Raw genomic sequence first — 144,179 nt, forward strand, 5'->3', positions numbered from 1 at the left:
AATAGTTCCTACCTCATAGGGTTACTTGTGAGGATAAAATCACATATCCCCTATAAAGCCCTTACAGCAGTGCCTGACACATATTCACCAGTCAATAAATATCAGTCCCTCATCATTGCTAAATGACCATTCTTTCTAATCAAAATTTGCATTCTCCAAGTTCAGTGAGGTCCCAGGATGGAAGCAAATCTAGTAGTGTGACAACTGGGAGGACTCTTCTTCCCTCTCTGGGCCTCAGTTTCCTCATCTCCAAGGCAAGATGACTGGGCCAAGTGACCTCTGCACCCTGACCATCTCTGGGGTCCATGATCCACTCCAGCCTGTTCATCAGGCCTGGAACGCACTGTGCTTTAGCCACCCTCCAAGCCTCGGTCAGGCTGTGTCCTCAGTTTGGAACGGACTCCGATCTTTGAGACCTTCCTCAAATGCTCCATCTCAGGAACCCTTCCCACCCTGTGCCTCTGAATTCAGTTGGGCTAAGCCCGCCTCACATTGTACTCCCCCCTGCCAGGAGCTGGTGGCACCTGCTTCCTGAGGGTGGTAAGGTGACGTACCTCCAGGACTAACGGGGAGCCCAAGTTTGAGGTCTGGGTCTCCCATGACCAGCAGGGGGTGGTGCACAGATTGTGCACAGGGGCTCAGACTGTGTTCCTTCTCCCTTACTAACACCATGAGTGAGCAGGGAAAGTTTATTGAGGTCTTACCTTGAGCCAGGGAGGGTTTAAATCACTTTTCATGGGGTGTCTTATTTCATGCTTGTAACATCTACCCATGAAGTAGTTACTATTATTGTCCTCACTCTACAGATAAAGAGATTAAATGACTGGCCCAAGGTCACACAGCAGGTAAGTGATGGACCTAGGATTGTTCCCCATGTCTGTCAGGCTTCAGAGGCCCTGTTCCCTAAACAAACTTGGTCTCTTGGGAAACAGAACCAAATGCCCATCCCCCAGATATCATTCTTTTCAATTTCTTAAGGTGGGTTATGTGGCCCAGTATGTGGTCTGTCTTGGTGAATGTTCCATGTGAACTTGAGAAGATTGTGTAGTCTGCTGTTGTCGGATGATGTATTCTATAAATTAGATCCGGTTGGTGCTGTTTAGTTCAACTACATCCTTACTGATTTTCTGCCTACTGGATCTGTCCATGATAGAGGGGTGTTGAAGTCTCCAAATATAATAATGGTTTTGTCTGTTTCTCCTTGCAGTTCTATCAGTTTTTGGCCTCATGTACTTTGATGTTCTCTTGTTAGGTGCATATACATTAAGGATTGTTACACTTTCTTGGAGAATTCATCCTTTTATCATTATGTGATGCTCCCTGATCACTTTTCTTATTTTGAAGTCTGCTTTGTCTGAAATTACAGCTTTCTCTGTAATTTCAGTGTAGTGTTAGCTGTAGTGTTAACTAACTCTGTAGTGTTAGCATGGTCCATCTTTCCCTATCCCTTTACTTTTTTTATCCCTTTACTTTTCATCTGTTTATTTTTAAAGTGGGCTTCTTGTAGACAAAAGATAGTTGAGTCCTGTTCTGTTATGTCTCTGATAGTCTCTGTTTTTTAACTGGTATATTTATACCATTCATATTTAAGGTAATTACTAATATAGTTGGATTAATATTTACCATGTTTATAATTGTTTTCTACTTGTTGCATTTGTTTCTTTTTTTTAATCTTCCCTTCTTCTCCTGCCTTATCTTGTTTTATATGATTCCATTTTCTCCCTGCTTTTAGCACATCAATTAAATTTCTTTAAAAATTTTTTTAGTTGTTGCCCTAGAGTTTACAATAAACATTTACAACTAATCTAAGTCCACTTTCAATAACTATATTGCTTCATGGTGCCTTATAGCGGAGTATTCCCAATTTTTCTTCCCATCCCTTATAACATAGCTGGTATTCATTTCACCTATCCATATACTATAATCACCCAATACTTCTGTTGCTGGTTTTTTGCTATTATTTTTGCTATTTTTACTTTGAACAGTTGTCTATTAGATCAATTAAGAATAAGAAAAATAAAAGATTTTATTTTATCTTCATTACTCCTTCTCTGATATTCTTCCTTTGCTTATGTAGATCTCAGTTTCTGACCTACATAATTTTCCTTCTCTTTGAAGAACTTCTTTTAATATACCTTGGAGGGCAGGCCGACTGGTAACAAATTCCCTCAGTTTTTGTTTGAGAAATTTTTACTTCTCTTTCACTTTTGAAGTATAATTTTCCTGGATACAGAATTCTAGGTTGATGGGGTTTTATTTTCTTTCAATACTTTAAAATCTTCACTTCATTCTCCTCTTGTTTGCTTGGCTTCTGAAGAGAAGCCCGGTGTATCCCTCTGTGGATAAAGTGTATTTTTCCTCTGGCTTCTTTCAGGATTTTCTCTTTGTCTTTGGTTTTCTGCAGTTTGAACAGGATATGCTTAGGTGTAGATATTTTTATATTTTTGCCTACTTGGTATTCCCTAAGCTTCCTAGACCTATAGTTTGGTGTCTGTCATTAATTTTGGAAAATTACCAACCATTATTACTTCAAATATTTCTTCTACTTCTTCTTCTCTTTCTTCTCCTTCTGGCATTCCCATTATGCATATGTTACACCTTTTGTAATTGTCCCACAGTTCTTTTTGTTTTTTTCCATTCTTTTTTCTCTTTGCATTTCAGTTTGGGAAGTTTCTAATGACATATCTTCATGTTCAGTGATTCTTGCCTGGCCATGTCCAGTCTACTGATGAGCCCATTAAAGACATTCTTCATTTCGGTACAATGTTTTTGATTTCTCACATTTCCTTTCGATCTTTTCTTAGAGTTTCCATCACTTTATTTACATTCCCCATGTATTCTTGCATGTTATTTACTTTTTCTACTGGAATACTAACCAAAGTTATTTTAAATCCTCTATCTGTTTAATTCCATAAATCTTTGTGATAGCTGAGTCTGGTTCTAACACTTGCTTTGTCTCTTCAGACAGTTTTTTCTTGTCTTTTAGCATGCCATTTAATTTTTTGTTGAAAGCCAGACATGATATATCAGGTTATGGGTCCTGAGGTAATGAGACTTTTAGTGTGAGGTTTTATGTTAATCTGGCTAGGAGTTGATCTGTGTTTAAGGTTTGCTGTAGCTGTAGGTATCAGAGGCTTCAGTTCCCTAGAATTGCCTTGTTTGTTTGTTTTTTCCTCCCCTGTTATCTTTGGGTTTCCCTAAGAACTCTTTCTTAGAAAGACCCTGTGTCCTACAGCTCTTTCAGCTGTAATCCACTGTTATTATACTGAAGACCTGCTGTATTAGCAGTAAGATGTTGGGGAGGGAAAACATTCTATATTCTTATTATTAAATCTCAGATTTTTAGTTGGTCTGAGTCCCTGGCCTGTGACCTTTAGAAGCATATCTTAGTCCTTATTTTTTTCTCCCCTTAAATGAGACAGTATGGCTAAAGAGGGCTGCAGTTGTTTAACTACCCTTCCTCCAGGTCAGACAAGGCTCTGGTAAAGTAGTTTCTCGGAGGGATAAGCCTTTGTTATGGAAAAAGCTCTGGGCATATTTCAAAGGTCTATTTCTCCTGCCCAAAAGAGAGGGGATTTTTCTCTGATGTTTACCATGTGAACCTGGTAGGGTTCCTGGGGGTAAAACTCCTGAATGTATGGTAGGCCTAAGACTGGGCCTCTATTTGTTTTTTTGTTTGTTTGTTTTAGTTTTGTCTTTAATATTTATTTATTTTTATTTTTGGCTGCGTTGGGTCTTAGTTGTGGTACACAGGCCCTTCATTGCGGTGCACGGGCTTCTCTCTAGTTGTGGTGCACAGGCTAAGTAGTTGCAGCATATGGGCTCCAGAGCAAGTGGGCTCCGTAGTTGTGGCTCGCATGCTCAGTAGTTGTCGTGTGCAGGCTTAGTTGCCCCGCAGCATATGGGATCTTAGTTCACCAACCAGGGATCACACCCACGTCCCCTGCATTGGAAGACGGATTCTTAACCACTGGACCACCAGGGAGGTCCCCCCTATTAGGGTTTTTTTTTTTTTTTTTTTTTGGCGGTACGTGGGCCTCTCACTGTTGTGGCCTCTCCTATTGTGGAGCACAGGCTCCGGACGTGCAGGCCCAGCGGCCATGGCTCACGGGCCTAGCCGCTCCGCGGCACGTGGGATCCTCCCGGACCGGGGCACGAACCCGCGTCCCCTGCATCGGCAGGCAGACTCTCAACCACTGCGCCACCAGGGAAGCCCCCCTCCCTATTAGTTTTTAACTTTGAAGCTAGTCCACACTCAGCTTCCAGCAGTTCATCAAAATTACTGTTTAATAATAATTAAAAAATAAAGAAAAATAAAAAATAAAGATAATAATAATAAAATTAAAAAATAATAAAAAAATAAAGAGGGAGGGAGGAAACATTGGGAGGTGATGGATATGTTTACGGCATAGATTGTGGTGATGTTTTCATGGATGTATATGTATATACAAACTCATCAAGTTGTATACATTAAATATGGACAGCTTTTTGTATGTCAATCATACCTCAAAAGAGCAGTTTTAAAAATTACCATTTAATGTAACCGACAAGGACTTAATCTCCAAAATATACAAACAGCTGATACAACTCAACAACAAAAAACCAAACAACTCAATCAAAAAATGGTCAGAAGATCTAAATAGACATTTCTCCAGAGAAGACATACAGATGGCCAACAAACACATGAAAAGATGCTTGACATCACTAATTATTAGAGAAATGCAAATCAAAACTACAAAGAGGTATCACCTCACACCGGTCAGAATGGCCATCATCAAAAAATCTACAAACAATAAATGCTGGAGAGGGTATGGAGAAAAGGGAACCCTCCTACACTGTTGGTGGGAATGTAAGTTGGTACAGCCACTGTGGAGAACAGTATGGATGTTCCTTAAAAAACTAAAAATAGAACCACCATATGACTCAGCAATTCCACTCCTAGGGATATATCTGGAGAAAACCATAATTTGAATGGGGGCATGCATGTTGATGTTCACTGCAGCACTATTTACAATAGCCAGGACATGGAAGTAACCTAAATGTCCATCGGCAAAGGAATAGATAAAGAAGATGTGGTACATATATACAGTGGAATATTACTCAGCCATAAAAAGAATGAAATAGTGCCATTTGCAGGGACACGGATGGACCTAGAGATTGTCAAGCAGAGTGAAGTAAGTCAGAAAGAGAAAAACAAATATCGTCTAATATCGCTTATATGTGGAATCTATAAGAATGGTACAGATGAACTTATTGGCAAAGCAGAAACAGAGTCACAGATGTAGAGAACAAACTTATGGTTACCAAAAGGGGAAGGGGGGTGGGATGAACTGGGAGATTGGAATTGACATATATACACTACTATGTATAAAATAGATAACTAATGAGAACCTACTGTTTAGCACAGGGAACCCTACTTAATGATCTGTGGTGACCTAAATGGGAAGGAAATCTAAAAAAGAGTGGATATATGTATACCTATAACTGATTCACTTTGCTGTAGAGCAGAAACTAATACAACATTGTAAAGCAACTATACTCCAATAAAAATTAATTTTAAAAAAAGAAAGAAAAATGGGCAGATGATCTAAATAGACATTTTCCAAAGAAGACATAGAGATGGCCAAAAAATCATGAAAAGATGCTCAATATCGCTGATTATTAGAGAAATGCAAATCAAAACTACAGTGAGATACTACCTCACACCAGTCAGAAAGAGCATTATTAAAAAGTCTACAAACAATAAATGCTGGAGAGGGTGTGGAGAAAAGGGAACCCTCCTACACTGTTGGTGGGAATGTAAATTGGTACAGCCACTATGGAGAACAGTATGGAGGTTCCTTAAAAAACTAAAAATAGAACTACCATATGATCCAGCAATCGTGCTCATGGGCATATATCTGGAGAAAACCATAATTCGAAAATATACATGCACCCCAGTGTTCACTGCAGCACTATTTACAATAACCAGGACATGGAAGCAACCTAAATGTCTGTTGACAAAGGAAGGGATAAAGAAGATGTGGTACATATGTATAATGGAATATTACTCAGCCATAAAAAAGAATGAAATAGGGACTTCCCTGGTGGTGCAGTGGTTAAGAATCTGCCTGACAATGCAGGGGACACGGGTTTGAGCCCTGGTCCGGGAAGATCCCACATGCCACGGAGCAACTAAGCCCGTGCGCCACAACTACTGAGCCTGCGCTCCAGAGCCTGCGAGCCACAACTACTGAGCCCACGTGCCACAACTACTGAAGCCTGCGCGCCTAGGGCCCGTGCTCCACAACAAGAGAAGCCACTGCAATGAGAAGCCCACGCACCGCAACAAAGAGTAGCCCCCACTCGCCACAACTAGAGAAAAGCCCGTGCGCAGCAACGAAGACCCAAGGCAGCCATAAATAAATAAATAAATAAATAATTTTTTAAAAAAAAGAATGAAATAATGCCATCTGCAGCAACATGGATGGACCTAGAGATTACCACACTAAGTAAGTCAAAGAAAAACAAATACCAGATAATATCACTTAATGCGAAATCTAAAATATAACACAAATGAACTTATCTACAAAACAGAAACAGACTCACAGACATAGGGAACAGATTTGTGGTTGCCAAGGGGGAGGGGTTTGGGAGAGGGGTGGAGCAGAATGTTGGGGCTAGCAGATGCACACTATCCATATAGAATGGATAAATAACAAGGTCCTACTGTGTAGTACAGGAAACTACAATATATTCAATATCCTGTGATAAACCATTAAAGAAAAGAATATTTTAAAAAGCATATGTATAACTGAATCACTTTGCTGTACAGCAGAACTTAACATTGTAAATCAACTGTATTTCAATAAAATTTTAAAAATTAAAAAAACTAAAAAAAAGAATATGAAAAAGAATATATATACATATATATGTATGGATATAACTGAATCACTTTGCTATATACCAGCAACTAACACAACACTGTAAATCAACTATACTTCAATTAAAAATTTTTTTTAATTAAAAAACTTACAATTTAAGTGTTCCTAACAGTTACTAGCTTTGGTAGCTTTTGCTTTCGGAAGGCTGATCTTAGCTGTGATTCTCTGTATTCACCTGCTTCTCCAGATTGCAGAGTGGCAGTCTGCCCTGGGACCTCAATTCTCTGATGGATCTAAAAGTTGTTGACTTCCAGTTTGTTCAGCTTTTTCTTGTTGTGAGGATGGGAGGGACAACTTCCAAGCGCTTTATACGTGGGCGCTGAAACCAGAAATCTCCCCTCCTGGGGTCTGAACAGATTTGCCAAAAGCCTGCCTTCCAGTCATGGAACAGAAGGAAGGGCAAACTGTTTTGGGGGCAGTGTGGGGGGCAAAGCCTGGAGCAGCTAACCTCACTACAGGTCCACTCAGAAGACCCTCCCTGCTCCTTGCAAGAGTGAGGTAACACCAGGGGAAACTGAGGTTCTGGGGAAAGAGTCATGAACCACATCCCCAGGACCCATCTGCCTCCTCATCCCTCTGCCAGCTCTGACCTGCTGGATCCCCCTATCTCCTTGAGGGACCAGCTTGAACTGTAGTGGAGGTGGAAGCATGGGGTCATGTGAAGTGGGTATGGGACTGAGGTCAGGCTGGCCAGGCAAACCCATCGGGCACTAGCTCTATCCTTCACTAACTGTGACCTTGGGTTGGTCACTGCACTTCTGGGGCCTCAATCCTTTCTGTAAGCTAATAACCGTACTTCCCTGGTACAACTGTGGAGAGGAGGGAAATGCCTGGCACTGAGCCTGGCATATCACAGGTATCATACAAACACATTTCCTTCTTCCCCCCCACAGGAGCCTCTGTCACCTTCAGAAGCCGATCCAGTAGCCCTGCCTTGGCACTGACACCTCACAGGTCAGCCCCACCTTTCCTCCATCCCACTCCAGCCCAAGGGCCAGCCAGAGGAGGGAAAGAAGGCAGGCTGAAAGCAAGTAGCTACTGTTCATGGAGTTATGTACCAGGCACTGTTCCTAGTACTTTATGTGTATTCACAGATTTAATCTGCACATACAAAATTGTATGATCTAGGAAATATTGTTACCCTATTTTACAGAAAAGGAAAATCAAGGCACTGAGAAGTTTACAACAATAATCCCAGTAAGTGGCGGAGCCTGGGTTTGAACCCAGAGTGCACATTCTAGGAAGAGAGGGGAAAGGAGTGAAGATCCTGGAACTTGAGAAGAGGGCTCATCAGAGGGAGAGTCCCTTCCACTGTATTATTGATACTTTGGCTGTGGGTTTTAAGGGCTGGAGGCTCCCTCCAGGGTCCTCAGGGGATGCTTGTGCTAACACGGGAACCGGAGCCCCACAGGAGCTGGGCTGAGGCTGGTGCAGATCCCAGATCCTGTTATCCTGTCCCTCTATGTGGCAGGAAGAGGCTGGGGCACATGCCTGTGTGCCCCACCCCGTGCTTCTTCAACCTGAATGTGCACACAAAGCCAGAGGGATCTTGTTAAAAATGCAGATTTGGATTCAGCAGGTCTGGGGCAGGATCCTAGATTCTGAATTTCTAACAGTCTCCTGGGGAAGTTTGATACTGCTGTTCCAGGGACCACAACTGAAAAAACGAGATTCTACAGGACCCTGCATCTCAGGCCCATCTTCTTTCTTTCTTTTTTTTTTTTTTTTTTTGCGGTATTCTTTCATCATTCTTATTTCTCACACTCCACCTGCCTGATTCCCCCTGTACTCCCAGTTCTGGAGTGAGAGTTCTCCCCACCGCCACCTCTTACGAGGCAGGGCAGCCTCTGAAGGGCATTTGTGAAAAAGCTACCCAGGGAAAGGTCAGCCTCGTCAACTAGTTAATCAACATGGGTCAAATGTGAGTTGGGCCCAGCATCTCCCATCACCTCTGAGGTCCCAGAACACTGGCTTCTGGCTGAAAAGCAGCACTTATGTCACCTGCAAGATGGAGAAATGATGACAACCTGACCTCACAGGGTTGATGTGGGGATTAAATGAGTTAGCACGTGGAAAGCGGTTAGCCTGGAATCTGGCACACAAGAGGCACTCCTTAAGCATTACCTCTGAATGTTGTCAATAAATAACCAGCAAATGTGGGTCTGAAGTTGACTTACCGATAATGAAGTGCAGCGGTCCTCAAACTTGAGTGTGCATCAGAATCACCTGGAGGGCTTGTTAAACCACAGATCTCTGGACTCCACCCCCCAGAGTTTCTGATTTAGTAGGGCTGGGGGGCCTGAGAACCTGCATTTCTGACCAGTCCCCAGGTGATGCTGATCCAGGCGCCAATTTTGAGACCCTCTGATCTAGGGGAACTCCTGCCCCTGCCCCATGACGGGAAGCCTAAAGGCCAGGCCAGAGCTGGCAGTGCCAGGGCAGGTCACGCCGAGAGGTAGGAGCCCTCCCGGCAGCCTGGGCTCCAAGGACACCAGAGAGGGGCTCATCTGAGGCCCAAGGCCCCTCCGCAGGCCTCTCCTCCAGACCCATTCCCTCCTGCCTGGCCCAGCGCCCCAGCCCTCAGAAGGCCCCTCCACCCGGCTTTGTTTGCATTCCTGGAGCCTGCGTCAGACAGGGCAGCGGGCATGTCTATGCGGGCAGGCCTGGCACAGGCCTGATGGCTGGCCCTGAGCTCCAGGCCTCCTGGGCAGGCGCTGCAGTGGCCACGCAGGGCTCACTTAGCAGTCCCAGTGACTCACACTTCCTCCCAGATTCCGGGAAATGCTTTCCTCCTGTTGCTGCTGCTGCTTTTTTCTTGCTTAATGAGAAGTTCTCTGCAGACTTCCATGGCAACCTCAGGATGGGGAGGCAGGGGGAGAAGGTGGATAAATCCATTCCCAAGAGAGGCCCCAAGAATTCCCATCTCTCTCTCACACTCACACTCACACACACACACACACACACACACACTTGCCAGCCCTGGCCTGAGCCCCCAACCCACCATGGAGCTTTGGTCCAGGAGGGCCAGCCCCAGAAATGCTTGCTTTTATTAAAAAGGAATGGCCTCACAAAGGCACGACTGTAGGAAAGGTTGTAATTTGCCCAAATAAAACTTAATTTGATCCATGAAATAGCTGTGGTTTATTGTGTAATAGATGTGCTATGTGTTTCAATTTAATAGAAGCCAATATAATAAGGGGCCAGCTGGGGCCTCCAGAGGCCAGCCTCTTTCCCACCACGCACAGTAGGGCCACACAGCCCGCCCTGATGGCGGGACCTTCCGCCGGGAGAGGATGAAGAAGGGCTGGCCACAGACTCCTGGCCCAGACCACAGAGGCCTGTGGGAGAGACAGCCTAGGGACAGACGAGTAAGAGTGCTTGAAGACAAAAAAAAAAAAAAAGGGAAAGAAATAAAAACCACCCTTTTCCCAAAGCAAGGCTGCGAGTGTGTGAGTCTGAGGAGGGGTTGTGAAGGCTGAGTTACTTTCCTGTCCCCTGCTGCAGTGGCAGGGCCCCACCAGGAGCTGTGGGAGAAAGAAGGATGGGTCTGTCACCTGGCACGTGTAGGTGACATGTCTGTCACCTGGCACGTGCATCACTCTCTGGAGATGCCTTCAGGGATGGTCCCTGGGGAGTGGGTAGCTGGCTCGGCCCTCAGAGCCTTCGTGTGCAGGGTCGGGTGAAGGGGAGGGAGAGCCGGGGGGTAACGGGCTTACCTGGGTACGATGGGGGCCCCAGAGATGATCCAGTCGGCACCCCCTGCCCCCAGCCCACCCTTGCAGCCCAGAGAGGATAACTGAGCTGCATAAGCTCAAATAGCCAGGGAGTAGCTCAGCTGGCTCTCGTTCCATAAACCCTTATGACACACTGGTGCTGGGTCCGGGATGGGGACGGGTAGGGTGGGATGCCGGGCCGGTCTTACAGATGCCAGGAATGTTGACCAACTGACAGAAACCAGTAGAGAAGGGAAAGTGGGTAGAAGTAGTGGGATCTCATATTTGTCAGCTTGGCATTGCTCTGAGCATGTCATGTGCATTATCTCATTTAATCCTCTTGACAACCCTGTACAGTAAGGTATTGGTGTCCCCATTTTTCAAATAAGGAAATTGAGGTTGGGGTGGCTTGTCCAAAATCAGTTACCCCTGGACCCTCTGCTGCCTTCTGCAGGTGGAGACAGCATCCAGTTAGCTGCACCCCCACCACCCCAATTCCCTACTCCTTTCTGGCTCCTGGGCTCTGATCCTGGGTCCAGGTTGCTCCTGATTCATTCTCCCCGGGACTGCTTCCCTATAAAGACCTTTATCTGGCTCAGTGTGACCTTGGACAAACATCTGAACCTCAGTTTTCTCATTTGTAAAATGGGAATAATTACACATACCCCACAAACGCCGTTCTGGAGATTAAAGGAGATACCATATAAAAAGCACCTAAGCCAGGGCTTGGCGTTCAGCAGATACTCCTTAAATCCTTCTATTTCAAACAATTCTCACTGAGAATACCATATGCCAGGTAAGTTTTGGAAATTAGTTTAGGAGGGAGAACCACCTAGCTTTGAATTCCAGCTCTGCCATTTACTTGCTGAGTATCTGGACAGGTTATTTCACCTCCCCGAGTCTCAGTTTCACCATCTGTAAATTGGACACAACATTACCTGTTTCACAGGATGATGGGATAATTAAATGAGATAATAGATGGTACATAATAGATGGTGCTCAATAAATGATAGTTATTTCATCATCATCATCATTATTCTCTTCCTAAACTCTCTTCTATGGCATGGCCTCCAGCGTGTAGGAACAACAAGTATAGTGCAATGCTGTTCCATAATCTTGCTTGAGCTGTGTCCCCTTTCCCCCAAAGACTTCTTAGTCTATCTGTGAACTATTTCTGCACTGAGGCTCTGAGAACCCTCTGTATCCTGAGCACACCAGAAACAAATCACACATGAATCCAATGACTGAAAGAACGGAAAGCAGTTACCCTGGAAGCATCTGCAGGACATGGTCTTCTGTCCTTCCAAGGAAATATCCTCTCTTTGCCAAACCCACTGTTGGGCTGAGAAGGGTGGGTCTGTGGGGCATCCGGAGGGATAGGAGCCTTGTTCGTCAGGGTGGGGTCTCCCAGGAACAGTAGCCAGGAGGTCTTCTCTGAAAGTCAAGTGAAAGGGGAGATGCACCCCATCACCCCTCTGGGAACTGTGGGCATGCTCCTCTCCTCCCCTCCTGCCCTGCCAGCTCCCACCTGTGCCTGCCAGATGGCAGCGAGTCCAGGAAGCCCAGTTAGAAAGCCATGCTGTGGCCTGGTCATCTAAAGCCACAGTGTGAGGCTTATATGAGATTGGAGCCCTTGAGACTGTGACTCACCCAAGGTCACAGAAGATTGTGTGCATGTGTGTGTATGTGTGTCCACATTTCCCATTATGTCTTGTCGAGTTCCCTTAATCTCAGGACCTTCCAGAGGTGCTACAGGGGTCAAGGGAGCCAGTTGAAACAGTGGAAGTACACTATACAAATGTAAGGGTCATTTATTGTCATTTAATACAGTCAAACTTCAACTAAGCAGAACACTGGCAGATAGAAATGTTTAATTAAGACTTAACACCAGGGCTTCCCTGATGGTGCAGTGGTTGAGAGTCCGCCTGCCAATGCAGGGGACATGGGTTTGTGCCCCAGTCTGGGAAGATCCCACATGCCGCGGAGCGGCTGGGCCTGTGAGCCATGGCCGCTGAGCCTGCGCGTCCGGAGCCTGTGCTCCGCAACGGGAGAGGCCACAGCAGTGAGAGGCCCGCGTACTGCAAAAAAAAAAAAAAAAAAAGACAACACCAAATCCCTTTGGTTCAACATTTATAGTGGAGAGTCTTTTTTATAATTATAATTTATAATAAAGTTTAATATAATAAAGATAATGCATGCTTATTGTAGAAAATTTTAAAAATGTGAGAAAGTATTAAAAAAAAAAAAGAATGCAGAAATCACCCCTAAGTCCACAACCCAGAAATATTCACTGGTTACATTTTATATACATGTATATGCATTAATATCACAATATTGATATGTATGTATATAGTCAGCACTTTATATGTGCCAGGGACCGAATTCAGTGCTTACTGTACTACTTATGTGTATATATATGTAAATGAAGTATTTTACATATATGTAGATGTGTCACCTGCTTTTTTCCATTTGGCATTATATCATAACTTTTCCAAATAATTGAAAATATTCTAAAACATGATAATTTTTCTTTATAAAAATAACATATGGGGCTTCCCTGGTGGCGCAGTGGTTGAGAGTCCGCCTGCCGATGCAGGGGATGCGGGTTCGTGCCCCGGTCCGGGAGGATCCCACATGCCGCGGAGCGGCTGGGCCCGTGAGCCATGGCTGCTGAGCCTGCACGTCTGGAGCCTGTGCTCCGCAACAGGAGAGGCCACAACAGTGAGAGGCCCGCGTACCGCAAAAAAAAAACAAACAAAAAAAAACATATGCTTATGGTAGGGTAAATAATTCAGAAAAATAGAAAGTGGAAAGAAAAAACTCTCCAAATGCACTTTGACCTCCCCTCCCATTTTCTCAGGCACAAGTGTCATCAACAATTAAACATGATTTTTAAAGGCTGCATAGCATTTTGTCACACAGATGTGCCATCATTTCTGTCATTCCTTATTTTTGGACAGTTAGACTGTTTTAGAAATTTTGCTGCCATAAAAAATGAGTATTTCTCAGGAAAGATCCCCAGAGGCAGAACTGCTGGAACAGAGGGCATAAACATCTTTAAGCCTTTTGATCCATATTGAGAAACTGATTTCCTGAAAACTGCCCCTGTTTGCAGGCCCTTCAGCATAGAAAGAGAACATTCATCTTATTCATCTCACTTCATCTCAGCCCCATTGAGCACTATTTGTTTTTTATAGTCCTGCCAAGGTGATAAGTGAAAAAGAACATCTCACAGTTTTAATTGAGGTTTTGTTTTCTAACGAGTTTGAACATATTCTTAGTCACTTACTTTTAAACATAAACATAAACTTAGTCACTGTTTTTCCTTTTGTTAATTTTCTTTTTGTGTCTGCTGCCCTTTTTTTTCTATTGAGGTTCTTAAATTTTTTTTCTTTTTGATTTGCAAGTGCTCTTTACATATGTGTTGTTATTTTAATTATATTTATGGGATGTTTTGATGTACAGAAGTTTCCAATTTTAAGCACACAAATATATACATCTTTTTCTTTATTATTTCTTCCATTACTGCTGTGCTTAAAGAGACCCTTCCCATCCAGAGATCAAAATCATAAACATTTTATTCTAGCTATTTCATGGTTTCATTGTTTTCACATTTTGCAGTCTCATCCACCTGGAATTTATTCTGCTCTATAGGGTGAGGTGAAAATGGAGCTATTCACTCTCTTCCCCTCCCCCCTCCTCTATCTCCTTGTTTTCCCCAGCACTACTCGGGAAGCAAACCTTCCTTTCTAGGGGACTCTATGAAGTGTAGCAGCCCTAGGCACTGGGCCGTCACCACCTGAAGACACCCCCAGTCCTCTAGCAATACCTTTAACGTATATACACCAGGCACCAGGGCTCTCTGTCCCCCACTGGGGACGCAGAAACCACCATAGCACCGTTACCACCCTCAAGCAGCTCACAAGTAGAGAGAAAACAGGCCAATCAACAGACAAGGACGGACATCTGGGTGCTGTGTGAGTCTCAGCAGGCAGGGTTTACCTGGGCCAGGTGAAGGGATGGCTGTTAAGGGATGGGTCCCAGAGGAACCGACAGTGAGCTGGAGCATTGAGAAGTGAACATATTAAAGGACATAAAATCACCCAACAAACAGGTGACCCAAGGGGGCCTGGGTGGGAGAAGATGATTCCCACCATCCATTTGTAACACATGTGTGTATCTCCTAATACATACATTAAACACTCATAAGGTTACTACTCTAAATGATAGGAAAGGAGTTTGACAATTAAGCACTGGAGCCGGGTGAAGGGTATCTAGGAAGAGGGAACAGCATAAGCAAAGGCTTGGAGTCACAAATCAGTTTGGCCTATTTAGGGACAATTGTTGGTTCAGCCTTGGGAGCGTGAGGGGACCAAAAAGGGCCTGATACATCCCATAAGGGGCTTGGACTTTGATGGGCAGCCAATGGATGGCTTTAGGCAGAGGAATGACTTGCCAAGCTGCATTTTAGGAAGATCCATCTGGCCGCAGTGTAGAGAGGGGAACAAAAGGAGCTCCTGGAGGCCTGTGGAGGGGCCCATTTTGAGGTGGCTGTGGCAATGTCACAGAAAGACGACAATGTGCCAGAGCCATGGTGGTCTGGGGCTGCCCCTTCCAGCCTGGAAGTCTGTCCTTGAACAAGTTCAGCCTGTGCACACCAGGCCTTCAGTCACTATGAGATCCCACCCATGAGGGAGGATTCTGGGCCCCCTTGGCCCAGGCCCCAGACTCAGCGTGCTTGGCTTCTCTGGGGGTGAAGGTCCAGGATATAAAACCACGGAGCCCAAAGGCAACCAGAGTCTGAAGCAAGAGCAATCTCAGTCGAACCCTAGCTCTACCCCTTACCTCCCGTGAGACCCTAGGCAAAGTACTGAGCTCTTCCTAGCCTCATTCTTCCATATATGTAAAACGAGACAGCCATACCTATAAAAAGTGGTAGTGTGAGAGTCCAGTGTGAGTATTCCATTAGACTGTGTATGTAAGGTCCTTGCCTGTGGGAGAGGCTCAGTTTATGTCAGTACAACACCACTGCCCTAAAGAAGACAAGTGTTTTAAAACGAGAGCTTAGAAAAGGCCCTGCTTAACCCAAAGGAATGTCCAGGATTTCAGGCACAGGAAGGCAGGTGGCATCGCAGCCGACAAACTACAGCTTATAAAAGAACACTGGCCCAGTTTCTGTGTCTGACTAGCCCTTTCCACTCTGCTTTCTTTCCATCCCAGCCCTCTATCAAGCCCTTATTCTCTCCTAAGTCACATCTCAGACCACATCAATGCTCCCATCAGTACCTCTAGTTTTCCAAAGCACTTTCCTGCTCGTGAGTTCATTGGTTCCTTGCAACCACACTGTCAAAGCGGGCCTTAGACCCATTTCACAGATGAAGAAACTGAGACCATCCCCATATGGGGAGGAAGTGTTAGTGAGCCCCTTGACTACCCCATGCTCCCCTAGTCTTCTTAGCCTCCCAAGCATGGTGTCCAGAGCCAGGGCACAGGCTGAGAGGCATGAAATGCTATGATCCAGGGTCTGTGAGGCACATGAAAGAATCCCAGTGCCTTGGATGAGGGAAAGCTAGTGAGCACTGGAACAAGAATCAGATAGACCCAGTAACAACCCAGCACCACCAGTTGGCTGTGTGACCTTTAGGTGATCGCTTGACCTCTCAGAGCTTTTGGTTCTCATCTATAAAGCAGGCATCATCCCACAGATGCTGAAGCACTGTCGTGGGCATGAAATGAGAGAACTGGTGGTGTATTAGTTATTTACTGCTGTGTAACAAATTGCCTTGTTTTTAGAGAGACTATCTCCCCGAACTAGTCAGTCCAACCTGTCCCGTTTGTCAAGACCACCAGTTAGATGGCATTTATCAGCCTGACCAGATGCCTGACTGATGGGAGCAGACATTCAGAGGTGCTGACAGGTGTTCTGCATGGGAGGTGCAGGAGTTGGGGCTATCTCATGCTGTTTCTTATAACTTCTTGGTTTGGGAAGGTTAAGGGAAATGGCGATCAAATTATGGTCAGAGCTATCTGGCGGCAGATGGCTAACCAAGCAGTAAATTTAAGGCATGCACATCTGTGTGGGAGGGTTGTACGGGGTGCTGTCCATCGTGAAGAAGATCCTGATGTCCAAGGTGTTCCCTTCCCAGGTGCTGGGTTGCTGCTCTTCCTCCACTGCCAGGAAAGCTGCGTGTTCTCTCCCAGTGTCTATACTTTCATCTTTTCCCCACTCTTCTCCTACTTGTACCCAGACCTTTCTCCCATAAGGGCCAGGTACGCGAGTGACAGGGCATTTTAATAAAATTTTACCGGAATTCCATTTGAATCCCCTTTGGTCAGACTACCAAGCATAGCTTGCATTAACTAGGCTGGCCTTTCAGGGAAAGTAAGAAGTAGCCGGCCCAGGAATGGTTAGGGCAGAATCTCGATATAACCTCCCACCCTTTTCATCCTGGTTATCACCCAGGAGGCGGCCCAGAGTGGATGATCCCTTTCTGGGGGCAGCCACAATCAAAGACCAAACTGCCTTACTCAGGTGTATGGACCAAGTGAAGGGGAGGGACATAAAGTTGGGAATGTTGACTCGACAAGACCATCCCTATGGATGGCAGGGAGCAGGGACAGTCATGAACCCCTTGACCATCAGCCCACTGTCAAGTGCCTTCTGCAATATAGTTGCACCATTATTAAACTGTAAATGGTCCCGAAAGCTGAAAACATGACCCAGATCAGTTTCAGGTGTCACGACGTTGTGACCGGAATTGGCTGATCAGACTGGAACAGCAACACCATAACCTGAAAATGTGTCAGCAGCAGGGAGGCACCCACCCACAGCCCCAAGACAGGGTCAAAGGTCCAGGGCAGTCAATCTCCCAAAGGCAGTCAGGACCCGTGCCCACTGTGAGACAGCCAGGTCAACTTTGGGCAGCAGTCACAGGTCGGTGTGCAGTGTAGGAACATGGCATCCTTTACTTGCTCAGGCCTCTGTGGGTAGTCGTGTCTACTAGGATGATAGGTCCAGGCAGCAGTGGGGGCAGGCTGGGTAGGGCAGGCATGCCAGTTGGTCTCATCAGAGAACAGACCTTTCCCATAGGCATCTGCAGGAGTGACCCACAAAGTTCAATCAATAGCCTCAATTTGTCGTGACAGTTTGTGACCCTATAGAGAAGTGTCTTTAATCTGCCAGCTTGTAGTATTCCAAGCAGTCGATGAAACAGCTAGGTCATTGGCTAACTCTAAGAGACAGTAAAACTACAGCAAGCTCCATCAAGAGCAGTGCTGGCTGCAGCTGTGAGAACAGTCTTGAGATCTGCCCACTGAGGCAGAGGAGCTGCAGCCACCCAGTAGACACCATTGGGACAAACCCAACCTGCAGCGGTAAGAGCCCGGATACCAGTCCATCCTCCACCTATGGTTTCCTCTGGGAGTTTGTCTGTCTCAGGGGAATTTCCCCAAGAAGGTCAAAACTTCCTTAGAGCAGCTAGGACTCACAGACCTTTGACTGTGATCTCTGCCTGGATCTAAAGTTGGTATGACAGACTGCATGAGGGGCTGAGTCATCATTCTTCCCTAGCGAGTGTGACCTGTCCCACCCTCTTGTCTCCAAGTGAACGAGCCAAAGTTCTAAGAATCCCACTGGTTTCTCCCCATAGCAGTGGTGAATTTCCCTCCTTTCTTGGCATAAGTGCCCATCTTCCTAACTGCTATCTGAAAGGCAAGAGTGACCTCAGCCCACACAGGAGAAATCCTAGTGGTGGTTGTTTTCAGTGGGGAGGAATGGAGGCTGAGCACTAGATTGACAAGGAAGTCCCACCACCCAGAGAGTTAGCCACGACCAGGGCAGTGTTTTGGTAGCTGTCTTTGAACCTCCTTCCTAGTACTCAGCCTGCAACCACCTCCGCAATTCCTCCTCATTAAAAGGCCATAAAATAGAGGGCCATCTATTGCCCACTTGGCCATACAACTTGGTCAACCTATTTGCTAGTGATTTCCATGGACTTCCCTCAAAATCCCATTAATTGGCTTGCAAGCCCCTCCTTTTTCCTCTTTCAGAGAGCCATGTCTCTCTCAGCATCCTATTCTCATCACTGTCAAGATCTATGAAGGATCTGAGATTTTAGCCTATTTGTAAGACAATAAGTTAGCTTGCCCTGTTTCCTGGATGCTGGTGGAAGACACGAGACTCCTGGGTCAGAGACAACAGACTTTTATTACTCACAGCACCACTGGCAATGTGAGCAGTACTGGTTTTCTTGTGGTGCAAAGAGAGACAAGTGACACCTTCACACTCAGTGGGGTGCTTTATAGGAGAGGAATCCTGAGCTTAGGGAACCCAAATCTTTTATAATGGGCAGTAAAATGGTTGTGCTTTGCACAAGAGGGAGACACGATCTCTATCTTCTAAGTCTGTTGGCTATCATATATCCTTGAAGAGAGTCTAGAAGGCAGTCAGTGCCTTTGCTTGCACGATTCTCAGAGAGACCCATGGAGAGTTGTCGCCCAACACTACAAACTTTCTCATCTGGTCCCTATGTGGTAGAGGATATCACCTGCATTTTACGTATGACAAAATCACAGCCCAGAGGAAACACATGAAAAGACCAGGTTCACAGAGACTGGAAAATGGTGGAGCCAAGATTCAAACATCCACATGCTTTCACTTTTCTCCAAAGCTGGCCCTGCATCCTCAGCAGCAGCAGCTCAGGCATAAGGCTTGATGGAGAAGGTGGCAAAATCTCTTGTTCAAAGATGATTTTCAGTGGCTCTGTGTCCCCTCTCTCCCCAGCCATGGCACATTCCAGAAGAGACTCACCTCAAAGGCCTTTGGCTTCTCCCGGTCACTTGGGAGCCCACCCCTGAAGCCTAGAAACTGTCACAGAAGGTGTTAGATGACATTGCCTGCTCCCTAGCAGGGCACCCCTGGAATCTCCAGGCTCAGAATCAGACAGAATGGGATCCCAAGTGTACAAACTGACAATTCCTCAGTTTAAAACCTTGTGTGGCTCAAGCTGGTTCTTCTTCCCTATGAGTCGTGGCAGGGACACCCCTCAGCAAAGCCAGGGCCTGGCAGAGATTCTGGCTGTGGGCCCGGATGGGGCCAAGTGGCACCAAGGGTCAGACCTCAACCCCCTGGAGCCCCAGAGTGAAGAGAGCCTAGGAGCCAGCCAAGGCCTGTCACCAAGGCGCCACTCGGCTTTCTGGGGATCTGATGTGGTTTTTGACATGTATTGACATTATATGTTGAGCAACACAAAGCATGGGATTCTTAAAGAGTCAAAATAGTTTTTGTCAGGTCCAGGAAGAGCAACCATCCTCCCTCCACGGGTGGACGAGGAAAGGGAAGAGGGAGCAGGGGTGGGAGTGGGGTCACCATTGCCAAAGGGTCTGCTTCCAATACACACACTTAGAAAGCACCGATATGCTGCCCATTTTAGACATTTAAGGAACTTGGCCAACATTCTATGGCCTATGGAGAAGATTTTTTCCCCCTTCTCTACAAAAACTTATGAATAGATGTGTTTCTGTTGAAATGTTAAGGAAAGCACATCTTAGACTGCATGCATGTACACAGTGTTGTTTATGTGTGTGTTTTTCTAGGCATTCCTAAAGCTCTATTTTGTTCACTGCTCAAAGATGAGAAATAGAAAGTGAAACTATTACAAATAAACATTTCCAATTAATTTGCTGGTTCAAACAAAACGGACCTCAAAAAGCTGGCAATAAACACAGTATTTTAAAAATTCAACAAATGCTAAATGTGACTACAAGCAGGCCCTATTCTAACTGCTTTACAAATATAAACCCATTTAATTTCATCTTCTAAACTATCCTAGGAGGTGTTCATTCTAACAAATAAGGAAACTGAGGCTCAGAGACCTTAGGTAACTTACCCAAGGTCACTTAGCTGGAGGCAGAGCTGGGCCTGGAGCCCTGGGCGTTGCCTCCAAAGCTTGTGTGCTCAGCAGCCATGGAAAGTCAAGTTCAGAACTGCTGCCATTCATTAGCAGGATTGGGGGTGAGGGTGGGTAGGAACACCAGCTCTGGAACCAGAGAGATCTGGGTGGGAATCCTCCATCTGATACTTCCTAGCTGTGTGACCTTGGGCAACTTACTTAACTCCACTGAGCCCCACCTTTAAAACAGAAATAAGGATTAAATGAGATGATACAAAGTGCCTAGTACATAACAAGTCCCTCAGTAAATGATAACTGTTATGATTATTGCTAAACAAAGTAAGGGTTCTGTTACTAGCAATTGTCTCAGCTCCTCTCAGCAGATCTAATAGGAAAGCCCACTCTAAATTTTGGAGTGAGCATCAGGGGCTCTCTAGAGCCCCTAGGCTCCCCCAAAAGCACTATCAAGCCATCTGGTTTAGACCTTTCATTTTTGAAGGGAAGTTAAAGCCCAGTAAGAGGGGTCTCTCCCAGCATCACTCAGCCAGGTCTCCCACGGTGCCCCTAGGGAGTCCAAGGAGGTCACATCAAAAACCACCTGTGTTCTCTACTCATCACATGAGCTCCCAGTCTCACCCGCAGAAATTCTAGGCATTTCATTTATACTGCACTAGCCTCGCTGTGACCTGCGTTGAAAACAGCAAGCCTGAGAGGCTGTTCTAGCCTTTATCCCGGGTGACAGTCAGCCTAGACTGGACACCCCCTTCCCCAGCATTCTCCACCAAACCCCCGACCAGGCCAAGGTGACACACAACTTCCCCTGGGTTATCCAGGTTGCCAGAAGTCAGCAAAGGCCTCACGATCCCGGGGTGAAGAATTGTAAAACTTTGCCTCCATATGCTTTTTATTAAAAAGCATACACAACAATGAGAATTCACTTAATGCCACAGACCTGCACACTGAAAAATGGTTAAAATGACAAATTTTATGTTATGTGTATTTTACCACAATAGCACCACCAACAACAAAAGCATAGGGAAGATGAAAAAGGTCTAGGGGGCCTCCCTGGTGGCGCAAGTGGTTGAGAGTCCGCCTGCCGATGCAGGGGATACGGGTTCGTGCCCCGGTCTGGGAGGATCCCATGTGCCGCGGAGCGGCTGGGCCCGTGAGCCATGGCCGCTGGGCCTGCGCGTCCGGAGCCTGTGCTCCGCAACGGGGGAGGCCACAACAGTGAGAGGCCCGCATACCGCAAAAAAAAAAAAAAAGGTCTAGGGATGGATGGTGGTGACAGCTGTACAACAATGCAAATGTACTTAATGCCACTGAGTTGTACCCTTAAAAATGATTAAACTGGTCAATTTTATGCCATATATATATATATATATATATATATATAATTTTTTTTTACCACAATTAAAAACAAACAAAACCAAAAAATGATCTGTGCCCCTACACTTCTTGCCTCTTGACTGCTTTGCTCAGGCTGATCCTGTCTTCACAGAAGCCTTTGCAGCATCTCTGAGAAATCAGCTCTGGAAGGAGCCCCAAGTCAAGGGTTTGACCCCCATTGGCCACTGCCTTGGTGTGTGACCCTGGTCACCACCCTGACCTCTCTGAGCCTCAGTTCTATGACAGTGATGGAACTAGATGTCCTCTAAGGGCCCTCCCAGCTTAGTGGTTCTCTGAGTCTGTGTTCTAAATCATCAAAGGAACACGCCCCCTCCCAAATCAGGAATTCTTGCTACCACATCCCCAGGAGGGTAGAATAAGACTATAGGACCTGGGGCCTGAGGCTAGGGGAGGAGATGAGGGTTCTTAGGGTCCTGTAAGGAGAAGCCAGCTGGGGTTGTCATGGAGACACATGATACTAATAAACACCACCCCCCCCCCCGGATGACTGCTCGTTCCTTTAGAGTTTATAAAACACACCCACATCTATTACCTCCATGACCCTTTCATTCCACAAACATCCAGGGAGCCTATCCTCTGTGCCCGGCACTGGGCTGGACCAGGGCCAGGGGGGCCAAAGGGACATAAGACATCTCTGGCTCCCAGGAGACTCCCAGGGAGGAGAGAGGGGACAGCGGCGTGGGCAGATCTTGGATTGGGCAGGAGGGAGCATGGGCAGGCTCTCTGTATCCTGAGAGCACAGGCAGTCACCAGAGAGGTCACTGTCACTCGGAGGACTGACAGATTTGACAGTGACACCCACACTGTTAGATCTGGGTGCAGACCATGACTCTGGGTGAACAGTGGATTGGAGGGGGCGGGAGAGGGATGGAAGCCCAGTAAGAGGCCACAGCAGCTGTCAGGGGGAGGCCCTGGCATCCCCAATGAGGGATGTCCCAGTGGGTCACTGACTCTATTCCTGCTGGGGAAACTGAGGTTCACACAGGTCAGCTGATGGCCCAAGGCAACAGTGACTTAGGAGATCTGGATTTGAGTCCTCATACCTGCTGAGACCCCAACCCAAGCTTTCTTCACCAACCTGAGCTACCTTCCAGACCCCAAGATAATACTACGGGGCACTTGCTGACAGCTTAATACTTGCCAGTTGTGAGTGCTTAACGCATTAATTCAGTTAATCCTCCTGACAATCTTAGGATGTAAACACTCTTACTGTGTTTTGTTTTTTTTAAGATTTTTTTTTGATGTGGACCATTTTTAAAGTCTTTATCGACGTCGTTACAATATTGCTTCTGTTTTTTATGTTTTGGTTTTTTGGCCACAAGGCTTGTGGGTTCTTAGCTCCCTGACCAGGGATCGAACCGTACTCCCTGCTTTGCAAGGCGAAGTCTTAACCACTGGATTGCCAGCGAAGTCCCAAATACTCTTCACTGTTATTCCAATGAGGCAACTCAGGCCCAGAGAGGTTAAGTATATAACTTGCCTCAGATCACCTATCTGGTAAGTAGCAGAGTCTAGATTAGAACAGGCAGCTGCAGCCAGAGTCAGCCGGAACAATGAAGTCCCCTGAAATGAGTGTGTGGGACGGGAGCTTCCAGGACAGGTGGCGGGGGATGGGGGGAGTTCACAGAGGTGAACAGGGGTGTGTGCATGCCCTCCAGAGCACTGGGGGAATCTATGCCCAGACACAGAGGAAGCAGCCAGACCAGGAGTCTCGAGACATGGGTGTCAGGCTCAGCTCTGCCCTGTACTTGCTGTGTGACCTTGGGCTCCTCATGGTCCTCTCTGAGCCTTGGGTTTTCTCACCTGAAGCATGAACACAAGATCTCCAGGCACTCCCTCTCCCAGCTGTGCTTCCCTCACTCGTAGATCCATCCCTCCACAGCCCCTACCCCCAGACATTCCCAGAGACTAAGCAGGGAAGGGACTGGACATGGGGGTGGGCTGTGAAGCTGAGAGGAAGGAGCAATGGAGGCACTAAGGCCTCTCAAAGAACCTAGTCAATAGAAGGAAATCCATTCCCTCTCCGCCCTCACCCCAGGCCTGGGCTTGGGTTTGGGAGCAGTAAGCCCCACCCACCTCGCTTCCCAGGGCCTGCAGGGACCAGGCTCCCACGACGCTCTCCAGAGACGGGGCCTTGTTTAGAAAGTATCTTCTTTGGAGCCTGAGTCACTGGATCCCTGGGTGGTCTGGGGGAACCACAGAGTTTCTGCCAGCACCACAACCGGGAAAGGGAGAGGACAGCAGGTCCTAGCGCCACTTGTGCCCTCAGTAACTCAGCCTGTTCTGTCTGCGACTTGGTTTCCCTGTATGAACTGAGGGGCTAGAAGTGGAGTCTCAGACCCCCACAAAGAAAGGCAGCCACCAGGCCTTCTCCCTAACACTCGAGGCCACCCAAGGACCTTAGGGAGGTCCTCAGCCTCAGGACAGGGCAGGCCTTGGAGCAAGATTGCTGCAAGGTTGAGGCCCCTGGGCCCCCAGAGTTTAGCCCTTCAGGCTCACAGACCATTCCCAAGGGGTAGGCCCACTCCAGCAAAGCCAATCATAACCAGCACATAAGAGGACACCCAGCCAACATCTGAGACAGAGGTTTGTTCCTTTCCCCCCCAGGGAGCTTGGGCAAATGACAGTATTTGTGTAAGCATCCATTCCTCCATCTGGAAAAGGAGAATGGTAGAGAACACCCCCACAGAGGTTCTTGTGAAGACAGGATGCATCAAAGTCACTTCGCGAGTAGGACGGACTCACAGTGAGTTAGTGTCAATTGTCACTGACTTGATAACAAGACAGATACAGTGACTCCTAGCCCATCCTCACACAGCACAGCCTAGCTCTGCTCACTGCGCCCCAGGAGGACCAAGGCCTGGATAGTGGGGACAGCAGAAAGAGTAGGGCCTCCCGGGAAGCTCGGGTCTGAGGGTGGCAGAGTGGAGTGAAAGGGTCTGGGCTGGCTGGCCTGGGTATGGGGACAGAATTAGCAGGGGTGGGGAAAGAGTCCACTGGCATATAACTTTGGGAAACCAAGTGAAAGAGTGTAGTCCTTGGAGAATGTGGTGGCCATGATTCCCACCTCCTGGCAGTCACACTCTTGTGTGATCCCCCCACCCCTGCCCCCCACACACTGTAGCAAGAATGGTTTGTGTGATCAACAGAATATGGCAGAAGTGATGGCAGGACGCTTTTGAGATAAGGTTGGGAAAGACAGCAGCTTCACACTTGGTCTCTCTCTTTTGGATCGGTTGCCACGTCATGAGTGGTCCAATGGAGAGGCCTACGTGGCAAGGAACTGAGGCCTCCAGCCAACAGCCACGTGAGCGAGCTTGGAAGTGGGTCCTCCAGCCCCAGTTAAGCCTCAGATGACTACAGCCCTGGCAGACAGCTTGATTACAGCCTCACGAGACCCTGAACCAGATCCACCCAGCTAAGCTGCTCCTGCATTCCTGAACACAGAAACTGTGTGATAATAAATGTGAGTTGTTTCAAGCTGCCAAGTTTTAGGATCATTTATTATGCAGCAATAGATAACACACAGGACTTCTCAGAGCATTTAATAGGCTAATGTAAATCTCCAAGAAAGAAGATATACAATGTAACATTCCCCTTAGTTATTTGGCCAAGGCCTTCTTTTTTGAGTTTTCTCAAGAGAGGAAACTGATTTAATTGATACGGCTCTGGTTAACTTCTAACCTTGATCTGTCTCATGAGCTTGTCATTTACCCTTCCAGAACCTTAACTTTTCCCTTTTGTAGAGTAGAAAGAAACCACCTGCCTTTGTGTCAATCATGACTACAGTTCCAGATGGGCAGGTTCTGAGCTACTTGGTGGGGGGATGGGAGGGTAGCTTATCTAGGTCCTAAAAGGAGTTCCACCCTGGGGCTCAGGTGGCTTCTGTGAGGTGGTAGGTGGGTTCAAGACCCACCATCTCAGTCTTTCTTCCACAGGCCATTTCCCCAAAGTGGTGAGAATTAATGTATTCTAGCTTGCAGACAGCTCAGATATGAGAGGCATGGACCCAAGTCTTCCCCATCCGGCTGAGAGTTCCTCTAGGCCAGAGCATGAGCCTCCCCCATCAGACTGGAAGAGCTTACCTAGGATGGATGGCCCATGTACTCTCCCTCCTCCCCCTGAATCCTGTGGACACACTACAGTCATGGGTGGGAAGGAACAACAGAACCTTCTCTGGCCTTAAGAGCAAACATATGTCCTTCCTCCCTTTTCAATGTAATTCCCTCTTTTTTTTTTTTTTTTTTTTTTTTGCGGTACGCGGGCCTCTCACTGCCGTGGCCTCTCCCGTTGCGGAGCACAGGCTCCGGATGCACAGGCTCAGTGGCCATGGCTCACAGGCCCAGCTGCTCCACGGCATGTGGGATCTCCCCGGACCGGGGCACGAACCCGCGTCCCCTGCATCGGCAGGTGGACTCCCAACCACTGCGCCACCAGGGAAGCCCCCCTCTGCTCTTTAACCGGTAAAAGACTGAAATCAAGTTTCGGGATGCCTGATGGGTCAGAAACCCACAGAAGCCCTGCATGTTCCTCTTTGTTAAAAAGAAGACAGTTAAAAAAAAAAAAAAAAAAAAACTATAATGCGAATACTTTATTATCAATGAGTGACTGGTATTAGCTTTTTGTCTGGGCATTAATATTTCAAAAACCATACACCAAACCCAGGCTCTTCCACCTAGCTCTGCTGTATCATTTTCTTTAAAAAAACAAACAAACAACAACAACAAAAAACCATAAAGAAGAGGAAGGAGGAGAAGAAAGAAAATATATCTGTATTATAAGCCAAAGTGCGTCTTTCTTGTTTTGTCCATATACACACATTGCACCATACATAAATAATTACATTGTAAAAATGACTCCATAATTACAAGTATAATATATATTTCCATATAATATATAAAACTTTATATTAAATCTAGGTAGATGATATCTGGGGGGGGTCGTCCGTGGGGGCTGTGTCTCTGGGCACGGGGCCCCCGTTGGTGGGGCGGGTGGCGGGCCGCTATCTGTGGTTGTTGAGGAGGATCTCAAGCCAGCAGGGGCAGGAGGTGATGAACTGCCGGGAGTAGCAGGGACCCCAGCCCTTGGCGAAGCTGATGCGGACGCTGTTGGGGTCGTAGGGGCCGTCGGCGGCATCGGGCTCTGGCCCGTGCTGGAGCAGGCCGGAGCGCTCGAAGTCAAACACCTTGATGGAGTAGCCAGGGGGCACCTTGCGGACCACCAGGGCGCGGCCACCGGGCGCGTCCAGCGTGGGGGAGTTGACGAAGATGGGGTGCTCGCCGCGGTTGTAGGCCCACACGCCGTCCGGCTCCTTGCTGAGCAGGATGCCGAAGCCGATCTTGCTGCGCGTGCGCCGCACCGACTCGCTGCGCTGCTCCAGGTTGAGCTGGCCCAGGCAGAAGCCGCTGCCCTGAGGTAGGTCGTAGAAGATGCTGACGGCCTGGTCATACACCGCGTAGAGGCGGCCCACCCGTGTCCGGTGCTCCCAGTAGGCCACGCTGCACCAGTGGCTCGGCTTGGTGGCATCCGGAGACATGCTGGCGTCTGAGGGGCAAGCACAGGGCACGAGGGTGTTATTCCAGGGCAGCGGAAGTGGCACTGCCGCCTGGCCGGTGGGGTTTGAGGGGGGCCTCTGGCGCCCAACAGACATGGGGAGCACTACTGCGGGCCAGGCCGTCCTCAGATTTAACCCACAGCAGGACCTCACCTCCCACCCCACCCCCAGACACACACGAAGGCAAGGCACCTACTGTGCCAAGTGCCCGTGGGTACCCAAACACGAACCACACCCGGCTCCTGCCTGTAGAACTTTACAAGCCAGCAGGAGAGGGACACACACCCACACACCCAAGGGAGGGACTGACTGGCGAGCACCTACATTGTTCCGGGTGCTGTGCTCTGCACTCCTCACTCCGTACGTGACTCCCTGGGTCCTCCCATAACTGTGCGGAGGCCACCTTCTCACTTTACAGATGAGCGTCCAAGACTTGGCAGCCACCAGCAGCCTGCCCAAGGCCACTCAGCCGGCGAGTGGCACCACCGGGATTTGAACCCGGTCAGTCCAAGCCTCAACCTGAACAGAGCGGGGTGAAGCTATCAGAGGGCATAAACCGCCCCCCAGAGGGGACGGGACTCAGGCATAGGAAGGCGCGGTGCGGTGGGGAATGTGGCCCCCAGGATCTCTTCTGGCCCAGAATGGGAATCGCAGCTGCCCGACAGCGCCCAGCCTCAGCCTGGAGCATTACGCAGGGTCTCCCAGTAACCCCCACCCCCGGCCCCTCAAGTTGACTCTCTGGGCAGGAAGTGCAGCTTTTCACCAGAACTGTAGCCACCTCTGTGAGACAGAGAAGCACAGGGTCTCTAAGTGCAAAAGGAAATTGCTCCTCAAGGGCTCCAGTTTGCCAGCGGCTCCTCTCCGGGCCTCAGTTTCTCCATAGACGGCAAAGGGGTGGCCTGGATGATGACTGGGATCCCTCCGCACTCCAGCTTGGGGCATCGCTACATGTCTGCATGAATTTAACAATTTTCTGAGACCAGGCGTAATACCAGGTATAGGCAAGGGACCCATCTTGCAGGGCAGCCCCCTCCTCACTGCTCTCAGGTGTGGCCGGCTTCTCAGATTCTGGAGCGTTTTGACATCTGGTCTCTCCTTTGAGCTCAGGGCTCTGACAAGCAGGTGGGCACCCATGACTGCCCGGTGGGGTTATGTGTTCCCATACAGGCCCCTGGCTGGGGCTTTTGCAGAGGGAGAAGGTCTGCTGGAGGCCCGATGAGGACACACTGAGGCCCTTTATGGCTCGGCTTCTCCAAAAGAAACAGATCAAAGTCCAGTCAAACCTGAGGGAGAAAGCACTGCCAACAACTTCAGTCAGGAGCCTGGGTGAGGTCAGCTCTGTCTGCCTTCAGCCCAGAGCAGCCAGGTGACAGGGCTCCTGACATTCTCTTACGTGCTGGGAGGCCCACCTAGCAGGAAAACGTCCACCTGAGGGGCCTCCTGTGGGCTGCCTGCTCTGCTGTGGCCTGGGGCTGGGCACAGTCCCAAAGGGCATGCCCCTTACCCTCTGCCTGGCATTAAGATCCCAGCCACAGGTCCCCAGGCCAGCCCCTGAGGACATATCATTTGGTCTCACAGTCCCCATCCAGGCCCCTCGTGGTTCTAGCTGATGGTCAGGATGGAGGAAAGAGGCCCTGCTCCCTGCCCTCAGCTGACTTGCCCCTTAGCCAGTGGGCAGACAGGCAGCTCTAGCCCGTGGTAGGTGACACAACTGCGGGCACTAGGCCAGCCCCAGCAGGTGGACAGCTAGGAACACCCCAAGCCATTGCCCCTTTCTCCATCAATCGATCCATCCAGCCAGCCAGCACTGGTCTGAGAGTTTCCAAGAGCCAGGAGAGCAGCACCATCCCAGCCTGGCCATGGAACTCCAACACCAACCTTCTCACCAAGCAACAAGAACTCCATTAGTGCACTAGGCACAGAGAGGCGGGGAAGCAAAGAAGCTATGCCTGGAGAACGTCGGGTGACAAGACAGACAACAGGCATCCCTGAGTGCCTAGCACGAGCCAGGCGCCTTCTGCACAACGGCCTTGGTTGCACCTGTTATCACCCCAGTTCACAGGTGTGGTAACTGAGGCCCAGGGAGGTGCCCTAACCAGTCAAGGGCACACACTAGTGAGTGGTGGAGCCAGCATCAGTGCCAGGCCACACTCCCGAGGGGAGCTCTTCTCCATACTCCGGGCAGACACCCCCCAAAACCCATGCACCAAGCAAATGCCCCCCTTCTCGAAACCTCACCCCGTTTGTAACCATGACTGCTCTTGTGGTCTGTGAGTCCTAGAGGTGCTCACCCACAAGCCGGTGAGTCACTGCCCGCCCCAGAAACGAAAGGTCTTCATTCCCTGAAGACTCACCCAGTCCCACTGAGTGAGGGGGTACTGCCATCCCCTCTACAGATAAGCTCAGAGAGGGCCACCCTAGTCATAAAGTGGCAGCTCTATCCCAGGAGGGAGCCACTCTGCTGTAAAAGGCAAAGAAGCAGTTTAACAGTCAGGGAGTGGGGGTAATGGGATTGAGGGGGTGGGGTAACTCCTCCCTCCCAGCTCCTAAAAGGCTTTCAATTCAAGGCCAAGTGGGCCTTCCTGTCCCCCTCCTCTCAGTACCTCCCACCCCAGCCGAGCCAAATGCACCCTCAACCCTCTACCCCCATCTCATCAACACCTGTGTCCCTGGCCTTGCCCCAGTCAGCGCTCCTCGCAGGGGGATGGGACCCTGTGAGTGGGGATGAACCCCAGCCCCTCACCCCCCTGCCCCGGAGCTGCACTAGGGCCCAGCCTGCCCCATCCGTGGCGCTCAGGGACACTGTCCGGGCCAGGTCTCACTTTCCGCGGCCTCTTTTGTTGAGCAGACTGGGTAACAACTCATCAGGCCTGGGCTCCAGGCCAGGTCTTCCAAATTCCAGGGGATGGACTGCCGCCTCTGAGAAGCCCTCTCTGACCTCTCCCTCCTGTGCGCCTAGAGCCTTAAATGTGGTCCCTCCCTTGGCCTGAGCAGGTGTCTGTGCCCCTGGCTGGCCTCAACTCTCAAGGAGGAAGGCGTAGGTCTTAGTCCTTTCTGCATCTGTCCCAAGTCTGCATGTATCCCCAGGGTGCTCTTGGAACACCTGCAAGGGAAGAAGGAAGGAAATAAAATAGATCCCAAGTGTTGGCACACTGCCCTCACCCCTACCTACCCCCCATAGGAATCCTGCCCAGCAGGTGGGGCCGATGCCCTCAGGCCCAAGGGGGTGCTGGGCAAGGACTAGGGTCTCAGGTCTGATCCTGAGAGAGCAGCCCGGCAGGTGAGCCCATCACCATGCTTGGGGCCTCCCCGTCCCCACCTAGCTCTTAGGGTCTCTGGGCTCCAGAGCTGGGGGGTCCCCCCAGCATCATCTCATCCAGGGAGCCCCGATGCTTTGGGCTTTCACAAACCAATACACTGTTTAATGGAGGGGTTGGGAATGTCATAAGGTTACCACGGTTTTATTTTGTCACATACAGACTTATTAAAAACCCCAAGACCATCTACTACCACTAGCACAAAAGAAAGTAATTTGATACTCACAAAACAGGTAGGACCTAAATCAGAAAATTTTAAATTAATACATTTAGATTATAAGAAATTTTCTTATTTCTTTCACCATGGGCCAATGAAAACTTAGTCCTGAGGCTGGCCTGTGGGAACCATCAATTGAGTCCAATGTCCTTGTGCCTCCAAGATGGCACCCCCGGGGGTACCGGGTGACTTGCCCAAGGACACACAGCAGTGGGTGGCAGAAGTGGGACCAGAACTAGAGACCCCAGATTCTAACCTAATGCTTGTCACATGATCCAAAAAGTTTCCTAGTGAGACAGACCTAAGCTCTCACCACTGACTGGATATGTGGCCATGAACAAGCCACTGAATGTCCCCAACCCTCAGTCTCCCCATTTGTAAAACGGACTTATTCATAACTGAGTACCTCATTTGCACAGTCCATCTTTGGATTTTCTGGCAACTCTGGCAGCAGACCAATTGGGAGCAGAAAGAAGCAGCTGTCTGTTTATCTGTCCCAGCGCTGGCCTAACCCTTCCAAGGCCAGGGCTCCTTAGGGGTGTCGCGGGTCACGACCCAGGGTCACCAGCACGGGAAGTTACAACAGGACAATGGACGGCAATGCCCTTTGCAAACAAACGGTAAAGCACTTTACAAATGTTAAGGTTTAGCTCCCAGCCCGGTACCTGAGATGCAAAGAGATGCTCAGTAAGCGAAGGAATGAAGGGTGAAGCAATGAATAACTGAACGTGGGGGACACAGGTGAGTGCTCCTGGGGTTCTATTTACATACACACACGCGCACACACGTGCGCGCGCACACACACACATGTATTCAGATCTCATGCCGTGTGTTCAGAACAAGCTGACCCGCCCTCTGTGAGAAGGCAGGCACCCCCAAACCCAGGGTCACCTCTCCACTCCTCACAAACGCAGAGCCCCACCCGACCCACCACACCTCCGTCTGCGGCCTGGGCTGCCACTCAGGCCGCGAGGGGACAGTCTCTTGCAGAAGATCTTTTGCTTCTCCTGGCTCCAGGGCTGTGGTCCTGCCATCAGCCTAATTAGGAACCAGCTCCTTAATTGCAAATAAATACCGCGGAGTCAGACCCGAGTGAACAACATCAAAGATGACCGCGCTCTGACCGAAACTCCTGCTCGCTACCCCCTGCTCAAGGCCTGGCCTAGTTCCCAGCCAGACTCTGGGTCCCAGCTGGAAGGGTTCCAGGGGGAGGGGGAGAGGAGAGGCGCGGTCTGGCGCGATGTCTGGGGCAGATCTGGTGGAGCGGCACCAGGCTGGGGGTCAGGAGGCCTGCAGCCCGGTGTCCAGCCTCCTGGCCCTCATCAGGCAGGCCATCTCCCTTATCCTAGCCTCAGTCTTCCTTTCTGAATAATAAGCTCTACATTTCTGTGATTTCATGCATGTTCACAGCAGCTCTACTCGTAATCACCCAAACTTGGAAAGCAGCTCAGATGTCCATCAACAGGAGGATGGATGTTATGGACTAAATGTTTGTGTGTGTCCCCCCGCCCCAAATTCATGTTGGAAATCTTAACCCCCAATGTGACAGCATTAGAAGGTAGGGTCTTTGGGAAGTGATTAGGTCATGAATGGGACTAGTGCCCTTTAAAAGAGACCCCAGGGCTTCCCTGGTGGCGCAGTGGTTGAGAGTCCGCCTGCCGATGCAGGGGACGCGGGTTCGTGCCCCGGTCCAGGAAGATCCCACATGCCGTGGAGCAGCTGGGCCCGTGAGCCGTGGCCGCTGAGCCTGCGTGTCCGGAGCCTGTGCTCCGCAACCGGAGAGGCCACAACAGTGAGAGGCCCGCGTACCGCAAAAAAAAAAAAGACCCCAGAGAGCTCCCTCATTCCACCGTGTGAGGACATAGCAAGAATACAGCCATTTATGAACCAGGAAATGGCTCTCACTAGACACCAGATCTACCGGCCCCTTAATCTTGGACTTCCCAGACTCCAAAACTGTGAGAAATAAATATGCATTATTTAAGCCACCAATTTATGGTATCGTTATTATAGCAGCCCAAACAGACTACGATAATGGATAGACAAAAATAAGGCTCATCCATACAGTGGAATACGACTCACCAATAAAAACGAACAAACTACTGAAACACACCACAATGTGCGTGAATCTCAGATGCATCCGGCTGAGTGAAAGAAGCCAGACACAGAAGACGTGCTGTTTGTTTCCATTGATACAAAATTCTTGAGTAGATAAAACTAACCTACAATGATAGAAATCAGAACAGGGATTACTTCTGGGGAGAGGGGATGAGGGAACTTTCTTGGGTGCTGGAAATGTTTGATATCTTGATTGGTACAGTGGGAACTCAGGTGCAGACATTGTCAAAAATCATAACCTATGCACTAGAGAGCTGTGCATTTCATTGTACGTATGGTGCCTTGAAAGAATTACAACGAAGATAGTGGAAATGTGCTGCTAGGCCAGCCCTCTGTGGCCAGCCTGGAGTGGTCCCAGCAGGGCTCCCAGGTGGTCCAAGGGACAAGCCCTGTGTTTCCCGGCCGGTGGCACCCACATTCCTGCCACCAGAGGGTGGTGATGCCTGCAGCGGGCAGGAGGAGACTGGCCTGACAGTAGGTCCCCTGCACTGAAGCCGGCCCGGGCCCTCCGACGGCTGGCGTTCCTTCCTCTTGGCCTCTCTGCCCAGCAAGGGTGCTTTGAGCCCAACGTGTAATTCTGTTGGGGTGCTGGGGCACCAAGGGGGCCAACTGCGTCTGGGGGAGGCGGGGAGAGCTGAAATCCCAAGCAAGCCTTTAGCTTCTTCGAATCAGCAGTTTTCTGTCAAAACAAAGGGCAGGAACGTTCCTGTGTGCTCCCCCGTGGGCCGCACGCTCCAAAAGCCTGAGCATACGCAATGCAGCTTGTTTTCCTTGTGATTCCCCCCTTTCCACTGGGCCAGACCGCCTTGGACTCACCCATCCTGGGAGGCAAACCAGAGACATGCCCAGATTAAAGTCTCCGATCCCTTAGACTCTAAGGAAGCTGGATGTGGAGGCTCAGAGCATTCGCAGGAAGCTGGACCCTGAGTCCCCCGGTCTCCAGGGCCTGGCTGGGCCGCTCATGCTCCTCCACGTTCAAAGCTTTTGCTGCTGCTTCACACCCCCTTGGGCCTTAGCAGCCTCCCTGCCTCTCCTGGGGCTGGCCCAGCCACACCTCAATGAGCGATGAAACATGGGCAGACCCCATCGAGAGCTGGGAAGGGAGACTCAGAGACTCAGAGAAGTTAAGTGACTTGCCCAGGGTCACTGAGCAAGTTGGTGGCAGAGCCGGAGAGGAGCCTAGGGCTGGCTTTTCCAATCCCCTTTGCACAGGGCCCCACTGGGGCCTCCTACCCTCCTGGAAAACTCCTTTCTTCTGTCCCATGTCATGCCTGTGGCTTTAAGTTCCCATCCAACCAGCAGCTTTTTCATCTGAGGCTCCCAGGCCTGGGAGTAATTACGTGGCCCTGCATCTGGTTAACCTAACACCCCTTTAAAAGCCTTGTTTGCCCATTAGATAAGTAGTTTTTGTTATCAAACTAAAGAGGGAAAAAGAAGTTTCCACTTAACCTTCCTTTGTCATTTTAAGCTACAGAAATGGCTTCAGGTTTTGAAACAAGTCCAGAGATACAGCATTAATTAGAAGCTCTTTTTTTTTTTTCTTTGTTAAGGGAGGGGGAGACCAGTCCTTTATCCACTGGGATCCGGCAGTAAAAGCAGAGAAGGAATGTGCACAGGGCCATGTTAATGGTCAACAGCTTAGAACAAGCCTCTCCGCTGAACGCTTTCCAAAAGCAGGGCCCAGCTGACAGGAGTTTCCTCTTATTCGCTCCCACCCGCCCCTCCCCACCCCCACCTCAGCTCCAGCACCTTTGGCCCCCAGAGGAAGCCAGGCTTCCAAGAGGAAGTTCCTAATCGGTCATTACATCACGGGCGGTCTAGCCACCGCCACTGCCTGCACGGGGTCCACCTTGGGGGCTCTTTCAGCCACTGGTCTCTGGGGCCAAGGACTGTGCTTTGCCACCACTTTCCAGACAGTTGACCAGCCTCTCTGCTCTGTGTGTGTGTGCACGCGTGTTGTGTGTGGTGCAAAAGGAGAATGACAGCAAGGGGAGGAGGGAGGCCAGGAAATGCGTGATCCATGTGGCCAAAATTCATGATTCTGCAGATGCAAAAACTGAGGCCCGAAGAGGGAAGGGAACTTGCCAAGGTTACAGGGAAAATTCGCAATACAGGGGCTTCCCTGGTGGCGCAGTGGTTGAGAATCTGCCTGCTAATGCAGGGGACACGGGTTTGAGCCCTGGTCTGGGAAGATCCCACATGCCACGGAGCAACTAGACCCGTGAGCCACAACTACTGAGCCTGCGTATCTGGAGCCTGTGCTCCACAACAAGAGAGGCCGTGATAGTGAGAGGCCCGCGCACTGCGATGAAGAGTGGCCCCCGCTTGCCACAACTAGAGAAAGCCCTCGCACAGAAACGAAGATCCAACACGGCCAAAAATAAATAAATAAATAAATAAATAAATTAAAGTACCCTTAATTTAAAAAAAAAAAAGAAAAGAAAATTCGCAATACAGTGGCTAGGACCAGTTGTGTGTCTCCTGCACAGGGCCCGGAAGCAAAGCTGCCTGCATGTGAATCTCAGCTCTGCCACTCACTAGTGGTGAAATCTTGGGTAAGTGACTTCACCCCCTGGGCCTCAGTTTCCTAATCTGTAAAATGGGGATGCAATCAGAGTTTACTGCCTCAGGCTGCTGGGATTAATTTCAAGTGCATTGAATAATCCCTGGTTCAAAATAAGCACTCCATAAGTAACAGCTATTATTTTTTACTAGTATTATTACCACTATCTTATCTCTATATGTTATTTGCATAAATTATTTAATAGGTTGACTCAGCCTGTACAGTTCATAAGGGTATTCATATTAGGTAATAATAATACCTGCAATGTGCCAATGGAATTGAGAACCAAGGGGAAATAAGAGGAGGAGTACTAGTAGTAGTAGTAATAAAAACAATAAAATAAGCCAGCCAGTAGTAGTAGTAGTAGTAGTAATAGTAATGATGATGATTTACCAGCCAACATTTAATGAACCTTTACCAAGTGCCAAGCAGAGCATGAAGCACTTTAAATGCAGTATCTCAACATACTGTCAGTCCTCTCAGTAATTCCCATTTTAAGATGCAGCTGAGGCCTGAATGTCAGGTAGTGTATCCACAGTCCTCAGCTAGGAAGTTGCAAAGCTGGGATTCAAGCTCACATCTACCTAGAGACAGGGGGCTTTGCATTACTCTCTCATGGTTGCAACCTATGGGCTCCAAACCTCCAGAGGCCTGCTGGGTAATGGCACAGGGACTGTGCCATAATAACCCACCCGTGTCCACTCCAAGCTGGCACGTGGAGACTCTATAAAGACTGGATGTTAAAAGTGGCCCTTGGATGTGGCAATGTGGGGACCCCACCACACAGTGCCCACCTTCTAGGAAGACTGGGGGTTTTCAGAAACCATGCCATATAACAGCTATCTATGGTCCCCTATGCAGCCCTGCAAACACATACACTTTTTTGGTTTTTAAGTACAGTTTCTCCCATGCACTCCCACCACCCCTCCTCAACACAACGAGCATTTTCTAAATGCACTGCAATAACGGAGGATGACCTTGGGAAAGGGCTGCTGACCCTGGCTGAGTAACTGGAGTGTGGGAGCTGCCGGGTGCTCTGTGCTCTGCACCAAGTCCAAGAAGCAGAATCACCTCCATTCTCAGAGGACAGACCCCAGGGACAGAGGCCACACAGCAATGCAGCTCGGGAACCCTGACCGACGGCCTCGGAGCCCAGCTCCCCTCTGCTGTGCCCTTTGTGCTGCCTCAGCTGCTCCCTCTGCTCTTTTGGGGAGTCCATGGAACCCCCGCCCTGAGGGGTTTAGAGGGATGTGAGTATGAGGATAGTCAGTGGCCGCCCAGCTGAGTCGTAACTGGCCTTCTCTAGAGAGAGGCCTGTGGGGCCCGGCAGGAAGGCCTTTCTTCTGGCCTTGGCGCCCTGACCCCAGCCTGCTCGGCCCCAGGTCTCTGGTTGAACAAAGTGGCGGCCTGGGCTGAGGTGGGGAAGGTTTCCATTCATCTATCTTGTGCAGTAGTCAAAACAGATCCTGAAAAGACCAACTCCTCTTGCAACCCTGACATAAAACAAGCTTTCACCTGGGCCCTAATACATACAGGCCTGCTCAGTCTCCTCCACAGGTAGTTTCCCTGGCACCTACCAGGACCTATGACTTCTATCAGCATCCTTCTCGCCCTGTCTCCCTGGCAAGATTGTTCCAGATTCCCTGGGCCCAGGGGGCAGTGGCTTTTCTCCCCAGACCTCGGTGCTCTGTGGTCCAAGCTCCCTTCTTAAAAACACTCTGCAGGCAGCTCCAGCTTCTGAGAGCCACACTGAGGCCGCCATCAGATCACTCTCAATCAGAGCTGAGCATTCAGACTCTACCCCAGAAACACTGGTGTGCCTGCCTGGCCTGGCCCGATACTCCTAAAGGAAAGCCCAACACCCTAAGCCAGAAAAGACAAGACCCCAAGGAGGCAGGGCAGGGGAACCACTCAGACTTCTAACAGGGAACCAAGTCCGGGTGGGAGAATTTTGGTTTCCTGTGCCCTGGAGGAAAGGATGGTGAAAAGCATCTGTCTTCTAGGGGAGGGGAGAGCCAGCGATAAGCGGCTTATAAAATCAGCCCCACATTTTCCAGAAGGAACCAGTTTCTGCAGCAAAAGTCTCTGAACTTTGCTCCCATTCCACGTCTTCTTTTGTTTTATCACAAAGTCAGACTCTGAGTGTGTTTGTTTGTTTTCTTAGCCAGAGACCCCCTGGGATGGGAAAGCCTGGCTTTTCATATTGCCCCTGGAAAGATTCTAAAAACACACTATGCACGATAATGAAGCTGGGTACCTCAGTCCCCAGGAAAGAGAAGGCGGTTGTGAGAAGGGAAGGGGCCCCCCAATCCTCCCTGGCTGCGGGTCTGCCCTGCCGATGGCCAAACTCCTGAATTTACACAAGAACCAGGCCCCTGGCTGCTCTTCTGGGTTCCTGTCTTGGCGGAGTATGGGTTTTCACACCTTAGGCTTCAAGTGCCAAAGTTCACTGACTCAGCCCAACCCTGACTTCCCTTTTGAAGAAAATCGGCCCTTTGGGGGTTCAGATGGGGACAGCCTGGGCATGTGTCAGAGGTGCGTTGGAGGGCGCGATCTGTGGCAGTTGGCGGTGGTGTGCTTCAAGGAAGACCATTTGGGGGTACTTTCCTGCCCTGCAGACTACCAGAGCTGGGGGAATTCAGGACACCTCCATCTCTCTTTTATTTCCCAAATACAATTTGACTTTTATTGGCAAAACTCCTGCCTTAAACTTCTACTTGGACCCAATGTAAAGCCATAAATGTAAAGTACCTTAAAACTGCCCTCAATCGGCCTGTCTCAGCAGCTCTATGGGGCAGGAACCTGCCCTGGTGCAGAAACATCCCAGGGGGTAATCAGGGGAGGCACCCCTGCTACAGGGATCCCTTAGTTTCCTGTGCTTTGAACACCCCATTCTGTGTGTACTTTGTCCATCCCACTCTCTCTTGATCTGGAAGATTCCCTGAGACCACAGGCAGCAGAGAGGTGAACTAGTGCAGATCTTAACAGCTGGGTTACTGTGGGCAGGCGACTATGTCTCTGAGGGCCGGGACCAGCTACAGAATTTGGGGGGCCCAGTGCAAAGTGAAAATGCAGGGATCCTTGTTCAAAAAGTATTCAGAATTTCAGTGGTGAAAGCATAGCCTTAAATTGAGCTGAGGCCCCTTCTGAGCACGGGCCCTGAGTAGGGCACACACTGGACACCCATGAAGCCAGCGTAATAACTCACTCAAAGGGGTCAAGGGCGGGGGGCAGGTTCATGACGGGCCTAACAACGGTAACTGGCACTTGATGAACATGAGTTTCCTCCTCCCTTCCCCAAAGTTTGTCAGACTCTTATTCAACCATCAAGACCCCGATGTCACCTCCTTTGAAAAGCCTTCCTCAGTCCCTGCGTCTGAACTGCACGGCCCCTCCTCCGTGACACTCTTTGATGCCATCATCAGGAGGGCATGTGTCTCCACCGCACCCACCTGCAAGCTGGCTGGCCTGGCATGAGGCGTCACTCATCTCTGCCCCTCCTCCCCCTGAGACGTGGCACCCTGCCACTGGACCAGGGCACTGTCAACAATGGGCGCTGAATGGAATTTCACATCCAAGAGCTGGGAGGGCACTTGGGAAATCATCGGGTTTTCCCCAGGCCTGAAAAAGATGCAGCAGCTGTACCATTCCCATTGAACAGATGACACCACTGAGGCTCAGAAGCCAGGACACTGAGCGGGGGAGGGAGAAGCAGCATCCCTACTTGCTGATCCTCATGATGCAGCCCCACCAATGGAATGCCAGATGAGCTCGCTATGTGCCACACTTGTTTCAGTGGCTCAAAAAAAAAAAAAAAAAAAAAAATTGCCTAAAGCCTACAGTTGTCTGGCAATGGGGGTGGATTTAATTTCTCAGACTTGCTAAGTCTATGACGGTGAATGGAACAGGGGGCATGGCTGTCAATGGAAGAGCCAAAGAATAGGATGGGGAGCTGGTTTTCTTATTTGCAAAGTTCTCAAAAATAAGCCTCATCTAACACCAGCCTGGTGTTGTTTACCAACGAGCCAGTACCATGTGACCTTTGCAGGTTAAATACACCTGCCTTATTTACATTAAAGATGCACTTTGGGATAAACACCCCCAAATTAAAGTCCCGGGGTGGGGGCATTCAAATTAAATCCTTGCATTAAATCCTTCCCTTAAAAACATCCTTTTGTAACACAAAGGTACATGATCCACACCTCTTTCGTGAACACAGGGTCCTACATACTGGATTTCCTTAAAGTGAGGGTTGCCTGGATCACATACATTTCTGGAACAAACGAGAGTGCTTTATAATAAGCAAAAAGCTAATACTGACTGGAGAGACCATTAAGCCCTAATTAAATACTAATATCTGCTGTAAAGAGCACAGTAACATGAGCTTTAAAGGTTCCCTGTAAAAATGTTGCAAGATGACCTAGGGCTTGGCAGAAGCTCACCCCTGCAAGCTGACCTCCTGTCTGTGGTCGTGCTACTGCGTAAAACTGAAGCAGCTGAAGCTGCTCGGCAGCAGCCATACCCAAGCTCCAAGCTGCCTGGAAAGGGATGGCTTGTTTGATATGGGGCTAGAGGTGCAGAGAAGGGAGCGCGCCAGGCGGTCCGTCCATCACATCAGGCCAGCGGGTGGACACAGCCCCACAGACTTGCACCCCATGCCTCAGCCCCAAGTCCAGGACCCGTTTCCAAAGCAGAAGGAGGCCAAGCTTGGTTCTCACAGCCCCTGTAGCCCAAGCCAAGAAGGTGGATCTACCCCCATTGATAGTGATGGTGGAATACTGTTTCTAACTGTGGAGGGTCTTCCAATTCTCCAAGCCCATTTTAGGTTATGGAATATAAAGCTCAGACAGGTTGGGTGACTGCCCACAGGGGGTTAAGGAGGAAGGAGGACCAGAGCTCATCCAGGTCTTCGGAGGCCAAAGGTGCTCCTTCCACTGTCTGCGCGGTGCCCCACCCCGGCTCATCCCCCGCCAAGCATCTTGGGAAAATGAGTCATCAGTTCGGTCACAGTTTCTCAGAGTAATTCTTTAGTCTGTGTCCAGGTACACACGGGCACACGCTGCACGACTCAAGTCAATGCAGCAATAATGTGAGCGCAATTGTCCCAACTGTCAACTGGGCTTCTGTTTGGTCTCCTAGTCCCAAGGCTAACTTTTCAGCCAAGAGGGGCACAAGGCTTGTTTGCCATGATCCAATTCATAATCCTTAATTGTCTTCAAGGAAAGACAAGGGGACCAGGGAGACCTCTGGGCAGAACCCAACCGATGGCAATGCCCAAGTGCCTTCTACAACTGCCTCCCCCTCCTGAGGGCTGTTTGCAGCCACAGGGACCTGTGTGATTAGGAAGGAGTGCCTTTCCTGAATCATGGGGAAGCCTGAAGGGGCTCTTGGGGAAGGGAACTGAATAATCGTGTCTACCTTAGCAAGCAGTACACACCTGGCATGCATGGGCTCAGCAAACATTAGCAGAGCTTTGCTAAGTAATGATCCTGCCATCGCTGGGTCGCTACTGAGGCCTCGTCTCCCGTCAGCCTATGGGAATCCAGCTGCTATTGGCCACTGTCCATCCACATACCCCGTCTCATTTAACCCTGAGAACAATCCTAGGAGGTGGGTAGACTCTTACAGAGGAGGAAATGGAGGTTAAGTCCCCTGCCCAAGGTCACAAAGCCAATTAGCCAGAATTTGAACCCAGGGGAGCCAGACTCCACACCCACTCTTCCTTCCATCCCTCCTTGCAGAGTGTGACCCAAGGGGCACGCAATTTCTAGCCTATACTGGTTCCACCAGATAGTGCAGTCTCTCTCCCGGCCATCTCCTCCACTTGAGACCTGTACCTCCTCCACCACCGCGCCCCGCCCCCAGCCCCCCTGCACCTCTACTGCCTCCCTTCCCCGTGGGCACAAATGGCCCTGCAGGCCACCAGCGTCTGCTTTCCTGGAGCACATGCCCAAGTTGGGCCCACTAAGGAGGACCTGAAGTAATTCAGCTCATAAATCATGGCCATTGTGAATTTCCCTTTTAGCCACAGGCCAAGTCAAACTCTTCCTTCCCCCACTGTAGTTAACCACTCTTGGTTCACTGTATCTCTCGCGGCTGGCTCTGCCTGGCGGGGGGCCAGCGCTCAATTATTAATTAATCTGGGAGGCGCAGGTTGCATTCTTGGCCACCTAACCACTTCCTCCTCGGTCAGGAACTCACAGGCCAGGCCCTTTTAGTTACATCAAGCACCTCACAACATCCCAGCCCTATCTTGTGGCCATAGCTGCCTAAGAAAGGACGCTTAAAACCAGAGTTAAAAATAACAGGAGAAAACCCAAACACCCAGAAGTCCCCTTTCCCAACTCCATCCCACAGTGCCAGCCCTACCTGTGTGCAAAAGCAAAGCGTGCCTCAGTTGCTCAGGTGTGAAATGGGACCACATCTCCTCCCATAACACGCAAGCCGCTGCGTGCATGTGCGCGCATGTCTGTGTGTGTAGGAAGGGGGTAGCTGGGGAGCCCTTCCCTCTGAGAATTCTCACTAGCCAGAAAGAGAGACACCAAGACTTAAAACAAGCTAAGAGGCAATCCAGAGGCTGGGCAGGGGAAGGTGCTGCTGCTGACTTCACCTGCTCGCTTTATCCTCACTGGATGAAGAAAACTGATAGGCAGCTGGGTGAGCAGAGGGCAGGAGAGGCTACAGCCGAGTTCAGGTTTATTCAAGTGGTTCAGGCGACTTTGGGCGTGAGGAAGAGGATGGAAGTGTGAGCCTCTCTTTGTCTGGGTCAAGTCTTTGGGAGGTCTCTGCATGGACAAACACCCCAAGAAATGTGGGGATCAAACAGAGCAAGGTGACCAACCGTGGTGTGAAAGGTAGCCCCCTGTGACAGTGAGGTCCAATTATGAAATCAGATCACTTGAGATCAGTGCCGAAGCCTTGAGCCAAGTGGGACCATTAATTCCTGATTAGAAGTAATGCTGAAGGGTTGACGCCAATGCTACTGGGATGAATGTCAAAGGTAAGCTGTAAGACCGGTGAAAGACAAAAATGATAGAGGGAACATATCAGGTCATAAAAAGGGATAAACATCTGTTGTTGCTGGAAACTGCTGTCAAGTATCCTTTGGTCACCTCCTCTCCTCCATCCCCGACTCGCCCCATACACACCCCACAGTATGTCAACCTCACCCGCAGTGTCCCAGTGTGTCCCGGTCAAGCTCCGGGGACTTAATCCCTTAGGGTGTAGTCTAGGAAAGCTCTTTGAGATCTCATGCTTTCTACTCCATGACATGTCTGCTTCCGATCAGATAAAACAAATGATTTGTCCCCCAAGCCTTCCTATAACATTGACATTCTGGGGAGGAAGGGACACTTTTGGCTTCCCTTACCCTGAGCACTGAGGCTCTTGGTTAAAGCATGCAAGATAAATGATCATGCACATACATAAAGTACCATTCATTAGGACCCATAAATCCAGAGTTTGTAATAATTCCGAAAGCAGCTGGGTTGAAGTTAAAAAAAAAAAGTTTTGATAAACAAATGCAAAATATAAATAAGGTTCAGGAGAACTGTTTATCCTACTAGCACTGTATAAACAACTGGCATACCAATTACAAATCGCTCTTATCTGTGCACTAAAGCAGATCTCTGAATGACCTCTAACGGGAAACATTATCCGGTTCGCATCACCGTCTATGGTATTCGAACAACACACAATTTGGTTTCTAGACAGTAACCTTTCCAATCAGCCACCATCCAATCTCCTGAATTGGTGAGTCCCTGAGTTGTCAGTGTTCCCTTTCTGTGCAACTGGAAAGGAGGCCACTTGGGCGACTGTACCTCCAGCACCCCCAGGTCCCTCAGCGGCCGTCCAGGAAGGAGAGGTAGCCCTTGGCTCCCGCAGGCCAACATGCCAGTTATTTCCGTGCCCATCTGAAAGAAGCAGCGTTTCCTAGGGCGTATGGCCAGGGGACCCAGCCAACTGGGGCGTTTCCACGTGAGAGAGGGTGGGGAGGGGCCCCACCCCATGTGGAAACCCCTCAGGCGTCAACTGCAGTAGGGGAACTCGGGATGTTTACGGCCTCCTTGGTGATGTCTAATGAGCCAGGCCCCATGTTTTCTCCCTGGGAGGAAGCGCATTTCACCTCCGGGGGCCGGCTGTGGTGGTCACTGATGTTTTCTGAGAAGCAGGCAAGGTGAGGGGACCGCAGATTCAGTGCAGGGAGTCTGGGGTGGCAGGAAGAGGCCCGGGCAAGGCCGGGAAGCCATCAAGCTGAGAGGGTGTGTTGGTCCTGGCCCGGGAGGACAGACTGTGAGGCCCCAGAGAGGCGGGCAGAGGGCCAAGCTGGAAACACCGGGGGCTGCTCCAGCTCGAGGAGATGGCCCTGCCAAGTTGGGGAGGCGGCACTGACAGGCGAAAGGCAGATTCCGGCCAGGCGGGTCCGCGAGGCCACCGAGTCAGGAGCAGCCGCCTGTGTCTCTGGGCACGTGGGGGCTGGAGCTGTGCCAAGGAGACCCGGAGCCGCCAGCCTCCCCGGGTGCCCCTGTCCCGGCGCTACCCCGGAGACCGCCTGCCTGTGGAGCCCAGAGGAAGGCAGAGCCCCTCCGAGTGGCACTGACCTCAGGTCCAGCTTCGAGGTCGGAAGATGGTCCTTCTCCCTGCACCCTCCATCTCCTAGTTCCAGAGCTGCCCAGCAGAGCCCCACTCCCACCCCGAGACCACCGCTCTGCGGCTCCTGCCCTCTGCGCATTCCAGACATCTTCTGGATCACCAAGACCCTGTGGGACCCACTGGGTGATGGAGCCCGCCTCAGAGGTGCTCCCTAGGCTAGCAGGGGCCTCTCTGCTATGCCTCTCTGCTATGCTATGACACAAGATGAGTGGGGAAGACTCATCTTGTGTCTTGTGGGGCAGGGAAGCCAGGTGTGCTGGCGGACGCTTTTTCTCCTCTCCCTACCAATTCCTTTGCACCCGCCTCCTTGGGCTTCACATACTGCTATCAGGTAAGACCAACAAAAATATGAAGGCTGGGACCTGCCATACGCATGCATCTGCCCCCAGATGGACGGCCTGCCACAGACACCATGGGTTCTGTAGTTGACCCGCAGGTTGACCAGAAGGATCTTCACCCATATGTTTGGAATCTGGGCATCCACTTGGTTTAACCCTCTCCCTCCTCATGGCCTTTACCATAAAACAGGCAGACCGACTCACTTACTTATAAAGACCCACTAAAGAACCACATCCTAGTAGGTCACTCACGCCCGTCTGACCATCTCTACCTTCCCAAGGTGCCCCTCCTGACTGCTCCCACCCAGCCACGAGAGCTGCCCTGCCCAGGCCTGGAACATGGAGGGCCCCACCCTGAAACCCTGAAAGCAAATTCCCTGAGGGGAAAGAGTGGGAAGGATGTTTTCAAGAACCACTCATTGTGGGTTTGGGGTCCAGCCAAGAGAAGTGCCACGGAGAGGCATGAGCAGCATTTGCTTACGAGGTAGGGCTCCTCTCTCACGCTCACTAAATGCCTACTGTGTGTGAGGGTGCACCAACCCGGACTCCCTGGAAGAAGGAATAATCAATTCTGCAGCAAGGGGCGTGCTGGAGGCTGGAGAGAGGAGAGAATAATGGCGATGTCAAAGGAAATCAGAGAGGCTCTTGTTTCTGTAAACATCGCTCGCTCTGGTCAGTTCCAAGCTATTTAGCGGGCTACACACACGTTTTTTCCCTCAAACCAAAAGAGCCCTCCCTAAGACTCCAGTCTGAGGGGAATAAAAGAAACAGCATAAACATTCTTTGCAGCTGGCCCACAGGAGGCGTGCACTAGCCCGGGCGTGTAACTAACTGCAAGCCTGCAGAAAAAGTCCCACTCCCTGTGAGTTCTGAGGGGCATTTCCCTGCTCCCAATTAAAAATGGAACCTGTCACTTGGGAAATCCACCCACCGCCCTGGTGGGTCATGTGAATGTCTGAGAGTTGAGGGTGGGGGAGGCCATACCAGTCTTGGATTGGTGGAAACTCGGAAAATTATAGGGTGCTCTGGAACATACTGTCTAACAGCAAAAGCATGCTTATTTCAAAGAGAAACTTGGAGGAAGCAGGGGTATCTAAAGGATTCTTGGGGAGCTGCTCATTGTCAGCGTTAGAACTTATTCAGCCCAACCTCCTGCCTTTACAGAAGAGGAAACTGAGGCTCAGAGAGCAGCAATCACTTGCTGGAGGTTAGGCAGCAGCAGAGCCGGGTCTCACAGCTAGCGCTCTTGTCTCTAAGGAATAACTTGGTTCTATCAATACCACTGGGCACAAGGAACAAATACTCCTGATGAGTCTGGCCAACATGAATTATTTTTGCAAAAGGGTCTGTTTGTTTGTTCTTGTGAGTTGCAGGGAGAGAGTCCTTCCTCGAATGGCTGTCAGAACAACTCCCCGCCTCTGCCTGAGAAGTGACCCGCCCCGGCTGGCCGGCACCACCACAGACTCTCAGGCAAAGGATGTGCGTTGCAAAAATGGGGCAAAGTTTCCTATTCTGAAGATAACATTGTAAGACACAGGAAGTCTCCGAGCAGAGCCTGAGTTTCCAGAAGGTCTTTGCACACCCATTCGCAACCACTTCCATTGTACAGGGTTCCTAGAGATTCGAGGCTGGGCGATGGGGCGGGGGGACAGTGCTGGGAAGGGGCAGCAGCTGTGACTCAGGTTAGAGTCCAGAGAGGGCTTTTCAGGCTCCCTGGGCCTCCCTGCAACGGAGACCCCTCTCCGAAGGCCGGCTTCTTCAACCGAAAAACAAAAGGGTTAAAAGAGCCAGTGTTTCCCCTGCTTTGTTGGGCCCTTATGTCCAGATTCCCAGGCCCCGCCCCTGGACATGCTGATTCATGGGTCCTGGGTGGAGCCCAGGAATCTGTTTTTCACAAGATTTAAGAGGCCTCTTTTCTGGCTGATATGTCACTATCCCGCGAGCAGAGAGTTCAGAAGCCTGGCACAGTAGTGAGAGCACTGGCTTCCCCGAGGGAGGGATGACAGGGGCAGGAAGGAGACCAAACCAAATGGACTTCCTAGCATTACACGGACGTGGCGGTCCCAGCGCCAGGCCGGGACACCAGCAGGGAAGGCGACACTCTGGAGCCACCGCGGATGGCCCTGACTCAGTGCACCTGGGCGTGTCTGAGGACAGGCCCTTGGGACAGCGTGCACCTCCTCATGGGATCCAGCATCAAGGGCCTCGGCTCCAATGCCAGCTCTGCCACTTCCTAGCTGTGTATTAGGGACGAATGGCCTTAGTCTCTCTGGGCCTTGGGTTCCCCATATGTGAAATGGGATCAAGAGCAGCCAAGACAAAGACTCGGCGGACAGGGAACGACTGTGCTAGGAGCTGACATGTCCTGCCAGCTCACCATGTGCCAGGCACCTATTTCCCACAATAACCCTGGGGTATAAATATTATTAATTGCCCATTTGATGGACGAGGAGGAAACTGAGGCCTCCTGACCCATCCAAGGTCACCCACGGGTAAGGGGTGGTGCTGGGATTCACAAAGAGGCAGTCCAACCTCTGCTCCCAGGGGGCGTGCAGCAGGCAGGGAGGCGCTCTCTCCACAGAGGCCCCCTTCCACGCACAAGCACTGCCCAGAGCCCCCACAGGGCACAACGCTGGTCTCCTATGGGGCCAGGGGACCAGGCACACCTCTGCCCTCGGAGCTCCAAGCCAGGGGAAGAGAGGACAGGACCACCAAGAACATCGTAAATGAGGGGCAGCGAGGCAAAGAAGGTCAGGCCACCAAATCCTCCTAGGGAAGGAGGATGCTGACTGGTACCCCGGAGGGGTGGAAGGGGTGGGGAGGATGGCCAGGCACTCCAGGGCTGAGGGATGGCCTGGGCGAAGGCACACGGGCAGAAGTCAAGGTGAGAGCAGTCTCCTAAGGCCAGATGACAGAACACAGAAGGGCTCGTGGAGAAAAGAGAGTCTATAGGGGTTGGCTAGGGCTGAGCACCTGGGGTGTGCTGTGGGCATGGGTAGCCACGGGAAGGTGGTGGGCAAGGAGGGTCACGGCCTGACTGGTTCTCCAGTGTTTCATGGGCGTATACATCCCTACACCCCACAGACAACTAGCTCATTCGGGGTGGGGACCCCGCCTACAACTGGGTGTGATTCATATGGAGAGACAGGTGGACATTGTAAGTGGGAATTCTAGGACTACAGGAAGCACCCAATGCTGAAGATGCAGAGCTTTTTTTTGACCTCATCTTGATTTGTCCAGCCTGTTTACAGACAAGACAGACCACTCTAGTTTAAAAAATCCAAGGGGTGAACAGGGACCTGGCATGGTACCATGGGACAAGCACCTGTAAATACACAAATACACATATTGCAACATATTTGCAGTGTAGTTCATAAAATTCTCTGTCTACTGGATCTGTCAGTTTCTGAAAGCACTGTGTTTTAAAGTCCCATTCTCCTGGGGGTTTGTCAAATTCCCTTTTTATTTCTATCTGTCTTTTCATTTAGAGATTTCAAAGCTATGTTGTAAGGTGTATAAAGATCCTTGATTATTATATCTCCGTGAGATATAATAATTTAGCTTTGATCTAGGTCAGGCGTCAGCAAACGCCAAATGTGGCCCGCCCCTTGTTCTGGGCACTACAGTTTTACTGGAACACAATCACAGGCATTGTGTTATATGTTGTCTGTGTATGCCACAACGGCAGAGTTAAGCAGTGGGACAGAGACCGAACAGCCTGCAAAGCCGAAAATATTTATCTGGCCCTTTACAGAAAAGTCTGCCAACCCTTGATCTTTGTAAAATTTGCCGCTTTGTTCCTTCTAATGCCCTTTTGTCTGGAATTATGTTACCTCATATTAATACTGCTGCACTTACTTTCTCTCTGTTTAGCACTGACTTAGTGTATCTTTCCCCACCAGTTCTCTTCAGTTTCAACCTGCCTATACGATTTTGTTTAGATGTGTCTCTCCTGAAAATCCAGCATGTAGCTGGGTTTATAAAAACAGTCTGAGAGCTTTTGTGAAGTTTACTGTCACCAGCGTTCGGACTTGCCGTGATTAAAAAGTAATCTACTCTGTTCCGTTGCTGTTTTCATCCTGCTCAGCTTAAGAGTAGTTAACTGGACTTCCCTGGTGGTCCAGTGGTTAAGAATCCGCCTGCCAATGCAGGGGGCACGGGTTTGATCCCTGGTCCGGGAAGATCCCACATGCTGCGGAGCAACTAAGCCCATGCGCCACAACTACCGAGCCTGTGCTCTAGAGCCCACGGGCCACAACTACTGAGCCTACGCACAGCAACTACTGAAGCTCGCGCACTCTGGGGCCTGCATGCCACAACTACTGAGCCTGCGTGCTGTAACTACTGAAGCCCACATGCCTAGAGCCGGTGCTCCGCAACAAGAGAAGCCACCACAGTGAGAAGCCCACGCACTGCAACGAAGAGTGGGCCCCGCTCGCCGGGACTAGAGAAAGCCTGTGCGCAGCAACGAGGACCCAGTGTGGCAAAAAAAAAAAAAAGAGTAGTTAACTCTCAGGAGGAAAGTGGGATGGGGAAGAAAGGGAGACTTCTGCTTTACCAGTGTATTTCGAATGTTATATAAAGAGACTATAACTGCATTGACTGTGTGATGACATGCTACTTTATATTTAGTAATAAAAAGGAGAGTGTTAAGGAACCAAGGGTCATGACTATAGAAGGATCCGTGTGATGAATTCTTCAGGCAACAAAAGTTCCAGATACACTTCCCTCCCACCACCTCCACCCTCAGACATACACAAAGACAACAACTTTATATAAACGGGGTCTGTATAATGTGGAGTAGGCTTCAAGGAGGGTCCCTGGCCCTCTCCGTCAGCTTAACCAGAAACCAGCCCCTCAGAGCCATGGGAAACTGCTCCTTGAGGTCACCCGGCCTGCCAAGGTGGCCGTCCCTCCCTCCCCGGCCCCAGCCCTGTCATCTCCACGTCTGCAGAGGGCCCGATCCCCAGTGCCCGGGCCCATCGCGTTCCGCCCGCCCTCGGCTCTGTTGTCCTGCCAGCACTTCCTTCGCAGCTCAGTGGCCATTCCAGCATCCAGGGCGTGTGCGCGGAATGCAGTGATGGGGAAGGCCCAGCCCAGCGCCCTCCAGCACTGAACTGCTCCCCCCGACCCCATGCTCCCAGCTGGCCCCACCTCCAGAATTTCCTTTAGGCCCCTCCAGCATGCTCCAGAACACTAGAGCCAGGCGAACCCTCCAAGAGACTGGGGGCGAGGCCCTGAAAGGGGCTGGGATCAAGATGCACCAGCCCCCAACCTGGGGACTCAGGCAAAGACCCATCCTCAGGGGGCTGGACCGTACATCGGGAGCCACCAGGAGTGATGGCCCGGATTCAGACTCTGCCCCTGGCAAGTCCCATGCCAGTCTGGGCCTCTGCCTGCTCTCTCCTGACTCCATGGGAGTCCCTGTCATTAAAGAAAGGGTGGCTGGAGGAGGTCCCCCATCGAAGGGAAGGGGTGTGTCCTGCTATGTCTGACCCGGATCCTGGTACCCAAAGACACCAGGTTCACTCGCATGTCACACCTCTCCTCCCGTGTCCTCCCATGGGGACCAGAGTTGGCAGTGCGTGAGGATGTTATAAAAGCATTCCCTGAACACCTGCTGGGCTTCAGGCCAGACCTTCTCACACCGACCTCCTCCATTAGATCCTGACAACAGGAGAGGAGACGAGGACTCTCACCTACACCGTACAGATGGGGAAACTGAGGCTCGGGCAGAGGAAGCAATTTACCCAGGTCATGGAAGACAGTCAAGCAGCAGAAGCCCTTCCCCACAACTCCAAGTCTCAGAACTCTTGGTGGGGTTTTTCTCCACTAGTCACAGTGCCTCAGGGAGACATGAAGCAGAACTTGCCTCCCAGCACGTGAAGGTCAAGCCCAAGGCTCCTGGGGCCGGGGTGGTGGTGGTGGGTCTCTTCCTAGGGAGAAGCATCAGCCAAAATAGCCACAAGGCAAGAACCCCCTGCTCCCCACTCTCACCTCTGTCCAGAGAACCCAGCTGATGCCTCAAGTCACTATGCTCCTAAGTTGCTGTGTGACTTTAGGCAAGTCACTTCCCCACTCTGAGCCTCCATTCCCTCAAAACAAGGGGGTTGGACCATAAGAAACTCTGATGTCCCTTCAGTCCAATTCCATCCATTACTAAACCTGCTTGAGCCTCCTCTGGAAGAATCTGCTGTGTATGGGACCCCTCCCCTTCGTGGGTATGTGGGATGGAGGGGAGGGCAAACAGAGCAATGGAAAACAAATATTTTCGAGGATGGGAGTAAACACCACTGCTGGCATGGCAGCGCCGGTGGAGTTGCTGAACTAGAATCCTGAAACCGTTAAAAATAGGAAAAGAAACGGTACAGTTCACATATTTTGCAAAGCTAAGTTAAATCAACATCTGCAAAAAATATCCCCGTTAAACGGAATAGCAGGATTTCATTAAGTAAATTGCAAGTTGGCAAAAATTCTGAAAGAAAGGGGAAAAGCCACGGGCTGGCCTGTAATTTAAACCTTATTTTAACTGTGACAGCATGACTGCAAAGGGCTCCATTTCCAAACGAAAGGAAAAAAATAAAATAAAGCCTAAGAAAAAAAAATTTTTTTTTTTTTTTGGAAAAAAGGGCCTCCTGCACGCCCAGGCATGCCCCTCCCCCTAGCTTCCAAGGACCCACAATATTTTCAGTAATTATAACATTACCTAGTTTTCCCATGGATATAACAAATGAGGGACAGAGAGAAGGGGGAGGTGTGGGGAAGAGGGAGGAAAAAGTGAGCACACAGACAAAGTTACCATTGTCACCTCTAATTAGGTTTTTTTTTTTTACCAAAATGGCTTGAAGCACAGAACTCTGGGAATCTTTTCCTTCCTCCAGGAGGCCTTTCTGTTTAACCCCACTGTGGGTTCCCCTGGCTGGAAGCCCCATGCAGAGGTGGAGGCCAAGCCCAGCCCTGCCCAGGGAGGGGGAGATTACCACCCGGACCCCACTGCGATGGCCCTGCCACTCGCCCAGCCCCTCACCTTGGGCAGACTCCTCCTGCCCCGAGCCTCAGTTCCTCATCCCTAAAATGGGGTGGTAACAGCAGCTGCCCTGCCCAGGCTAGTGCTGGGAGATCAGTGGTGAGCACCTTGTAAGCCACAGAGAACCCACAAAGCCCAGGGACATGCTATGGGCTCTTCCACCTGGAGCCCAGGTAGGGCCATTTCTACAGGTACGCAGAAGGCTACAGTGGCAATTTCATGGCCCTGGGGCATCATCCAAGGGTGACCTTAGCATAATAATATTCTCATCACAAGAGACTTGAACCAGAAGAAATCATCTACTTGGTTCTTAACATTTGTTTTCTTATTTAGCAATGGAATACCCACTGCCCTTTTCCCCCCATATAGAATCTTACTGTTAATCCCAGGATCTAAAATAGTAAACGTACAGCTACTCCATTCCTCATGCTTTGGAGCAGTACCTGAAAAAGTTTGAAAAGCACAGATCCAAGCTGTCTCCTCTCCTCTCCTGGTACAAAAAGGGGAACTGAGGCTCAGCAACAGTCAGTGACCATGGTTTGTTATTTCACGGAGGGTGGGGCCTCTGGGAAGTGTGGCCCTGCAGGCATGCTGACGAGGCCTATGAATCCATGAGGGCATGCTTGGGACCTTCCTGTGAGCAAACAAATTTCTGACAGCTTCCCAGTCTGGTTGTGACTCCTCAACATGAAGGTCACCCTCAGAGCTGGGCCATGACCGCCACAGTCCTAAGGAGTTTTTGAAGAGTAAGGACAGCACTGGAACCAACAGAGACAGCCCCTTTCTGAATACGTTTGATTGGCTGCCAGAGCTTCCAGAAAATCCAAAGACAGACTGAATGAATGTGCAGTCCTTATAGGCCCAGAGAGGGAAAGGGACTTGCCTAAGGTCACACAGCAGGCAAACAGCAGAGGGGGGACTCGGGACAAGAACAAAGCAGCCTATCCCTAGCTCCAAGTGAAGTCTTACCTCTTTGATGAGGTGAGACACACTGCACCCCCAAACCACAGAGCTCCCCCTTCCCTCCCCCAGCTCTTCACTGCTGCTCTGAAGGCAGCCATAAGGCTCATCTTGTCCTTTGCGCCCTCTTGTCTTAAATGGACTTTTTTTTTTTTAAAGAGATCATTTTTTTTTAACATGAGTTTTTTTAAATTGAAGTATAGTTGATTTACAGTGTTTCAGGTGTACAGCAAAGTGACTCATATATACACACATACTCTTTTTCAGATTCTTTTCCATTATAGGTTATTACAAGATATTGAATACACTTCCCTAATGCTATACATTAGGTCGTCGTTGTTTATCTGTTTTACATATAGTAGTGTGTATCTGTTAATCCCAAATTCCCAATTTATCCCTCTCCACCCCTTCACCTTTGGTAACCATAAATTGAGTCTACTGCTATTCTGTAAAAAAGTGCATTTGTATCATTAAATGGACTTTTAACCCCTGCGCTGTTACCTTAAGTTCACATGTGCCTTTTCTCTAAGCCTCAGTGAACCCACCTATAAAATGGGGATTATAATGAACTATACTCCTCCTACACCCAATGATTATAAGGATTATGGGAGACACTCTATTAAAATGCCCAACTCTGTGCTGAACAGCTAGTAGGCACTTACTCTGCACAACCCTATAATGCCTAGCACAAAAGGTACCTACCTGGTAACATCATCACTGACGGACAGAAAATAAAACGGGCACATGCATTTACTGATCTCATACCAAGTACCACCGGTTGTACTTCACACGAGGGTTTGGGTGAACTGTGTGTGTGTGTGTTTGTGCGCCAGTGGAAGATAGGGAAGAAGTGAGCATGAACCCCTGCATATTGCAAACTGCAGCCACATCTCTCAGCAGTGCAATGAGCCAACTCCCCAGGCAGCGTCACCTGGAGCCGGGCTGACCTTTTTGCAAGTGTGAGTTTGAGTGCGACCCCTGCCTTGATTTAAAGAGAGCACAAGCAAGAGGCCACTGTGTAAGAGTGACTGAGCGAGTCTGGAGAACACAAGAGTCAGATGCAGAGAGAGGAAGGATGAGAAATGCCCCCTTGTCTCCCAGGACCAGATAACAATATCGCCCATTCATGGAGCACTTCCTACATGCCTGTTATTAACTCAGGCCCCTGAGGTAGGGCTCCCATTATCCCCACTCTTACAGAGGAGGACAAATGAGCCCATGACCACCCACGGTGAGCGTGGTGGGGCTGACATTTGACCCCAGAGCTTCAATCCCCAAGCACCCTACATGCTGCCTTTCAGGCCCTCTGATGGTGAAGGCAGGCAGTGCCACGAAGCTGGGTGAGGAAATGGAGCCTCAGCATCACCTGGCTGGGGCTCTTTCCCTCAGCAAGACACGTCCCCACAATTCTCCAAAAGACTAAGGAAACCCTTGCAGCAAGAGGAGAAAAGAATTCTAAGTTTCCTTCTCAAGTTCATGAGGCTCTCTGGGGTGGGGGGCCTGAGTTGTGTCAGGCGAGGAACACATACTGGATCCCATTAGCCATCCTATCATGGCGGAGGGCTGCAGGGTCCACCACAGTCACTCCCCACCAGGGATCACCAGGAGGTCTGGCCCAGGCCCTAATGCAGTGTGACTTTGAGCAAGTCACTTCCCTTCTCAGAGCCTCGGCTACCCCATCTGCACAAGGAAATCTTGAGCTGAGTGACCCCTGATGTTTCACACCCATGAGGAAGGATCCTTAAAAAAGGCCACCTAGGGGCTTCCCTGGCGGTGCAGTGGTTGAGAGTCCGCCTGCCAATGCAGGGGACACGGGTTCGTGCCCCGGTCCGGGAGGATCCCACATGCCGTGGAGCGGCTGGGCCCACGAGCCATGGCCGCTGAGCCTGCGCGTCCGGAGCCTGTGCTCCGCAACGGGAGAGGCCACAACAGTGAGAGGCCCGCATACCGCAAAAAAAAAAAAAAAAAAAAAAAAAAAAAAGGCCACCCAGAGAGCTGGGAGTGGGGCAGGCATGTGGAGGCCACCGTGGTCATACTTGCTTGCCCCTGATAGAAGTCGGAGGCCTCCTGAGGGAGCTGAGGCAGGAGGAGGGCAGAAGTGGAGAGATGGTGCCCGAGGGGCAGTGTTGAGGGGTCTGGGAGCAGAGAGGAATGCTGGGGGCTCCTTGGAGACGCCTGACTCACAGAAGGCCCAACTGTGCCCAGATCCCGCAGCTGGGATGATACATGGGCAGGCTGGGGGATGAAACTGCTGGCACTGAGGTGGGCACTGGCATCGCCACTCCCAGCCTGGGCACATTGTCTTACAGGACCACTCAGCCTCAGCACCTTTTGCAGATCTCAGATCCTGAAAGTGATGGGAAACTCTGATTGGGCCTCGGGGCCTTTGTGGCAGTGACATGGGAAGCTTCAGAGAGGTGGAAGGAAGACGAGGGGCTTTAAAACCTGCTTCACGTGGCCCCAAATAAGCTACCTCCCCTCTCTGTCACCCAATGACCTCATCTGCCAAATGAAAATAATTAAACCACCTTCCCAGGGCGGCCTGCTGTGAGAATTCAACAAGACAATACTTGTAAAGCTCAGTGCATGTGGTACATGTTTGGCAAATGCTACTGTCATCCCCCTGCACCTTCTCCCTGGAATGTCCCTCACTGTCCCCTGCCAGGGCTAAAGGTCACCTCCACCATGAAGCCTTCCAAAACTTGCCTAGGCAACCCCCACTGGGATCCCAGAGCGATCTGTTCACATCTTTATAAAAAAGATTTCTGTATGTAATTTTTAAATTAGGTGTCTGCTTCCATCAAACTGTGAGCCTTAAGGGAAGAGGCTAGAGCTGGCAGGGTGATGTGACCATCTAGCCAAGTGAAAGAAGTCAAAGCGCAGAGGTGATGTGACTCCCTGTAGTGATACAGCAAGCCAAGCCAGAGGTGGCCTTGAAGCCCAGCCTTCCGGGCACCAGCCCGGGGCTCTCTCCCAGAAGCCCTCCGCCCCAAAATGTCTATGGTCTGTCAGAAGGCAGGGAGGGCACCTCACAGTCAAGACTTCCGACACTGCCCCTGGCCCTCCTGAGCCACTAAAATCTGTGTATGGCTGAAAGATCACTGCCCTGGGGATCTCAAGACCCCAGTAAGCTTCCCAAGCCTCAGTTACTGCAGCTTGAAAATGGGCAATGCTTGTTTGCCCCTCAATGGGTTTCCTAAGGAGCAAGTGAAAAGCTGGGTTGTAAGCTGCATTTTTTAAAAGGCACTATTAAATGTAAGGGATATTTATTATGTTTATAAGCAACTATAATAAAACATACCTTACGTAGCAGCTTCCTACGGAAGGAGTAGGAAGAAAGCATGCTAGCCATCTGGGACCTGGCTGCAGTCTGGTCGTCAAGAAGTCACTCTGACTCGGGGAAGTCACTGGTGTCTCTGGGACCGTTTCCTCTTCCCAACAAAACAAAGGTTGGGGCTGGCTGACCGCCAAAGCCCCTCTAGCACTAATAACCTGCTCTATGCCCAGCACGATCAAGGCGCTGAGGATGCAGCACGCACAAATCAGGGGCTCGAGTCCCAGGGAGCCTTGAATATCCTGATGCCAAGACCTGCTCGAGACAGGTGAGTACAGCCAGAGCACGTGCCCGGCCTATCTCCTCCCCGCTCCCAGGCTGGCTTTGTGATTTGCTTTGACCTCGACACACACCTGTCATGTCAGGAAAACAGTGTGGCCCAGGGGGCTCAGAAGTCCTGGGTTCGGTCTTAATTCTTATGAGCCTCAGTTTCCTATTGTGAAAGAGGCAGTGACAGAACCCTTCCCGCTGGCCACCGCACAGCATGTAGGAAGGGCCGCAGAAAGGCACGTGCTAACAGCCTGTGAAGGATGCGAGTGGGAGTGACCTTTTCTTGAGTATCTTTGTGCCAGGCAGCAGCCTGAGCACTGTACTTGGCTACCATTTAAGGCTCACGGTAAGTGGGCAAGGTGGGTTCAGTGGCTTCCCCAAGGCCATAGCGTACCGACTGGCCCTGCCTTCTGATTCTGGAGTAAGATGGTCTGAGCCCTCTATGCAGAGCTACAATCACCACTATCACCCGATCACCACCATCCTCCTCCGACCACCCCCCCCACCCCGCCGCAGAACAGAACTCAACAAGGTGCAGAGTACTTTCACTCAGAGAACCTCAAACACAGGGCCTGTCTCAGCGCTTCCTCCCCAAAGGGCAGGGGGGCTTGTCGGGCTCGCCTTTGCTGAGAACAAACTTCGGCCAAGGGCGGGGTCTCGGGGCCACCGGTGGCCTGACCCATGGAGGGTGTCCAACCAACACTGCTGGTGTTCTGCCCACGTCCCCTCAGCCTGCACCAGTTCAGGGCACGACCCAGCTTCTAAATGCCAGCACCAGCTCTTGTCCCAGGATGTGCCCGAGAGGTCGCTGGGGCCTTACTCTGCTTGAGAGCCGGAAGCACCAGGAATGAACACCCAAGGGGTGGTGGGGTGGTGCCCCAGCTCCCTCTCCCCTCGGCTGGGATAACTCTGAGGTGAGCTCCATATTGTTCCCCAAAGTCCCTGGCAGGATTCTGCTCCTACCCACAGAGGTAACTGGCTTCATACAACGCTCCCTGCCCTGGCCTCCCCACCCCCTGTCCCTTCTCCACACTCCACTGCTGTTTCCTGGGTCAACCCCCTGCCCCAATAAACTGTGCAATTGAACTTCTGTCTCAGGGTCTGCTCTGGGAACCCCCAAACTGAGAAAACCTTGCCTTGGCCCCAAACAAATCGTAGCTACAGTAGCTGTTCCCAGGCCCAAGTTCCTAGAGAGACGGGAAGTTCTGTGGGAACCAGAGTTGGGTCTCCTCTGCTTTGTGCCCCTACAGGAGGCCCCAGGATGAGCTGAGCTGCGGGGAGGTGCCCATAAATAGAGCGAAATGAACATGAGATGGCTCATTCACTGGGTCATCACATGGAACACTCGTCCTTGTCCAGCGAAGGCCCCAGTCTAGCTGGGAAATAAGACATAAAACAGTTTGTGAAGCTGTTCACACAAAAAGAAGAGTGTGATACCAGGGGGTTTCCTAGGTGTCTAGATAAAGGTCACGAGTCTTACTGAGAGCTGACTTACCCAAGGTCACGTGGCTCTTCTGTCTTGGTGTGAAAACAGATTACAAGCTCCTCAAGGACAGGGTTGAGAGAAGCCCTCTGTGTCCCCGCCACGGCAGCTCAGAGCGTGCCCTGGACGACGTAGGGAATCAGTAAAGGGCCACTGGTTAATCTTTACGGAAAGACCAGGCGCCCTGGCCGCAGTGAACATTTGAGGAAGTACCCATATGTGTGTCCCATGTGTACACACTAACCTCGGATGACAGCACCCAGCCAAGTCTGGAAGATGTGCTGCAGACCCATGGTCTCCCCTCACTCTCTTGGAGGCCAAACCCAATCTGTCAGCAGGCCCTGGCCGGTTCTGCTGTCCCAGCATCTCAGAACCACTGTCCACACACACAGACTGGACTCCAGGACTCGGCCTGGGGCCAGGCCTCCTGCGGCAGGTATCAGCCCAGCCCACCTCCCACCATTAAAATCGTGAAGTCTCTAGACCCAGGAGGATTGAGTGAGGCAGCGTTCAGCAGGCCTGGTCTCAAGACGTGCCCAGTGGTCACTGCGTCCCTGCCCTCTGATTTCCTAGAACTGGAAGGGCCCTCAGGAGCTTCTGTTCCAGGAATTTTTTTTTTTTTGCGGTACGCGGGCCTCTCACTGCTGTGGCCTCTCCCGTTGCAGAGCACAGCCTCCGGACGCGCAGGCTCAGCGGCCATGGCTCACGGGCCCAGCCACTCCGCGGCATGTGGGATCTTCCTGGACCAGGGCATGAACCCGTGTCCCCTGCATCGGCAGGTGGACTCTCAACCACTGCGCCACCAGGGAAGCCCCTATTCCAGGAATTTTTAACCAGGAAGGCACGAAGTGAGCAGCTAGGGAGCCCGCTGAATCAGACTGGCCATCAGGCACGTGTGCTGTGACAAAGACCTCCAATCAGAGGCTCTAATTCAAGCCCCTCATTAAACAGAGGGGAAACTGAGTCTCCGGGAGGGGCGGTGACTGACCCAGGGCTCCAAAGCTAAGACCAAATCCCCGCAAGTAAAGCTTTTGGAAAAGCACATCCCACACAGGCCTCTCCCTATAGCTTTGCAAGGAAGCTCCTGTCCTGTCTCCTTTTCCTGATGATGATCTCGGGCAAGAGTGAGTTAGGGCTCAGCAGGGAAGCGGAAAAACCTGGGGAGGGGGTGGGAGCGTGACCCCTCCCACAAGGAGCCTTGCCATCTAATGAAGCAAAGAGAAAGATTCAGGTGGCAGTTCAAACGCTTGCGTTTTAAAGATGAAAGTATGCGATTCAATTAAATGTTTAAGTAGTGTTTTCTCATACTAAATCACTGAATCGTTGGTGCATTCCTTGAATTTCTCAGGGCACTGTTCATTTTTATTTATTGTTGTAACCCAATGCCCTTAGCTGCGTGAATGGTGCTATTCGAAGGAAACTTGTTTTGCAACGGGGAAAGTTGTCCCAGGTCTCTTAAAAGGTTCATTATGTGCCTGGTAACTCCGTTCTATTAATAATCCCGGACTATATAGGCAGGGCTTACTTTCCATTTAGCATTATATTTTCCATAATTCTGTAAACAGCTCCTCCACACAAACCTTTTTGATATTCAATTCCTCCCTGTTTTTTGTCCCTAACCACTCTTCTCTCTGGGCCTACTCCTTATGAAAAGAAAAAAAAAAAGAAAAAGATGGAAAGAAAGAAATCACCAAGCACACATATTTTTTCAATTAGGCCATGCTTGGTGCCAAAATATATGGATCCCACTAATAGCCATAAGTAATCTTAAGGTCTTTTCCCCAAATATTTTGATTATTTTACAAATCCCCCAAGGAATGTGCTCTTAGGGTGATTTATGGAGCCCAGGCAGGATTCATGATTCGGGCAGGGGGCAGCTGGCTGCAGCGGGGCAAGTTAGGATATGGGGGCAGCTGTGTATGCCCCCTCCCCAACACCGCCTTGTGGGAGGGGAGAGGTGGGGGAACCAAGGGGTTCTCAGGGGGAAACTTTAGGCCATCTCTGCAGGGGTGACAAGGGTGAGTTGGTGGCTCCTACACAGCACAGGTGGCTGCGGTCTGCCCTCTGAGGAAATAAATGGTGGCTGGAGCAGAAGTAGCCTCCACAGACATCCCCCACGTCTCATGATCCCCAGGTCACCTCTGTTTGCCGTGCATTCTCAGGTGGGGTGTTTTGTTCAACCTCTATCAAATTTACGCTGCTCACTTTTCAACTTTCACTAAGTATACATGACTACGGGGGAAACCATGGTGGCAAGGGAAAGCTAATCTGGAATTAAGATCTACTGTATCTGTGAATAATCTTCAGGTGAAGAAGCCATGCTGGTGGACAGATGAGGAGGTACCATTGGCCCAGTGGGCTCTGTCAACGGGGGCATCTCCAGCCCCCGACCATGAAACCTCTCTATTCCCAAGGGACAGCCAAGAGGATGGGGCCAGGGACCCTCAAAGACCAGCTGGGATGGGCAGGCTGGGTTCCCCACGGGGGCGCTGAGGAGTCTGGCCAGAACTTCCCACTGACCAAAGGGGCCCAAATCAAGGACAAGCTTGTTAGCAGGAGCAGATGAGGCTCTCAAGTGAAGGGCAGGTATGGTGGCAAGGGTCAGGCCTTGGCAGCCAGAGACGCAGGGCCCATCCACATCCCGACAGCAAACTGTGCAACTCCTGCCAAGCCTCAGTCTCCCCACCTGCCAAGTGGAGCTAAGAAGCTCTGCCTTCCTGGCTGGATCCTCTCGTGCAAGATCTACTGGATCAGTTGGGTTGTTCTTTGTAAGTGGAAAATCAGGCCAGAAGGAATTTTGTATTAGGCCTGTTATACAAATAACTGACATAATAAACATCCAACTGCACAGCATTCTCCTAAAGTAGCTTAAATACCCCTTTCCCTTCCTTACGCGTTAAAACAAAATTAACCCTACAGTGCCAATGTCTTTGCATTCTGAGATCATCCTCCCAACTCTGGAGAATTCAGTTCTTCACACTGAAGTCTGACTCCCATGTCCCATGAAGGCACGCTGGGGGGACTTGCCGGATTCACTAGCGGGTCATCGTAACCGTTCACATCTGGAAGTGAGCCCTCTCTGCACTGCCTCCGTCAGCTACCGTCAAACTGAACCTCGTCCTTGACTGGCCACCTGAGCAGTTTAATTATCAGGCCCACCAAGGGCATGAAATCAGCCACAGCCGGAAGTGGCCGAGCCTCAGTCTGACAAAACTCAAGACATAAAAGCCTGGCAGTCGCTGTCTCAGCCTCCCACACAGCCAGAGGCTGTCCCCAAATGACGCTTTCCCTGAACGAGCGGATGACTTTTCATAAGCAGGTACGCGCAGATCCCAACCCCCAGCCACCCACCGCCAACACCAGGAACCCCCCACCCCAGCACAAGTCCAGAGAGGAACTTGGAGCCTCTGTGTCAGCAGCAGGAACAATAGGCTGAAGTCAGGGTCCTTGAGGATGTGGAACAAAGAGCTGGCTCGCCGGAAAGGGAGACCTTTAACTTCCAGAAATCACACACGTCCCATCCCACACGTCCCGCGACCAGGAGAGAGCCCCAGGGCCACGTGGCCTTTGGAAGATCCCAGGTTTGTTGGGGCCAGAAAACCCCCAGGCTTGCAAACACATAATAGGACAAGAGTCATCACAGTTGCACAGCTGCTGGGGTACCTGTCTCTCTGCATGTGCCCTGAAACCTTCACCTGTCTGAGGCCCCAGAGGGTGTGGGTAGAGGCTGGCGAGACCGGTGCCAGCCTGCCCTATCTCCCCCCACCTCCAGCACCTCCAGCTGATTCACTGGGAGCCTCGGCCTCTTATCAGGGCCCGCCAGCCAGGCACCAGCACACATCCCCACTGGCTGCACCTTCCGCCTGGAGCACGCCTTTGTCTCTGGCTCCAAACTGGCTGCAGGAAGTGGGGCGCAAGGGAGGGGCAGGGGTGCCACAAGGCCCCGGAGGCACTGCAAGGGGCCTCCCCACCTGATGTCACATGATCCTCACCTAGAGACAGAGAAGCAGAGGTGGAAAAGAACTCAAGAGACCATCCACTCACGCTGTGTATGAGCAAGCTGAGGTCCAGAGAGGGAATGAGACTTGTCCAATGTCACACAGCAAGCTGGAGGCAGAGGCTGGGCTGGAGTCCCAGCTTTCCCAGCCTGACTCTCTGTCTTGTGCTAGGCTGCTGACAGGCCGTGTGCCCTGAGCAAGGGGCTTCGCTTTTCCTAGTGTCCTCACTAACAAAATGGATTCAGCACTCAGACCTTGAAGATTCAAGTCCAAGATGGGAAAGTGTTTTGCCAAAACAAAAGTGCCCTCCTGGAGTAGGAAGCCCTTCTCTTAGCCTGAGTAAAGGGGAAGTTTAGGGAAAGGAGTGGAGGGGAACAGAACAGGAGGGAAAAGGGAGTCACCAAAATCTATTTTATTGCAGGGGCCCAGGAAGGGAGATGAGAGGTGGGGGAGTCAAGTTGAGGGGCAGAGGGCATGCCAGCCTGGGTGCTGCAAGAGGGGCCTCCCGGGTCAGTGGTGGGGCTGGACGGCCTGGGGCTGGAGCTCCGGACTTGAAAAGCAGGATGTTTGGCTGGGGCCTCTCCTCTCCAAATAAACAATCCACAACCTTATTCAAAACAGAGGGGCACACTGGGGAAGGGCCTGGTCACCTTATTTCCATATCCCCTCCCTCCAGGGGAGTGCCACCAGCTACCTCGAGGGCCCTCAGACCGGTGGGGTGGGAGGCAGCGGCAGGGACCAGGGTTGGGCAGCAGGTGCCATCCATCCAGAGGTCACCTGGGGACCCCCCATCTTGCTGGACGTGTGGGGCAAGAGTCTTGCCAACTAACACCCTCCTTGCCCCCATCCTGACCACGGGCACCCAGATTCCTGGCCTGAGAGCCAGAAGGGGGCCCCGAGAACAAAGTCTAGTCCCTCAAGAAACTGAGGCTCAGTCAGTGAGGCAATTGCCCCCAGTCACACAGGATCGGGGGCATGAAACTGGCACCCAGACTCCCTGTCCGGCACTTTCCAGCACCTACGAGAGGGGTGGGGGATGGATGGCTCATCCGTTTTCTTGTGGAGATCTGGACCAATCCTCCACCATGTTCTTGGATTCGCCTGTCCCCTGGAGCCTTGGTTCACCCAGCCAGTGTTCATAGAGAAGGGACACGGTTCTAGGCTCGGGGTGTAGCCAGCTGTGAACAAGACTCAAACCCTACTTCAAAGAGCTCATATCAGCTTCCGCTGGTAACAAGCTGCTTTCTGTTATTCAACAAACATTCACCGTAGGTCTAGTCCACGTGAGCCCCAAACCAGACGCCAAGGGCGGCCAAGGCACTGTGGCCCTGCCCTTAGCCTGAACTTGTCACACGTCCCGCGCTCACGCTCCTGTGGCCTTTCAGGTAGTCATCATCTTCCCCATCCAGGTGGATGGGAAGCCACCTGAGACATGGACCAGGTCTTGGCTCTTTTCTCTGCTCCCAAATGGCCTGGCCAGGGGCAGGCCACAGAGCATCCACTCAAAAACTGGGAGTGGACTATTTACCAAATGCCTCCCTTCCTCTGGCAGGAAGTCGCTCCCAGCACGGTGGGGTTTTTTTTGTTTTTTTTTTTTCAACTCTTTCTGGGCTCGTGGTTTGGAAATAGCAAAGGGTTGTGAGTTACAAGATCCGGGCCCTCTCCTCCACCGCTGCTGGGAGAGAAAACGGATACAGCCTTTCCGGAGAGCACTCTGACCTTAAATGTGCATGGCCTTTGACCTAGCAGTCCCACTTCTAGGAATTTATCCTAAGGAAATACCCAGTGATGCGCACAAAGACTTATGTACAAGGATGCTTACCAGGAGGCAATGTTCCTGAATTTAAAAAAACAATCACTGCAACAACCTAAATGTCCAGGCCCCGGGAGATTGGTAAGTAAATATGGCACATCGATGAAATGGAATGCTAAGCAGACATTAAAAAGCACACTGAATATGTGGTGAATTAAGCAACTGTTCTCAATACTGCTAAGAGCAAAACTGAGCACTACAAACAGCTATATATACTTTTAATAACTCCCTTCTTTTCATTTGGCAGTATGTATATCTATATATTCAGCAGATTTCTACTTCCCATTTTTTGCTTAGACAGAGGATGACATGAAAAATAATATTCCAAGCTAGTTAGATAATAATAATAATTTCCTTTCAGCGTGGTAGATTTAAGGGTAATTTGTTTTTCTTAGTGCTTTTCTTGTTTTCTAAACATTCTGCATTAATCATGTATTACTTTAAAAAAGGAAGAAAGAGGAAATGCTATTGGGGTGGGGCTTGGGCCATCTAATGTCTGTAGGAGCCTCCTTTGCTCATCTAACAAGGACATCAGTGACATTGATAGCTAGAAAGACAATACCTGCACAGGTGTCGTACATCCTCCCCATTCCACACTCACAAAAGCCCTTTCAGGTAGATACCCACTTTACAGATGCAGAAACTGACTCCATGCCAGCCCAGAGGCCTCTGCTCACCAAGCCCCACCGCCAGCCACCCCAAGAGAACGCAGCCCACGTCAACCTTGTGGGATTGGCTGGGAGTGGAGGGGGTTGGGTGAGAAGCTGGGAAAAACCTGTGCCACCACAGAGCCACCAACGCTTCTAAGAAAGCAAACTCTCAGCTGCCACATTCTCACTGCACACTGCAGGGGACTCGCAGAATCCCATAGGAATAGGCCCTGCAGGGTCTCTGGCTGGTGGGTGCATCCATCCACCCGCTCAGCCTTCTCTGGGCAGCTGCCACAGCCAAGGCAGGAGTGACTCATGGAAGGGCAGGGCATGGTTATGTCCCGATGTGGAAACTGAGGCCCACAGAAGGAAAAGTCACACTGTCAGGGTGTGGACTACCACATGCTGACCGTGGAGGGGCAGCTGCTCTGGAATGCAGGACTTCCAAGTGTGGGGGCTCCAGGGAAAAGAATTTCAGCGCTGAGGACTCAGGCAAGAACTCAGTAAACGCACCCACCCAAGGCCAGAAGCAGAGCCAGGTCTCAGGCCAGAGAGCCGAGTGGGCAGCCCAGAGGAAAGGCCATGTCCACCGACCCACTGGACTTCCTTAAGTAAGGCTGGGGCTCCGGAAGGGGCACCAACGGTGGACAGGGTCAGAAATGCCAGGTGCGACCTGAGAACCACCAGCTGCATCAAGGAGGGGGCAAAGAGCCCACCAGTCACTCCTTCCCCCGGGGGAACGGTCAACCAGCAAGAGCATCATGGCTGAGTCCCATTCTTGGGACTACCAATTACTGCCCAAAGGGCTGGCTGGACACCCCGTGGGGCGCTGAGACCACAGACACTGGGGCTGCAGAGGACCCTGTGCAGGATCCTTTCCTGTCTGACTGTCCCATACAGAGTTCACAGGGCAAAGGCATCTACCATCTCCCCACCTGGACCCAAAGGAACCAGAAGGCCAGAGGAGATGGAGATTTTTTAAATTTATTTTTGTTATTTTTTAAATACGAATTATTTCCAGCCGGAAGGCAGAGGGGTGAGGGCCACTGGAGGCCTCCGGCCGCTGGCACCCAGCCAGCCTTGTAAATGTCTGGCAGCTGGAGGGAGACTCAGCTCATTGCTATCAAAATGAGCTCGTTACTGCTAATTTCCCTGGCTCACCAACGGATATATCCAGTGTGTTCCTGAATCTTCAAAGACGTTTCCTAAGCCACCCTCAAGGGATCTGCCAAGAGTCATGGAGTGTAGGCGGAATTTCAGGGTGGCCTCAGTTTCCCCAACCAAAGTGTGGGCAGAAGAAAAGGGAACAAAGGTAGTTCATTCAACTGTAGCCGATTCAACCACAGTCGAGGTCAACCATTCCCCACTGGGCTGCTCACTCCTGCGGGTTAGTGGGGAGATGGCAGGACAGTACAACCTCAAGGTGTCACTCAAAACAACCCCACCACTTATCAAGCAACCAGCAGGCCCCCGGACAATACCAGGCACCTGGTGTATGTGATCTCTTTTCATTTACACAACAGCAAGGCAAACAGGACCTTATTACCACTCGCATTTACAGATGAAGAAACGAAGACTCAGAGAGGTTAAGGAACTTGCCCCAAAGTACACAGCTAGTGAATACTAAGGCCTCCTCTGAAGCCAGTACTTTGCGAAGCAAGCAAGAAAAGAGACCAAGGGACTTCCCTGGTGGTCCAGTGGTTAAAACTCTACGCTTCCACTGCAGGGGGCACAGGTTCGATCCCTGGTCAGGGAACTAAGATCCCACATGCTGTGCGGTGCATCCAAAAAAAAAGAGGGCAGACGTGGCAGGGGCGATGGCCACCCTGTAAGCACACACAATCTAGGCAGGATGTGCAAAGTATCCTCCTTCCTGGGAGTTGACGGAGGAGGGCAAACACCCATTTGTCACCCCAAGCTGGGGTGGCCTGAGAAGGCTTCCAAGAAGGTGACCTGGGAGAGCCACACTATTCGTGCTCAGGGCTGCCGAAGCTCAAAGGAGGGGGTGGTCAGCACCACCCACTCGGAGTGTCCACCTCCCTGGGCCAGGCTCAGGCAGGGAGCAACACAACCCAGAGGAGCGGTGGGTAAGAAGCAAGAGCCCTCCACACGCATGGGGTTCATCTTCCCACCTGGGAGGCCAGGTGTCCAGCTTACGATCGAGTGAATCAGCCCTGGGAGATCCATAGGCTGGAAGAGAAGGCAGTCATCAAAAACAATGTTTACGAAAAGTGTTAACTAGGCAGGGAAATATTTACTAATGCTGAGGGGGGAAAGGCAGGATACAAAGTTGTATTTTTTTAACAGAAAAACAATTTAAACAGAATAAGCCAAAATGTTCCCAGTGGTTATCTCTGGCGGGGGAGGATTACCTCTTTGCGCTCTTCTATGCTTTCCACATTTTCCATTAATGAGCCATATGCTTCTTTGAAAAACAAAAGCAAATGGGTGTGTTTTAAGTGAACCCAAACAACACCACTGCTGACCCCCAACCTCCTGTCCCCCATCCCTCTGTGCAGAGAATGAGGGAGCTGCTCTGGGAGACAAACAGGCCTGGCTGAGGCTCTCTCCTCCTGGAGGCCCTGGGTGTGAGAATCCGCGCCCTGGGAAGATGGATACATAATGCCGCATGTTCTCCGGCCACCTCTAGTGTCCGGAAGGCTGCCAGGTTGAGCAATCCACACCTGGGTCCTGTGTGCAGCTAGGCGAGGGCCTTGGCCCCCCTCACAGGTGATACAGGACCAAGAGAGTGCAATGCATGGACTCAAAGATGCTGCATGAATAGTCCCAGCGTGCACTGTCCACGAACTTCCTCAAAAAGTGGGTGCCCCACAAGCTGCTGAAGTGCCTGGGCTACTCCTTCTACATTTCAGCCCCTCCACCTGAACCTGTTCTCTGGTCCCAAATGGAGCCAGCACCCTCACCCCACCCTACCCCTTGGAGGGGAAAATGGCAGAACTGCTCCCTGGAGAAAGCAGGGTTGTTCACAAACATTTCGAAGCCGTGTGTGTGCGTGTGTGTGTGTGTGTGTGTAACACTGGAAAAGTGGTTCTAAGATGACATTGGGTAAGAAGGGCAGAAAGGAAAATATTCTCTTCTTTGCCGCTGCACTGAGATGGCGTGAAAATATACCCGGGAGAGAAGACACTGAAGGACAGAGGGGAAACGGAGCATGGCAATTGTGTGAGGGTGATTTTTTTTTTCTATTTCTGAACTTCCTGGATTATCGTGAGGCTCGTTTTCATGCACTGCCACCCCCAAATTTCATGGGTATGACATGAACAGATATATTTATGAGTGACATGAACAGATATATTTATGAGTGGTCCATATGCACCATCACCCAGTTTCCCATTCGGAGCCTGAGACCAGCAATGTCCGCCCTGCCACACACGTTCATCCGTGCCCTCACCACTCTCTTTTGCCCACCGCCCTTGGATCCTTGGTCCTATCTGTCCCACAAGAAAGAGAGCTCCCTAAGGGCCAGTGGCTGTTTTATTTATATGTGTCCCCAGCCAGTGATGTGAAAATAGCCTCTCAGTGTGTATTTTCAACAGAATTTAACACAAGGCTTTAAAAAGCCATTCTCCTTTTGCGAGACAAAGGGATGGGGATGGTAGCATAACAATGTGAATGTATTTGATGCCACTGAACGGGACACTTAAAAATGGTTAAAATGGTAAATTTTCTATTCTGTGTATTTTGCAACAATTTCTTTTTTTAAACCATTCTTTTAATGCCAAAAAGCAAGTGCCTTAGGGATCCCTCTCCTAAGTGGGGTCCTGGTTCCCCGTCCACCTCCCCAGCTCCTTAGCCCCCTTCGGGGCCACAGCCCATCTCAAAAGTGGGGAGGCTGCGCCCCTCACTTCCGTGTTTATCCAGAGTGGAGTTCTGGGAAGCGAAGGCTCAGCCCAGGCTGGCTGGGGCCTGGCTCCAAGGCTCCAGGTTTGCCATAGGGGCCTTTTTCCACCTACCCAGGTCCAGAGCTGGCACTGCGCAACTTCCTGGCTCGCTTGCATTTTTTTTTTTTCCTCCTTCAAGTCATTTAAACCTGTTTACCTTTGGGCTACGTGGGGCCCAGGCTCTAGACAAACGAACTTAGGTACCAGCCAAGAGGAAGGGCAGGAAAGGGGGACCCTCCAAGGGGACAACGGGGTAAGGAAGAAAGTTGGAACCCCATTCCCTCTACAAAATCCTTCCTTCTCCCTTCAATTCAATACCCATTGACCAAGTTCCTCCCCATGCCAGGCACTACCCTTGGACATGGAGAAGCACCGAGCTAGCAGTGAAAGGGACCAGAAGACCCCTCATTCGTCCCTGCTGAGACGTGAACTGCTATCACTGTGTCTGTGCCATGAGTCAATGAAGGATGGGATGACCAGTTCTGCCATGGTGGCCAAGGCAGGCTCCAGAGGGGAAGTGACATGAGTTGGACCTTTGCAAGGAATCGGAGGAGTTGGCCAGGTGGACAAAAAACAGCCTGGCAGTGCCTTCCAAGCGGAGGGAGCAGCGAAGGCTTGGGGGCTGTGAAAGCGTGCTGGTAGTTTGGGGTAGGGCCTGTGTGCCAGGCTGAACTTCCGCCTGCAGGTGGCAGGGAGCCGTGGGAGGATGCTGAATTGGGGAGGTGATGAATGGGGGCCCAGACTCCCTGCCTCACCCCAGCACATTCCTGGGCCCCAGCCAGGGCAGGGACCCTGGGTACTTTCCAGGTACCAGACCAAGGTTCCCTCTGGGTCTCGGGTATTCCTTTCTGCATTCGTGAATAATGAAAGCGGTGCGGCCGAGGCATCAATATTTTTCAAAGCTGTCCTGATTGATTCTAACTGGGCTCTGCTGTCAGGCAAGACCTTTTTGAGGCCCTAGCACGATACTGCCTCCAAAAATCTTTTGTTAGTGCTGTACCCATCCGGGATGAAAAATGTTAAGCTTTGGTGTCTGCCCCACTTGAGTATGAATCTTAGCTCCACCACTTACAAGATATGTGCCTAGGTAGGTGAAATAACAATACAAGGTGCCCACTTAAAATCTGAGTATCAGATAAACCACGAATAACTTTTAGTATAAGTATGTCCCAAATCAACTCCTCCATCTGCACCAGGGAAATAACCCAGGTGAAAGAAAGTGGTGATATGCTGAGCATAAACCCAGCACTCGCTGGGTGAAAGTTACCCTTTTCTTCCTTTCTTCTCAGAACCTTGTCTCAGTAGAGATTCTTTTCCCATTATGAAAAATTTCAAGCATACAACAAAAGTAGAAAGAATAGTAACAATAAACTCCTATATACCCATGGGGTGGATGATGTTACATGCCCCTCCCAGGTCCCCTTTGTCCCCAGCTACTGGGAGGTTTGGGCTGCTAATGGTTCACAGGTGCCCCTTACTGGGAGAATTGTCCTAGTCAGGCGATTATAGTCCCCCCTCCCAGTGTGTGTGTGTGTGTGCACGTGCGCACACCCACCCACAGCCAATACGTAAGTGACACGGAAACAAAAGGCTGACCCCTTGCCTCAAGGTGTGACCAACTCTGGGGTGCAGTTCCCACTCCAGAGCTCCCCATGGACTAGGCTGAGGCTGGACTCCAGCTAAGCCCACATCCTTGCTGCCCCATCCTGCTTCCCTCACTCCCTTCTCCCGAGAATAAGGCCCCCCCCATAAGCTGCATGTGTCCAAATCCTCATCTCAGGCTCTGTTTCTCAGAGCCCCCCAACCTAAGCTAACTCTCACTCAGATTCAACAACTATTAAGTTGCTACATTTAGCCCCTTTTACTTATTTGCTTGCTTGTTTTGGCTAAAGTAACTCCTATCATTTCCCCCTACATCCTTCATTATGCATCTCTAAAAAAATGTGAGCAGTTAAGGTTCTGACTTCCTTCCCTGATTTCCCTCCCAAAGGGGAAAGCCCTTGTGGGGGAGTCATAACTCCCAGCAATGCCAAGGGACAGAGACCAGAGGCCAACCAGGCGGGCACCAGGCCATCTACTCTGGCTCCAGCCCAGCCCTGGACTATGGCGTGGATTTGGTGGCCAGCAGACCACGGTCATCCCAGGTTCCACCTCTTTTGTGTGGATCAAGAGCTCTGGGACAGTGTCCCAGCATCCTCTTGGGGATGCTGCCAGGGTTTAAGCATCTCTGTGTTCTTAAAGAAGGGGATGGCATGGAAAGGCCAACCCAGCCATGGCTATCTGCTGGCCAAAGCCCCTACCTCCCCTTCTACCTGGACCCTGGGCGGTCCCACCAACCAGGAGGCACAGCAGCAAGGGTCCACACTCTGCCATGCCAGGGAGTCTGCTATGCAGGAGGCAGCATGGATGGGGGGAAAGGCACACCAGGGTTTGTTTTTTTTTAACTGTGGTAAAATACACATAATAAAAGTTAACCATTTTAACCATTTTTAAACATACAATTCAGTGGCATTAAGAACACTCACAATGCTGTGTAGCCAACACCACTATCTAGTTCTAGATCTTCTCCATCACCCCAAAGGAAACCTTGTGCCCATTAGCAGCCCCTCGCCTCACACCAGCTTCTGAGTTCAGAGAAAACTTGGGTTCAAGTCACAGCTCCTTCACTCGCTCCCTGTGTGACCCTGGCAGGTAAGTTCTGAAACCTCTCTGAGCCTCAGTTTCTTCATCTGTAAAAATGGGATGAGGGGCTTCCCTGGTGGCGCAGTGGTTGAGAATCTGCCTGCCAATGCAGGGAACATGGGTTCGAGCCCTGGTCTGGGAAGATCCCACATGCCGCGGAGCAACTAGGCCCGTGAGCCACAACTACTGAGCCTACGCGTCTGGAGCCTGTGCTCCGCAACAAGAGAGGCCGCGACAGTGAGAGGCCCGCACACAGCGATGAAGAGTGGCCTCCACTTGCCGCAACTAGAGAAAGCCCTCGCACAGAAACGAAGACCCAACACAGCCATTAATTAATTTAAAAAAAAAAGGGACGAGAACTCAAGGGAGGTGCCATGAAAATCAAAGCTGATGGGGATAAGGTGCCGAGCTGCTCCTAGCACTGTTACAGCCAGGCCAGGCTAGGGCCTCTATGGCCAAGGATGCTCTTCCCCTCCATTGTCCTCTCCTCCCTGCTTGTACCCTTTAGGCTCCTGGGCTGTGTGCAGTGATGAAGGGAAGGAGGCTGCTTTCCTCTCCCAGAGGCAGGGCAACTGGAACGAGTACTCACGGGCTCCAGTGTTTTCCCTTCGCCATGCCCGGACCCGGTTCCAAACCAAAGAGTTACAAAGGCCTTTAAATTGCACACTCAGGGCGAGGTCAGCCAAAACCCGCATTTCCAAGCACCGTGCTTTTAAACGTTGAAAACAGCCAAACGTGAACTGGCCCCTTCTGAGGGTCACAGCTCTCAGCGGCCTCTTGGCGGCTGGCACTGATAGCTGCCTCGCCAGCCTCTCCTTCCTTCCCGAAGGTGGAGTCACCTTCCCGTCACCACACTGGGCTGTCTTTCCCTGTCCAAATCAGGGATGAGGGCCTGGGTCTGGGAAGAGGAGACCTGTCCTCTCATCAGCTACTGGGCAACCCCAGGCAAGTCCCCTGCCCCCCCTGTTCTGCGAAATCAGGAGAGGGTTCCCTGAGGTAAGGACTCAGCTCTCTTGCCAAGCTCCCACCCTGTGGTTTCTGTGAACAGCAGGCTCAAAGCTGGAAAGGATCTCACCAGGTCATCCGATCCAGCTGTCTCCACTGCCTTCCATTTTACAGACAGGAAGCTGACACCCGAAGTCTGAGGCAACTCGCCCAAAATGTCACATCTGTCTTGGTAGGATAAATTCACACGTGACTACCTCAGTTCCCTGAGGAACTGTCATGGGGGCAGAGGTGATGTTGCTGAGAGTCCAGGAGAAAAAAATTCTCCACTTTGCAACTCTTCCTCTGAAACATGGCACCAAACACCAAAGCCATTCAAATCTTATGCATACCAGGTCAATATATAAAAGTTAATTGTATTTCTAGATACTAGTAATGAATAACTGGAAAATGTTTTACAATTTATAACAGTACCAAGAAACGTGAACTACGTTGGTATAAATTTAACAATCAGTGCATGATCCGTATTCCGAAAACTACAAAACACCAATGAGACAAATCAAATATCCAAATACGTGGAGAGATATACCCTATTCATTGACTGGAAGACAATATTTTCAAGATGTCAATTCTGCCCAAACTGATCTATAGATTCAATGCAATCCCAATCAAAATCCCAGCAGGATTTTGTAGAAATCAACAGCTGATTCTAAAATTAATATGGAAATGCAAATGCTTGGAATAGCCAAAACAACTCTAAAAAAAGAATGAAGCTGGAGGACTCATGCTACACAATTTCAAAACTTACTATGAAGCTACAATAGTTAAGACAGTGCAGTATTGGTAAAAGGACAGACAATAAAACAGAACAGGGTCCAGAAAGAGAACACACATAAATGATCGATTGGTTTTTGACAAAGGGGCCAACATAATTTGGGTAAAGAGAAAGGGTAGTCTTTTCAACAAATGTTACTAGAATAATTGTACCTCCACAGGTGAAAAAAAAAAAAAAAGGAAAGAAAAAAGAAACTATGCCCTATCCCACACCTTGAACAAAAATTAACTCAACATGGACTATAAACCTAAATGTAAAACCAAAAACTATACAACTTTTAGAAGAAAACATAGAAGAAAATCTTTGTTACCTTAGGTCTGGCAGGTTCTTCATATGGCACAAAAACATGAAAAGAAACAAATGACTGACTGGACTTCAGCAAAAATAAAAACTTCTCTTCTTCAAAAGACTCCATTATGAAAAGGAAAAGACAAGCCACAGACAGGGAGAAAACATTTACAAAACACATATCTTTTAAAGGATTTATAACCAATATATAAAGAACTCTCAAAACTCAATATAAAAGCAATCAACCCAATATAAAAAATGTGCAAAGGGCCTCCCTGGTGGCGCAGTGGTTGAGAGTCCGCCTGCCGATGCAGGGGATACGGGTTCGTGCCCCGGTCTGGGAGGATCCCATATGCCGCGGAGCGGCTGGGCCCGTGAGCCATGGCCGCTGGGCCTGTGCATCCGGAGCCTGTGCTCCGCAACGGGAGAGGCCACAACAGTGAGAGGCCCGCATACCACAAAAAGAAAAAAAAAAAAAAAAAAAATGTGCAAAGATCTGAACAGATACTTCATGACAGATACAGATGGCAAATAAGCACATGAAAAGAAGTTCAACATCACTAGTCATTAGGAAAATGTGAATTAAAACCACAATGAGATACCACTACACATCTATTAGAATAACCCAAAAACAAACTGACCATACCAAGGGCTGGTGAGGATGTGGAGTGACTGGAACTCTCATACGCTGCTGGTGAGATGGCTAAATGGTACAAACTTTGGAAAACAGTTTGGCAATTTTTTATAAAGTTAAACATACCTTCAGCCCTACACCCAATAATCCCACTCCTGCATTTACTCAAGTGAATTGAAAACTTATGTTCACACAAAAACCTGAACACAAATGTTTATAGCCAAAAACACCGGAAATAACCCAAATGTCCATCCATGCGACACCATGAATGAATCTCAAAGCATTATTCTGAGTTAAAGAAAAAGATACAAAAGGCTACTTGCTACATGATTACATTTGTAGGATGTTCTGGAAAAGGCAAAACTAGAGAGAGAGAAAACACATGGGTGGGTGCCAGCAGCTGGGTAATGGGCTAAGGGCTGACCACAAAGGGGCACCAAGGAACTTTTGGTGGGTGATGGAAATGTTCTGTATCTTGATTATGTAATAATGTTACATAACTGTCAAAATTCACAGGACAGTCCGCTTTCAAACAGTTTTACTGTATGTAGACGGTATCTTAAAAAACCAAACCAAACAAACTGCATGCAGTCTCACGAGGGTTCATCTTGTTTCTCCAACCAGTCAGATAAACGTGAAGGTAATTCTGGCCCAGAGAGGTAAAGTAATTGTCCAAGGACACAAGCTCTGCAGTCAGGTGGATGTGTGTTCAGACCTCAGCTCGGCCACTTATTAGCTTGTTGCCCCTGGGCAAATTGCTTCTCTCATCTGAGCCTCAGTTTTCTCATCTGAAAAATGAGGGCAAGTAATAACAGAACCTACCTTATTGGGACTGAATGAGCTTAAGGAATAAAAACACACGTTTTTGCAGTACTCAAATTTTAGCCATTATTATTACTTCTCCTACTGCTATTGTTATTATTATTGTCAAAGAGCAAGGACTGGGCTGCAGGGAACGACTTCAATCCACATCCTCCTGCATGAGGCGTGTGATGCCAGGCACCAGGGCCACCAGTTTCCCTAAGGGGCAGAGGCAGGCCCAGGCCCTGCCCAGAAGGCATTCACAGTCTGGCTGGGGACAGCAGACAGACTCAGTGCAAAATCAACCCACAGCAAGAGGGTGGTGTACAGATGAAAACTACTGGAAGTTCAGAAAAGAGAGAAGCCACTCTGGACTACGTAATCCCTGAAGGCTTCCTGGAAAAGGAAGGATTTTACTGAGCCTTCAAGGACAAACCATATATAATTAAATCAAAGTAGAGGTACCATCGCCATCGGGAAGGGGAAGAACCAGAAAATCCCTCTACCCCTAACTTCTCCCCAATCCATCCCTGGCAAAAGGCATTTCCTCCCAGGGACCAGCCCTGAGCCAAGGGGAGGTACCGGCATGACAGCAGAAAGTCCGGGTATCATGCGTCAGCCGGGCACCCACATGTGTCCTCACATCTGGGCCAAAGGGTCTGATGAAGGGCTGCTCTGGGATGCTGGGCTTTTACTTTCTCCCCACTTTTTTCCAGGGACCTGAATTTGGGTTTGTCTGGGGAGTGTTTGCTTTAGCCCAAGTGTTTTTCCCGCAGCCCAGGTCCGCTCCCTCCCTGCCCCTCCTTGCCTGCGCGCAGTCTGGAGCTCCGGGCCACGGGCGCCTTTGATGCGCGCCCCTCTCCAGACTTCAATGTCGCTGTGTGCACGGCCCCTTTAATAAGTTATTTCCGTGGAAAACCCTGGTAACTCGGTCATGAATCAAGCCTATAAACACCTCCAACCCATCAAAGCACCCAAGTAAGGGAGGGGGCGGGTAGGGGAGGAAAATCTCTTACAGTAACTCACACACTGCTCCCTCAGAAAGGCCCGGCTGCCCGGCTGTCAGGGGCCCTGCAGTGGCCAAGCCAGCCCACTGAAAAAGCGACATGTCCCCCAACTCTCCAGCCCAGGGATCCAAAGCCCCCAAGGACACTGCCTGTCTGTGTGTCCCCGGACGAGGCGAAAGTCCCAACCCAGCGCCCACAAGATTTACAGCCAGGAGAGGCAGACCTGACCGGCTGCTCCCGGGGTACAGGAATGTAATGTTTTGGCTACTGGTGAAAGGCCCAGTTTATTGGAAACACACTTCTTTTCCAATGTTTGGTTTCCTTTCACTCTTTTCTCCTTTTTGTTTTCCCAGAGTGCAGTGCCCAGGGTCTTCAGAAAGGATATGGACCTAGAATCCTGCCTGGGGGGAAGCGGGGAGGTGGGGAATGGGACCTGAAGTCAGATGTCTGAGTGGTGGGCTGAGCACCACCTCCATATGGGCAGAGGCCTGGACACGGAGTGGGGAGACCCCAGGTCTGGACCAGGCTCTGCCACCTGGGAGCTGTGGGGCCCAGGCCCAGCACTGTCCCTCTCTGGTCTCATCTGTAAAATGGGTGGGATGAACCAAAACCCCCTTAAAAGGGTTTCTGACTGTCATGGTCTTGGACAAGAGTCTGGTAAAGCATGGAATAAAGCTGACCACATGTTTGATGGAGAGCCCAGCAATGCCACTTCCAGGTATATACCCAAGAGAAGCATCTCCTTATGTCCACAGAAAGGCTTGTCCAAGATATTTCTTAGTAACATCACCAGTAGGAGCCAGAAACTGGGAACTGCCCAAGTGCCCCTCAGGAGTAAAATGGATACATTAGCCTAGGAGAACCATGGTTGTGCCCACAGAGTATTACCCGGCAATGAATGCCTGATCACAGATGTTCACGATAGTGCAGGTGAGCCTCACAAACATCCTGCTACGTTGAAGAAGAGCCCACAGGACTGGTGGTTGCCAAAGGTGGGGGTGGGGAAGAGTGGATGAAGCGGGGCAAAAGGTCCGAACTTCCAGCTATAAGATAAGCAAGTCCTGGAGATGTAATGTACAGCCTGGTGACTGCAGTTAACATTACAGTATTATGTATTTGCAAGTTCCTAAGAGTAATCTTAGAAGTTCTCATCACGAGAAAAAAAACATTTGTCACTATGTGAGGTGATGGATGGTAACTAAATTTATATGGTAATCATTTCACAATATATACACACATATATATCAAATCATTACCTTGTACACCTAAAACTAATACAATGCTATATGCCAATTATATCTCAATAAAAAAAAGAAAACAGAAAAATGAAGAGCCCTCAGGGTATGCTTCTGTTTACACCAACTCCAGAAAGAGGAAAACTAGTCAACAGGGTTCCAAGTCAAGGTAGAGCCATGCAAACCTATTCTCTGAAGCACCTAGCAATCAAAAGTATTTCTGGGATGTACAGCCGTGGCCCACCATAGAGAAAAGTGTGGCCTTCCTTGAAGTGGCATTCAAGGCCTTCCCCTTGGGCCTCACTTCTTACTGCCCTGCCAGGATTGCTCCCCTTCCCAGAGCAAGCATCATCACATGGCCTTGCCTTTGCCCAGCATGTCCCTGGGCCTGGGGTGCCCTTTCCCCCTCCTGGTGACACACTCCCTGCCTCCTGACCCAGCCCCCCTTCCCAGCATGCCCTGCAGCCACCCTGGAAAGCGGCTGTCTCCCAGCCCCACACTATGCACTTAGGAAACAGCATTTTCCCTGCCTCTCTAGGAAGTGTTTTTTTCCCCCAATCTTCCCAGTTAGATTCTAAGTTTCTTGGGAAGGACCTTCCTTGGGTATCCGCTTCACACAATCCTATCCCTCATGTTAATACGTGGTTACCAATTCACTTAATCACCACTTACAGAAAATTAAATGTGCCTCAGCTACCTTGCTACCTGTGGTACATATGGGATCTCCATGGCATCCATGAGGTGCTGCCCAGCCCACTTGTCAGAAGTGGAGTGAGGCAAGGCTGCAAAAGGGAGGCTGAGTGATTTTTTTTTAATTAATTTATTTATTTTTGACTGTGTTGGGTCTTCGTTGCTGTGTGCAGGCTTTCTCTAGTTGTGGCGAGCGGGGGCTACTCTTCGTTGCGGTGTGCGGGCTTCTCATTGTGGTGGCTTCTCTTGTTGTGGAGCACAGACTCTAGGCATGCAGTCTTCAGTAGCTGTGGCGTGCAGGCTCAGTAGCTGTGGCACACGGGTCAGTAGTTGTGGCGCACGGGCTTAGTTGCTCCGCGGCACGTGGGATCTTCCCGGACCAGGGCTCGAACCTGTGTTCCCTGCATTGGCAGGTGGATTCTTAATCACTGAGCCACCAGGAAGCCCGAGGCTAAGTGATTTAAATCACAGGTCTGTCTGGCTCCAAGGCCTGGGCTTTTCACCCTTGCCCTCTTGAGTTCACGAGCATCCCCTTGTCATTCATATTCCTCACTCCACATCCTACTCCAAGGTCTAGAAGCAGACCTGGGCAGGGCTAAGTGGCTTATTTTAATTTTTTTGCAAAGCTGTTCAGACCCAAGGGAGGCATCAGGGCAAGGAGAGGGACTCAGGGCTCAGGTGGGGCTGTCCCCTGCTTTCGTGAGCAACCACAGAGAGCCCACTTTCCTGCACAAGATGAAAACGGCAATCTTCTCATGGAGGCACTGGTCAGACGCTTGCCTTTAGCTGAGTGTCTCTGAGCATCACTTTAACCACCTCCCAGACTCAGTTTTCTTCCCTGAAAACTGGAGGTCACAACTCCCACTTCACCAGGCTGGGCTGAGTAGGTACCTGGTGACTTTCAGAGGGAGGGTCAGACGTGACCTCACTGGTGCTCTCCCACCACTAACCCCCAGAACACGAGTGGTAGCTGATGGGCCTAGAGCCGGGCAGCCAACAAACGGATCCAGCTGCTTTAAGATGTCAGGCACGCCCATCCCAGAAGTGATCAAGTTAAGGCTCCTGTCTTGAGGGGAAGATGGCCCAGATGCTCTAGATCCCTTCTAGGTCCATTTGGATCTGCGTTCTTAGCCATGGTTGCACATTAGAATCACCTGGGGAATTTTTAAAACCCTGATGCCCAGTCTCTCCCCAACCATTTCTAGAGTGGGGCCTGAGCTTTTTAAAAACTCTTCAGGGCACTCTAACGTGCCAAGAGGGTTGAGAACCAATGAGTGAGGCCAACTGACCCATTTTACAGATAAAGAAGCCGAGTGGAAGCAAGTTGAGACCACCAAGAGATGTGGGACAGAGCCAGGACTGGGACCCGGGTCTCCTGGGCCCCCGGGCCAGCTGTGTCACTAACTTTCAACTCAGAGGAAGCCCCCAGGGCTCTGTCTGGCTTTGCCCTGTGAGGAAGAGGGCAGGGAGCTAAGACACAGCTGGACAGCCAGGTTGGAGGAGACGGGGTCTGTCTCCCCAAGCACCTGGACCCTCTCCTGCCCTTCTCAGCTCCTCTCCCAGGTCAAACAGCAGCAGAGGTCCCAGAAACAAGGCTCCCCCCAGACCAAATAGGGTCTCCTTGGACTCGAGACAGACAACATGAGCCGAGGGTCCAGGGATGTGGAGAAGCCATAGCCACTCTGTGAAATCTGTTCCATTTTGTTTTAAACTCTTTGGGGGGTGGGGGGCCTTCTGTGAATCACAAAACAATCCCAGCATCTACCACATGCCAGGCCCTGAGCTGGGTGCTAGGTGGGGATGACCCAGGCCCTGCCCTCACAGCCAAGCCCGACAAACCCCATTCCCAACGTCTGCCCTCTGAGAGCAGCCTTGTCTTGGAAACACCATCGCCTCTTTTGCTGTAACCCTGCAGGTAGCTCTGGGAGCGACCCTGCACATCCCTCGGCTCAGCAGGGCAGAACCTGACCAGAGCAGATGTGCAGTTTGCGGAAGACCACACAGCTGCTGAGCGGAAGGCTGGGACCTAACACGGGGCTGGGGAGCGTGTCCCCTCAGTGCCGGACGTAAGGCGGTGGACAGGAGGGCTGGGGGATGTGGGTAGAATGTGGTGGGGGGGACACAGTCTGGGACTTACTGGGCACACACACCCTGACATGAACAGCCTGCTGGGTGCCCCATTTCACCCCAAGAGGCTGGAGCCAGAGAAGCTGCACTCTGCCCCCATCCCTCTCCCAACACACCCCGTCTGCCCCAGCAAAGCCTCCTCCCGCCAACTTCGCTGCTTCCCCAGGCTGCTCAGGAGCCATGCAGCTCCCAGCTCTGCCCCTTTCCTTCCCGATTTCAGGCTGTGTGACTGTGTGACGGGAGCCCACCTCTCCACCTTCTCCCCCGACCTGGCACAGAAGGCTTGGCAGCCCAGCTCCTCCCTGCTCTGTCCAGAGCTGGTGCTACCCTGGACGACTCAGATTAAAACGGCTTCCAGGCTCCTATCTCTGAGTTTCCCCCTCTCCTTTTAAAGATCAATTAAAGCCTCGGCGATGATTCACCTTTGCAGTCTGGGACAGTGCCTTTGATGTCTGCTCCAGACATGAGACCTCTGTTTTTCCAGAGACTTCTACCACGGGGTGAGGGTAGCGTCCCTCCCTCGGGCCAGGGCGGCCCCTGCTTTGCAGAGGTGCCAGCCCCCCAGGCCTTACCCTCTCAGGCTGGGGGTGCCAGGCCCTGACTGGGGGAGGGGGGGTGGAGGGAGGAGGGGAGGGCCTAAGGGAAGGGCCCGTGAACACCAGGAATTCTTTCCACAAAGGACAACTGGAAAAGCGATGCAGCTCCGCTTCCCTTGGCAGCCAAGGGCCACGGAGGGAGAATGTTTAATATAAAAACATCTGACAAAGTACCTTCGGGATATATTTTCTGCATCAAAGAAGGAGCTCTTGGCAACAGGTGCTCTACCCTGACAAGGAAACTTTCGAGCGCAGTTCCCAATTGTTACAGACACCCGGGGAAAGCGTGCCAGTGGGGACAGGAGGAGGGCGAGCCACGGGGCCCGGCAGACAGATGGTTGTGATTAGGCTGGATGCAACCAAGTGCATTTTCTGGAATTTCAGGTCTCCTCAGAAAACCTGCCGGTTCCCCCGGTGATGTAGGCCACCCGAGGCAGAGTGAGGGGTAGGGGCCATCTGCCTCCAGCTCAGAGGCACACAGCCCTGGATGGGCACAGGGCTCCCCCCTCAGCCCAGCAGCCTCCACTCAGAAGCCCATCCACCCACCATCTCACTGATTTACTCATGTATTCATCCAGCAACCATCCGACGAGCAGAGTCTCTCTAGGACCCGGTGACGGTTGTTCATGCCGAATCTCGGGTACCCAGGAACACAAAAGCCCCAGAAGAGCAAGAGCCACTGGGGTACTCTATCTTCCAGGGGGCAGAGAGGGTACCTCGCCAGACCCTGGGGAACCCAACAGGGGCCAGACTGCCTGGGTCTGATCCCAGTTTCACTGCTTTCTAGCTGGGAGACCTTAGGAAGTTACTTAAACTCTCTGAGCCACAGTTACTTCTCCTTTAATTTGGCTAATAAAATTGGCTACGTCATAGAGTTGTTGGGAGGATTCATAAATCTGATTATTAAATGTGTTATGATCTGTCTTTATTTTTATGTGTTCTCTCTCTTTTCTAGATTTCTTTGTCCCAGGCAAAAATCCATTCATTCATTCATTCATTTATCCCACATTGACCTCCGGCTATTGGCTAGGCCCTGTGCTGGATGCTAGGCGAGGTCCAGAGCCCCTTCAGTACCAAGTATATCCCAGAGGTCCTCTGGGCCCAGTACCCACTACCTCTCGGTTCCAGTCCATTCCTCCAGATTTAGGACATCATCTCTGGATTCATCTTACCCTATTCCCCATCTCTCACGTATTAACCTTCTAGCCACAGATAAACTCACAACACACAGTGCTATTTGCATACCTCTCTGCTTCTGCACAAGCTATTCATTCCTTCTATCTGACAGGCCATCTATATCCTGTTGGCCTCCTGGTGAACTCCTACTCATCCTACAAAACCCAACTCAGAATCACTTTCTCCTTGAAGCTTTCCCTGAACACCTCATTCCCACCCCAACAGAGTCCCCTGCTCTTGTTTCTGTGCTGGTGCTAAGGCTTGCCCACATCTCCACAGCACTCAGCAAAATCATTCACCATTCTTTGCTTGTTGTCTACCTCTCCCTCCTAGACTATCAGCTCCTAAAGGGGAAGGTCCTGGCTTTCTTCACTTTGTAGCAGCTGCACTGGCACGCAGTAGGCTCTTAATACATGCTCAGTACACTGACTTGTCACCCCAAAGCCTACGGTCAGAAAACACACCAGCCCTGGGATCCTTTGTCAGGGACCCCGGAGGATGCAAAAGCTGTGTGATCTCTGGTGAATCAGTCGCCTTCTCTGGGCCTTGGATTTGTCATGGGTTAAGTGTACCCTCACTCTAGTCCCCAAGTTTTCATACTCTGGGACCAGGGCTGCCGGGGTAGGGGGCAGTACACCAACCCGCCTCCCTCTGCATGGCCTTGTCCCAGGCTGTAGTTTGGCTTCGAGACAATGATGAGAAGCTAAGATGCTGCAGGCCAGAAGCCCCAGCTCTCTGTACAACCCCTCAAGGCCTAGGAGCTCATACCCTCCTCCTGGAACACATAAGCATCAAGGAGCCCCTGAGATCAGTGGCCCAATGGCCCCAATGTACAGCTGAGCAAACTGAGACTAGGGAGTGAGGCGCTTACCTGAGGTCATACCATAGGGTAAAGGGCAAGGCCAAGCCTGGAACCCACGTAGGTGCACTGCTCACCACCCTACGTGCTTCTTGGCAAAACAAGTTGGCCAGGCCTCCTCCACAAATGCCTGGTCCTCTGTCATTCCTGCCCTTGACTCCCTCACCACCTCTCCTCCAGCTCCAAACAACCAGCCCAGGAAGAACAGGTCCCCCTGTGAGATACCTGGGAGGTTTTAGGGAGGGAAGAAGGTTGTTTTTTTTTTTTTCCTTTTGTTGACCAAAGCTACAACAAAAACAAAAACACACGGCAGAGATATGATGCAAGGAACCAGAGGTGAGTATGCTCTCTCCCCACCCCCGCCCCAAGAGGAGGCAAGGAGTCTGGGGCTATTTCGGAATTGGAAATGGTAAGCTGGTCCCAAGAGCCCAGCGTTAGTCCTGCAACCCATCCACAAATTTCCAAGCTGGAACCTGACCCAGTGGGTAGGCAGAGCAGGAGTGGGCCACACCCAAGGCCACCTCTTAACCCATGGGGACCTACCTAGGTTCAAGGCGAGTAGTGTCAGGGCACCATCTGCCCCAAACTCCAGGTAAAACGTCCTTCCTGCTCTCCAAAGCCAAATGGAACCCTCTTTTCAGCTAAAACTCAATCCCCCGGCCCTCCCACTCTCTCTTCTAAACCACTCACTCAACACGTGGCACCCCTAGACCCACAGGCTCTGAGCACTGTCACATGTTGGGACTGAGCACAGTCATCTGACAGCAACGTTATCCGGGACCTGCCTGTCACCCAGGTGCGAGCAGCTGGTAAAAATTCACCAAGCTGGACACTTGTGTACTCTGTATATTATAGCAGAAAGTTTTTGTTTTTAAATATTACCCAGGCCTTGGCCTCCTCATGCCTCATCTCCCACTAATGTCAGGTACTTTGCTTCCCAACCCCTCTACCCTCTCCTTTGGTTTCTCAATATCAGGCTGTTTTCACACTTCCAGGCCTCTGCACTTGATATTCCTTCTACCTGGACCGCATCTCCCACCCCCCAAACCTTGCCTCTTTGGTGGATTCCTATTCATTCTATAATACCCAACTTGGATATCACCTCCTCCAGGGAGTCTTCCTGGGTCACCTCCCCACCATACCAAGAGTCAGTCACTAAGCCCTTCTTTCTCTTTACTGCCTCTTATTCTACTTCTCATTATTACTATTTGTGTCTTCACCTGTCTGTGAGTACCTTGAGGGCAGAGATGATGTAATTCTTATCTCTGTGCTTCCAGCCCAAGCACAGTGCCTGGCACACCATAATGGCCACACCTACCACATGTGTGCCAAGCCTTGGCTGATTCACTTGGCATCATCTCATTTCACCCTCACCATAAGGTGACACGTTATTTTCATCCTCATTTTACAGGTGAGAAAACCAAGGGTGGGAGTGGTTAAGCAGCTGCCCCAAAGCCCCACAACTAGGAAATGGCAGAGGCGGGACTTGAACCCAGGGCCCAATGGTGCGCAGCCCATGCTCTTCAGCCCACCTTGCTAGAGAGGCTCAGCACACACTGACGGAGCTGAATTGAGGACCTCGGAGAATGAGGGAGCTCTAGGGTCGTTCTGGACCAGGGTCTCTGAGGCGAGCAAGCTTGGGCCCTAGAATCGGGAAGCAGCAGGAAATGATACTGCGCTAACTCACTCCTCTCCTGGCTTCTGTGAGCACTGACACACATCAGACAGCACACAGTTCCACAAAGGGGAACCTCCTCAGGGACCACTGAGAGGAAAAGTGGCAGGTGGATGGGCAGCATGGACCCATCTAGGTTATGGCCTGGCTCCACCTCCTATGCTTGCTGGGCGGCCCTCAGCGGCTCTCCTAACCTCTCTGAGCCTCTGTTCCCAAACTCTGCCAATCTACAGAATGCACGAATCCTGGAGAATGATCTGTGCCCTTGAGGAGCTTAGAGTTTGGCTGGTGGAGGAAAGATACCTACATCCAGCTGAGCCCCCAACTCTCCACACTGTCCTGAGTAGCTCCTTTTCTTCCTGGGCCTTCTCTTCAAAGTGAGGGGCTCGCCCTCACTCACACTCTAAAGAAACCAGCATGCTCTAAGGACTGAGATACTGGTACACACAACCAAAGTCAGACAAAGGGACTGTCTGGTCCCCATGACAGGCAGCTTGCACCACGTCTTGCATACAGTGGGTGCTTAATAAAGCATTTGAATGGTTATCCAATAGGCACTAGAATAGGATACTAGAGGGGAGATACTGGTTCCTACAGAAGTCCGCCCAGTGCTCCACGCTCCAGCCCCACAGCACTGGAGTCAGGCAGGCCTGGCTTCTAAATGCAGCCCATCACCTCGGGCCCTGGTCAACTCCCAGAGCTCACTCAGCACCCAGCACTGAGCCTGGCCTAGCTCCTCCTACCTCATCCAGGGCAAAAAGCTCCTTGTGTCACGCTTATTCTGTTCCTCTAGCCTGGAGCCAAGAGAACCCAGCCCTCAGAGAGGTTGTTCCCATGTGGCCCTTGATCCTGCAATTTCTTTGAATTATCGCATATCCTGCCTTTAATTTGCCAAGAAGAGTTGCCCACCAGCCACTCACACCTTAGTATGAATTTAACCAGCTAATCTTGCTTTCCTCCGCAAACTAAATCGAAATAAAGGGAATGGGGGGTGGGGGTGGAGGTGTTGCAGAGAGGAAGAGGATGCCCCTTAGACAGTCAAGGGGCAGCAGTTAGGCCAGGAAACCAGAGTGTCGAGGACCTGAAGTGAAGGCACCCCAAAAAGGGACTTCTAGGCTTTCAATTTTTCCAAATCCCACTGAAGACTCCAGGTGTAAGGGTCTTTACTTAGTGGAAGCTCCATGTTCTGGCCCCCTACTGGGTGACCTTGGTGAAGTCACTTGCCCCCCTGAGCTTCAGTTTTCATGTCTGTTTAGTGGGGATCACATATCGACATTTGGAGCCGACGTAGAGGTCAGATGAGAGGGTGTCAAGCATTCAGCAGAAGGCTGAAACAAGACAGTCTCCTGTCCTGCTGCTCCCCACCCTGCCCACCGATGCATCCTCAACTGCCCTGGCTGTGACTAAGCCTCAAAATCCCCCCATTTCCCCTACAGTGGCCTCAGCAACAGGACGGGAAAGTGAAACAGAGACCTTGGCGCTGGATAAAAATAGCCAGCCTCAGGTCGGGTGCTGGGATTGTCATTGTGCAAAACAAATAAGGGCAGCCTCCGTCCCAGAGCTGCAGACACCCTGCTCCAGCAACCCCCCTCCCAAGACGCTGAGAGAGGCCAGGCTCTCAGGGACAGCGCTGCCCACCCCCACAGGATGCAGGGAGACAGAGGGGGCTGCGGGTGGTCTCCGGGTGGTCGGCAAGGTTCACCCGGTGGGGACACGGAGAAGCACAGAGCCCTGTGCCTCCTGCCAGGCCCCAGCCCTGTCCCTAGTACTTCAATCAGGAGAGGCTGTCCCTGGCCTCCTTTTGATCCCTCCACCTTGCCAGGTGTGGCTCAGGGAGGAGGATGGGGATCCTCGCTGTGGAAGGCTGCGCAGTCACACCGTTCAGTCTCCCACCCCAAGCCTGCCGCTTACAGTTTGGGAATTTGGGCAGCTGGCCTTGCCATGAGCCTCGGTTTCCTCACCGCTGAAACAGGGGGAATCAAATGTGTCTCACTGGGTTGTGATAAGGAGTCAGCGAGATGAAGAATGACCAGCAGTCAGCCAAGTGCTTAGTAGTGAATGTCAACGTTAAATAAATAAATGTCAGCATCAGCATCCTCACGATCTGTCCTTGAGCATCAAACGCCTGGTCTGTCCCAATGCATTCTACCTGCCTGTGCTCCTCACCTTTCTGACCTCACCTCCTGCCCTGCCTCCCATCTTTGCAGGATGCGTCTTGCTTCACCATCCACTGAGACAGCTCTGGGCCTTCTTCTCACCCTGCAGGGCCTCCTCCCTGAGCCTGTCCTCCAAGGTGACAGCCACACACAGCCCCAGCTCTACATGCATCCAGGAGGCAGGGGCAGGGCCAAGCCATCGGTCCTGGGATCTCCACGGCACAAGTAAGCTAGAAAAGCTGAACTGTGAGTCCGCAGAGTGGGAGGAGACCCACGCCATCCCTGGGAGGGGCCTGGATGACTACAATGGGGAATGCCTACCAAGACCACCTGCAACCCAGACCAATCAACCCCCAAAAGGAAATCCCAAACTTCCTCCCCAGTTCCTTCAGTCCCTTAGAATCCCAAGGCAATGGATGCCAGATTTTCTCATGAGAGCCATGCAATCCTCATCCACGGTAAAGAGCATCACATCAGGGCCTTCTCACCAGTCAGTATCACCCAGATAGCTGGGTGGGAATCCCAAACACAGGCCCACTGGGCCCCAAAGGCAGCCCAACCTAATGGCCTCAGGGTCTCCGGAGACCTTCCAGCCTCCAGAGGGTGCTCTCTCCTGGGAACCGGATGTAGGGAGGGGCCTCCTGCAGGTGCTCTGGGGTCTGCTCTTTCCAGCCTGTGTCACACACCAGGCCAGCTCTGGGATGACAGAGATCAAAAGAGATCACATCTGAGAACATACCATGAACCTGTAAGGCACCTCCACACACAGCAGTTTCCGCCATTAACAATGAGGGGAAGGGATGATGAAAAACTACCCATCTGTCCATACAACCAACGCCAGCGCAATCCATCTAAATTAAATACGCTCTGGCGGTTGGCAGGGACATGGAATCATGCATTCAGAAATACTTTTAAGCCTCTTGCTTCAAAATTATATGTGGCTTCCAACCACACAGGCACAGAGGAAGAAGAATGGATTAAAACGTCCACTTCTTGTGTTCATCTGGTTAGGTCTTTCAGGGAAAGACATTTTAACAAGTAGGGCCAAAAGGCAGGGATGAAAACAAAGTGGGCCAATGAGAGGGGCCACCAGAGACCAGAAGGCAAGTGGGACCCAAAAGACCTAGACCCCAGTACCAGCTGCGCCATAAGCTCTACTGTACCCCTGGGCAAGTCACCTCCTGCTCTGGTTTCTAGTTTCTCTATCTTCGAAACAGACATACTCTTGTGATCTCCCACGGCTGTGATGGAACATGGAACGGATGGGGAAGGGCTCTGGACACGGGGACTGGACAGGCAGCCCTGAGCAGCCAACACTGGGACACCCGTAGAGTCGTGGGGAGAGTACAGCAGGAATGACAGAGCTTCATGTGAAGTAAGTTCACTGGAGGTACATCCAGCCCTTGCAGAGAAGTGGGGGACAGAACAGTGGTCAGAAGCACAGTGACATGGTGGCAAATGGCTCTGCTCCTACGTGATCCTGGGCAAGTCATTTTACTGCTGTTCTGAGATGATGATTCTAAAAGGGCCCGAGTATAGGATGTGGCCCAAAGTAAACACTCAATAGATAGCTACAATGACTGTTGTTGCCATTATGACAGGGTGTGGGGTCCAGGGAGGACAGCTCAGATGCAGGCAAACAGAGGCCTTCTCAAAGAGATCCAGCCATGCCTGCTGGGGAAGCATCTCCCGCCCGAGGGGCTGTCACCCAACGCAGCACAGAGCCAGGCCACAAGCCCCAGCTGTCCTCACAGCACACCCTACCCGCCCGCCATGCTCAAAAAAGGCCCCACAGACCTCGGCACTTGAGCCCCTCCTGGCTCTCGAAGCCCCCGGGTCACCACCAACATGTCATTTCTCAAGGAAAGCTTGATTTAGGTATTCCCCAGAATGTGAGGGTCCCTATGGCCAAGTCTTAAACGTGGGAAGTAGGGAAGGCTCCAAATCAGGGTTCTCTCTGCTTTCCAGCCCAGCACCCAGTGCTCAGGGAGAGACACGGAAAGCAGCAGCCTCTGGAAAACTCCTCGCTTGCTAGATTTTCCCCCATGACCATTCTACCCATTCCATTTCCTCCTCTTCTGACCCTGCGCATCGGTCCTTCCCCAGAGCAGGGACAGTAGGAGAAACCCAAGAAGACAAATGTAAACAAACACGTCCATTTTGCTGTCTCTCAGCAGCCTGGGGAGAGGATCCCTTGCAAAATCAGGATGGAGAACTGGGCTGGGTTTTTATCATGTCCACAAGAGAAAACTGGTCAGAACATGGATTGCCAGGCACCTGAAAAGTTCTCATCCTTAGGCCTCATTCATACAGATTGTTCTTAACCCCAAGAACACCTGTGATGAAGACCCTGGCAGTCTTCTCCTCGAGGGGTGGGAGGCCCAGGGATAAGAAAAGGAGGGGGGACATCAACAAGACCTCTGTCAGGCCCCTGCCACTGGTCCCCCTCCTATAAAGTTCAACACAATGGCAACATGCAGGGAAGAAAGAAATGCCAACCTGAGAATTCACCCGGAGCCGTGATGAGGGAGTTGGTGGCCTCCGTTTCAGTGTAAGACAATGTGGAATCAGATAGATCTACAGGAGGAAAGAGAAAGAGAACTTAAGTTGGCTATGGGGTGTTCCTCTCTTCTTTCTCAAGGCAGCATGACCCTCACAACTTTCTTCCGCCACTCCCCGTCCCACGATCGCATGAGACCAGGCCAGCCAACCCTGGAACTCTTCTGGAAAATGCTGACTGCTGCAGCCCTGGCACCTGAAAAAGTTTCAATTGCTCTGGCCACAGAAATAACCCAAGTTCAGGGGACCGAGCAAGTAGTAACTTGGAGCCTTCTTGGGTAAGGTTAAATTAAGCCCCTAAACAATTCATAGCTGCTGTACTTAATTACAACCATTAAAATTCTTGAAGTTGTTCCTTCTTGCTTCCTTCCTTCCTTCCTTCCTCCCTCTGGAGCTGGGGAAACTCTGTTTTAACAAGTTACCAGCCATCCTCACTCTGTCCCGCTTACACCCCTCTAATTAAGGGCTCAAGCATTTGCTCCCAGATTAACTTTTTTCTCTCTCCCCTCCCCCACCCTCACATCCAAACCCACTCCTAGAGCAACTTTCAATGTCTAGACTATTTTTTTCTTTTCTTTTTTTTTTTTTAAGGCGTTCATTGTTGTTTAAATAGTTTTAAGTACCTCACATGGCGTGCGCTATTTGTTTTCCCCTGTCTGCAGTGCACTTAGATGGGGAAGGGAAATTCTTTTGCACGTTTTCTCTTGAACGCTGAGCTATTAGCGGGACAAGCGGATGCCTTGGGGGGCAGGCCGACTTGCAAAGTTCTTCCTGGGCCTCTGCCACTGCTACCAGCAACGGGGTGTTGTCCCCGTTAAGGGACACGTCTGTCCAGGAGTTGGAAGGCATGTTCTTTCTGGGAGGCTTGTAGTATCTTTCATCTTCTCACCCAGCACAACCCAGATGTGGCTCGGCTGGTCCCACCTGGCTTAGGAGAGTCACTCCAAGCTGGGGAATCCTGGCACAAAAACCGTTAGCCTAGGCCCTAGCTAGCTAGAATTCCATTCGATCCTGTAGGAATTTTTTCTTTCTACCACGTGGCTTGGGGAGCGGGAAGATGAAACGTTAAACAATTTGGCCTTTTTCTTTCTTTTTTTTTTTTTTTTTTTCTTTCTCGTTTCCCACTTGCCAGATGCTGACTGGGTGTTCTGGGTTTTATTTTGTTTTTTTGGTTTCATGTGATCACAGTGGCTTAGAAGTGAACTGACTTTTTGTTTATGAAAAACTAACAATGCAAGGAAAAGAAAATAATACAAAAAATAACTCGGACTATTTATCGGGGCCTGAAAAAATTATCTGCTGGTCAAATATGTTTGGAGGAAAATAGGGACAGATGGAAAATCTCTTTAAAAGAAGATAATAACCTCAATGCCTTAAGTGGGAACCTCTTTGCTTTTCAGACCTAATCTTCCCAAAGTGTTCAGGCCCCAAGTCTTGCTGCCACTATTGTTCGAAGTAGCAACACCCCAGGCTGAACCCTGTTTCTTAGTGAACCGCTGTAGAGCCAACACAGACAGCTTTATGAACGTTCCAGGAGTGGGGGTGATGGGTGTTTTCCATCCTTCGCACCTATAAGTCCCTGCCGTGCACTCTCCAAACGTTCACATCTAGTGCTTCTAGTGAGGCCCTACGAGGCTGCTGTAGAAAAAGAACACTCCCAACCTTGGTCACTGCTCGAGCCCCAAGGTGGAACCCCATCTGGAAGCTGGAGCCCCAGGTTCGAGTCCCACCTCCACTCTTACTCAGCAAAATCAGGGGTCACCAGCTTTGCCTGCAAAGGGCCCCGTAGTGAATATTTTCAGCTTTGTAAGCCCTACAATCTCCATTGCAACTATCCACCTCTGCTGCTGTCCTGAGGAAGTGGCCACAGACAGTACAGCTGGGTTCCAGAAGAACTTTGTTATGGACTCTGAAATTTGCATTTCATATAGTTTTCACATGTCACAACAGACATGCTTCTGCTTTCGGTGTTTTTTTTTTTTTTTTTCTTAACCATTTTAAAAAGTAAAAACCATTCTTAGCTCAAGAGCCACACAAAAACAAATGGTGGGCTGTCATTTTCGGACCCTTGAGTTGTATGACCACCAGCAAGTGTCACTTCCTCTTTCTCCGACGCAGTTGTCCCATTTGTAAAATAACCGGGACACCTGCTGATTTCCAAATGGTCACTTTGCCCCACTGGATGGAGTCCTGATTTTTGTGGCTTTATCACCGGCTGACCCACGATTCCTTGGGGCAATGATCCTTGACATTCAAGCTCAAGTGCTACATTTACTAAGAATGTTTGAGGGTTTTCCTTTTCCTCTACTAGAATGAGGGATCTTCTAAGCGACTAGTGCAATTATGTTAACTTAAAAAATGCTGGGCTTCCCTGGTGGCGCAGTGGTTGAGAGTTCACCTGCCGATGCAGGGGACACGGGTCCGTGCCCGGGTCCGGGAAGATCCCACGTGCCGCGGAGCAGCTGGGCCCGTGAGCCATGGCTGCTGAGCCTGCGTGTCCGGAGCCTGTGCTCCGCAACGGGAGAGGCCAAAACAGTGAGAGGCCCGCGTACCACAAAAAAAAAAAAAAAAAAAAAAAAAAAAAAAAAAAGCTGAGATGGGCCTGGAAGGGAAGGATGGGGAACCGCGGAGCTGAACAGGGGCTGCTCTGGGTTTCCGCCTCAGCCCCACTGCTCCTCAGCTGGGCGGTTCTCCCTGACCTTCGGCCTGATTCCTTGTCTACCAAGTGACAGGGTCCCACCAGATGACTGCTCCAGTCCCCCAGAGAACTAAATGAAGCTCCTCCATCCACGGTATGACCGTACTTCAGAAAAAACGAGGAAGTTGCCGCCGTTAAGCCACTGACTCATACACCGTCATGGGACAGCCTCTGTCCTCCTAGACTGAGAAGGACAAACTCCTGAAGGGACCCGGTGGGCACTCCTGTCTCCACAGGGGGACCTGGAAGGAAGACTGGACTGGATGCCTCAGAGTTTATGACACTTAGAAGTGACCTCCCAGATGATGCTGACACACGCTACCGGGAAGAGGCCTTTACCAAAAACAAAACAAAACCCACTTTTTGTGGTCACTGGTGGAATGTGTTAGCATCAGTGCCACGCCGTCTGACTTTTAAAGCTCGAGTCCCACGGTCACAAAGTCATTCTCCCGGTACTATTCAGGCCATACTCACCCCACCACTGGGATTCTCCACTGGAGGAAATGAGCCATTTCTACTTTTAAAACCACATGGATCTACCCCAGCGTACGGGCTGCTCATCTAGCCCCAAGGCTTTACAGAAAACACGTTCTACCTCTGAATGGGCCCTGCCAACAAAGACACTACCACTGAGGGGTACCCTCCATGCCAGGGGCTTGGTGTACCAAGACACTTGCTTTCTAAACATTCCAGCTGTTGTTTCTGCCCAGGTGAACTTCTTGGCTTAAAAGACCGGGGGCGGGGGCGGGGGGGAACATACAGCTCGTCTCAACAGTGATCATGCTCAGCCTATGTGTCATAGTGCTAATTAATACACACCAAAGGAGAACCACGTAAGGCTGGGAGGGAAGGAGAGGAAAAGAGACAGAAACATCAACCCACCAGCATCAACAAGATGTTGAAGCTGAAACCCATTCGTCTCCCACAGGCCCATGGTTAAAGGTCACAGAGAGGTTAATGATGAGCGAGGAATTTCAAGACGTAAATAGCCCGCTGCAAAGGCACTGCAAAGGCTGGGTCGGCTCTGGCCCAACTGGGGGTGTGTTTGTAAAACTTCACCCACCACATTTCAAAGGCAACCAGGCTGGTGATCCCTCCCTCCCCTCCTTCTCTGGCCCTTCAGCACTGAGGCAGGGCCCTGTGGGAGCCTGGAAAGGAGGCACCTCCTCAAAGGTCAGAAGGAGGACACACTTACCCAGTGGCTTGTACTCGTCGCGAGGAGACAGCCGAGAGTAGGGGGGTGGCGGTGATTCTGGAAGACAGGAGACAACGTGTCACTGCTGGGATGGGAGAGTTCACACATGGGGGTCCTACATGCTTTTGATTATTGGTTTCCTCAAATAATAAACCCAGCTCCCAGGAACCCAGCACCTCTGCTGCCCCAGTCCCCTGGAACAGCACTGCCCAACAGGGAAAGCCACAAACTTGGGGTACAGACCTGGGCTCAATCCCTGCTCTGTCACCTCTGGCTGTGTGACCTCAGGCAAGTTACCTCACCTCTCTGAGCCTGTTTCCTCGGCTCTAAAATGGGGACAATAATCAGAGACCTCCCAGGTTTGCCAGGAGGGCAAAAGGAAATAATGTATGTAAAGTGCTCAGGACAGCTCTTGGTACTGCAGAAAATACCTCCACAAACAGTAACTATTATTATTATAATGAGAGAAACAGGGGTACAGGGAAAGTCAAAGCTAAGGTGGCCTGTTAAAATACAGGATGCTCGGTTAAAGCTCAATTTTGGATATACATGGCATAAACTTTTAGCATAAGTATGTCCCTTGCAATATCTGGGACATACTTATACTAAAATATTATGTGTTATTTATCTGAAATTCAAATTTAACAGGGCATTCTGTAATCTTCTTTGCTAAGTTTGGCAACTCTAGTCAGAATTGACTGACTGCAGAGGCCCACATAGACATAGGAGATCCCTTTCAAACAAACTACATTAGAGCAAATGACCTTCAGGGCAAGGAGGAGGACATGATTGGTTGGAACCCAGGAAGCCAAATCCAGCTCCCTGGATGGGAGACCTTAAACCAGTCACTGCCAGCTCTTGGCTTCAGTCTCCCCCTCTGTAAAGAGAAGGAGTGGAACACACAATCTCCGTGGCCTTCCAGCTCAGACCCTCTGCGATTCTTTATTGTCTATGGTATTTTTCTTTGGGTTTCCTTTCATTTGCCTAAAATACTTGTCCTTAAAAACATATACTTTGTCTTCAGAAGAATTCCTTAGGCCTCTTGCTTTCTGGGAAGTAACAATTTGCTTAACTAAGTAACAATTTGCACGAATGAAATGACCCTTCATTTTCCTTAAAAGAAACTAAAGACCATCAAATCGCAAACTAAAACAAACTCTCAGTGGTAGTAAAGTGGTAATAACTATTATTAGGCAGGTATCAGGAATGACACAAGGGGTAATAAGTGTTTTTCACAATTATAATAAGGCACAATTAGTCGCAGGAGCAGGCAGCTTCACCTCTTCCCCACCCCGGCTTTTCCAGCTAGAAATGAGTTCAACAAAGTGAAGGCGCTGGAGTCTAAAAACAGGGAATCTTTTGTGGACTGGAGTTAGGGAGAAGGAAAATGAATCATGGATTAGCCACTGGGAGCGAAGCAAACATTTGCTGAATGTGTACCCTCTGTCTCTCTCTGTGCTGGGACCTTTCCATTTCATTCACTGTATTTTATTCTTTTGGACCTTAGGTACAGAGTGGTTAATCATGCTCATTGGGTACCTATTTTCATTTCCTCCTTTCTTAAAAATAAGTAAGATGACCATTATCGTTCCCATTTCACAGATGAGAAGACTGACTTGCCCACTGTTCCCCAGCCAATCATGGTGGAGCTGGGATTTGAGCCCAGGCCTGACTCTGCTCTACACCCCAATGAGACAGGCAGTCAAGAGGAACCCTATCTTCTACCCCTTCATCCCAGCTGGGTCTGGTACATCATATGCACAGAAAGTGTTCAGTAAACAGATGTGGACAAAGACAATAGTGACAAGGATAATGGTAAAGTTGGGGGCATCAGTGGACAAAAGTGTGGAGAAAGAGGACCTATGGGACCAAAAGGGTGACCCAAAGGAGACCTCAAATAAGACTCAAGGAGGGGGTTTATTTGCCTTCAGTAGGAGCCCCCTTATCCACCAGTCTTGGAGGGGCTAGAGACCAGACTCTCAGGACAAGAGGCGAAATACAGGTAGGGCTAGCGCTCCACAGGGAAAGAGAATTGAAGCCAGTGTTCCCACTGTACAGAGGAGAAGACTGAGGCCTGAAGAGTAGAAGTGACTCCTTGAGGGCCAGACAGGGAGCTGGTGTAGAGGCAGAACCGGAGGCTAGGTATCCTGACCCCCAGCCTCATGTCCTTTCCACTACCCCACTAACTTATCAGAAGGTCTGCAACTCCTGTGTCTGGGTTCCTCTTGCAAACATCTAATTGGCTGAGGCCCAGGCCATACATAGTAGGGAGCTCTGGACATCTGCCCCCAGATCTGTCCCCCAAAGTGAAACCTGGCAGCAATGGGCTGCGGAAGCTGGAGTCAAGCCACTGTAATCAACCCCAGCATCTCTGCCTGGGGCTGCTTACCTGGGGCCTGTAAAGGGTTGGCGGGGGGAGCTCATGAAGATCCCCCTCACAGGAGCCGCCTGGGCCTTGAGTGACACCCACCACCCATGCCCACACCTGGGCTGGGGGCTCTAATGCATGAGTGAGACAGAAAGCATATCTACAGACTTGGGACATCAGACACACCAGCCAGTGAGGAACTGCAAAGCCTTCAGGAGGGACTTTACCAGCACCCACACCCCGCTTCGTTCCAGCAAAACGATCTGCACAGAGATTGGAGGCACATCACCAACTTCCATCCTAGGCAAGTAAAAAAGAGACTGCACCCCAAGACACGGAGATTTAGAATGTCAGAGGTCCCCCCCAACTCAATTTCTTATTTTAACTGATGGGGCAAGTGGGGTTGAGGCAGGTAAAGGGCCCACCCAAGACCACACAGGGAGGCAGGAGATGTTATTCTACTTCAGCTGAACAAAGGGGGAGGCCAGTTCAGGACCAACATCAAGTTACTTTTAAAAAAAAACAACAGAGTTATCATTTACATACCCTAAGATCTACTCTTTTAAAATATACAATGCAGTGGTTCTTAGTACATTCAGAGTTGTGAGACCAATACCACCAACTAATTTCAGAACATTTTCATCACCCCAAAAGGAACCCTGCCCCATTCACAGTCAGTCCCTATTCCCCCAACTCCCAAACCTCAGGCAACCACAAATCTACTGTCTATCCTCATGGGTTTGCCTATTCTGGACGTTTCACACAAATGGATTCCTACAACAGAAGGCCTTTTGTGTCTGGCTTCTTTCACTTAGCATACTGGTTTCCAGGCTCTTCCATGCTGTCTCTTCTATCGTACTTCATTCTTGTTTATGGCTGAATGATATTCCACTGAGTGGCTATATCACACATTTTGTTTATCCATCTGTCAGCTAATGGACATTCAGACCGTTTCCACCTTTTGGCTCTCAGGAATAACGCTGCTATGAACAATACTGAGGAACCCTTAACTGGCACCTCAGCCTCACTCCAACACATCCACCCTCCCTCCACAGATCTGGGAGGATGGAGCCCCAGGACATGAACTCAGGTAGGACAAAAGGTCAGAAGAGAAAGCGTAGGCTGCCTCCAGGCCCTCTGTCACCACACTCCCGTCTTAGAAGCTATCTTAGTACTTAGAAAAGTTGTGTTGATTTCTAAATAATAACTTACGTGCTCTAAACTTTAAGGGGAGAACTCTTAGAGCCTGCAGGCCCCTCAGAAAGAAATGATCATAGGCGGGCGGGAGGGAGGGAGGGAAAGAGAGATCAGAAACTCCAGCCCCCCCAGACAGCCAGCCTCAGGCATCAACTTCAGGAATCTCCTCCAACTTCCTTCATAAGTGAGAGCAGTCAGCCAGGGGCCGAGTGTACCAGAAGGCTAGCGCTCTCAGCCCAATGCAGCTCAGCTTAGCTCAGCAGAGACGAGGCTCTGGTTAGCCCCCAGGGGGTACTTAGCCTTTCGGGATCTAGACCCTAATTCTAAAGCCAGAAGAGTTCACAGCCTCTCCCACTGCCTGGTAACCTTTCAGTTGAAGACATTACCTTCCACCCCTATCTGTACAGCCTAGCATCTTGCTTAGGAAAGGTCCATGCGCCTCCCTGTGCCTCCCAGCTTTCACCCTCCCAAGGGGTGCCCTCCTGGGTGCCTGTCCCCTCCAGCCCCAGGACCTGAAGGCTCAACCCCAAGCCCCAGGGTGGGAGACGCAGAAGAGAAGCTCCTGGTGCTTTAAGGCCGGCAGAGCCTAATTGCCCAGATTCCCCCGGCAGCCAGATAAACAGCGCGGCAGGCTGGCGCCAGCAAGAGGCAAACTGCACATTATCACCCCTTCCTCACCTCCAAGGAGGAGCTCGGAGGAGCAGGGCGGGCAGGGCTGAGGGGCCGCCAGAGGGGCCGCCAGAGGGGCGGGGCGGGGGCTTGGAAGCCCAACTTGAAATTGATCTCATTTCAAAGGGATAATGCCAGGCCAAATAAAAGGAAAACTTTCTAGCCCATTCTAATTCCTATAGTCCTGGCCTGGGAACCCTGTGTTTTCCTAGGCGGCCTCCTCCAGTCGTTTAGAAGTTCTCTCTCGCTCTCTCTCTTTCCCTGGCGCAATTTGGATAATAGTAATTTACTGAATATAATTACAGAAAAAAAAAAGTGGTGAAGCAAAGAGCAGGAGATTTATTCCAGAGTTAATGGATACTTTCGGGAGAAAGGAGCTCTATAAACACAAGTTAGAACTGTGATTAAAGTATTTCTCCACATTTCCGTCCACATAGGCACCAAGCTCAGCGAACTGGCTTTTCCAGGGACAGAAAGATACACCAGAGGGAGGGAAAGCTAGGGCCTGACTCCCACGGGAGCGGGAAGCCCAGGGCAGAGCTGGGCACACAGGACCCCACTTTCTGAGACAAGCATGGGGGAGAAGGCAGGCCTGTGTCACCTGGAATCCTCCCAGCAGACCCTCAGAGATTCTGTTCACCACTCCCTCGCTTTACAGATGAGAAAAGAGGCCCAAAGAGGGGAATTGGCCCCAATGCCCCAAAGCAAGTTGAAAGATGGAGCAGGGTTTGCTCTGAACAGCAGGGGGCCGCACTGCCCAGAAAGGGGCCATCTCACTAGGGATCCCTGTGGGGGTCAGGGGGGCACTGGGGGGGCCGGTGGGTGTCCCTCAGTTGGCCCACTGGGTGTTCCAGCGTACTCTCTATGGGTGTACCTGCCCCAGTGCCCCAGCCCTCTCCCCCAGAGCCCGGGAAGGAGCAGTCAGTCTCCTTATCAGGACGCGCACGGCTGAGCTCCAGCTATGCACCCGCCCAGCTCCAGGAGCCAGGCTGGCGGCCAGGAGGCGGCGGTGGGGTGGACAGCAAAGGGCTCCCCCAGTCCTCAGTCCTGGCGGCCCAAGCCATCAGGCAGGGGATGGAGCAAGAGGATCAGCCTGGTGCCTACCGGAAACTTCCCAGACCACCAGTCCTCCCTATGGCCCCCGGCGTGGCTTGAACGGGCTGTGGGGGGCGGGGCTTGGGCTAACGAAGTAGCAGGAGAACAGGCTCAGTCCCTGCAACAGCGCCTCCTTCTGGGAGGAGAAGAGGAGTCAAGTGCCAATGCTTAGTCTGGAATTTGAGGTGGAGAACGTTTCTAGAGCCGCCCCCACTGACCCACAGAGAGACCGAGAGGTTACTCCTCAAAGGTCAACTTGTCGATACCGGCAGGGCAGAGCCTAGGACCAGGTCTATGGGTCAGAACCATTCCACTGCAGTTTGCCCATCAACTTAAAACTGCTCAAGGCCACCAAACTCAAACCAAGACCCAAGCTGACTTACCCAAGGAGTACGGGCAGGGTGGGTCCTGCCTGTCTCCAGTTTTCTTCACCCCACCCCTTCCCACCCTCACACCTGAGCCTGACTGGTACCCTGACTCCCAGCGGGCCCTCTCCTCCTCCCCGACACCCACCTCCCCTTACCCATCCATCCTTCAAGGCCCCGCTCCAGGTTAGAGCTCTGAGGCTCCTAGAGGTGCTCCTGTTACATGCACACCCCACAGTGCTCTGAGAGTTCAGACCCTCTGGCCTGGCCCTGCTTCCCCCATCTCTGTCCCAACTCTCCCCCCGCCGCAACCCGAAGATTCTGTTTCTTAAGGGCATGGATCCTACTCATATTTCCACTCTCCCCACTACAGCACCCAGCATGCTGCCTGGCACAGAGTAAGTGCTCAACAAATATTCGCTAGCAGACTGATGTGGTGAGAGAGAAAATGCCCAGCGGGGCCTTCTAGAAGAGCAGAGGGGCCCCCACCAATTCTCTCCCCCTGAAAACGGGACCAGGGACGGCAACCACAAACAGGGCCCTCCTCCTCAGAGGCAGGGAGGAGCCAGGGTGGAAGAGGGGAGAAAGCCACTTCCAGGGAAAGCTGTCAGAAAAGGAACAAGGAGCACAGAAAGCCCGCAGAGGGCCACAGGCCAGCGACTGCCCAAAGCCCCTGAGAATCAGGCCTGGAGTTGACCATGTGGGGCGCAGGGCAGCCAGATCAATGCTGCCTCTCCCCACCCCAGCCCCCATCAGTGCTCTCTCTTCAGGAACCACCACTGAGGCACCGTCCTTCCCCTCCAGCCACCACCCCAGACACCAACAAGACACCTGGGACAAATCCATGCTTCTAGCCCCACCCTCCCCTTCCACGCTGGGAGTCAGGAAACCTGTGTGATCTGACCTTCTTAAATGCCCCCAGGCTGGGTGCTGCCTCTCTCCAGAGGAGCCAGGCCGGAGGAACTCAGAGCCTGCCCAGACCCAACAGTCTATAACCCTCTGAGAGTCCCAGCCCTGCAGAAGCCCCAGTACCACCTAAGATGCATACACCCAGAAGATGCTGCAGGCTAAAAATGTGTGATCCCTGCAGTGCAAGGGAAGGGGGCGGTGGGGTGTGTGTGTGTGTGAGGATGCAAGCTTCTGGCCTGCCTGGAGTCTCCTTCTGTCCTCACCTCTGCTACAGCACCCAGGGCCTGCTCAGGTAAGCAGGACTGGGTAGATGGTGTGTGCAGAAAAATCCCAAGAGGACAAAGAAGGGGGGCAGTTCTCAAAAGTACTAAAATATCCAGCTTCCTTCCCTACCTAGACACCTCCAGGACCCTCGGCTCTCTAGAAAAGCTGGGCACAGGATTGAGAATGATGATGACAGAAGGTCCTGGCATTTGACACCCAAGGGATGCTGGCAACAATCAAGAGGCAAAAGGGCAAGAGGGTGATCTCCACTCTGAGAAGGGTTACCCCGCAAAAGCTTTGCTCCAAAGTATAGACAGGAACAAGTGGGACAATCTACAAACACTTTGGACTCTAGTCATGAATTGCCTACACCCAATTTCACGACATATATCTACCTGGATAAGACAAAGCATAATATACCGTAGGTATAGGCATATGCACACAAATGCTACAGGCCGGGGCACGGACTGGGGGTAAATGGGCTTGGGGTGGGGGGGTGGCACTCAAGTCTTTGGCCTTTCCTAGACCTGCCCTCCTCTTCCACCGTCTGGAAAGCTGGAGCCTGCCTCAGGTCCCTGAAGCTGCACAGAGAAAACTCCAACGCGCACCCTTCTCAGTTTGCCAGAGCCTTAAGATGAAGTTGCCGTGTGCGCCCACATCCCCACTCCCCGGCTCTCCTGCCAGCGTGAGGCGCCTCCACTGGGAGCTCCCACGCTCCAGGGGCACCCGGGGGAGCACCCGCAGCTCCACCCGCCCGCCAGAGGTGTCAAGGAGAGACAGGAGGCCGCGGAAGGGGGCGGGAGGTGAACCCCGAGGGCCCGCCGGGCGCGGCGCGCTCACCTGGCCCGCAGAGCCGGCTGAAGTGGTAGGGGTTGCAGCACACGGTGGGGCCGTCGGCGGCGGCGGCGAAGCTGTGGCAGCCGCACAGGGGCTTGAGCTCCACGGCGTGCTGCAGGTCGGGCCAGCGGAAGAGGCGGCCGAGCAGCAGCTGCGGCGGCGCGGGCTGGCCGCCCAGGCGGAGGTCGGCGCGCGGCACCAGCACGCAGCCGCCCGGCACGCCGCCGCGGGACTCCACCGCCTCCAGCAGCGTGTCCAGCGAGCGCTCCTTGAGCCGCTTCAGCAGCGAGTACGTGACCGTCTTGAGCTCCTGCTCGAGCAGCAGCAGCCGCGAGCGGGCTTCGCGACTCCGCCCGCCGCCCGTCGGCTCCAGGGCCGCCCCGGCCAGGGGGTCGCCGGCGTCCCGGGGCGCGCCGGCGGCGTCCCGCTCCGAGAAGAGACAGCAGGTCACCGTCTCGCAGTCACTTTCGGGCAGCCAGCCCCGGCCTCCCGGCTCCGCCACGTCCAGCGGGGAGCCCCCAGAGCCGGCCCCCGGCTCCGACATGGGCCTCGGGGGGCCCCCTGAGCGCCGGCGCCTCCCAGCGCCCTGGGCGCCTCGCTGTCCCACCGCGTCCCGGGGCCGCCTCAGGGCTACCGGGCGGACTTCGGGGCGGCCGCAGCCTCCGCCTTCTCGTGCCCGCGGGGCCGGCTCAGCTCGGCTGCCCACGCTCCCATCCTCGTCGCCGCCGCCGCCGCCGCCGCCGCTGCCTTCCTCCCGGTCGGGGACCACACGACTTCGCCAAAGTCGCCGCACCAGCCCCGAGCGTTTGGACCTGAACATACGATATCCTTTGGCGCCGGGGGTGGGGGGGAGGCGGTCTCCGGTTACCGGGGGTCCGTTTCCTCAGCGAGGCGCCGGCTGCGCGGGCCGCAGCCCCACATGAAGCTCTGCCGCCGGGCGCCGTGCAGACCGCGCACAGCCTGTCGTCGAAGGGGCGCCGCAGGGCTGCAACATGAGGGAGCTCGCCAGGGCGGGACGGCGGGGAACGCGCGCACGCCGAGCCGCAGTCCGCGCTCGGCCCGCGACTACATGGACCCCGGCGCCCGGGCAGCTCAGCAACTCCAGCCCCGGCTCTTTAGAGGGACTGCAGACTGCGCGCCGCCAGCAAGACCCCGCATGGGCCGGAGAGCCTTCAAAAGTTATGGGGCTGGTCCATGAGCACAAAGCGCTCGCGCCGAACCCCCCAAATGTGTCTGGGAAGCCCTGCCTTTAAAACCCAAGCACTTCACTACATGGGCTTTTCCTGCAGGATCCGAAAGGCAGGCTTGTTGATACCCTCGGCTTCCTTCTTACTCCCTGCAGAAAGATAAAAAGAAAAAGAAAAAGAGGAAAGAAAGAAAAAGAAACCCCAAACAAAACCAAAATCCCTGGAATTGCATGCACGAAAAGCCAACTCCGTCTCAGGTCCCAGGCGCTAGATGCACTTGGAGCGAATTTCTCCTGAACGCGGGTGTCAACACATGAGTGGAAACTGTAAAAATCCCAAAGAGCTGCTGGGAATCCTTAATTAAAAATGCAATCCACCGAGGCAGAGGTCGTAGCCCGCCCCACGCTGCGCTCGGACGCCCCGGACGCTGCGGCTGCAGAGGTCGCCCCCCTCCCCCCTCCACAAAAAGTGCCTCCCGGTGGCCCCGTGGTCCCGGCGAGGTCTGGCGAGGCAGCGCCCGGCGGCTCTTTCTCTCAGCTCGTCTCCCTCGCTCGCTCCCCCGCTCGGCTCTCTCTTTTTTGTTCTCCTCAAACGCACACTGAGGGCCCCCGGAGGAGCGCCGCGGAGTCATTGGCTGCCTCCCATCATATGCCAGTCTAGACACTTTGGCGGCTCCGCGGCGCTGATTGTTGCGCAAACAAGGTTTCAAGTTTCTTAACTCTTAAAGGAGAACACGTCCCATTGCAGGGCCCGAGGCTCCGAGGGGCCGGCTCCCGGGGCGGGCCGAGCCCCGGCCCCCGCCCCACGCTTGCCCCAGCCCCCCCGCCCCGGGCCTGACAGCGCCCACGGCCTGCTCTCTGGCTCGCGTGCGCCGCGGGCACGGATGCGAGCGCGCGCTCGCACACACACACACACACACACACACACACACACACACACACGCGGTTACACAAACCACGGGCGGGCTGCTCGAGGGCTCGGCGGACTCACTAAGACTAGGACGCAAACGGGGCGCTTTGCCTCTCCCTGGCTTGTGCACAAACTTACAAACACACATTGCACTTTAGAATTGGTACAAACCCCCATCCCAGGGAAGGCTAATAAAAATGGGTGTGCGTGTATGCTTTCCTGGCTTGCGTCTCTTGGGAGCAGGGGGCGGCTGATTTGTTGGAGTAGCGGGAGCTAGCGTGATAGCACGAGGTTTCCACACCCCCTGCGCAAAGTCAGGGGTTGGCCGCCGGGCCAACCGGGGGGCGTGGAATGCCTCGCGCAGCGGGACTCTAGGCTTACTCGAGGTAGGGGAGTTTCAGAGGGTGGGGTAGAGGCGGGGAAGGTCTTCTCTCGGGCCCCTCTCGGTCGCCAAGTCTCTTTACCTCGGAGCTAGGCGGGCCGCCAGCCGTCCCGGGGTTGGGCGACTCCTCCACCCCCTTCCCTTCCCCAGTTTATTCTCTGCACCACGGAGAGGGATGTGGGTAGGGCTCGTGATTTCCCCAGCGACGTTTCACCATGGCAATGGGGGTGGGTTGGGGGGCCGGGTCCCCCCTGATCCGGGGCGAGCTGGTGGGAGCGCGGCGGCAGCAGCGAGCCGCCCGGCGAGGTAAGGGTTAAGGCCGCTCTTGCCCCTGGAGCCGGCGCGGCGGGGTACCTCCTCGGGCGCTCTTGCTAGTCCGAGGGTGGCAAAAGTTCAAGCTTGTAAAGTCAGGATTGGCCCCGCGCGGAGGGAAAAAAGGCCTGGTCCCCCCTCCCACCCCGGGCGCGGCGCCGATTGGCCGGGCCACTGAGCGGGCACCGCCCTCTCCCCGGCGCTTGGCGGCCCCGCCCCCGGCGTGGTGTCCCGCCCCTTTCCGGGCAAGAACTAGACCCGCACTGAATGAAAGAAATTCCGCTACTCTCATTGGCCCAGGGCTGGACGCCATTTCCCCCCCCTCCGCCCGGGCCGAGGGGTTGCAGGCGCGCGGGTTTCCCTCGGGAGTTCCCACGTGTGGGACTGGCCTTGTGAGCGTGCTGCGGTGCTAGTCCCCGGGCGGGCCCGAGTTGTGTGTGCGCTGGGGGAAGGCCGGTGTTTGCAGGAAGGACTTAGAACCCTTTGCTGAGCTTTACCTGGAGCCAGGTACCGTTCGCTCCGCTCCCTCTGGGAGAGGCGGTTACTCTCGCGAATGGTGGGCCGGACTTAGAAGCTTCCCATCCTTCATCCCCTTCTTCGTTGGCCCAATCAAAATAGATGTCTTGGCCTCCGTTTGAAAAACGGAGATGATGATGCCTGTTCTTCACAGAAACATGAGGAACCTAGGAGACAGTGCCTTTTAAGTGCACAAATCGTAAGCAAACAGGGTGAATTTTCACAAGTGAACAAAACACCTGTGTAAGCAACACCTAGAGGACAACGGATCTTGTGGCCCCTTTTCAGTCACTTCTGACCCCTGGGGAAATGAATGCGTCTTAAAATGCAAGGAGAAACTTAATGTGATGTAAAGTGTTTTCTTTCATCAGGGTATCTTCTGGTTTGGCTGTGGATTACAATAGCTTGTGCTTACTATGGGCAAGGCCATGTTCCATGCAAGCATTACAAGCAAGCATTACAAAGATCTTAGTCATTCTCACAACAATCCTATTAGTACTATTACCTCCATTTCACAGATGAGGAAACTGAGGAACAGGAACTTACTTATTTAATTTGCCACTGAAATGAAGATAGTCTTGAAACTGCTAAGATACTAAAACCAGAGAGGCATAAACCAGTATGTGCTCTCACCCCAACATCTAGAAAGTGGTGCGGGTCTGTGTTGCCAGAGCACACCCTTCAGGACAGTGCTTTCCAAAATGTGGTCCATTGGACCTGCTGAATCAAAGTGTTGTGGGGTGAGGCCCCAGACTCCATATAACAACACTTTGGGGGTAGGCATGGTTATTCACCACTACTTTACATTAAAGGACACTGAGGCACAAAGACCTTAAGTAACTTGCACAAGCTTGTAGTTAGTGGCAGAGGTTGGATTTGAACCCAGCCAATTTGGCTGGGGGAAGAGGTATGTGTGTGTGAGGGGAAGCAAAAGGAAAAGGATAGCAGGTGGATGGATTACCCCTCAGGGCTTCCACAAATGCTCAGCACCCCTGGATGCAAATCTGTGAACTGTGACTCCTTCCCCCTCCATTCCCCCATACCTCCCTAAGGTACCAGGGCATCCCTTTCTGCAGGGTTCCTGGTGCAGCACCCTGAGGAATGTCAGGCCTGTGCTTGGGGCCTCAGGCTGAGGAGAGACTGAAGTAGGAACCTTCCTGAGGAGGGCTGCCTTCTTCCCTGGGCAGTAATTTGGACAAAGTTTGCCTTCTGCTCCTGCTCACCCAGAGATGTGGCATTGAGGGTGGGGTGCCATTAGGTGCCAGCTGGATGACACCTGAAGAGCATGGAAACCAGAGTCTAGTACGCCTGAGTTCAGTACTGACCCTACTTAACCTCCCTTGCCTCTATAAGCCTCGGGGTTCTCATCTGTAAAATGGGAATAGGAATCATGCTACAGGTGGTTACCAAAGTTAAATGACATGAGGTCCCGGAGTCATCCCTCATTCCAGGAAGACCAAGTCTCAATGGAGATAGTATCAGGAAGAGAAGGATGGTGACAGTCCCACTCTCCTTGGATTCCAGGGCCCATCCAGCCTAGCGCCTGCCTGTGTTGTGACCACTAGAGGGTGTGTGTGGCAGTGCCCAGAGGGCAGGGCCTCAGAGCTTCAGCCTAGGGCACCCTCCTAAACTGCCCCTCTGGAGAACAAGTTCAAATTCCCTGAGGGTGCAGGAAAGGAGAAAGGTAGGGTCCCAGCTGCTGCTCCTCAGGTCTCTGCAGCCAGGTTATTCACAAAGTAACTCACAAAGAAATAACTCTAACCCCTGAGATTTAAATCTGCCCCCTCCCCATTATTCTAATATTCCCCAAAGTACCTTGTGTTTTCTCACAGTTCATAAACCCATGCAACCCCGTGTCCATTCTCCTCTGCCTCTGGAATGTAAGCCCCACGTGGTTAGAGATGGTGAAACTGTCAGGCACAGGCCACCCACAGACCCACTGAGCGAGTCAGAAACAGGCCATTTGATGCCACTCTGTCTGTACCATCAAAGAAGCTAATTCACACAAGACAGCACCTGCCCCATTTCTTCTCCCCAGTCCCTAGCATAACACCTGTCACATAGCAGGCACTTAATATTTGTGACAGGATTGGACTAAAACCCCTCACTTCACCAAGCTCCATGCTCATCATCATCCCATACCAAACACTTATATTCACTATCTCATCAAATCCCCCCAACAGCATAATGAGGAAGTTCTTATTCTTAAAAAATCCCTTTTTTAGAGAAGGAAACAGAGAGGTTAAGTAATTTGTCTTTGGTCACACAGCCAACAAGTGGCAGAGATGGGACTTTAACCCTGGGCTGCTTGAGTTGAATGTTCATCTTCTGAATATCTGGCCCTAGAAAAGAAAACATGGTCTTTTGCCCTTGGGATGTTTCCACATTAGCTGGGAATTCACAAGGCATGAAACAGCAGAAATAATACAAGGCAGAACTTGCTTCTTGGTGGTGGGAAGAGGCAGGCTCTAGGGGCCACTGCTTATGAACAGAGGCTTTACAGAGGGAGTCTGGGCCACCTCTTGCTATGGTGAGATGAACTGGCAGGGAGACTGACTCATCCTAGCCCACTTCACAGAAAACTAATGGATAAACCATTATCACTTATTAACTCTCAGGAGAAAAACTATAGGCCCAACTGGCTAAGTGGTATTGTCTGCCCCTTTAGAAAGTAAATCTAATTGGCCAACATGGTCCCAAATGGGGGAGCTGGGGTACCCTTTGGTGGTAGACAACCCTTCTGAGACTTTGATGAATGCTTTGGACCCTTTCTCTCTTGAAAAATGCACATGTGCACGAATGGAACTTTGAATTCACCCACATGACATGTACTCATCGAGCTCCTACTGGGTGCCAAGCCATGTTCTAGGTGCTAGGGATCCTGCAGTAATCAAAACACAAAAATTCCCGAACTCAAGGAGTCTAGTGGGAGGACAGACAGACCATAAGCAAAATAATCAGGTATCCAGCATCTTGGAAGATAAAGATGCCAAGGTTAGAAATGGAACAGAGAAGAGGAGACAGAAATGCCAGGAGAGGGTAGATGTGGTTCAGAAAAAGTGGTCAGGGAATGCTTCTCTGGGAAGGTGACATTTGAGCAAGGTCTTGATGGTGAAGGGAACCTCTCTGATACTATCTGGGGGAAGAATGTTCCAGGCTCAGAGAACAGCAAGTACAAGGGTCCTGAGGTGGTAGCGTGCTTGGCATGTCCCAGGACCATCAAAGAGGTGATGAGATGGGAGAAATACTAGGAGGAGGGGGCGTGCAGATTATAGGGTCACACAGGCCATTGGTGGGTCTTTGGCTTGTTCTCTGAGCTGGGAGGCCCTGGAGGTTCTGAGAGCGGGAGGGACATATCTGCCTTCTGTTTTAACTGGCTCCCCCTAGTTGCCATATGGAAAACAGACTGTAGGGGCAGGGCGGGGAGCGGGGTCTGGTGGGAGACTGTTGCAGTGGCCCAGGAGCGGCCATGCTGGCGTGGGGAGAAGAGGTCAGATCCTGGACATATTGAAGATAGAACCAGCATGACTAGCATTACATATTTGAGAGTGCGAAAGAACATCTGAACAGTGTAGACATGTTATTGACGCTTATTTGCTTAATTTTTAAAATCAGTTCACCACTTTTATTTAGCCTTGTCATAACCAGTAATAGCCATGGAGTCACAGATGTGCTAGTTATATTTATCACTTTTAAATAAATACATAAAATAGGAAGTTTTTCTGTGTATCACCTGAAATTATCCTAATATCCACCTGGATACATGCAATATTGGGAACACCAGTTTAACCAATACCTACCCTCACCCACTTTTAGGCTTTTTTGTTTGTTTGCTTTTTCCTACACTCTCTCAGAGACAAGGATTTTTCCTGGTCCTGTCTATAATTATGGGCCGTATTACCATAGCCCCTATGAATCAAATGCCGATTTTACTATTGCCACTCCAGGCAGCCTGTGCTTGGGTAGCACAGAGTAATGGTTCTTAACCATCACTTTATTGAACCAAACAGACCTTTGGTGCAAATCCTGTTCAGCTACCTCTTAGCTGTGTGACCTTGGGCAACTTCCTTAATTTCCTACAACAACCACCAATAGGGGCCTATTATTATTCCCAGGTTATGGGGAGCCTGAGACTTAACTGGTAATAATAATATTGGGAGACTGTTCTGAAGATTCAAATGCTTAGCCCAGTGTCTGGCACCTAATAAGTGCTCAGTAAATGGGAGCTATTATTGGTGAAATAAGCAAGGAGTTAGTTGTTACCAGGTTAAGCCACTCAAACAACAACCAACTATTTAACCTCAGGGAGACTCAGTTTCCTCATCAATAAAATGGACCTGCTTGGGGACTTGCCTGGCGGTCCGGTGGTTAAGACTCTGCGCTTCCAATGCAGGGGGTGTGAGTTCAATCCCTGGCTTGGGAACTAAGATCCCACATGCTGCACAGCCAAAGTTTTTAAAATAAATAAATAATTTAAAAATTAAAAATAAAAAAGGACCTGCTCGACCCTGGTGGGAGTTAAATGAGTAAGGTCCTGGCACACTGTAGGACTCAGCAGCTCCAGAGAATCGAGAGAAACTTCCCTTCTCAATGCTATTGGTCACACCCCTTGGGCTGCACTTAACCCTCCACTATCTAAATAGCCTAAATAGCTCAAAGCAGAATAGGGCAGGGAGGGGGGCCAGGGCAGATTCTAGAACCAGGAAAGGAGGGTGATTTGCCCAAGATCACAGTGCCGCTTGGAGGGAGCCGGAAGTTGATCTGAGGTTTTCCAGCTCCCAGGGCTCTTTGCCTCTTATCCCAGTGCTTAAGGCTTCTCAGCCCAACTGCGCAGTGTACACAGTACAGGAGGTAAAAGGGCAGCCTTGGGGTCAGACTGCCTAGTCTTAATCCTGGCTCTGCTGCTTCTAGGGTGGCCTCTGTCACTTTACCTTTAACTCCCCTCTGAGTTTCAGTTTCCCCATCTGTAAAATGGGTTTAATAACAATAGTACGTACCTCAAAGGGTCATTGTATTGATTGAGATCATATATGCAAAGCATTTAGAGCTGCTACTGTTATTCTGCTCCTTGTGGATGTCATAGGAGAGGGCAACGCCCTGCACATTATCAGGTTTCAGAAATACCAGGTGAATGAATGAACAGAGGCGTGAATGAGTGAAGTACAGCAAGTCTTCTGGTTGTTAAGAGGGCCGAAGGCAGTTACACAGAGACCAGGGTGAGGACTGTAGCTTTGCTGCAGTGAAACTGGAATGCCTGCATCCATCCTTCTCAAACTGGGCAGACCCCTCGAAATCAAAGGATTTTTCTGGAGGGCTAATTTGACTCAAAGATGTTAGAAAAACTTACTTTAAAAAAAACATTATTGGGCCTCCCTGGTGGCGCAAGTGGTTGAGAGTCCGCCTGCCGGAGCCTGCGCGTCCGGAGCCTGTGCTCCGCAACGGGGGAGGCCACAACAGTGAGAGGCCCGCATACCGCAAAAAAAAAAAAAAAAAAAAAAAAAAAACATTATTTATTTATTTATTTATTCATTTTTGGCTGCGTTGGGTCTTCGTTGCTGCGTGCGGGCTTTCTCTAGTTGCGGCGAGTGGGGGCTACTCTTCGTTGCAGTGCACGGGCTTCTCATTGCAGTGGCTTCTCTTTGTTGCAGAGCACAGGCCCTAGAGCACATGGGCTTCAGTAGTTGTGGCACACGGGCTCAGTTGCTCCGCAGCGTGTGGGATATTCCCGTGTCCCCTGCATTGGCAGGCGGATTCTTTTTTTTTTTTTTTTTTTTTGCGGTACGCGGGCCTCTGTTGTGGCCTCTCCCGTTTCGGAGCACAGGATCCGGACGCGCAGACTCAGCAGCCATGGCTCACAGGACCAGCCACTCCGCAGCATGTGGGATCTTCCCGGACCGGGGCACGAACCCGTGTCCCCTGCATCGGCAGGCGGATTCTTAACCACTGTGCCACCAGGGAAGTCCCGAGAAACTTACTTTATATTATATTTGTAATACATCCCATTTTAATGTTAAAGCTAACCTAGATATATCAGGGAATAGTATGCAAAATGGAGGCTTTTTTTTTTTTTTTTTTTGCGGTACGTGGGCCTCTCACTTTTGTGGCCTCTCCCGTTGTGGAGCACAGCCTCTGGACGCGCAGGCTCAGCGGCCATGGCTCACGGGCCCAGCCACTCCGTGGCATGGGGGATCTTCCCGGACTGGGGTACGAACCCACGTCCCCTGCATTGGCAGGCGGACTCTCAACCACTGTGCCACCAGGGAAGCCCGGAGGCATTTTTTTGAACACAGATGAGAGGCTTCTAAAGAATGTCACAGTCATTGTGAGCAGCATCAGATCATGAGCCCAGACCTGAGCCCCGGCCTGAGCCCAGGCCTCCTGGAGGAAGCTCACAACCCTCAGCCTTCAGGGGAATACAGGAGCCCTCACTTCAGAGACAATGCCAGGGAATATGGCTCAGTTTGGTTCTTGGCTATAATTCAACTGCCTGTTTCTACACTTGCTATGGGCTAAAGGCTTTTAGTGCAGGGAGCCTGTCCTTCAGGGACTAGGAGTTTACTGGAAGAAACATTGGCATTCAATCATTCTTCCACACCACAGCCAGAGAGAGGCTTCTAGCATTTCTCTCACCATGAGGCTACCAGATTGAGAACCCTTCAATGGAGCCCCATGACCAACAGATTAAAGGGTCACTTCCCAGCCCTGTTAGGTGCAGGTTCCATCTCATTTCCCCTCCCACCACATGGACCCTGAACAAGAAAAGGCCTGCTCCCCAGAACACCCCCAGAGTTCCCCTGTGATACCTGGCCTTTGCACATGCTGGTTCACCTACCTTCAGTGTCCTTCCTTCTTTTCTTCCCAGCAAACATTTTTTTCTTCTCTCCTGAGTGACAGGCTCATGGCTGTCTTCCTTGCACTGCCCTGGCATCTTAACAGCACTCCTTCCCAGGGCTGCAAGTGATCCGTCCCAATCTGAGAGCCCCCGAAGAGCAAAGCCTGAGTGCTCCTCACCTCTGTACCCCTAGCCCAGCACCCAGGAGGTGGTCCAGAAATTGTTTGGGGAGGAGGGATTTAATTTAGATAAATATGGCCACATTGGCCTCCCCATGGAGGTTGTACCAACTTCCCCTCCCTGCACAATGCCCACATCTCTTGACGCTGTGATTCCATTCTAAACAGACATACAGATGTGCTTGCACATAGTGAAAAAAGTATATATACAGTTACTTAATGCACAACTGGAGGAGTGGGGAGTTATGCTCCATAAGGTTACTTTATAACAGAGATTGGAAACAAACTTATCAATAGAGGATCTAGTTAAATCAATTATGGTATATCATCCAGCTGTTGAAAAAGAATGAGGCAGCCCTCAGTATGAAAAGATCAAAATATTAAGTGACTAAAAACAACTCAGTGAAAAAATGGGCAGAAGACCTAAATACACATTTCTCCAAAGAAGACATCCAGATGGCCAACAGGCACACGAAAAGATGCTCAACGTCGCAAATTATTAGAGAAATGCAAATCAAAACCACAAAGAGGCTATCATCAAATGGCCATCATCAAAAAATCTACAAATAATAAATGCTGGAGAGGGTCTGGAGAAAAGGAAGCCCTCCTACACTGTTGGTGGGAATGTAAATTGGTACAGACACTATGGAGGTTCCTTAAAAAACTATAAATAGAACTACCATATGATCCAACAATCCCACTCCTGGGCATATATTTGGAAAAGATGAAAACTCTAATTCAAAAAGATACATGCACCCCAATGTTCATAGCAGCACTATTTACGATAGCCAAGACATGGGAACAACCCAAGTGCCCATCAACAGATGACTGGTTTAAGATGGGATGTATGTATACACACACACACACACACACACACACACACACACACAATGGAATATTACTCAGCCATAAAAAAGAAAGAAATATTGCCATTTATATCAACATGTATAGACCTAGAGAATATCATACTAAGTGCGGTCAGACAGAGAAAGACAAATTTTATATGATATCACTTATATGTGGAGTCTAAAAAATAACACAAATGAATCTATATACAAAACAGAAACAGACTCACAGACATAGAAAACAAACATGGTTACCAAAGGGGAAAGGGAGAGGGGAGGGATAAATTAGGAGTATGGGATTAACAGATACAAACTACTGTACATAAAATAGATAAGCAACAGGATTTACTGTATAGCACAGGGAACTATCAATATATTAAATATCTTATAATAAAGGGAAATAATCTCAAAAACATATATATATATGTTATATATATATAAAACTGGAAAAAATGACCTTAAGTGACTAACAACGTGTACAGTGTGCTGCAATTTGGGTAAATGTTTTAAAAAACATATATGCTTGTATATGCATAAAATGTCTTTGGAAAGATACATGGTAAGCTGGGAAAGTTGGTTGTCTCTGGGGTGGTGGGAGTGACAGGGAAGCTGGAAACTGGGTAAGAGGGAGATTAACTTTTCAACACATACCTGTTTGGAGTTTTGTTTGCTTGTTTGTTTTCAGCCGTTCTATTAGATAGGTAATGCTTGCACATGGCACAAACTAAACAGGACCAAAGGTTCAGCACAAAAGAAACCTCCCTCTCTCCCCTGCCTTCAGCCTTCTTCAGTACCTTCTGAATTTCTGCACCATGGGCTGAATTACCCATTCAATTAAATTGGACAATTAAATCCAATATTTTAAAATAAGAAATATATTATTAAAATAGTAATTTTTTGTTGAAGAAAGGAAAAAAATCCACAAAAGAATAGTTGATTGAAGCATTAAATAGATGAAACAGTTCAATAACCTGCAAAGCAGGACATAACTAAGTGACGGATAAAATGACAAAAATAAGAAGAGATAGAAGGGACTTCCCTGGTGGCGCAGTGGTTGGGAGTCCGCCTGCCAATGTAGGGGACACAGGTTCGAGCCCTGGTCCGAGAGGATCCCACATGCTGCGGAGCAGCTAAGCCCGTGCGCCACAACTACTGAGCCTGCACTCTAGAGCTCGCGGGCCACAACTACTGAGCCCACGTGCTGCAACTACAAAAGCCCACGTGCCTAGAGCCCATGCTCCGCAACAAGAGAAGCCACCGCAATGAGAAGCCCGAGCACTGCAATGAAGAGGAGCCCCTACTCGCCACAACTAGAGAAAGCCCACGTGCAGCAACCAAGACCCAACGCAGCCAAAAAGAATAAGAAGAAGAGATAGAAGTAAGAACTGGCCACACTGGGAAAAAGCATGCTGTCTTGTCCTGCTTTTGGTTTCCTGTGTGTACATCGTCTCTTCCCAGCCAGACCAGGACACACCTGTTGCTCGTTTACTTCCCAGAGCTCTCAGCATGCAGAGGTGTGTAATAAACATTTCTTGCCTCAATCCCCACTAGCACTGGCTGTGCTCTGGGAAGGGCTGGGGGACACAATGGTCAGTGCCTTCCAGGGCCCAGGACTGTGTGCAGGGCTGCATTGCGAATTCCATAGTCCCTAGACACTTTTGTCTTCATGGGTCCCTTCTTCCATTAAAAAAAAATATTAAATAATATATTTTACAAGTATATTGGCATAAAGACAAGTGTAATCCAGGCTGGATTCATTGTTGTATGTTTATCATTATTATTTCTTTTCTTCTGATTTCAAACAAAATGAAAATTAAAGCATTTTGTAGGCCCCCTAAAATTACCGTGGGCCCTAGACACTGTGTCTGCTGTGCCTAATGGATAAATGGGCCCCAGGCCTGTGCCCTGGGCATGGCTGGTGCTCAGTAAAAAGGCAGTGCTTCCAGGAGAAGCCTGGCCAGGGAAATGCATGTGAACTTTGGAGCCCTAAAGGCCTGTGTGTGATCCCAGCTCCAGCACTTACCCACTGAGGCTCTGAAGGCAATCACTAAGGCTTCCTGAGTTCTGTTTCTCTCCCTCCTGCTAAAATGCAGTGTTGCCATGAGGATTGGAAATAACATTAGATGCTTAATAAATGCCCAATATTATTAGTTGATTTGTCCTCGGGATGGAGCAGGTGCTGTGAAGGTGGACCAGGGACATGGCTGGCGTGGATGCCACCAACCCCAGCCAGGAGTCCTGGCCCCTTCAGAAGAAAAGGCAGAAGGAAGGCAGTGGGACGAGGTGCAGCCACCTGGCCTTATATATACTCTTAGTATATATGTACTCTTAGTATAAGTCTGGAGCAGATAAAGAAAGATTAAAATTCAGAGCCAGGCCTCTGCTCAGGTATTCTCGGCCTTGACTGTGCATTAGAATCACCTGGGAGCTTAAAAAAATACTAAATCTCAATCCCTACCCCAGATCAATTAAATCAGAATATCTGATGTGGGGCTGGGTATTTTTTTTTTAAGCATCCCCAGGTGATTCTAATCCGGAGCAGGGCTGAGCATCCCCATGGCCATTTCTGCGGAATGAAGGAGTGAGCTGGGGAATGATCTGTCCCGTCCTGCAGACGACTTCTCACCCTGACAACATCTAAGGCCATGAACTCTTAGTGGTTGCCAGAGGTGGATTGAAAGTAGGGTAAAATTCACTTGTAGGAGGTCCTTCCAAGGCCCCTCACCCAACAGAGTGTTCTTTTTCTCTGGGACAGCCTCCCAAATCGCCTAGCTTCAGGCTGCACCAGCCTGGATCCACCCCTGTGGATGCCACTCTCGGCCCAGAACCTTGCTGGGTACTGAGACGAAGGGAGCAGAGTGTGCCCCCATCTGACAGGGGGATAACACAGAAGACAGGGGACCTACCCCAGCAAGCACTGAGTGCATTTCTCCAAGGGTGGGCTGCAGACCTCCTCCACCTGAAGACCTGAGTGCTGTTCATCTGCCATCCTGGGCCACCCAAGACCCACTGAATCAGCATCTCTGGGTTAGGCCAGAGGCTGCATTTTTCACATTCTCCAGAGGGGATTCTCATGCACAGGAACGCTTCTGAGTTAAGAGAGGACCTATATTCCATATCTTGATTTGGGAGAGGGTTACACAGTGCACACATAGGTAAAAAATCACCAAGTTTGGGCTTTCCTGGTGGCGCAGTGGTTGAGAGTCCGCCTGCCGATGCAGGGGACACGGGTTCGTGCCCCAGTCCAGGAAGATCCCACATGCCGCGGAGCGGCTGGGCCCGTGAGCCGTGGCAGCTGAGCCTGTGCGTCCGGAGCCTGTGCTCCGCAACGAGAGAGGCCACAACAGTGAGAGGCCCGCATACAACAACAGCAACAACAAATCACCAAGTTTTACACTTAAGATGTGTACTTTATGTGCCCAACTCAAGAACAAAAACAAAAGAGAACTAACCTACCATGTGCCTGGAGCTTTAGGAAGAAAAATCAGGGGAGGCTGCCTGGAAGAGGGCCTCTTTGAGGTAGGCCTAGACAGGGAGAAGAACAGGGAACAGGGCAGAGGGAGTTGGGAGGCCCACTGGGGAAGAGACTCTTGTAGCCACAGCAGTGGGGGAGGCAGGTAGGAATGGGAAAAGGGTTGTTTCTGAGGCCTTTTCAGGCAGCTGCCTCATCCCCACCCAGCAACAGGGTGTCCTTAGAGGCCCACAGGCTGCTGTGTTCAGCATAGGTAGCCCATGTAAACTCCCAACTTGCCTCCAAGTGCATCCAGGTCTTTCTCCCCAACAAGACGGCATTGTTTGGGGTTCCAATGGAGGGCAAGGAAAACAGAGAGCCCAACTGTCCCTGTCATAATGGTATATAATTTATAATAATGTCAGCTATTAAAGGATTTTTAGTAATTAACTGACAGTCGTGTGCTATTTCACTGCATTTTTGCCTGTCATAATGATCTTGAACTTTGCAAGACGGTTTTGAACTTGCTCAAAATAAGTCCTGAATACAAAGAAGGGCGAGATCATTCCAAATAAGGGGTAAGAGACATTGGACAAAATGGGGCTGTTCTCTCCCCAGGAAGAGGGGTGAGCTGTACAGAACCAGGAAGATCTCAGGCCCACTGTCTTCCCAGTGAGCTATACAACCAGTAAAACGCCTGCCAGGCCACAGTGGTGAGTAAAGCAAGTCAGCTGTTTCAAAAGAGTGTATTAAGTTGCATTTTTTTCAATATACCTTGTTTGCATGATACACAGCTAAGAATATTTTCCTCTTCCCCAGAGAAATGTGCTTCCACTCTCATTTTTCTTGAAGCGCATGATTCTCTTGGTGTATTTTTTACTCTTTTGATTTTTAACAGAGACATAGTATAGGAAATATTTCTTTCTCCTCTTAATTCCACTAAGAAAAATAAAAAAGTCAACACAAGCCCAGTGATAATTGACATGGAGTGCTGGAGAGGCATCAGGGAGTGGTGGGGTCTGTGGGAAACTCATGAGCTCAGGCCCAGTGTGAGTGAGGCATCTGCTACTCCACTCCCGACAATCAGGACTGCAGGCCCCTGGCAGAGGCTGTTAAGTGCCAATGGCAACCTCGATTCTTCCCCTTTCTCTTTAATAGCAGAAAGATGATTTAATTTTAGCTGGGCAAATTTCATCCTGGGGAAAAAGGCTACTTTGGCTTGAGCATAGTCACATGACTATGTCTATCCTCCCTTGCTCTTGGTATAGCCATGTGACTATCTAGACAATAAGTTGTAAGTAGAAGCTTTGTGCAGGAATTCTGGGAAGGCTGCATAAAGAGAGCTGACTCCCTTTTTGCCTTCAACTTTTCCTTCTCTGGCCTAGAGTGTGAATGTGATGGCTGGAGCCCTGGAAGCCACCATGGGCCACGAAGCAACCTTTGCAAATGAGAGCTATACACTGAAAACAACAGAGCCAAGAGAGAAGCCTAAGCCCCTGATGGCTTTTTGAACCTATCTACCCAGTCCTGGGCTGCCTACTTACCTCCTGGCTCCTTTTATATGAGAAAGAAACATGTATCTTATTTAAGCTACTGTTATTTTGACATTTTCTGTTATAATCTGCCCAACTTAATCCTAATTAATACACCTGGGCTCACTGTCACCAGATAGTTCAACCTTTCAAATTTAGCCAGATTATACAGATTTGTATATGGCATAGATTGATGTCATACCTGTTGGAAACCTTATAAAATTATTTAAAATACTGAACAGGCTAAACAAATCATGTCTGAGCTGCATTCAGCCCAAGCCCTGCTCTGGCCTATACCATTGATGGTAGGTATTAACATGGAGCTTCCTACACAGCTGGATGGTTGAGTGACTTTGAAGAACAGACCACCCTGATAACTCACCATGTAGTACCTAAACATGGTTGTTGTAAAGCCACTGGAATTTGGGGGATGTTTGTTACCACAGCATTATTTAGCTTATCCTGACTGATCTGCCATCTGCACCATAGCTATTGATCAGTGGAATTTTACGAAGCCCTCCTTCAACCTTTTTTCTCTGTGGCTGAAATTTCCCCATTGTTTTAGCCCTCTTACTCATTCTTTTTCTTTCATTTATTCTTTCATTCATTCATACATTTATACATCAAACACTGGGGGTGGGGTGGGGGGATGCCCTCTATGTGGCAAGTCAAGTCACTGCTATCTGGGAGCTCACATTCTTCCTTTGATTGGGTTGCTCCTCTTGCCAATATCCCTTTGGACCCTTCCCAACCTCCCTCACACACAATCCAGAGGTGGAAAGGGATAGGAAGGGAGAGAGATGAAGTCCTTTGAGGGCAGCCTCTCAGGTCTAGGATTTGCATTAGTGTTTTCTGTTTTCCTTTTATCTAATTCAAACCTTAACACATCCAGTGAGAAAACCAAGTCTCAGAGAGGTTAATTAACTTGCCCAAAGTCACACAGTTAGAAAGTAGCAGACCTAGACCTGAAGCCAGTTCTGACAACCTGCAAGGCCTATGCCATCCAGCTACCCTATACCACCTGCCTCCATGGACGTCTCTCTACTGTGGTCATTGCTACCACCAGGAGCCATCTGTAGCTACAGGGCAGCATAGCAGATAACAGCCCATTCCCCACTTCTGACTCTTTCTTTCATCACAGACTGAAAAGCATTTGAGGGCTTCCCTAGTGGCGCAGTGGTTAAGAATCCGCCTGCCAGTGTAGGGGACACAGGTTTGAGCCCTGGTCTGGGAAGATCCCACATGCCACGGAGCAACTAAGCCTGTGCACCACAACTACTGAGCCTGCACTCTAGAGCCTGCAAGCCACAACTACTGAGCCCATGTGCCACAACTACTGAAGCCCACACCTAAAGCCCGTGCTCCACAACAAGAGAAGACACCGCAATGAGAAGCCCGTGCACCACAACAAAGAGTAGCCCCTGCTTGCCACAACTAGAGAAAGCCTGTGCGCAGCAATGAAGACCCAATGCAGCCAAAAATAAATAAATAAATAAATAAATAAATAAGATTTATTTAACAAAAAAAGAAAAGCATTTGAAACTCTATTGAATCTGATGCACACAGTATAAGCCTGTGGTCAGCAGAGGAAAACAGGAGGGTTTGGCCTGCAGTCTGTGGGAGCCAAGAATGCTTGCACACAGGCTTGGAGATAGTAGATGGCAGCTGTGTCTATTAGGAAGCCTTGGGCTGCAAGTAACTGGAAAGCCAACTAAAAGTGGTTCAAACAATAAGAATCCTTATTATTTCATTAAAAAAAAAAACAGAGATAGAACAGATTCTCACAGCAGCTCTGCAATGTCATCAAGGACCCACTTCTTTCCATCTCTTTTCTCTTCTACCCTCTGTAGGTCAGTTTTGCCTTAGACTGGTTTCCCTCACAGTTTCAAGATAGCTGCTGCAGTTCCAGGCATCATGTCAGACACAGTGAGAAACAGCTCTCTTCTTGTCTTCTTCCTAAAAGTAAGGAACCTTTCTCCAGAAATTCCCTAGCAGATTCCCCTCAAATTTCATTTGCCAGAACGGAGTCACTGATTGACTTAAAGTAGAGAAATTTCATTTGCTATACTTCAACAAATTTTTTTTAAAAAGAAAGAAATTTCAACTGATAGGTGGCTGGATATCTTCCATTCATCCTTCCCCTTCTCCACGTGCTCTGTGTCCTGGGAGGTTGATGTGTCTGGGCTGCATCGACAGGCAACCTTGCTCTCTGACTTCAGGTTGGACCCAGCCAATAATGGACACCAGAAAGTGCTCCCAGAACAGGAAGAGGGAGTAGTCAGGGTATTTAATCCCCTGTGTCCTCCTTTCTTGGTCATCTGCATCTTCTACCAAAGCCCACAGCTCCTGCAATGCAGCCCTCTCCATACCACACACTCTCCTGGTTCTGGTTCCTGCTCCCTCCCTTGGGGTCTTCTCAGTCCTAGGGGGTGATAACAGCTCCCCACCATTGCTAGCCTCAGGCTACTTCACTACTCCTCTCACAATACCAAACCCTTCATGCACCTTTGTAAATAGTCCTTTATCCATCTCTCTTGATTGCCCAGTCTGAATGTGCTATCCTCTACCTTTCCCTAGAGCTGATGATACACTGGGCTGGGGATACATCTCCCTTTGCAGTATTGAATCACTGTCTCTGGGCCTCTTACCAGAAGGTCTTTTTAGCACTTGACCCTCTGTTCATCCCAAAAAGCATGCATCTCCTTACCCCCCATGCTGACTTCTCCATCTCTGTCAATAGCACCACCAACCATTCAGTCACCCAGGATCAAAACCTGGGTGTTGACTCCCACTTTCCCATTGCCCTGCCCCCAACCTAATCCAGAACAGGTTCCGTTGATTCTACCTCTGCTGTCTCCCATTCCTCACCCCTACCCAATTTCAGGCCTATCGCTGCTCATCTGCTCACTGACAGCAGCCTCCTAATGACCCCCTGCCTCCGATTCATGCCATTCCCTGCTGCCACAGGAAACTTCCTTAACCACAGCTCTGATCGTCTTAATCTTCTGCTCAGAAACCTGCTCCTGTTGCCTGCAAATTAACATCAAACCCCTCCTCATTCAGGCCCCTACCCAGCTTCTCAGCCTCAGTTCCTACTACATCCATAACCCACTGGCAATACAGGTTACATCAGTCAGCTATTGCTGGGTAAAAAAAAAAAAAAAAAAAAAAAAAATCACCCCAAGACTCAGTAGCTTAAAACAACAATGTCTATTATTGCTAACAAGTCTAAGGTCAGCAGAACTTCTGCTGATCTGGACCAGGGTCGGCTGATCTTGGCTTGGCTCACTCACATGTCTGCAAGCAGCAAACAGGTTGGCTGGGGGCTAGCTGATCTGGGACAGCCTCGCTCACATGCCTGGTGGTTGTATGGCTGTTGGCTGGGTGAAAGGAGGTGACTGGGCCTGATGTCACTCAATCCAGCAGACTAGCCTAGTGGTATATTAGTTATCTGTTGCTGCATAACAAATTACACAGCTAAAACCAACAAACCTTTATTTTCTCAGTTTCTGTGGGTCAGGAATCCAAGTGCCACTTAGCTGGGTGTCTTTGACCCAGGGCCTCTCACAAGGCTACAGGCAAGGTATCAACTAGGACTTCAGTCATCTCAAGGCTCAAATAGGGGAGGATCTGCTTCTCAGCTCACTCACGTGACTTTGGCTGGTCTCGGGTCCTCGCTGGCTATTGACCAGAGACATCATATCCATGCCGTGTGGGCTCCTCCACAGGGCACTCACAGCATGGTGACTGGATTCCCTCAAAGCAAGCCAGCAGGAGAGTAAGAAAAGGAGAGCAAGATGGAAGTCACACAGTCTTTTCATAACCTAATAGCAGAAGTGCCAACCCGTCTCTTTTGCTGTATTCTACTCCTTAGAAGCAAGGCACTAGGCCCAGCCAACACTGTGGGATTACACAGGGCATTAATCCCAGGAGGTGGAGATTCTTGGGAGCCATTTTAGGGGCTGCCTGTCACACCTGGGCTTGGTCATAAACTGGTGGCAGGGTTCCAAGGACAGCAAGGTGAGTCCAGAAGTGTGCAAGGCTTCTTGAGGCCCAGGCTTGGAACCTGCATATGTTTGATCAAAGCAAGTCATAAGGCCAAGCGCAGACTCAAGGGATGGAGAAGTATACTCCATCTCTTGATGGGGAGAGCTGCCTAGTTACACTTCCAAGGGGATATGGGCTAGGATGGAGAATTGTGTCTGTTTTTGCAAAGAACCACACAGGTTTTCCCACTGAACACAAAAATGCCTTGTGCTTTCTAGCCTAAAGGCCACTGGGTGTACAGTTTCCTCTTCCTGTGTGTCCTAGCCCCACCTCTGCCTATTACATCCTGCCAGTCTTCAAGGACCAACTCACATCCTGTATCAGTTTCCTTTTGCTGCTATAACAAATTACGACAAACTTAGTGGCTTAAAACAACTCAACTTTTATTACCTTATAGTTCAGGACGTCTGAACCAGAACGGGTGTCACTGGGCTAAAATTAGAGCACTGGCAGGGCTGCATACCTTCTGGAAGCTCTAAGGGAGAATCCATTTTCTTGCCTTTTCCAGCTTCTAGAGGCAGCCCACATTCCTTGGTTCATGGCCCCTTCATCCATCTTCAAAGCCAAGAATGGCTGGTGGAGTCTTTGTCACTCACATCACTCTGACAATGACTCTCTCTCCCTCCTTCCTCCACTTATAAGGACTCTTGCGATGACATTGGCCCTACTGTGATAATCCAGGATAATCTCCCCATCTCAAGGTCAGCTGATTAGCAACCTTAATTCCACCAGCAACCTGAATTCCCCTGTGTCACATAACCTAACACAGTCACAGGTTGCAGGGATTAGGACATGGACATCTTTGGTCCGGGGGAGGGGGAGCATTATTCTGTCTACCACTCCCTCTCCCACCCCCAGGAGCAATAATGGCAGCAGTATTTATTGAACACTTACCATGTACCTGTCAGTGCACCCACCGCTTCTTTTCCTGAACAATCTCATCCACTATTTACAACCCTATAAGGAAGGTTCTATTAGTGGTCTCATTTTACAGACTCAAAGAAGTTAAGCAATTCCACAAGTCTACCCAGCAAGTAAGGGCTGGATACTGGAATTTGAACTCAAGTCTGTCCAACTCTGAAGCCAGAGTCCCAACCATATATGCGTCCTATGAAGCCACCCAATCCCCTCCTCTGTGTTCCCATAGCTGAGTGGTCGGGCCTCTCTTTTTTTTTTTTTTTTTTTTTGCGGTATGCGGGCCTCTCACTGCTGCGGCCTCTCCCGTTGCGGAGCACAGGCTCCGGACGCGCAGGCTCAGCGGCCATGGCTCACGGGCCCAGCCGCTCCGCGGCATATGGGATCCTCCCAGACCGGGGCACGAACCCGTATCCCCTGCATCGGCAGGCGGACTCTCAACCACTTGCGCCACCAGGGAGGCCCTGGGCCTCTCTTTTTAAATTATACTCCGCTAAAGTTTCAACTTTGGGCAGGCCACCTCCCCACCTCAGCTGTCACAGTAATAAGAGTAGTTATTTAACGAAAATCTACCATGTCTCAGACCCTTCACATACAACATCTCTGACACCCACTGCTAAGGCCGGTCCTGTTTCCACTTTCCACAGAAGGAAGCTGAGACTCAGAGAAGCGAGGGTCAGCCTCAGGGGTCATTAATGTCTGTTCTGGAAGTTGAACACAGGCCTAATTCCAAAGCCAGTTCCTGCCTCAGCCAGGCCACCTTTGCAGTTGTAAACGCCTGCTGCCTTTGTAAGCAGGGTAGAGACATATACATATCATTAGCTGGCTTTAAGCTGGCAGTGTAGTCCAGTGGTTAAATTGGAGATGCTGGAGTCATACTGCTGGGGTTCCCAGCCCTCCCACTTTCTGCCTGTGTGACTTATGCAAGTCACTTAACCTGTGTCTGCCTCAATTTCCTCATCTGTAAAATGTATAATGATAGTACCTACCTCATAAGGGCTGTTGTGAAGATTAAATGAGTTAACATATCTCAAGTGCTTTTGAGAGTCACTGCCACACAGCAAGCGCTATGTAAGTGGTGGCTTTTACTGTTGGGGTGATCTGGTCAGCTGAGGGTCATGCAGAGCCCCTGCCCCGATGTCTGGTCATGTCATTGGCCCTCTGCTCCAGTCTTGTTAGGCATCTTTCTTCTGTGAAACTTTATGACCCCAAACTACCTAAATGGAAGGTTATCTGGAAGACCAAAAAAGATAAATGTTAAGAAAATACTTTATAAACTGTAGAGAGAAATGCCTATGTTGGCTATCATTGACCTTTATGAAGTGCTTAACAATCAGACCAGGAAACCATAGACCCACCGGAAGACCCAGTGTCAGCCTTCTCAGCGTGGGCCCCAGGGGAACAGAGGGCCGGCAGCTGTCATATGTCCTCCTCCCTCCCATCTCCACACCCCATCCCGCCCTCATCCATCCTGGGGCTGTAGGAATGCGATGGTATCTCAGCAAACAGACAGTCTGTTCCCAGAGGAGATGGGGCCGCCCCCAGGAGGCCCCACTCTCCCAGCCACTGTAAACACAAGGGTCTGTCCTCTTTATCAGCTTGGCTCAGCAGCAGCGGAGACAGTCTGCCCGCTGGAGAGTCACTGCGCAGCGATAAGCCGCCGGGCCCCTTGTTGGCTGCCCTCCTGGGGCTGCAGCCGAGCTGTGCCAGAATAGGAATCTTGGGGCTGTCCTGGCTTGGGGCCTAAACACCTCGTCCAGGGCCGGGGGCTAAGGATGGGGGGCTGGATGCCTGTGCTCTGAGGATGTTAGCCACTCAGAGGAAGGAAGCAAAGGCCCAGAGTTGCCAAGGGGCCAGGGCACACAGTCTGCAAAGCCCCCAGGAGCTCCAAGACTGCTGACTCTGTTAATTACATTGCTTTGCAAGATATCTTTATCCTCCTCCTCCCTCATCACTGTCATCTTTACAGACCATACATATTGATGGTAGTTTTCCCCATGTTTTCCAATCCACACTCCAGTCAAAGAATTAATGCACATGAAGCACTTAGCACTGGGCTTGGTAAGGGCTCAGAGAAAGTCACCTTGCATAGGCACAGTGTAGTAGCGTTCTTGTGGTTCAGGCAACCCCCGGTCCCTTAAAATAATAACAGCTAATTTTTTTTTTTGCAGTACGCGGGCCTCTCACTGTCGTGGCCTTTCCCGTTGCAGAGCACAGGCTCCAGACGCGCAGGCTCAGTGGCCATGGCTCACGGGCCCAGCTGCTCCGTAGCATGTGGGATCTTCCCGGACCGGGGCACGAACCCGTGTTCCCTGCATCAGCAGGCAGACTCTCAACCACTGCGCCACCAGGGAAGCCCATAACAGCTAATTTTATCCGGGACAGTCATACCCATTATTACTCAGTTCCTCCACTGACTGGATGTGGGGAATACTGGTATGAACATCATTCCCATATGACAAAGGAGGGAACTGAAGGGCCCAGAGAGGTGAAGTGATTTGCCTAAGCTGCACAGTCAGGACATGGCACAGCTGGGACCAGCCCCAAGCCCAGTCCAAGGAGTCAGGGTAGAATCCTGGGAGCCCCAGGGGCTGGGGGCTGGGGGCTAAGGCCGCTCTCACTGAGTCTACAATCCAGCCACCACCATCACCATCACAGGGACTTCTGCTGCCTTCTCCCTTCTAAAGGCACCCCCTGCACCCCGACAGGTACCCTCTCCTAGCCAAGGGACCTCCAGGTGGCCTTTGATTCTCATGAATGGGTCCACCATCACCTTCCCCACAAACCAGCTGGGCCCTCGAACCTCCCCTCCCCCACATCAACAGGCTCTGATTCTCAGGGTGACAGAGGAAAGGGATGGACACTGAGCTGGAAGTTGGGACATACAGAATGGCCCCCCATGGGCTTCCCTGGTGGCGCAGTGGTTGAGAGTCCTCCTGCCGATGCAGGGGACACGGGTTCGTGCCCTGGTCTGGGAGGATCCCACATGCCGCGTGGAGTGGCTGGGCCCGTGAGCCATGGCCGCTGGGCCTGCGCGTCCGGAGCCTGTGCTCCGCAACGGGAGAGGCCACAGCAGTGAGAGGCCCATGTATGGCAAAAAAAAAAAACACACACACACAATACCAGAATGGCTCCCCAGATGTCTCAACTTTCCTCCAGGCCATGTCTTCTCCCTGTGCCCGCCGGAGTGTCCCGCCTCCACCACCGACGTGTCCACCAGATCCCACATCACAAGGTGGCCCTTTAGTCCACTGCTGTAGCCTCAGACATCCGGCTACTGCCCCAGGCAAGGCCATGGCCCCTCTGCCACCTCCCCCAAACACCCAGCCTATCACCACCTTACTCACGGATACTTACTGAGTGTCTTCTCTGCACCAAGTACTCTTCCAGGCACTGGGGGGACAGCAGTGAACAAAACAGACAGGGTCCCTTCCCTCACAGAGCTTTCACTCTAATGAAGGAAGCGAGGGAAACAGACAGTTAAACAAAACAAATGAGTAAACTATAGGGCATTTTAAGTAAGTTTTATTATAGATAACTTTACTATCATTGAAAATAAGGGCTTTGGTTAAAGAAAAAAAGAGATGGGTTTGGGGAGTATGGGGTGGAGTTGCTGTTTAAATGGGGTGGTCATGTAGGCCCCCTTGAGAAGGTGACATTTGCTCAAAAAGTTGAAGGAAGTAAGGGGGTCGACCTTAAGGATTCCGAGGAAGAGCATTCCAAGCAAAGGGGACAGCCAGGGTGAAGGCCCCTGTTTGAATTCATGTTGCCTTTTCTGTGGACCCACATTTTTCATCCCTTTATTTGGCCCTGAGCAGAGTTCAGGAGCATCAGAGGAAGTTGTTCACTTGGCCACCTGTCCTGCTGTACCAGGAGCTCCTGGGGGCAGGGACCCTGTAACGGTCAAGTTCACAGTTACCTCAGACCCCACCCTGATATGTCCAGACACACACACACACCCAGACCCAGACCCTCATGCCCAGACATACACACCCGAACCTGTATACAGAGATCCACACACTATGCCAATAGAGAAGGCCTCAGTGATTGTCTATTGAGATGAAATGAGTGAAGAGGAAATCATAATTAAGTACACCCAGCCCCATCTAGTTTACAAAGGTCTCCCTTGTGCCTACTCTTTGAGCTTGAGAACTGGGTGGTTAAATAAAGTGAGGCTCAGAGAGACCAAGGTGAATGGGCTTCTCACTGGTATTTGCAATACTGGAACCCAGCTCTTCTGATTACCATCTAATATGTTTTCATTAAAAAAACAAAAAACAGGGCTTCCCTGGTGGCGCAGTGGTTGAGAGTCTGCCTGCCGATGCAGGGGAAACGGGTTCGTGCCCCGGTCCGGGAAGATCCCACACGCCGCAGAGCGGCTGGGCCCGTGAGCCATGGCCGCTGAGCCTGCGCATACGGAGCCTGTGCTCTGCAATGGGAGGGGCCACAACAGTGAGAGGCCCGCGTACAGCAAAAAACAAACAAACAAACAAACAAACAAAAAAATAGGTCAGATGTGAACATAGTACAAAATTCAAAATGTCCATAGAGGCAAGTGTCCCTCTTCTCCCTGCCATCCCCACACCCCCGCTTGGCACACAGCTTCCTCCCTATAGAGTCAGAGTGCACTTACCAATTTACTTCCAAGGGAGACTTCGGCTCTCCTCTCTCTGTGAAGAGAATCTGCTTTGCACATACGTCTGACATTATGAAAACAGGCCAGGAGTCCCCACTCTGGAAGCATCTCCTCTTTGCTCCTAGAACTTAGGTTGTCTGGAGCCAGACTTGGCATCCACTTGGTTTCCCCAAACCCACAAGCCTCTTGGATCCATGACATGGTCACTGAATAGTTCACATCTTCGTCCTTGGGGATGATCCACTCATCATGAGGAATGCTTTGTCTGCAGAGAGAGGAAACAGGGACTGAGGGAGAAGAGGGAAGGAGTAGGAAGGGGCTTGGGAGGGGGAAGTTGGGCACTGCAGGAAATCACACTGTGCTGCAGTTTCTTTAAAACTAGGTCCCCATTTAAGGACCTCTGGATTCTTCCCCAGAGGTTTCAAAGCTGATGGACCGTAAGTTCCCCATGAAAAGCATGGGGCTGGAGTCACTGGATGACCACCCCAACCGAACCCTAGCACAGTGCCCCAAACACGCTCAACTACAACTGTGGTGTCCAGTGCATGCCTTGCCTTTACTAGGAGCAGATGAAAATGCATCAGCCGTGGGCCTGCTGCTAGGAGCTTATGGCCTAGGGGAGACACACACATACATCCCAGTGGGACAGTGCTCAGCGAGCCTTGGGGGACCAAAGGATGCTGCTTCTCCTGGAATGAGTGAAGGAGAGAGAAGAAGGAATACACAGGAACCCCAGCAGAGGGGCCGACATATACAAAGATCAGGGACACTTAAGAAATGCTAAGGGGAATTCTGGTTTTGGGTGGCAGAGTTCAAACAGGAAGGGTCAGTGGGGGCGGGTCAGAAGCAAAGGGCCTGGATGTCAAGCGGATGTGTTTGATTTTATTTTCTTAAGTGGAGGTTTTCAAGCAGGGTTATGGCAGGATCTGACTTGTGTATTATCTGGATCTCTCACAAACTGTGAGCAGTGTAGAGGATGGGGTGGAGGCTTCCAGGGCATGGGATATGAAGGTATGATTAAAGTTGAGCAGAGAAAATGTATTTATAATGCTTTATTTCTTAAATAGGGTGATGGAGACACTGTTTCTACTTTTTTATATGTCTGAAATAATGAAAAGGAAATTTTAAATAAAAAAGTGAATTAAAAAAGTCAGTGAATAAGCTCCAAGAGGGTGCAGATAACAACAGCTAATAATGAAGCTTGTTATGCTCTTAATAAGAGTGCTTAATAGGCACAATTTCCAGGACTTTCTAAGTATACAGTCATTTAACCCTCACAACCCTAGGAGGTGGGTATTTTACTCCCCAGTTACAGATGAGGATAGGGAAATATAAAGAAGCTGAGTATCTTGTCCAAAGTCACCCAGTCAGTAGGATGGAAAGCAGCAATTCAGGGATCCATCACACTCTTCACCAAGGCTTGTATTACCACATGGCTCCTGGTCACTACCACATCCCCAGCACCTGGCACCTGGTCTGTAGTAAATTTTCGTTGAATGCATGCAGCCCAGAGAGGTTCAGCAAGTTGCCTTAGACCACACAGCAGAGCCCTTCAAGATTATGGCCCCATGGGGAGCCCGGTTGTCCGGCTTCCGGTCCAGCGCTCCTTCCCCGACCTGGCCTTTCTCCCTCTCCTGTTCCTCCTCGCAGTCTCCAGCCCCAGCCATCCTGGGTCAGTATACCGGCGGCAGCCTAAGCCTGACTCAGCCAGACCAGCGGAGCGGGAGCCGTGTAGGACGAAGCTGCGGGGAGGCGGGGCCAGCAGTGGGCGGGGCTACGTGGGGGCAGGACCTGGGTGGGCGGGGTTAGGAGGGCTGTGCCGACGCCGGGCAGGGGCAGAACAGTCCTGAGCAGACAGGAAAGCGCGGTCTTCTTATTCTGTCGGCAGTGCCTAGCTGTCACTTGCTCGCTCTAAGAGACCCCATTATGTGGAGCCTGTCTTCCAACCCCAAATGGCTGTGCTCTCTCAAGGTTCTAGGCCGGGTGGACCGGGAGGAGGTACCCAAGGAACCTTTAGGAGCAGAGCGCTGGGTGCCATGGAAATGGAGGGCCAACTGGGGAGCCATGGCAGGCTTCTGAGCAGTAAGGGGGTCGACAGACTTGAACCTGGACGATGACCGGCCGTGGAGGGACGGCAGGAAGCTGCCTCAGCCTACCCATACCCCTGCCTTCATAACTCCATCCCTTGCCACACTTCCCTTGTTTACTCCTGACCTCCTTGCTCTTCTTGGAATATTACAAGCCCTTTCCCACCTCACGGCCTTTACCCTTGCTGTTCTCTTTGCTGGAAAAGTAGAAGGAGAAGAAGCAAACACTTGCAGCCCTTACTAACGTGCCAGGCACTTTCTAGGCACTTCACATGTATTAACTCATTTAATCCTCTCCACAACCCTATAGGTAGATACTATTCTTATCCCTATTGTGCAGGTGAGCAAACTGAGGCATAGAGAGAAGTGGCTTGTTCAAGGCCTCATGGTAGTGGCAGAGCTAGGACATGAAACTCTGGGATTCAACTCTTATTCCATTCGAATGGTTTGCCTGTCCCTTCACCATCCAGTATAAAAAAGCTTCCTGTGCAAACCTCCCACCAATGCTTACCCTCTGTGGTTTTCATCATGGCATTTGTGTCCCCTTGACATTCTGCATTTCTTTCTTGGTCTCTGTTATCTGAGTTGTCCATCAGATTGTGAGGTCTGCTGTGTGAAGGCAGGACTTTGTCTCATTCACAGCTGTAACCCTCGCTCCCAGCACAGTGCCTGGGACATAGAGGAATTCATTAAAGGTTTGTTGAATGACTGAAGGAACAGGAGTGTGGATGTGAGATGGAGAAACTCAGCTCAAGCCTCCATGGACCTCTATTCTTTCCTGAACCCCCGATCCCAAGAGAAAGGATCCCTTCTTCCTGCTTTGTGTTCCCCATCCCATCCTTGCACTTGTTAGCTCACACAAGTGTGTCTTCCCACTGGATTGTTCACCACCTAAAGACAGCAACTATGTCATAGTCATCTGAACAAAAATAATACTAATAATAACTCGCGCTTTCTTTTTTTTTTGGTTGCACCGGGTCTTAGTTGTGGCAGGCGGGCTCCTTAGTTGTGGCATGCATGTGGGATCTAGTTCCCTGACCAGGGATCCAACCCAGGCCCCCTGCATTGGGAGGGCAGAGTCCTATCCACTGCGCTACAAGGATAGTCCCCAAAACTCACATTTTTTTGAGCTTTTATTAGGTGTCAGGCACTGTTCTAAGCATTTTACCTGTGTGAACTCATTTAATCTTTCTAATAATCTTATAAGGCATGTACCACTCTCCCCATTTTACAGATAAGGAAACTGAAGCAGCAGAAGGTTACGTGTCTTGCCCACAGTCACACACTTAGTAAAAGGCAAATTCAGGATTTGGATTCAGGTCCTCCAGACTCCAAAGCCAGTGCTCTTTTCCCCATGCAGCAGCTGGCAGGCCTGCTCCCCACTAGGCCCTGAGTAGAACTCTGGCCTCCCCATGGGCTGGCCAGAAATCTCTTCCCAATTACCCACAGGCCTACAGGGCCTCAGAGTGAGCACACGGAGCACTAGTGGACTTGAAGCCTGGCATATGGAGCCCGTGCCTCTGAATCTGCTGGGGTTTCCAGTACAGGGGAGAGAACTGGCAGGGCAGGAGCTTCTGGGATATATTAGTTTCCTGTTGCTGCCATGACAAATTGCTGCAAACTTAGTGGCTTTAAATAACACAAATTATTATCTTACAGTAGGTCAGGAGTCCGACACGGGTCTCTAAAATCAAGGTGTTCCTTCTGGGCACACTGGGGGAGAAGTCACTTCCATATCTTTCCTAGCTTCTAGAGGCCTCCTGTATTCCTTGGCTGATGTCCTCTTCCTCCATCTTCAAAGCCAGCAACAGCAGACCCAGTCCTCCTGGCATTGCACCACCCTGACTCTGCTTCCTTCTTCGCATCTCTTTCTCTGACTCTCTTCTGCCTCCCTCCTCCCCTTGTAAGGACTCTTGTGACGACACTGGGCCCATCCAGATAATTGAGAATAATCTTCCCATCTTAAAGTTAGCTGCTAGTAACCATAATTCCATCTGCAACCTTAATTCCCCATTTCCTTGTAACCCAACAAATTAATAGTTCCTGGGGATCAGGACATGGACATTTTGTGGGAGAGGGGGTTTTATTCTGCCTACCTCACAGGTGTTTCTCAGATTGTTCCTCAAAATTTCTCATCCCTGAAGCCCGTGCACCGCAACGAAGAGCAGCCCCCGCTCGCCGCAACTAGAGAAAAGCCCACCCGCAGCAATGAAGACCCAACGCAGCCAAATAAATAAATAAACAAATAATTAACAAAACAAAACAAAACATGTTGTAAACCGATGTGCTCTCATGGCTTTCTTTTTCCATTTATAAAGCACAGACAGGGTAGGAAAAAAAAAAAACTTCTCATCCCTAAATATCTGTAAAATTATTGGAGCAGCCCCCAAAGTCTGCACAGCGGAACAGCCTGAGCCCCAGTTCCTTCAAAGTCTCCAGTGATGGGGCGGGGGGCGGGGGCCTCCCTCAGAGAAGCCCCTCACAACCCACAAAGAGGAGACACATGGGGGTCAGCTGAGGGCTTGCTAGTGGGCCACGTGACAGGAAGAGAGCCGCCCCTCAGAGAATTTCCACCTGTTATCAATCGCTCACTAATCCCCAGTGGGAGGCCAAGAAGAGATTCACATCCCCATTTTAAAGTGCAGGAAAGTGAGGCTTGAAAATTAAGGTGGCTGGCCCAGCATCTCACATGCAACCTACATGCACATGCTCTGAGTCTGTGCTCATTCTCCTGCAACCTTGCTTCTCACAGTGGGGTATCTGCCTCATCCAGGTGGCCACAGTTCTGGAAATCAGATAAATATGACCCTTCTCCCCAACTATAATGCTTTGTTGAGCATAAGTTACCTAAAATATGCCTTCTTTATTAAAATAGCACAAATATTATTAGGTAAAATCAATAAAATAAAATAAATAAAATTAAGGAAAAGCCATTTGAATTATTTTTAAAAAGATAGACCAAGAGAGACTGCGGGGTTTGCATGGGTCAAGTCTGCCAAATCTTGGTGTTCGCTTTTTGGCTCCCCAGTCTTGAGGGGTATTTCAGAGAAGCAAGGTGCTACATGTGCCAACACAACACTGCTTGCACATATATGTACACACACACACACACACACACATATTGCCACCCTCCCAAGAGACACGGAAAAGTCTGTGGTCCACTGCAGCCAACTGGATTCTTCCTTTCCAATATGGATGCTTTTTATTTCTTTTTCTTGCGTGACAACACTAGCTAGAACCTCTAGTACAATAGTGAATAGAAGTGGCGACAGCAGACAGCCTCATCCTGACTTAGGGATCTTAGGGAGAAAGCATTCAGTCTTTCACTATTAAGATATTAGCTGTGGATTTTTCATAGATGCCCTTTATCAGGATGAGAAGTTCCCATCTATTCCTAATTTGTTTAGAGTTTTTATCAGGCGTGGATGTCGGATTTTGTCAAATGCTTTTTCTGCACTTATTAAAATGATCACATGATTTTTTACTTTTAGTCTGTTAATATGGTGAATTACATTGATTTCTTAATAGTACACCAACGTTGCATTCCTGGGATTAAACTGCCCTTGATATAATGTATTATCATTTCCATATATTGATACATTCAATTACTAAAATTTTGCTATTAATTTTTACATCTATGTTCATGAGGAATATTGGTCTGTGGTGTTTTTTTTCTTGTAATGTCTTGGGTTTTTGTAAGACAGTAGTACTGGCCTAATAGAATGGGTTAGGAAGTAAGCCCTCCTCTTCAGTTTCCTAGGAGACTTTGTGTATAATTATATGCTTTCTTCCTTAAATGTCTGGTAGAATTCATCAGTGAAGCCACCTGGGCCTAGAGTTTTCTTTGTGAGAAGGTTTTTCACTACAAATTCAATGTCTTTAATACATACTGGGCTATTAAGATTATCTATTTTTTCTTGAATGAGTTTTGGAAGTTTGTGTCTCTCAAAAAAATTTGTCCATTTCATCTAAGTTGTCAAGTGTATTGTCACATATTGTACATAACATTCCCTTATTATCCTTTTAATATCTGTAGAATTTGTGATGCTCATTTCTAGTACTGATCATTTTTAATCTATTGTTTTTCTGTCTATTTCATTGGTTTTTGTTCCAATCCTTATTATTTTCCTTCTTCTACTTTGAGTTTCATTTGTTCTTCTCTTCTAGTTCTTTAAGGTAAACACTGAGGTAATAGGTTGAGGGCATTTTCTTCCTAATAGAGGCATTTTAGTGCTATAAAATTTCCTCTGTATACTGCCTTAGATACATCCCACAAATTTGGATATGTTGTGTTTTCATTTACATTCAGTTCAAAATACTTTTTAATTTCCCTTTGCTTTCTTCTTTGACCCATGGTTCATTTAGAAGTATGTTACTTAGTTTCTAATAATTGGATTTTCCAGAGATCTTTCTGTTGTTGATTTCTAATTACAGTTAACCCTTGAACAATGCAGGGGTAAGGGGTGACAATCCTCTACATAGTCAAAAATCTACATGTAACTATACAGTCAGCTCTCTGTATCCACAATTCTGCATCCACAGATTCAACCGACCACAGATCATGTAGTACTTTAGCATTTACAATTGAAAAACATCCATTTATAAGTGGACTTGCACAATTCAAATCCCTGCGGTCCAAGGGTCAACTGTACTTCCACTGTGATCAGAGAACATACTTGGTATGACTTGAGTCATTTTAAATTCATTGAGTCTTGTTTAATGGCTAAGAGTGTGGTGTGTCTGGATAAATGTCCTGTATGTACTTGAAACGAATGTGTATTCTGCAGTTGTTGGATATATTGCTTTAGAAATTTCAATTAGGTCAAGTTAGTTGGTAGTGCTGTTAAAAACTTCTGTATCATTCTATATCACTGATTTTCTGTCAACTTGTTCTATGAATTATTGAAAGAGGAGTGTTGGCATCTGTCTATAACTGTGGATTTGTCTTTATCTTCTTGCAGTTCTACTATTTCCTTCATGTATTTTGAAATGTGGTTATTAGATGCCTAAACATTTAAGACTGTTATGTTACTGTGATGAATTGACCTCTTTATCATTATGAAGTGAACTTCCTTATCCCTGGTATTTGTTTTGCTCTGATATCTACTTTGTTTGATATTAACATAGCCACTTCAGTTTTCTTTGGATTAGAATTAGCATGGGGTGTGTGTGTGTGTGTGTGTGTGTGTGTGTGTGTGTGTGTGTGTGTGTTTTGGCCACACAGCATGTGGGATCTTAGTTCCCCAACCAGGGATCAAACCCATGCTCTTGCAGTGGAAGCGCAGAGTCTTAACCACTGGACCGCAAGGGAAGTCCCAGTATATATTTTTCTATCCTTTTACTTAAAAAAAAAAAAAAAAATTATTTATTTATTTACTTATTTGGTTGTGCTGGTCTTAGTTGCAGCAGGCAGGCTCCTTGGTTGCAGCTCACAGGCAGGCTTCTTAGTTGTGGTTTGTCAGCTCCTTAGTTGTGGCATGCAAACTCTTAGTTGCAGCATGCATGTGGGATCTAGTTCCCTGATTAGGGATTGAAACTGGGCCCCCTGCATTGGGAGTGCAGAGTCTTAACCACTGCACCACCAGGGAAGTTTCTACCCTTTTACTTTTAAGCTATTTTTTTCTTTATATTTAAAGTGGGTTTCTTGTAGGCAGCAGATGGTTGGGTCTTGCTCTTTCTTTTCTTATTTTTAAAAAATTTAAACAGTGATATTTTATGTTAAAATTAAATAATAAAAGTAGTTGGGGTAACAAACATAGTTTGGGGGGTCTTTCTCTTTTATCCAATCTCTAGTTTTATTTGAGGTGTTCACATTTAATCACATTCAATGTGACTATTGATAGGGTTGGGTTTAAACCTGTCATTTTGCTATTTGTTTTCTAATGGTCCCAACTCTTACTTCTTCCCCTTTTTTCCCCTTTTCTGTTTGTTTGCTTTTTTTTTTTTGTATTAACTAAGTAGTTTTTTATGGTTCTATTTTATCTCCTTTGCTAGCTTATTAGATGTAACTCTTTCTGTGCAACGTTTCAGTGGTTTCTTTGGTGTACCTCTTATTTATCACAGTCTACCTTCAAATAATACTGTACCACTTTAGAGTACACAAATCTTATAATAGTATAATTACATTTGTCCAAGCCTTTGTGCTATTGTTGTCAGATATTTTGTTTAAATTTGTTACAAATTCAACAATACGTTGTCATTATTTTTCCTCTTAATATTCAATTATATTTTAAATATATTAAGCAGTAATAATTGTAGTTACCATTTACAGTGTTCTTTATCCTTTGTGTAGATCTAGGTATCCGTCAGGCATCATTTTCCGTCTCTTTAAAAATTCTTGTAGGACAGATATAACTGGTGATGAATTCTTTTTACTTTTATATGTCATAAAAAGTCTTTCCTTCATTTTTATTTTTGAAAGATGTTTCTGCTGGGTAGAGTTTTTTTTCTTTTTTCTGTTGATACTTTGAGGATGCTCCTCTGTTTTCTATCTTGCACCATTCATAATTTAATATCTGCTGTAATCCTTAGCTTTGTTTCTCTGTATGTAATATGTCTTTTTTTCCTCTGGCTGCTTATAAATTTTTCCCTAATCACTGGTTTTAAGCAATTTGATTCTGATGTGCTTTGGTTCAGTTTTCTCTATGTTTCTTTTGCTGGACTTTCTTGAACTTCTTGGATCTCTAGGTTTAGAGTTTTCATCATATTTGGAAATTTTTCAGACTTTTTTTTTTTTGCGGTACACGAGCCTCTCACTGTTGTGGCCTCTCCCGTTGTGGAGCACAGGCTCCGGACACACAGACTCAGCGGCCATGGCTCACGGGCCCAGCCACTCCACGACATGTGGGATCTTCCTGGACCGGGGCACGAACTCATGTCCCCTGCATTGGCAGGCTCTCAACCACTGCGCCACCAGGGAGGCCCTCAGACATTATTTTTAAAAATCAGTTATCAGTCTCCTTCTCTATTCTCCTTCAGAAATTTCAGTTGCATGTATATCTGGCTACTTGAAATCACCCCCACGGTTCACTGATGCTCCATTTATTGTTCTTAATTCTGTTTTTGTGTGTGTGTGTTTTGTTTTGTTTTTTTTTTTGCGGTATGCAGGCCCCTCACTGTTGCGGCCTCTCCCGTTGTGGAGCACAGGCTCTGGACGCGCAGGCCCAGCGGCCATGGCTCACAGGCCCAGCTGCTCCACGGCATGTGGGATCTTCCCGGACCAGGGCATGAACCCGTGTCCCCTGCATCGGCAGGCGGCCTCTCAACCACTGCGCCACCAGGGAAGCCCGTTCTTAATTCTTTTTCTTGCTGTGTTTCATTTTGGATAGTTTCCTTAACTATGTCTTCAAATTCACTATTCTTCTATAACATCCATCTAATCTATCCTGAATCTTACACAGTACTATTCTCATCTCACACATTGTGGTTTTCATCTTTAGAAATTTGATTTGGATTTTTTTTGTCCTATATGTCTCTAATTAACATGTTCAATCGTTAGCTTCTTGAACTTATGGTATACCAGTATAATACCTGTTTTTATATGCTTTCTTCATTATGCATTAATGACCCTCTCTTTGTTTTTGTTTTTTTGTGGTTTTGTTTTGTTTGGGGGTTTTTTTTGTTTGTTTCATTGGTTTTTTTGCCACACCGTGCAGCATGCAGGATCTTAGATCATGCATGGATCAAACCCATGCCCCCTGCATTGGGAGTGTGCAGTCTTAACCACTGGACTTCCAGGGAAGTCCCGTGACCCTCTCTTCGTTGTGTGTTGGATTTTCCTTCTTTGTATGCCTGGTAATTTTGATGAGATGCTAAGCATTGTGACTTTTACCTTTTGGGGTAAAATCCTTTTGTATTTCTAAAGTTACTCTTGAGATTAGTTCTGGGACATGGTTAAGTTACTTGGAAAGTTACTTGTGGCATGAGGGCTTAGTTGCCCCACGGCATGTGGGATCTTAGTTCCCCGGCCAAGGATCAAACCCATGTCCCCTGCATTGGAAGGTGGATTCTTTACCACTGGACCACCAGGGAAGTCCCTGGTAAAAGTCTGAATAGTTTTTAGGTTTTGATTTTAAGCTTCATTAGGCAGGACAGAAGTAGCATTTAGTCCAGGGTTAAGTGTCCCCACTACTGAGATGACACCTTCCACAGCACTCTAACTGATGTCCGGTTATGGACATCTCATGATCTTTTATACTCTGGATTTTGGAAACAGGCACTATTCTGAGCCCTGTAGAGCTCCAGGTACTGCTCTCTCTAACCTTTTGGGGTTCTTTTCTGGCCTTGGGTAGCTTTCTCACACTGAATACTACAGGGAACTCTGACTTCTCTCCCTATGTAGCTTTCTCCTCTCTCGTATTTTTCCCTGCAAATTCTAGCTACCTTGGCTTTTTTGGACTCTCAGCTCCATCTTCTCAAGACGACTTCTGGGCTCTACATGAGTCACTCTCCCTTTGCTGTGGATGGAAATGCTCTCCAGGAAGTAAGCTAGGGCAATCATAGCTCATCTCATTTGTTTTCCATCACTGTTCTCTATTGCCTTATATCCAACATCTTGAGAGTCATTGTTTTCTATACTTTGTCTGGTTTTTTGGTTGTTTCAGATGGCAGGGTAAATTCAGTTCCTGGATTTTTTTTTTTTTAAGTGAAAGTGTCAATAATTGGAATTTAAAATTGAAAACAAAAACAGTACTACTTAAAATAGCGTTTAAGGGAATTCCCTGGCAGTCCAGTGGTTAGGACTCTTTGCTCTCACTGCTGAGGGCCCAGGTTCAATCCCTAGCTGGGGAACTAACGATAAAATCCCACAAGCTGTGCAGCGCGGCCAAGAAAGAAAGAAAGAAATATAAATAAAATAAAATAGTGTTTAAACATTCTCTGACATAAATCGTGCCAATGTTTTCTTGGGTCAGTCTCCCAAGGCAACAGAAATAAAAACAAAAATAAACAAATAGGACCTAATCAAACTTACAAGCTTTTGCACAGCAAAGGAAACCATAAAAAAATGAAAAGACAACCTATGGAATGGGAGAAAATATTTGCAAATGATGAGACAGACAAGGGCTTAATCTCCAAAATATCCAAACAGCTCATACAACTTAACAACAAAAAAAACAAAAACCCAATCAAAAAATGGTCAGAAGACCTAAATAGACATTTCTCCAAAGAAGACATACAGATGGACAGTAGGCACATGAAAAGAGGCTCAACATCACTAACTATTAGAGAAATACAAATCAAAACTACAATGAGGTGTCACCTCACGCCAGTCAGAATGGCCATCATTAAAAAGTCTACAAATAACAAATGCTAGAGAGGGTGTGGAGAAAAGGGAACCCTCCTACATTGTTGGTGGGAATGTAAGTTGGTGCAGCCACTGTGGAAAACAGTATGGAGGTTCCTCAGAAAACTAAAAATAGAATTACCATATGATCCAGCAATCCCACTCCTGGGCACACACCTGGACAAAACTATAATTCAAAAAGATACGTGCACCCCAATGTTCATAGCAGCATTATTCACAATAGCCAAGATATGGAAACAACCGAAACGTCCATCAACTGATGAATGGATAAAGAAGTTGTGGTACATATATACAATGGAATACTACTCAGCCATAAAAAAGAACAAAATAATGGCATTTGCAGCAACATGGATGCAACTAGAAGCTATCATACTAAGTGAAGTAAGTCAGAAAGAGAAAGACAAATACCATATGACATTACTTATATGTGGAATCTAAAATATGGTACAAATGAACCTATCTACAAAACAGAAACAGACTCACAGACATAGAGAACAGACTTGTGGTTGTCAAGGGGGAAGGGAGTAGGAGAGGGAAGGACTGGGAGTTTGGGATTAGCAGATGTAAACTATTATATACATAGGATGGATAAACAACAAGGTCCTACTGTATAGCACAGGGAACTATATTCAGTATCCTGAGATAAACCATAATGGAAAGAATATAAAAAAAAGAACGTCTGTATGTGTATAACTGAGTTGCTTTGCTGTAGGGCAGAGACTGGCACAACACTATAAATCAATTAAACTTCAATTAAAAAATTTTTAATTAAACATAAAACAGCATTTAAAAATATGAAATACAGATAAATCTGACAAAATCTGTGCAAGATCCGTAGAGTGAAAAATGCAAAACATTGCTAAGAGGAAATTAAAGCATATATAAACAAATGGAGAGCTATACCATCTTCATGTATCAGAAGACTCAACATTTCTAAGATGTCAATTCTATCCAAATTGACATATATTCAATGCAATCCCAATCAAAATTCTAGCAGGCATTTTTTTGTTGAAATTGACAAGCTGATTCTAAAATTCATACGGAAATGCAAAGTATCTAAAATAGCCAAGACAATTTTGAAAAAGAAAACAAAGTTGGAGGATTTACACTGCCTTCCCTCAAGACTCATTGCACAGTAATCAATACAGTGTAGCATTGCCCTCAAGATAGAGATCAATGAAACAGAATAGAATCCAGAAATAGACCTCATGTAAACAATCAACTGATCTTTTGACAAACGTTCCAAGATAATTCAATGGGGAAACAAGAGTCTTTTCAACAAATGGTACCGGAATAAATGGATATCTATATGCCAAAATAAAAACAGAACTTTAATCCATACCTTGCACCATATATAAAAACTAACTCAAAATGGATCATAGACCTAAATGTAAAACTTAATACTATAAAACTTCAGAAGAAAACATATGAGAAAATCTTTGCGACCTTAGATTAGGCATAGATTTCTTAGATACTCATTAAAAACACAATTGATACAAGAAAAAATGATAAGTGGAACTTCAACAATGTAAGAACTTCTGCTCTTTGAAAGGCACTGGTAAGAGAATGAAAAGATAAGCCACAGTCTGGGAGAAAACACTTGCAAATCAGATATTTGATAAAAGACTTATACCCAGAACATATATAGAACTCTCAAAACTCAATAATGAGAACATAAACAACCCAATTTAAAAATTGGCAAATGATCTTAACAGACAGTTCACCAAAGAAGATATGCAGATAGCAAATAAGCAAGTGAAAAGATGCTCAATATCATTAGTCACTAGGGAAATGTAAATTAAAACCACAATGAGATATCACTACACACCTATTAGAAAGTCTAAAACAAAAAAGACCAATCATACCAAGTGTTGGCAAGGATGTGGAACAACTGGGATTCTCTTTACACTGCTGGTTGGAATGAAAATTGTACAACCTCAGTGGAAAATAGTTTAGCAGTTTCTTTAAAAAGTTGAACATACATCTACTATATGACTTAGCCTTCCATTCCTTGGGTATTTACCCAAGAGTAATGAAAACTTATGTTCATACAAAGACTTGAACACAAATGTTCACAGAAGTTTTATTTATAAGAGTAAAAATGTGGAAACATCCCAAATGCCCATCAGCAGATGGATTAACAAATTGTGGGAATGGAACACTCAACAATAAAAAGGAATGAACGACTGGTATACACGCAATATAGATGAGTCTCAAAATACTTGTGCTGAGTGGAAGAAGCCTTACACGCAAGAATACATACTGTCTGACTCCATTTATATACAATTCTTGAAAATGCAAACTAATGTAAGTGACTTGAAGCAGATCAGTGGTTGCCTGGGGACTGAGGTAGGGGGTGGGGAGAGAGGGAGAGCGGGAAGGATTACAAAGTGGCAGGAGGAAACATTTGGCAGTGATGGACATGTTCATTTTCTTGATTATGGTGATGGTTTCATGACTGTAAACATATGTCAAAACTTATCACGTTGTACACTGTAAGTACATGCAATTTCTTGCATGTGAACCACATCTCAACAGAGCTGTTTTTAAAACATGAAAGAAAGAAACACAGAGATAAGTCTGACCTGGACTCTGCTTCTAGCACCCTGATGGGGAGGGGGAGGAGGGCTGTGCATTGTAGCCTAATCAAAGCCTGAGGCTGGAGGGTGAAGCTGGAAGGGCGGAGTTTAAGCACAGAGCAAGGGCGGGAATCTGAGCTGGAGACACAGAGCCTTCTGAGTTCCTGAAGTCACCCTCCCACGTGAGAGGCTGGCTCTGCCTTATCTCGAATGCCTTCTCCTCCAACATTCTTTCATCCTAAGATGTTTCCAGCCAAAAAAGACTTCCTGAAATTGGGCAGGGCAGCCTGAGGAGGCAAAAACAATAGCAGAGCCCCAACTATGTGGCCAGGCTCTCTTGCACACTTTATCGTGTTTAGCCCTCCCATCACCCCAGTATGAGCTAGTTATCGCAGGCCTATTTTACTAATAAAGAAACTGGGGCGGGGTGGGGATGGGAAGCAGAGGCTGAGAAAGGTGAAATGACTACTGCTCTGAGGATAAGAGCTGACACCATCCCCCTCCCCCGAGGCACAGCACTCTCGCTCGTGGGTGTTACACACACACACATACACACACGAGGACCAGTGGTTGAGGGGCTCTTTGAAGCCTTCTCTCAACCCCAGGCACTCTTATTTTGGAAATCCCACCCCACTCCATATAAGGCATAGTAAATCAATAGATCCTATAGTGATTATGATTTTTAGTGCGCTTATTTATTTTATTTGCAGTGTTTTGTTGCATTTGAGAGCCAAGATATGTTCTTTTCCCCAGTTTCTAACATTTTCTTAAGCTCTAAGTTCTAAGGGTAAAGTGGCCCTATTTGTTGGGGGCGTGATGAGGGTAGCAGCTTTGTGGAGGTGAAGACCCAGGAAGAGGCCCTGGGCTCCAGTACAGGCGTGCCTGGCTCCTGGGGACAGCGGGGGCAGTGGGGGTGCTGCCAGGAAGCCTGGCTTGGCACGCAAGCTCTGGAGTCAGTTGTCTGGTGCACATCCTGGCTCCACTGCCACTCCTGTGTGACCTGGGCAATGTCATCTTACCTCTCTGAGCCTCACTTTCTTCTTCTGTGAAGTTGGGATCCTAATACCTACCCGACAGGGTCAATGACTGTAACATGTCTGGTTGGATGGTATTCAAGGTCCTTTGCTGTGTGGAGACATGTGAGGACTCAAGAACTAATGTCTGAACAGGTGCCAGAAATCTTGTTCTCTCGACCATTTAGGCACCCCCTGGACTCCGGCTGATTTCCTTTGGAGTCATCTTACCTTATCAAGTCACAAGTCCCTGAGTCACCCCCAGCCCTGTGGCCAGCTCCCCGGCTGTCCCTGCCTTGCTTCCTGTGGCCCTCCTCCGCCCGCCCCATATTGTTCCTTGCCCCACCACATTCAGGGACGTTTTGTCTCCCTGGGCCTGGCGACTGTGAGCCGCTGGGAACAGGAACTGCTTAGAGGCCCCTGGTCATTCCCAGGAAGTCCACGTGGAATGCAAGTGGACGTGTCCAGCGGCAGGCCTGTCTGCTCAGCCTGGCCTCCAGCTTCTAGCCACTGCCGCCCCACCCCCGGCCCCCATGCCAGAGGGTGGTAACAACATCAGAACAAGGGACACCAGCCTGGCCTTGGGCCCCCCTCTGAGCCTTTAGAGTCACAATGTCACCCACCATTCTATCAGGGTCCTGGATGTGCCATTAAGGTTTCTGGATCTGAGAGGTCTAAGGGCTGGGGGAGGGGCCAGGCAGCCTGAGCACTGGAGGGAAGGGGACCATATGTATTTGCAACACATATATAAGTGCATCAATATTTTAACCACTGGTATGGCCATGCCCACACAAGGCAGCTGAAGGTCAGCCCTGCAGGTTCAATCCCCTCTGCCTACTCAAGGTGACACCCCTTCCAGGAACTCCTCTCTGACTACACCAGCCAGTATTAGGGGCCCTTTCCAGTGGCCGTGCTTACCCCTATTGTGGCACTTGTCACATCATGACCCCCAACACCTATTCCCTTATCTGTCTGTCCCTTGAGATATCCTGGGGAGAGGAGTTCAGGCTGTCTTTCCCATCTTTACCTCAATGAAAAGGGCTGCACTTTTATGTTAAATGAATAAAAGGCATTATATATGTCCAGAACCTGTCAGGGCTGGGTTTACATCCCTGCCGCCCCCTCATAGTTATGTGCTCTTTGGTCTCTGTAAACCACCTTGTGCCTCAGTTTCCCCTCTGACAAATGGGGTTACCAGTGGCTGCCTAAAGCATCAGTTGGAACCATTTGGGTAAAGTGTCCATCTTTCTCTTTTTACTAACCCTTAGATGAAGCTTGAGCGGCCACCTGTCACAGGCCCAGACAGAGAGGTAGCTTTGGCTTTCTGGTTAGAGGTCTCCTGAGAGACCTCACCTGAACTTGGCTGCTGCCCAACCCCCTCTCCCTCTGCTAAATGCAAGACCCATGCCCCCTTTGTGAACTCCCAGGCCTTGAATTGTGCCACTGATGTATGTGCTACACTGTCATCATCATGGGAACAACTTACATTTACAAGAGCTTTGGGAGTCACAAATCCGATCTTTATCTCCACAAGCACTTTGTAACATCAATCATAGGAGTCTCCCATTGTACAGATGAGAAAACTGAGGTTCCAAGAGTCCCACAGCATGAACTACGTGTAGATAACTAAGAGTGCCCAAAGACCCTGCTCACACGCCTTTGCATTTTGACCTGAAGGAAAGCCCAAAGTAAATGGAATGATTCGCTAATGGTGGGATTTCAGGCCAAAAAGGTGGGAGAGGAAATTGAGGGATGGCAAGGGGGTTTTCCCAGGCTTTTGAAACCCTATCCCACAGGTGATCTCACCCCCTCTACCTGTAGTTAGACCTGGAAAAGCAAACAAACAAACATCCCTCCCGTGCTGCCTCCCTGGCCATGGGAGGATGCAGGGAGAAACTTGGCCCTGGGTCCGTACCGAGCTGGCTCTCCACCCTTCGTTTTTATAAGTTCAGGCAGAAGAAGGGGCTGGGAGAAAAATCTGCTACTAATAAGGAAATCAATTAGTTGGTGTGCGTGTCACGAAATGCTTCAATAAAAATCTGCCTTTCGGGGATTTTTTCCTCCCCCTTTAGTTTTTTCCCCCTAAGAGACCTGGCTGGGGCCAGAATGTGTTTCCAGCGCCCTCCCATCAGAGGGCGGTGACGCTGCTGCGTCTGGAGCTGATTACAAGAGGGATATGCTCTGGTGCCATGCTGGCATCATGGGTGCCTATGGGGTCCCCTCCTCTACCTGGCCCAACTACACCCATGGACGGTCAAGGAGGAGGGGTCGTACCCACCCCGCATGCTGATCAACCAGGCTTAGTAGAGGCTTCATGGCCCTCCAATACACACAATGACACACACACAGTCATTCCAGATCTCTCACACATACACACACACACACACACGTCCACATACACACATAAATCTCTCACAGTAACATACTCACAGACACACAAATTGCACCCAGACCCACGTATCACAACCCACATACATGCACACACACAATTACACACATCCACTCACCCCCGAATACACATATACACATACATAATCCCACACAGACACACACACTCCAATCACACACACCCACAGACACAATCATGCACACATAATCCATCTACTCTCACACATGCAGTTATACCCACATACTCACCATCCCCCACATCCAGTCACACACCTAACCACACACAGCCACTCACATAATCACACACACACACCTAATTGCCTACAGTCATGCACACAATCACATGCATATACTTGACGTGAGAATCCAAGAATATCTGAGCTAGGATGGAACGTCCAAGTCCTCATTTCCAACCTCCCCTCACATTACCAGTGGGGAAACTGAGGCCCAGAGAGAAAGCATGAATTGCACAAATGTGCCTCTCTATGCTTACCCACCTGGTGAAAGATGTCTTGGGATGAGAAATATTGACCAGGGGATCCAAGGCTGAGAGAAGGCAGGAAAGAGAAACTCATAGGGAGCCCAGCCCCCAAAGAACATCAGCCAAATCTTCTAATAAGGAAATGTAAAAATAATAATCAGGAAGGAATCCACACAGCCCCATCATTCCCCTGAGCCCTGCCCAGCCTGGAGAATAGCAAGTGCTAAGATCGCGGGCTTACTGGGGAGACAGATCAGGCTTCCTGAAACAGTCTCTAAATGGCTGTGCCATTCATTTGCTAGGTGACCTAGGGCAAGATAATTCACCTCTCTGAGCCTCAGTTTTCTCAATTATAAAATGGGAATAAAACTGACCTCAAAGAGTTGGAGGAAGGAATAATAAGTTAATGTCTCCAGAGCATCGAGCACTGTGCCTGGCAGGTAGCAGGTACTCAATCCATCCTACTTCCTTTACTCAGACCACATTACTGCCATGTGATCTGTGTGAGTCCCTTCCCTTTCTAGCCTCCCCATCTAAAGGGATCTCTAAGGCCAAATAGTAATGAGCTTCTTGGCTGAGCAGAGCAGGCC

General features: G+C 49.8%; 1 protein-coding gene across 1 annotated transcript; it reads right to left on the minus strand.

Moving 5' to 3' along the window:
• Nucleotides 1-26,384: 26,384 nt before the first annotated feature.
• SMAD6 (SMAD family member 6) lies at nt 26,385-101,857 on the minus strand. Its single transcript, XM_060097126.1, has 4 exons — nt 99,998-101,857; nt 92,291-92,347; nt 88,338-88,415; nt 26,385-27,480 (listed from the first exon to the last, which is right to left on the minus strand). The coding sequence occupies exons 1-4, from the start codon at nt 100,812-100,814 to the stop codon at nt 26,939-26,941; spliced, it is 1,494 nt and encodes a 497-aa protein (XP_059953109.1). The 5' UTR covers nt 100,815-101,857; the 3' UTR covers nt 26,385-26,938.
• Between the last annotated feature and the right edge of the window lie 42,322 nt (nt 101,858-144,179).

This window comes from Mesoplodon densirostris, chromosome 4, assembly GCF_025265405.1.
Source record: "Mesoplodon densirostris isolate mMesDen1 chromosome 4, mMesDen1 primary haplotype, whole genome shotgun sequence".
In the NCBI taxonomy this organism is placed as follows: Eukaryota; Metazoa; Chordata; class Mammalia; order Artiodactyla; family Ziphiidae; genus Mesoplodon; species Mesoplodon densirostris.

Coding starts and splice junctions, on each gene's coding strand:
- SMAD6 (XM_060097126.1), bottom strand. CDS start 100,814: ATGTTCAGGTCCAAACGCTCGGGGCTGGTGCGGCGACTTTGGCGAAGT. Junction 92,348..99,997: donor CAGCCGGCTCTGCGGGCCAG/GTGAGCGCGCCG, acceptor CCTGTCTTCCAG/AATCACCGCCACCCCCCTAC. Junction 27,481..88,337: donor GGCTCCGGGTGAATTCTCAG/GTTGGCATTTCT, acceptor CTTGCCCCTCAG/ACGCCAGCATGTCTCCGGAT.